General features: G+C 44.3%; 3 protein-coding genes and 3 long non-coding RNA genes across 8 annotated transcripts in view; 5 read left to right on the top strand and 1 right to left on the bottom strand.

Moving 5' to 3' along the window:
• Positions 1-31,943: 31,943 nt before the first annotated feature.
• On the top strand, positions 31,944-38,209 carry LOC307216605. Its single transcript, XR_013839207.1, has 2 exons — positions 31,944-32,641; positions 37,177-38,209. It is a non-coding gene; the product is annotated as an uncharacterized lncRNA (long non-coding RNA).
• A 6,377-nt stretch (positions 38,210-44,586) lies between these two features.
• Positions 44,587-46,033, top strand: LOC307216632. The gene is made up of 3 exons (XR_013839239.1): positions 44,587-44,663; positions 45,236-45,277; positions 45,723-46,033. It is a non-coding gene; the product is annotated as an uncharacterized lncRNA (long non-coding RNA).
• A 2,185-nt stretch (positions 46,034-48,218) lies between these two features.
• LOC307216627 lies at positions 48,219-54,749 on the top strand. Its single transcript, XR_013839233.1, has 3 exons — positions 48,219-48,421; positions 53,228-53,400; positions 54,497-54,749. It is a non-coding gene; the product is annotated as an uncharacterized lncRNA (long non-coding RNA).
• Positions 54,750-71,526: 16,777 nt separating this feature from the next.
• Positions 71,527-78,635, bottom strand: RPS24 (ribosomal protein S24). 2 transcript variants are annotated; one of them, XM_079977213.1, is made up of 7 exons: positions 78,546-78,635; positions 77,850-77,915; positions 76,302-76,511; positions 74,565-74,675; positions 73,866-73,883; positions 72,108-72,131; positions 71,527-71,610 (listed from the first exon to the last, which is right to left on the bottom strand). In XM_079977213.1, exons 1-5 carry the CDS (start codon positions 78,546-78,548, stop codon positions 73,878-73,880), a joined length of 396 nt encoding a protein of 131 aa, XP_079833339.1. In that variant the 5' UTR covers positions 78,549-78,635; the 3' UTR covers positions 71,527-71,610; positions 72,108-72,131; positions 73,866-73,877. The 2 variants fall into 2 exon arrangements, with proteins under 2 accessions (XP_079833339.1, XP_079833340.1); XM_079977214.1 differs by lacking the exon at positions 73,866-73,883.
• A 944-nt stretch (positions 78,636-79,579) lies between these two features.
• On the top strand, positions 79,580-134,298 carry POLR3A (RNA polymerase III subunit A). Of its 2 annotated transcripts, XM_079976983.1 has the most exons (32): positions 79,580-79,712; positions 81,749-81,884; positions 82,660-82,797; positions 83,662-83,833; positions 84,660-84,814; positions 87,244-87,483; positions 88,296-88,458; positions 89,803-89,939; positions 91,516-91,619; positions 92,542-92,683; positions 94,140-94,280; positions 94,779-94,848; positions 95,479-95,606; positions 96,487-96,625; positions 100,566-100,730; positions 101,654-101,826; positions 102,422-102,533; positions 103,674-103,792; positions 106,320-106,457; positions 107,762-107,932; positions 108,920-109,033; positions 109,464-109,499; positions 115,001-115,087; positions 115,564-115,646; positions 119,639-119,809; positions 121,547-121,640; positions 121,754-121,846; positions 125,154-125,318; positions 128,745-128,909; positions 130,734-130,865; positions 131,731-131,863; positions 132,187-134,298. In XM_079976983.1, the coding sequence occupies exons 1-32, from the start codon at positions 79,669-79,671 to the stop codon at positions 132,333-132,335; spliced, it is 4,209 nt and encodes a 1,402-aa protein (XP_079833109.1). In that variant the 5' UTR covers positions 79,580-79,668; the 3' UTR covers positions 132,336-134,298. The 2 variants fall into 2 exon arrangements, with proteins under 2 accessions (XP_079833109.1, XP_079833110.1); XM_079976984.1 differs by lacking the exon at positions 109,464-109,499.
• Positions 134,299-143,609: 9,311 nt separating this feature from the next.
• Positions 143,610-144,179, top strand: part of LOC307216565 (disks large homolog 5-like) — a 131,579-nt gene continuing 131,009 nt past the window's right edge. Inside the window, exon 1 of the mRNA XM_079976973.1 lies at positions 143,610-144,179. This exon is cut by the window's right edge and continues 322 nt beyond it. The gene's annotated coding sequence lies outside the window, so the exon portion shown is untranslated.

The following is a 144,179-nucleotide window of genomic DNA, read 5'->3' as shown; positions in this document are numbered from 1 at the left end:
TGAGGCTGCTCATTTCCCCATGGGTACCAAAGGAGAAAGAGCAGTTCACGGTCATTCAGTGTCTCCTCAGTAGCCAGCTCTGATCCAAAGTGCTACTCTTTTACATTCCCTGCAGTTTCATTTGACAAAGAGGACTTATTTTATTTTTTTTTAATTTGAAAAGTTTTTATTGTTAACATAATTCAGCATTTATACACACATATTATGAATATACAAGCATACAAACATACATTTCATACAATCCTTAAGAATATTCAAACATACCTACATTCAGTCCCACAGATAATTCCTTTTCCCATCACCATCCACCACCCCTCACCCCACCTTTGTGTTAGACTTCCAATCTACTCAATTGCAATTTCTTTCCACTTCTATTACTTTCTTTCACACACCTTTAACCTAATTTCATGCTTCTTTTTCTATTACACATTGTTATCCATCTTATTTAGTATTTCAGTATTTAAAACGGAACTTGTTTATTCTAATAGGAGTTCTGATTTTTCAATATGGTTTTGGATATATGGTAGTACTCCAATAATTTGGCAAGCCACTCTATTTTTGTCAGTATAGTACCACTTTTCCAATTTTTCACAATCAGTAGCCTTGCGGCTACTGTTGCATACAACATTTGACAAGCAGGACTTAGATTCAGCAGTTCTACTTGCAGATATGAGGGCTTATCAACAGCCTTTTCTGGGGGTGCTCCCAAGTCCTGCAGATCTGGACTCACACATAGTGCTGGTGATGCCATGAAGTTGAAGGAACGTTCTTTCACATGTGGTGGACCTGTAAAAGGGTAAAAGAGTATTGGGAAATAATCCATAATGAATTGGGGGGGAAATGTTTTAAAGTACTTTTCCAAAAAAAAACAACAGAGTCAGTGTGGTGTAGTGGTTAAGAGAGGTAGTCTTGTAATTTGGGGAGCCGGGTTTGCGTCTCCGCTCCTCCACATGCAGCTGCTGGGTGACCTTGGGCTAGTCACACTTCTTTGAAGTCTCTCAGCCCCACTCACTTCACAGAGTGTTTGTTGTGGGGGACGAAGGGAAAGAAGAATATTAGCCGCTTTGAGACTCCTTAAAAAGGGAGTGAAAGGCGGGATATCAAATCCAAACTCTTCTTCTTCTTCTTCTTCTTTTCATTGGGGATAATTCAGACCGAAATTCCCAGATGTCAAAAAAAGGTTGTTTATGTATGCCACTATGGTGACCCATGTTTTGTTAGCCCAAAAATGGAAAACAAGCGAGATCCCAACTAAAGAAGAACAACAACTTAAGCTGACAGAATATGCGCAGCTTGCAGACTTAACATATAGAATAAGAGAACAAAAAGAACATGCGTTTAGAGAAGATTGGAAAATGTTTATTGAATATATGGGGGGAATATTGAATGATTTAGTTTTTGTAAAATATGCAGGGATTTATGATATGCAAAATGAACAATGGAAAGAGAAGAAGGGAAGTCATTGGTACTTTAAGGATGTTTAAATAAGTATTCTAAATTGTAAAACAGAAAATTTAATTAAGATGAGAGAGAGAGAGAGAGAGAGAGAGAGAGAGAGAGAGAGAGAGAGAGATGGAAATCTGGACACACACCCAGTATGCGGAGCAGAGATGCTTACTTGACTTCCCAGCAGGTGAGCCACTGCTGCTTAGCAGGTGGAGGCAGCGTCAGATTGGCTCTGCTATTGTATCTACATTGTGCTGCTCTCCCCAATGCCTCATCGCTCCACTTCCTCCCAATAAGCAGCCCTGACGCATCTCAACACAATAGTAGCTTCTTCTCCTGGAAAGCTCCTCTTCATGTGACCATTCAAGCCCCTGAAGGGGGGAAAAGTGCTGGGAGGATATTCAGCAGCTTTCCACAAGGCAGTCAAATTTTAAGCATTTTCATTTTAACTTTAAACATGATGTGGACAAGGGTTTTACTCTCTTTCAAAAAAAATAAAAGTATTGCTACTGTCTCAGATGGTGGTTTGCATGCTCTCAACAGCTATGCTTCTGAGACAGAATGCGCCACGGAAACAATGCTGCATTGTGATGTCGTGTCCTGACCAGGAGACTGGTCTCCTGGTAAAAAAGATGGCTGCCACCAATAGCCAGTACTGCTGTGCTTAGTGGCCTGCAGGCTCGAAACCTGAGTGGAACAAAGCACATGAGATCTGCGGTGTTGGGGAAGGTAGCAGTTCGGTTCTAGAGCTCATGCTTTGAGTGCAGAAGTTCCCAGGCTTGGTCCCTGGCCTCTCCAGGCTTGGGTGGGACAGACACCTCCCGCCCTCTAAAACCCAGAAGAGTAGTTGCGAGTCAATGTAGACAATACTGCACTAGATGGACCAATGGTGTAGCTTGTAGAATTGTAGAACTGGAAGGGAATCATTTGCCCAACATGGGGCTCAAACCCACGACCCTGATATTAAGAGTCTCGTCCTCTACCAGCTGAGCTGTCGGTTTTCTCTGTTCCACCTGCAGTTCCAAAGCCAACAAAGAAACCAGGCATTGCAACCTGCTTCCCCACATGGATGTCTCTCTTGTTTTGTGGATGAACTCTTCATGCTTAACCTTAACCTTAACCTTGACAGCGGCATATTCAAGGTAGCCCCCCGCTGTTATCATCATGGAATAAACAGACAGATTCCTAAAAGACTTGCAAGGTGCTCTTCTCTTATCCATTTATGAGCTTAACACTCTTCACGGAGAATAAAACTCTCCTCCCTGGTCCTTGACGTCTGGAACAGATTGATTTTTATAGGTGAGACTCAGAACCAGTCATAGTTACAGAAATTAAAACCACCTTCTCTCCATCCGAATATGATTTTCTTCCAAATAACCCTGATAGATATTCCTGTCTTTTTCCTCCCTCCCCTTCCCTGCTCTACTGTAAATTAGCATTTTAGGATGAAGGCACCACATTTTTCATCAAGTACACTACACAGAGAACGGGAAAGTCAGCATGCTGGAATTTCAGCTACCCCAGGGTCCATCAGTGGGATGGAGGGAAACAAAACAAAAATAGTGACTTAAACAATTCAAGGAAAGCAGCATGTGTACCACAACCGGTTACAAAAGTGTATTTCTAGAAATGGCAGTGACTTTGGTCCTGTTTGGGGGGGATTTGGGGGGGTTCTGTGTCCAAATGAACAAATGAGAAACGTGTTACTTGAAACATGGACAGAAGATGTGGACAGGAAGGGTATGTATGTATGTTTCTTTGTTTTTAAACTTCATGCAGCTTTCAGAGTTATATTACACTTACATTGACAATTGCCCCAATGGATTGAACTAACGTTCCATCTTGACCACCATTCTGTTTCTGACATTGACTATCCAAATGCTTCTAGAATCTCACATATACTCCGGTTGGCCTCTGTTATTTTCTCTTACTGATAGGGAACCCACTAAAGGACTCTATACGCACTCTGGAATACCCCATAAGGGAAAAGGAGCAGTTTTTGTTATAACACCGTGCAAACCAGGAAGTGACCTCTTCAGTCAATGGAACAACTCTTATTTTCTTATCTCTGTGGATGCAATCTCCTGGGTGATGCGGACTCTGTTAGGCAGTTGAATGTGCCTGCATACTCTGTCCATTTCCCTCCCTCCTTCCCTCCCACCCGTCCTCACAGTCCCGGGCCCTAGCAACCCATGCTATGCCACTGAGCTGGGTGCTTGTAACTGAAAGTTTCAGTTGAATCAACTCCATGTGGCTGTTCTAGTGAACAAACTAATCTGGGACATAGGTCCAACACTCTGCATGGACAGCCATCCAGTGCCAAAGCAGTGGTGAAGTTGGAACTAGCCAGAAGATAGCACACCATACCATATTGATACTGTCTAAATAACATGTCTGATAAGGGCAAAACCCTTGGCAGCAGTAATTGCCCGACATTTTGGAGCTTGAGTGAATGCCGAAAGCCCTTGACACAACCTCTTAAATCCAAAGGGTGTTTTTTTGTTTTTGCTATTTTGCTAATTGAATTTAATTAGAATGACCACCATGCAAATTGGATTACTGCCCAATAAGTGAGTGAAATGAATCACAAGCATTGAATAAGCTAAATGCACATCGGCTCTCTCCCAGGTGTGCGTTTTTTAGCCAGTTTGTTTTGGAGTGGTTGGGTGGGGGGAAGTTCTTCTGAAGGCCAGGTGGCAAGATGTCAGGCCTTGAAAATAAGCAAAAGCCACTCACCAAACCATCCAAAACAAAGCGGCTCCATGGAGATTGACTAAACACTTCACCACCTGAAAGGAAACCTCAAGAACCTATTTCAAAGATGCCAAGCTGGTGGCAAGTTTACTATGGCCTTGTCATATATTTGGAAGGTGTGTGTGGACACCTGGTGTTACGACAGATGAGATTTGGCATGAGCTGAATCCCATGTGCTCTAGTTGTCTGCAGTTGCTTCTGGGAGGCCTGTACCATTGCAAAATGAGTCAGGCCATTGCCCAAGCTGCCACTGAAAGCTATGGAGTTTTGAAACCTTTTCAGCTCCATGGGACTCCCAAGGATGAGCCAATCAACTCTTTCAGGAGGCCCAAAAGGACCACGGGAAAGCGACAATCCTGCTCCCACAAAAGTAATGATTCAACCCTGGAAATAAACAAAGAATCAAAATGCCTGTTTGGGGAGCCTTACAAAACAGCTTGCCAAAATGTGTACATTAGTCAAAATTGCATACAAAAAATACTATTAAAATTATTATTAATCATTAATTTTTGTTGTTGCTGCTGCTGTTATCTGCAGTGCCTGCTCTTCCCCAGCAGTCCCCTAATATGGAGAAATTTGCACTAAAACGCTGAGGAGTTTTTACAAGAATTTCTTTTCTTTTCTGCAGAAATATGGAGAACTGAATTTAAGGTTGGAAAATGAAGAAACTAGGAGAACCAAAATTGACAGCTCCTTCCATCCCTTAATGTAGGAGGGGCTGAGCAGGAACTGCCTTTTGTGTATTGTGGATATTTATGGGTATATTTATCACACCTTTTCATTGGTACCATGGGAAGTACCAAAGGGCACACTGGCACCTGTGGTCGTCATGTTGGTTACCTCTACACTAGTTATTTTCTAAAGGAAAAGATAGAGAGGTCAAGCATAGCTGAAAATCGTACCCCCTGACCTGGAAGACCAGTTCAGTAGTCTCTAATTCCCAGATAATTCTCTCACCCATTTCTTCCTTTCCCCCACTCCGGCTGGGATCGTTATCCTCTCCCTGATGTGCAGCACACCTGGAATCCTGCTTTTCACAAGAAATTGGGGGGGGGGGTGGCTGAAAGGACTGGATTGCACGGGGGTGGGGGGGGGAGAGACAAGAGAAGCCACTTCTGACTCATCTCCCTACAGCAGCAATTTGCAGAGGTAATCTCTGGGTTGCAACCTGCCAGCCCTGGAGATAAATGGTAAGTGGTTTCTGGTGAGATAAATAATGCACCGTGAGGGCTGTGCCGCTTCCCTCTGCCAGCCGTGAGAGTTTTGTTACACAACAGACATTCTGGCACAACCGTTTTCAGAAACGAGTGTCAGGAAACTGGGGGGGGGAGCCCTGTTTCACCCACCCACCCATCTGCTTGCGTCCCTGAAATTCCCCCATTGTTTCACTTATCGTTTCTCCCACATCTTTCCTCCCCGCCGCCCCTCCCTCACACGGTGAGCGTAAGTGCTGCTTGTCAACGATAAGCCTGTGGCTCAGAGAGCTCCTTCAAGTGGTCTTTATAAATGTAAGTCTTTCAGATCATCCTCTCCTCCCGCATTCAGCAAAGATCAGACTTCCCATTTAAAATGGCTGATTGGGAGCTGGGTGCGGAAAGGAAGCAGTATCTCCTCCAGACTGGCTCTCCAGGGTCACGGCAGCGAGTGTGGCATTCTATTGTACAAGGAGGGGCAGAGCCGGAGGCTCTTTTGAGCACAGAAGCTATTTATCTGCCAGCCTGTGCATGGCTTGCATATTTGAAAAGCTGCTCTCTTTCTTACAGCTGGCATGTTCAGAGCCATTTATTTCCTTAGAATTTTCCCCTCAGCATCTCTTTGCCCTATTGAGTTTTTCTCTCCCTCGCACCCCCAAATCCGAAACTACATCCACCCCAACCGCAACAGCTCGTCAGAAATACCAGGGCTGTGTGTGCACCAAACAAATGGCTCCCGTGGGTGGTTTTCAAACGATGCCCCAAGGAACTCTGGGATTCCTCGGAAGCCTGGAGCTTCAGTGAGAAGCTTGGTGATGCTGGACCAGCATCCTAGCTGGAGGCAGAGGGCAGCATTCGGCTCTTCAGGAACAGCCTGGCTGTGCCTGTTGCCTCACAGTCCAGATAAAGAGGGAGGCCTCCCTCGCTTGACTTTGGGAAGGAGGCAGCAGGGCCCCAGAATCCGGTCAGAGCATCACACCTCCTTCCCTAAGCTGGGCAAACACTTCCTGGGCTTGGGGAAGGAGGCATGATGCTCTGATGGGGTCCAAGAGCCCTCCTGCCTCCTTCCCCCACCCAGAAAGCCCCCCCATAACATTGCATACCACCAGGAAAAAAGCACTGGTTGTAATAGCTCAGGACAAATTGAAGAGGACTTCCAAGAGGGATGTTATGTACTGGGTTGAATAGGATCCAAACTGCAGCAGTCTGATTGGCCCTAGAACAATAGGATCCAAAAGGCAGCAGCCTGATTGGTCCTAGAACAATAGGATTCAGAATGCAGCAGTCTGATTGGTCCTAGAACAATGCAGCAGTATGATTGGTTGGCAGGAACTACCCAATCATGCTCCAGATAGAAGTGAATCCACAACCTGATTGGCTTACAGTAGAATTCCGGAATTAGCCAATCATGTGCAGCCCATTGTGTAAATAATGTATATAAAGCAGATACCTTGAGGGGACTTTCATTCCTCCTCACCACTATGAGCTGAATAAAGAGCATGAAATCACTTTGCGACTCTGAGTATATTTCACTGGCGACGAAGGTGGGATCCCGCTGAGCTGACTGCCACACACAGCACCGCAGCACCGCCACCTGCCGCATCGCTGCCTCGCACCGTGTATCCAGGCTTCAGCTCCGGGACACAAGGAACTCAGAATGGCAACCAACAGCAGCTTTTCACCGTTCAACCCAGCATCTGGAGACTGGGAAGCATACGCCTCCCGTTTCACCTTCCTCCTAGAAGCCAAAGGGGTCACTGATGAAGAAGACGCCAAGAAGAGGGCAATATTCTTCAGTGTCTGCGGAGAGGAGACGTTTGAAATCGCCCGGGCTCTCCTTGCGCCTGAAGACGTCGCTACTGTTCCATACAAAACAATAATGGAACAGCTGAAGGGGCACTTTTCGCCGCAGCCCTCAGTGGTGGCTCGTCGAAATGCCTTCTACGCAAAGCGGCAAGCCCCTGGGGAAACCATAACTAGGTTTGTGACCTCTCTCCGCCAAGCCGCCCGGTTCTGCAACTTCTCAGAGCTGGAGAACATGCTTCGTGACCGCCTCGTCGGTGGCCTGAGGGATGAGAAGCTGCAACGACGCCTCTACGCTAAGAAGGACCTAACGTTCCAGGTCGCTCTGGAGGAGGCCCTGGCAACGGAAGCTGCCGAGAGGTCGACGCAAGAGGCACGGCCGAGCCAGCCATCCCAACCGAGGGTCCACCATGAAGACCTCACCGACGACTCAGGATCCAACAGGGAGGAGGTGCACCGAGTACAGCAGCGCACTCAAGCAGCCCACATACCACAGCTGCCTCGACGAGAAGGAGGGAACTGCGCAAGCTGCGGAGAAAGTCACGAGAGGAGGACCTGCCGTTTCCGCAACGCAGAGTGCAGGCAGTGCAGAAAATCGGGACACATCGCCCGGGTGTGTCGGGCTCGGCCCACCCAACGCCAGGCATCAGATGACCAATCCAAGAGCCCCAGGTCCCGGGGCCCAACGCACCAAGGCAACTCGACTGAGCTCACGGACTTCCAGGTATACCAGTTGCCCCACCCCAACGTAGAGAAAATTTATGTTGACGTACAGATAGAGGGGGCCCCATGCCGCATGGAGCTTGACACGGGTTCAACTCTATCCATAATCTCGGCAATGACCTTAAGGAAACTGTGTCCTACTGGGGGTCCCAAACTCAGGCCGGCCCCATTCACCCTCCGGGACTTCCAGAAACGTAAGGTCCCCACAATGGGGGTGGGGACCTTCAGGGTGCAATACCGAGGGCGGACGCGGCAACTGGAATTGCTGGTGGTCAAGGGCCCCTACATTAGCTTACTGGGATTGGCATGGTTTGGACCACTGGGGCTAGCCGTCACCGGGGTGAACCACACTAGCTTACAAGTGGACGTGGACGCCATATGCAAGGAATTTCCGGGGGTTTTTGATGGGAAATTGGGACAGTATACGGGGCCCCCCATTGCTCTACAGCTTGACCCCGCAGTACGACCGGTCAGGCTCAAGGCCCGCCGGGTCCCGTTCGCCCTGAAACCCCGTATAGACGAGGAATTGGACCGGCTTGTGGAGCAAGGAGTGCTGGAGCCGGTGCCTAATGCCCCCTGGGAAACCCCAATTGTCACACCCGTCAAGCCTAATGGTTCGGTCCGCATCTGCGCAGACTACAAATGTACCATAAACAAGGCCCTTACGGCCCATGCATACCCAGTGCCAGTGGTCAGCCATGTTCTTGCCACCCTGGCTGGGTCGAAAATTTTTGGCAAGCTGGACTTGGCCCAAGCATATCAACAGCTGCCAGTAGATGAGGCCACAGCAGAGGCACAGACGATTGTGACGCACAGAGGAGCATTCAGGGTAAAGCGGCTGCAATTCGGTATCAGCGTGGCACCAGGCATATTCCAGAATCTAATGGACTCTCTACTTAAAGGGATTCCTGGCGTCACCCCCTTCTTCGATGATGTGTTGATTGCCGGGCCCACACCAGAGGAGTTTGAGGACCGCCTCCGCACCGTTCTGCACCGTTTCCAGATGGCGGGTCTCAAGGTGAAGCGGGAAAAATGTCTTCTAGGAGTGCCTCAGGTGGACTTTCTGGGATTTATGGTGGACGCAGAAGGGGTCCACCCGACTGGGGACAAGGTACGGGCCATTTGTGATGCCCCAGCGCCCAAGAACAAGACTGAACTTCAGGCCTTCTTGGGACTATTGAACTTTTACCATTCCTTCCTTCCCCACAAGGCGGCAGTAGCGGAGCCCCTACACAGACTCCTGGACAAGCGGGCCCCTTGGGTGTGGGGCCAGCGCCAGGAGGCCGCATTCCAGGCAGTCAAGGACTTGCTTGTCTCAAACTCGGTCTTGGCACACTTCGACGAGAGGCTGCCGGTGGTGCTAGCATGCGACGCCTCGCCCTATGGAATTGGCGCTGTCCTGGGACACCAACTCCCGGATGGAAGAGAGGTACCAGTGGCATACTTTTCCCAGACACTCAACGCAACCGAGCGGAACTACTCGCAAATCGACAAGGAGGGTCTGGCAATCGTGAAGGGAGTAAAAAAATTCCATGATTTCTTGTACGGGCGGCCCTTCACCGTGGTGACTGACCACAAGCCGTTGCTTGGCTTGTTTGCCCCTGAAAAGCAGACCCCCCAAGTGCTGTCTCCTCGCGTCCTCAGGTGATCAATTTTCCTTGCCAGCTACCAGTATGCACTGATTCACCGTCCGGGGAAGGCGATGGGCCATGCGGACGCCCTCAGCAGGCTACCACTACCGGAAACAGGCCCCGACCCAGCACCTGCACAAGAGGTTATGAGCCTGGAGCTGCTTCCTGACCGCCCCATTCAGGCACAAGAAGTTGCACACCATTCCAAGAAAGATAGGGTCATCTCCCGGGTCCTGGACTGGGTGTGGAGGGGATGGCCCAGCAGCAGCCCCGGGCCAGAATTCGCCGGCTACACAACCCGCAAACATGAACTGTCAGCCCACAAGGGGTGCCTGTTATGGGGAAGCAGGGTCGTTGTTCCCCAGCCCCTCCGCAAAAGGGTCCTCACAGCCCTACACGAGACACACCCAGGAGTAGTAAGAATGAAGGCCCTTGCCAGGAGTTATGTGTGGTGGCCAGGGATCGACGGAGAGATAGAGGCCTGGGTCAAACACTGCCAGGCCTGCCAAGAATCCCGCCCAGATCCCCCAAGGGCCCCAGTCCAGTCCTGGGAGTCCGCCCGAGCACCATGGTCACGCCTGCATGTGGACTTCGCTGGCCCCTTTCAGGGGAAAACATTCTTCATAGTGGTGGACTCCTACACCAAATGGCTGGAAGTCGCACTGGTACCGTCCACTTCTACGTCCGCAGCCATCCGGGTACTACGCAGGCTGTTTGCAACCCACGGGCTCCCTGACACTCTCGTCTCAGACAACGGGACTGCATTTACGTCAGGAGAATTCCAAACCTTCACAATGCAGAACGCCATCCGCCACATCCGTTCGGCGCCATTCCACCCTGCCACCAATGGCCAAGCAGAACGCATGGTGCGGACCACCAAGGACACCCTTCGCCGTATGACACAAGGGGATTGGGAGTACCGCCTTGCCACATTCCTTCTAGCACAGCACAGCACCCCCAGCTCAACGACTGGCCGGAGCCCCGCTGAACTACTAATGGGTCGGCGCCTTGCAATCAGATTGGACCGCCTTCACCCCGATAGAGCTCAGGATGAGGCAGTGGTGGGGGAAGGCAAGAACCCCCGGACCTTCGAGGCTCAGGACCCAGTGTACGCAAAGAATTTTGGGGCAGGCCCAGCATGGGTACCCGCCACAGTCACCAGGGTCACTGGCCCCGTGTCGTATGAGGTGCTAACGGATGGGGGGCAATGCTGGCGCCGCCACTGCGACCAGATACGGCGACGATTCCCAGGAGAAAACCAGGAGGAGGAAAGGGCAGAGGAGTCCCAAGGGAACAGAGGGGCAGTGAGGCCCATAGAGCACGAGGGGCCAGCAGGAGAGGCAGAATCAGTAAATACAGAGAGGACCTGCGAGGCCGAAAGGACACTGGAACCAGAACCACGACTGAGTGAGCCAGTTGCGCCAGACCAAACAGCCCCATCACAACCAGTATCCTTGGAACACGAGCCAGAACCTGAACCCCGGACCAGGGAACACCCCAGGCCGCAACGCACACGTAGGCCGCCGGCGTACCTCGAGGACTATGAATGCGACCTCCCGGGCAGGACTGGAACTTAGAGGGGAGGGGTGTTATGTACTGGGTTGAATAGGATCCAAACTGCAGCAGTCTGATTGGCCCTAGAACAATAGGATCCAAAAGGCAGCAGCCTGATTGGTCCTAGAACAATAGGATTCAGAATGCAGCAGTCTGATTGGTCCTAGAACAATGCAGCAGTATGATTGGTTGGCAGGAACTACCCAATCATGCTCCAGATAGAAGTGAATCCACAACCTGATTGGCTTACAGTAGAATTCCGGAATTAGCCAATCATGTGCAGCCCATTGTGTAAATAATGTATATAAAGCAGATACCTTGAGGGGACTTTCATTCCTCCTCACCACTATGAGCTGAATAAAGAGCATGAAATCACTTTGCGACTCTGAGTATATTTCAAGGGAGCAAGGGAAAGCTTGACCCAAAATTTTCAGCAGCAGCCCTGTGTTCTTTGTAATAGGGAGGTTGGAGTATTTCCTCAAAGGAGAAGATCAAAAATGTACCGTAGCAGCAGTGGGTTCCTGAAAGAAGTAGAATGAAAAACAGTGAAGGATTATATTCACAAAACCTAATTCAAGGGGAGATTAAAGCATTTGGATTTGCAATTCTGCAGCTCTCCCTGACTTCCTTATCTGCAGAGCCTTCCTGGAGCTTTTGCCCTCCCAGACAGTGTCTGCTGCTGGTGTCTGTCGGTGGGCAGGCTGAAATCCCCTTTGACTGACCAGGGCTCTGACAAGGGTTATTGTGATCTCAAGGAACGCCCGGTTCCTCCTCAGGGCTGAGCGAGCTTGCCTCTCTCCTTGCCCACGACTCTTGCACAACCGTCGCCATGTCAGGCTGCTTTGATATGCCAGTCACATCCCAGTCCTCCATCCATCCAGGGACCACATACCGGGGACCTGTTAAGAATGCAAGTCACATCGGCCAGCCGGCTGCCGCAGTGAACTGATTCATGCCGGGGACTTGATGCAAATAACACGGAACGAAGGCCAGGAGATGTAGGATCCTGTCTGTACAATACAGGTGCTGTTCTTTTGAGCTGGAGCGCTCAGATTGCTCCCTCCTCTTGCAGCTACGTGGTGTATTATCGACATGGGTTCTTAGCCTCTGGCTGAAGAATGAACCTGTGCAATGCAGGAGGGAAAGCCAGAACAGGGTGGGCACTGCAGGGAGAGAAAACTAGGGACAGCAGGAGGGAATTTAATCATTAAGCAGCTTCAGGTGTGTGTTTTTTCACTGCCGTGACACAGCTCCTTTCTCTAGAAGTGATGTGTCTTCCCCACATCATTGCCAATGAATGAAACTCTTTGAGCTGCCAGTTAAATACGGACCCCGTGGAATCCACTGGGCAGAGTATGCTGCTGCCAAAATAAACAGATTTCCTTAGCATACACCGGGGTAGTCAACCTTTTTAGATGCACTAATGCATCTTTCTCGAAGGTACAATTTCCTTACCACCCACCAGTGCTCGATGAAATGAGGATTCAGCTTGTGCCGTAGAGCCCCCTACTGCCCACCTAGAATACTGAAATGCCCACTAGTGGGCAGTAGGGACCAGGTTGATAAACCCTGGCATACACTGATTTGTTCAGAGTTCTTGACTACTGTGGGGCCTAAGCCACCAGGAATTTCCCCCATGCAAGTTTCGCAGATGGAACTATCTCTGACTAAGAACTTTTTGTCAAAAAAGCTGTTCAACAGTGGAATGGCCTCCCTCGGAAGGTGGTAGACTCTCCTTCCTTGGAGGTTGGATGGCCATCTGTCACGGATGCTTTAGCTGAGATTCCTGCATTGAAGGGGGGTTGGACTAGATGACCCTCGGGGTCCCTTCCAACTCTGCAATTCTATGAGTCTATGATTCTATCTGCAACTTTTTATTGAAGAACAGAGACCCTTTTTGGAATATTTAAGAAAAACTATAGTCAAATGAAATCACAAAGCAGGATTTGAATTATGAGCAACGGATTGAAAATGATACAATACTATATAATAATAATTTATTATTTGTACCCCACCCATCTGGCTGGGTTTCCCCAGCCACTCTGGGTGGCTTCCAACAAAAAATTAAAAATACATTAAAACATCAGTCATGAAAAATGTCCCTAAACAGGGCTGCCGTCAGATGTCTTCTAAATGTCAGATAGTTGTTAATTTATTTGACATCGGATGGGAGGGCGTTCCACAGGGTGGGCGCCACTACCGAGAAGGCCCTCTGCCTGGTTCCCTGTAACTGAGCTTCTCACAGTGAGGGAACTGCCAAAAGGCCCTTGGCGCTATACCTCAGAGTAATAAATGTAATCGTGGAAATATGTATTAGATATATTTTAACATATAATGCAGCAGAATCTGGGTTGGGAGTGAACCTTCTTCATTTTGTAAGAGGAACGTATATTGAATTGAAAATGAATAAAATTTACACACACACACACACACACACACACACACACACATATGATTCTATCAGTGACCTCCCTCTGCTCTATCATCCTACACTGCCAAAAGTCTTCTGCTGTCTTAAGTGACTCTATTACATGACCTTCCCCTCCCATGCCCTGCAATGCCCAGAACTTCCTGGATCAGTTATGTAACACAATCTCTTTCTCTCTCACATACCTAAACACACTCTCTCTCTCTCTCTCTCTCTCTCTCTCTCTCTCTCTCTCACACACACACACACACACACACACAAATATATAAATACATAAGAGCCCCACTGTAGCACACCAGGGGCCCATCTAGTCCAACATCGTGTTCTCCCAGTGGCCAACCAGATGTCTATGAGAAGTTAGAAGCGGGTGGCAACGTGGTCTAAACCACTGAACCTCTTGGGCTCGCTGATCAGAGCTCCTGTTGCTCTGTCCCAGCTCCTGCCAACCTAGCAGTTCGAAAGTATGCCAGTGCAAGTAGATAAATAGGTATTGCTGTGACGGGAAGGTAAATGGCGGTTTCATGCGCTCTGGTTTCCATCATGGTGTTCCGTTGCGCCAGAAGTGGTTTAATCATGCTGACCAGATGACCTGGAAAGCTGTCTGTGGACAAACACCAGCTCCCTCAGCCTGAAGGCGAGAAGAGCACCACAACCCCATGGTCGCCTTTGACTGGACTTAACTGTCCAGAGGTCCTTTACCTTTACCTTTTACCTATGAGAAGACCATAAGCAGGACCTGAGTGCAGCAGAACTCTCCCCTCCTGTGATTTCCAGTGAATTTCAACTTTAGTTATCATTGCACTTTAACCCTCTTGTTCCTGTCAGTATCACATCAGACTTGGCTTTCAGTCCAGATAGCGCACTGTTTATCTCCAACTCGCAGATCAAAATCTAGAAAGGTTGATGTTCCTTCCCTTGGGATAACAGGAGCCAAAGTTTCCAAGCACTTATTCTTGGGAGCTGCCTTGAAGTTCCGTCTGAAAGGTCCAATTTCCCTCTCCCTCTCTCTTTCTGCACTTTCAGTGACTGCTAGCAGTAGCTACCATCTCTCAGCTCTCCATCTGGACTTGCAGTCATGAGCACAGCCTCCGCCCTACAAATCTGGCTCACACAGCCGGTCAGACATATGGAGGAGATCCTGATCCCAGGAACCTCTGGGATTTCCATTGTGCGTTTGAGTGACAAATCTAAACAAAAGCAGCTACAAAAAGAGAGAGAAAGATCTGGGTTTGGGTGGGTTTCTATGCTGTTTTCTTGTACCCCAAGCTCTGGACGTTTTACTATGTAAGAAAACAACTGGGGGTGTCAGTTAAACCTTGCGCTTGGCGGCTTGGCCCTCCTGCAGTCAAAACCCCAATGAAAGCCTATGCAGTCCCTGTGCAATAACAGCTCTTTCCATATGGGGCTTTTCTCCATAAGGCTAGATAGAAGGGAATCAACACATTCACAGCTGTTTTGCTGGCCCAAGACATTGAAGTTTCCCACATCTGCATTGTCTCCCACAGCATCGGACCAAAAGTATAGGGGAAATGGCCTCTTCCAGCCAAAATTAAGAGCTGGTTCGCTCGTGAATGTGCATTACCTTATTTTTCCAAATGACTCCCAGCTGTGAATCAGTTCTTTTAATCTTCTGTCCATGGTGATATGCCTGTGATGCTTCCACACATATGTAAGTTGCCACAGTGCTGAAGTGATCAAATAGTGTACACTGAAGGGTGGGGAACCGGTGGCCTTCTAGATGATTCTGGACTACAGCTCCCATCATCCCTCCTCATTGATCATGCTGGCTAAGGCTGATGGGAAGTGTAGTCCAACTAGATATAAGGCGTCATATTGCTGTGCACACATACATACCAGGTGTACACGCATGTGTGAACAAGCCCTTGGTGAGTGAATATGTTAACTAATTCCACTGAAATGCAATACTTCTGAGGTGGATATGGACATTCTGTCTCTGCTATTCAATCAGAACAAGAAAGAACCTTCCATGTCATTCCATTGCTGCCACTCCCAAAATAAGGTAAGTCTGTCCCAATTCCTGAAAAATCTAAATGGAAAATTGGACCCCCCAAATAGTATTCATCCATATCTCTGTTCCACCATCTACTTATAAGCATATTTAGATATTTAGATAAATAATTAAATTGCCATTGTGTGGAAATTTGGCATTAAAAATCCGGCTATTGAAAACATGCAAGTAAGGAAGCTACTAGTCCAGAGATGGAAAGAAGGGTCCCTACCAGAGAGGAATGGCAAACTAAGCTGTTAGAGTACACTGAAATGGCAAAACTGACTGGAAAACTTAGAGACCAAGAAGACAAGAAATTCAAGAAAGAATGAGAAAAGTTTATAATTTATTTAGGAGACCATTGTAAGCAGATGAAAACATTAGCAGGATTTTAATCTCACTTGCAATGTAACAAATACTATGGACAATATAGACAGACATAAAATACAGATTATGAAATAATATGCAGTTGAAAATGCTGACATTCATGGAGGGGAGGGGAGGAAGTCCCGAGATTCAGAGCAATCTCTTTATATGGAAGCATATTTGGTATGGTTATTAATTCATATTTGTAAATTCAAATAAAAGTGATTTTCTACGAAAACATGAAATTAAGATGAGAATAGAATATTGTGGTGCACAGCCCAATTTTCAAGTGGCAGGAGGCTCCACGGATGCCAGCCCTTACCTAGAGTTCTCTTTCTTTGGAATGAATGTCAATGGAGACTGTGGTGCCCATAGGATATATGGTTTTATTTGCATAGTATATAACCTGAGCATAGGGCTCACCTGGTGGAGGGGCTCACAGCATTCACACGCCAGCAAATCTTCCATCCCCATTAGGTTCCCAGGGAGACCCCCCCCCAAGCCAGAGCTTTGGGTCCAGCAGAGAGCAAGACAGGTCTCCATGTCTCTAGCTTACAGAATTAGCCCAAACTCATACATACTCTGGCTCTTCTTCTACCTTACATGGTGATGTCGCTTCTAACTGTGGGGGAGGATCACCTCCATTTGTCTCTAGGACAACTGGGCAACTACTTTGGACATGTAAATGGAGGTACTCAGTGGTTAAGGACATTATCTTTCATAGAAACTGGTCTGACTAGTTCAGCGGCCTCTTCTACTAGATTCTAAACCTTACTAGATATAGAATTGTAGGCCTGGAAGGAGCCCATGGATATAATCTAGACTGACCCCCACATTTATAGAAATAGACTATTACTGCTTACCAAAATAATAATTAGAAAATTAAAGAAATTTGCTTAATACAGCAAATAACCAACTCCCATAAATGAAAATGGGACTATAATGAATCAAGAAACATATAATGAGATTACAATATAGAAGTAAAATTTAGCAACTGAAATATGAGATTAATAGTTAAAAGCCTTTATTAGCAGTTATAAGATTACAATACTTCAGAGGTTGTATTATCAGTCAGCAATTAGGAGGATGACATGACTTAACTATAGGCAAGAGATTTTTGACTTAAGCTTAATTAGAAGATTTTAACTTTAACTTAATAAATCGAGAAAGATTTTTATCAAGCTTAGCCAAAGCTATTTGCATCATAGACAGGAAGTAAAGAGGCAATTGTGTGGCACCTCATAAGATAAGGTGATAACTGAAAAAACAAAAAACAAGCCCAAATTCTCCTTAATTCTTCAAAGGCCACAGATGTTTGGGAGATCATGAGACCAGGTAACTAAAAATGCAAGCCTTCCTCAGCATACTACACATGTAAATTAAGCTCCAATAATAAGGTTCTGTTCGGGTTATCAATTTTGTGGACACAAGATTAGCCTCCATTCAGAGCAGGGCCTTTTCAGCAGTTGCCCCAATGTCACAAAATGCTTGATGCTCACTTGATGAATCCTGGAGGCTCACTTTGACTCACTGTTTGCCTTTTTCCAGAAGCAAGGAAAACTATGGTGGCCACTTCTATATTGCCAAAAAAGAAGACTAGAGGGCACGGATTTGCATAAAATTTGCACGTACCAGTTTTTTAATATAGGGCTAAATTGGGGGGGGGGGGTAGAAATCCAATACAGTTTTTATTTTTTAATTTGGGGGAGGGATACAAATATACCCTTTCCCCCAACCTGAAGACATAGTTCAGATGTAAACAATACTAGCCAAATTTATGCAAGTGGAAAGAGACCGAAAGTTGCTAAAAAGAAGGATGGAAGAGAAAGATCGGACCTATTGGTCTGTTCTGGCAAAAAAAGAAAAGAAAGAAGAAAAAGAAATCCAATACACTTCACCACAGTGGGATAGACTGTGAGCAGGTGCCCTGTGTGCCTACTCAGTCTGCTGTCCGGGATCTAATTGCTGGTGAACAACATCAGGGTGCCTGCTGTCCCTCCTAGTGCTTCATCATCTTGAGACCAGACTTGGACAGGACATCCCTTCAAGCAGAGGATCTCTCCAAACAGAGGACAGTCTCTTGATGACTCTCCAGAGAACACTGTGCACTGCAAAGGAGGACACATAAGGATGAGTTTGAGGACCCTTAGGAGAAGGGTTGTAGCTCAGCGGTGAAGCATCTCTTGGCATGCAGAAGGTTCTGGGGTCAACCCCAGGAATCTCCAGGTAGGGCTGGGATTGCTCCATCTGAAATCCTATCGGGAGCCTCTGGCAACCTGTGTAGACGATACTGAGCTAGATAGCCCAAATCATGGGTAAGGAGGAACCTCTGGCCAGCTGGCTGTTGGGCGTTTGGGAAGTGCTGCACAAAATGCAAAACCCCTTACACAACAACACTTCCCAAAGGCGCAACAAGCAGCTGATTGTCAGGTGTTTGGGGAGCAAGTGCAAGTTGACAGGTGTCAATCACCTGACATCATTATGGCATTATGGCATCAGAGGATTGTTCAGTGGGTGGTCCCACCCCACCTGCCAAAGTTGGCACAAGAAAGTGGAGGGAGACACAGGTATGGCCAACCAAAATTATTCCCTGCACCTAGACCAAATATTATAAGGCAACTTCCTGTGTTCCTATTGGATTCTGTTCTGCTCTGAATAACATCGCTGGGGGGGGGGGGCAACAGAGTCCCAAAAAACCCCAGAATCTAAGAGGAAACAATTTGGGTTTTACAGACCAGTTCCAAGCCAGATTAGGGGGATTCTATCCATCACTAGTTGAGATGGGAGTGCAGACTCTATACACAAAATCTCTGACTCATCAAACTGCAGGTTCTGCCATTAAAAAGGTAAAGGGACCCCTGACCATTAGGTCCAGTCGTGGCCGACTCTGGGGTTGCGGCGCTCATCTCGCTTTATTGGCCGGGGGAGCTGGCGTACAGCTTCCGGGTCATGTGGCCAGCATGACTAAGCCACTTCTGGTGAACCAGAGCAGTGCACGGAAATGCCGTTTACCTTCCCACTGGAGTGGTACCTATTTATCTACTTGCACTTGGACGCGCTTTCAAACTGCTAGGTTGGCAGGAGCAGGGACCGAGCAACAGGAGCTCACCCCGTCGCGGGGATTCGAACCACCGACCTTCTGATCAGCAAGTCCTAGGCTCTGTGGTTTAACCCACAGCCCCACCCGCATCACAGTTTCCGCCATTAGGCACATACAATTCGGTAGGCTCAGTTCCCGAAGAAGCAGCGACTGTGTGAAGGCCAGGGGTGGGAACATCAAGCTCAATCAGCTCCCTCTCCTATGCAGTCTTCCAGACTGTGTGGAAAGGGATGGCGTGGGAGGCGATTCTGCTAGTATTTTGGGAACAGCAATGGGGAAACTGGGGAGCAGATGAAGGAAGTCAAGATCAAGCCTGTAGTCTCTCTCTCTGTCTGTCTCATTTAATATTCCCATGTGTTTTCTTGCAGCTGAACTAATCTCAAACACTCCTATTGTTTTGCCCCAGAACCTGAGCAAGACACTGACATTTCAAAGAAGTGGACTAACTTGCCACCGCTAGCACATTATCACATAGCAAATGTAGTGAAGCACTAAGGCGCCAGGGCAATTGTTAGCTGCTCTGCGAAGCATGACATCAGAGGCCTGCTGATGCTATTTGATCTTCCAGTTTGTGTCTGGCTAATGCTCATGGCATTAAATATCACACAATTCACAGGGACAAGAACAGAGCAAAACTCCACTGAGTAGACATTTCTGCAGAACTCAACTTCTCCCTGTTATTGACTCTCTGTCCAGAAGCTGGTGTGTGTTGCCTGGTACCCAAGTCACTTCCAGATGACCTGATTATTGACCATTCATCCTGTTTTGTTTGCACAAAGCTTTCAGGGAGGTGATGTGATGTCTGCTGCTATTTGTTGAGCATTCATTTGGATTCCTTTGTGGGGAGGTTATACGACACGCAGTTCTCAATCTCTGAACACAATGCGTTCTCGGGAAATCATTTGTTAGGCAAGTGTTTGCATGACAAATGGACTCTTTCCCCTGATTCCTAAGGGGAAATTTCTAATACATTCCCAATCATGGAATTTTCACCAGAGAAATGTTGGAGGGCATGCTGTTTTCATCCCTCAACTCTAAGGGCAAAACCCTTACAGATCTCCATCAGCGGTTCGAGTCTAATGCCCCAGGCTAGAAGAGCAACACCCCAGGCAAATGAAGAATTGGGATTTCTAAGGAAGTCTGTTAAAGCACACTCTTCCCCAGACAAACCACAAACCTCAGTTTTTCAACAGATGACAAAAAAAAAGACGGCAGGCCTCTTAGTATTTATCAGTGCTGCACTGAAAATTTTTCCTGCATTCTCTCCCCCCGCCCCCAATCCTGGCAAAAAAAACCCCCTGCATTCTCCATCAATTAATGAGAAAAGAAATTACATTGAAAAATTAACAACAGGAAGAGAAAATGTAAGTGAAATTCTTATGGATTGGTTACAGGGGTTTCTTCATGCTTAATAATAATGATGATGATAATGATAATAATTTATTATTTATAGTCTGCCTATCTGGCTGGGTTTCCCCAGCCACTCTGGGTGGCTCCCAACAGGATATTAAAAACACGCTAAAAATCAAATATTAAAAACTTCCCTAAACAGGGCTGCCTTCAGATGTCTTCTCAAAGTCAGATAGCTGTTTACTTCCTTGACATCCGACAGAAGGGTGTTCCACAGGACGGGAGCTACTACCAAGAAGGTCCTCTGCCTGGTTCCCTGTAACCTCACTTCTCGTAGTGAGGGAACTGCCAGAAGGCCCTCAGAGTTGGACCTCAGTGTCTGTGCTTACTTTACCTTTAAAGGCTCTTTTTGAGCATCCTTGCCTTCATTCTACAAGTCATTTCATGGGTGGTCTGTACTCTGTGACCTTTCTGGGTGCCCACCCTTCAATTAAAAGCCCACAGGTGGACATCATGATGCAACTCTTCCCACAGGGCCTTATTCATATCAGAAAGTACACACCTGGCCAATCACACGGGGCTTAAACTTCCCAGTCCTATTTCCTTCTGGCTGAAATAAACACATTCCCCAGGCAAGAGCATACTGCATACAGTGGTGCCCCGCAAGACGAATGCCTCGCAAGACGGAAAACCCGCTAGACGAAAGGGTTTTCCGTTTTGGAGGTGCTTCGCAAAACGAATTTCCTATGGGCTTGCTTCGCAAAATGAAAATGTATTGCGAGTTCCTGCGGGGTTTTTTCCCTTCCCCCCCCCTTTTTCTAAGCCGCTAAGCCGCTTATCCGCTTATCCGCTAAGCCGATAAGCCGCTAAAAGCCACTAAATGCCGCTAAAAGCCGCTAAGCCGCTAATAGCGCTAATCCACTAAGCCGTCAATGGGCTTGCTTCGCAAGACGAAAAAAACGCTAGACGAAGATAATCGCGGAACGGATTCTTTTCGTCTTGTGAGGCACCACTGTACTTTGGCAGAGAATGCTCCCACGTTTTCCCTTTTCTGTGCAGTTGCCATCATGGTAAAAGTGGTGAAAAGTCACCATTTTTTACACAACATTCACAGGGCACATCACATTGCATTCCAATGTTTTGGAAATATTTCTTAGGGGTGGTTGGAGTTTTTTTTACATTTCTGGTTATTTTGTGTGTGAGATCAAAAGCAATGATAACAGCAATCTGCCCAGTATGGACAGGGAAAGCAAGTTGGACTTACCGTGCCTTTAAAGTTAAGCTCCTTTTCTTTGCATAACAGCTTGTTTTATTGCCCCCTGTTCATTTTCAACAAACAGCTTCTGAATTGCCCCAGTGTCAGTTTCCCTTGCCACATAAGAAGGCTTTAATGAAAGCTTTTTGGCACTCATTGGCCGGCTGGTCTCACCCCCTGGGGAAAGCCTGTCCAAAACCTTTCTGCATTGGTCATTCACCGGCAGGCGGACTCATAAACTGGTGAACCGGGTTTGATTCCCCGCTCCTCCACATGCAGCTGCTGACTACCTTGGGCTAGTCACACTTCTTTGAAGTCTCTCAGCCCCACTTACCTCACAAAGTGTTTGCTGTGGGGGAGGAAGGGAAAGGAGATTGTTAGCCACTTTGAGACTCCTTTGGGTAGTGATAAAGCGGGATATCAAATCTAAGCTCTTCTTCTTCTTCTTCTTCATCCACCCCAGCCATTTGCCAGATCACCGCTGTGACACCACCCACCATAGAAAGTGAACAGATCATTATTCCTCCCCCCCTTTTTTTAAATGGAGAAATTGCCCTTTGTTATGCTCATTGCCAGCCTGACAACAATGCAGGCCTCCAGGTCTTCAGCTGCTGCAAACCTTCCTCTTCGCTGTGGGAGAGAGAGATGGACTTGACATGCACCACAATTCACCATGCTCAAGCAGTCCTTCCTTTCACAAGAAAACCTTTTCTCAAAAAGGCAACTCTGTGTTGTTGTTGTTGTGTGTGAAATAACGCTGTGATTTTCATAATGCTGAAATTGCCCTCTTTCCTAAAGATCCCCTGTACTACTGCTCTTGCTTCCCCATTGTGGATTCTGTGAAGAACATCCTTGGAGATCATTTGTAGTTATAGTGACAGGGCTTCAAAGACCATTGGGGAAAGGTGTTCATATTAATCTGAAAGAGAGGGAGGCTGGGGAGCAAGAGGGAAGCATTCGCTGCGCTCCCCTTTCATTTAAAGGAACGGTTTCCTACTTTGGCACCCAGTTCCTTATTTACATTATTCAGATGCCTTCTTGTGTCATCAAAAGATTATTATTTTTCCTTACTGCCTTTGCTAACAGCTTGTTTCTGGCAACAAGGGACCGGAGGGGCTCTGAATAGAAGGTGCAGCTTGTATGCTTTGCTTCGGCAGGGCCTGAAACCAGGGGAACTTTTTATGAAGCTTTTGGATTTGTTTGTGCATATAAATGCTCTGCCTTTCTTTCCGCTAACAAATGGGTTTTCTAAACATTGCCTGTTGTTGCTAAGATGCAGGTGCGTCAGATGCAATTTCTGAAAAAAGACAAAGATGCTTGAACATCTGGTTATCTTCCATAGCTGCCTCCAGTGACCATGGAAATGAGATAAATAAAATTGGAAGGGGAGGGGCTGGCCACCATCATAGCTGCGTGTATTTTTTCTTCTTCTTCCTGTTTTCTTCACTTAAATGTTTTAGATAATTTCCTTTCCTTTTTAATGTTTGCGGGTCTGCAGAGAGAGAGAGTGGATATTTTGCCTGGTGAAAAACATGGCTTTGAAGTACTTACACAGTGTTCTCAGCTTTAGGTTGTGCTGTAAGAGAGGAGACATTGTGGACCCTCTCGCAATGAGCAAGGCCCAGCCTGTGAAGCTGAAATAACTGGAGAGGACAACATTCTGGGATTTAAAAATTGGCCACAACTTTATTGGTTTCAGATGTAGGTTGGACTTGACTTAGGCCAAGGTGTGTATGCCTCACAGCACCCCTGGTGGACGGCTGTGGCATGACAGGGTCGGGCTCAAGATTAATGGGTCCTCTGCAAGATGCAGGTCTACACGGATGACCCTCTCAGGCAGCTGAAGGAAGCTCTATGGCCCATCTTCTGCACACCTTGGCTTTTGGACAGAGACTTCCGACTAAGGCATGATGGAGAACAGCAACAACCGGGAAGAGATAGACGTACCATTTTACAAGGACAGGAAGAAACATGATGGACAGAATAATTGCCACACACAGAAAGAATAAGGATATAGATTGAGTGCCTCACTTGTAGTTCCATAAATCATTTAATGTGTCAATACGAATGGAAGTTGTTAATATTGCAGTTGTTGTTTAAGGGATTGTTATCTTGACTGGAGTGTAATTGAAATTAATAAGATTTTGGAATGTAGAAATAAAGAAAATAATCAAACCATCAATTCTAGCACACGGGGGGGGGCAACCTAAATTATATAATTTGGTATCTGAATGATTGGTATTAGTAACTGTATTATTATTTGGCATTGTTATAATGAGGCTATTATTGGACTGTAATTGAAAACTAATAAAAATTGTTATCAAGAGAGAGAGAGAGAGAGAGAGTTCCGACTAGACCCCTGTAATGGGGTATCCTGTTATTGCACAGTTCTGAGGTGGGAATGATGTTAGACTAGAATAGAAGATCTCAGGTTCAATCCCTCAGTGACATCTCCGTGTAGCGTTGGGAAAGACCCTGGTCTGAGATGCTAGGCAGCTGTTGCCAGCCAAAAGAAGAAGAAGAGTTTGGATTTGATATCCCACTTCATCACTACCCAAAGGAGTTTCAAAGCGGCTAACATTCTCCTTTCCCTTCCTCCCCCACAACAAACACTCTGTGAGGTGAGTGGGGCTGGGAGACTTCAGAGAAGTGTGACTAGCCCAAGGTCACCCAGCAGCTGCATGTGGAGAAGCGGAGACACAAACCCGGTTCACCAGATTACGAGTCTACCGCTCCTAAACACTACACCACAATGGCTCTCTCTCAGAAGAGATACTTTTGAGCTCTAAGGAATAATGCTCTAACTTGGTGTTAGAGTACTTCCTATGTCTGATAGCTCCCTGAACTGGATCCCACTCCTGTCTCCTTTAAGGTTGCCTCCAGACTGTCAGTATTTTACAGGAGGCAATCAACTGTACGCTGGTAATTTAAGTTTGTGCAATTAAAGTGGATTAAAGTGTTCTGTCACAGTAGCACAACAAATTCCCTTTAAAAAAAACACAACCTTTTTGTGTTGAGGGAAATTAACGAGAAGAAATACGTACACCGTTCGAGCAAACCAGTTCATTATTGTAAAACCTCCCTGCAAACAATCAGAGCAAATGTTCAGTAAAGACCCAGCATAATCTAACCTCAACATAAGCTTTGTGCAAGCGAATCAAGAACGCCCAGTAAACAGTGAATGACGACAACGTATCCCTTCTCCCTGCCTCGGTTTCCCCTTAGGGCTACAACTCCCTTCCTCACTTTCCCTCCCCAAGACTGTAAAAAAAAAAAAAAGACTGTAATGTGTTCTTTCTTCCTCAGTTTCCAAACCCAAGAAAGGTTCACAATACTTGCCTATCTGCCCTACCCACAAAGACCGCTCTCTCTCCCACCCACAGCTTCCTCGAAAAGGACAACCTCTCCTTCCTCTTTCCACTCTCTGGTTTCCCTTTCTCCATCTCTCACTTTCTCTCACCTGTGAGAAAAGTCATAAAGGGACCCCTGACAATTAGGTCCAGTAGCAGACGACTCTGGTGTTGCGACGCTCATCTCGCTTTACTGGCCGAGGGAGCTGGCGTGCAGCTTCCGGGTCATGTTGCCAGCATGACTAAGCCCTTCTGGTGAACCAGAACAGCACACGGAAATGCTGTTTACCTTCCCACCAGAACAGTACCTATTTATCTACTTGCACTTTGAGGTGCTTTCGAACTGCTAGGTTGGCAGGAGCTGGGACTGAGCGACGGGAGCTCACCCCATCGTGGGGATCCGAACTGCCGACCTTCTGATCGGCAAGTCCTAGGTTCTGTGGTGTAATCCACAGTGCCACCCGTGTCCAGAGAAAAGTCATACCTAGACGCTAAAATGTTCAATGCGTGAATAATATTTCTTGTGCGCTATCGTAGCCTAAACCTCAGGCTGAATGCTTGTAAGGACACGAATGCTAAACACAAAATGTAGTTGTCATCCTCAGAGTCCATATTCCTTTCTTGCTTGGGTGTTACACATTATTCAAAATTATGCAATATAACCACAGTTACTTTAGCCTTCCTGACCCCATATACTGGCGCACACACTGATTTTTGCTTTCACGCTACACAGTTTCATAGAGGGAGAATGAGAATTGCATTCCGGGTAATCTTCCCATAAAGAAACATGTTTATTTAGGCTGGCAGTGTGGAGAGATGCTTTTAAAGTCACATCAGTGCCCCGCCACCTGTGGCAAGCTGCTTGTTTTTGCAACAGAAGAGTGCTAAATTTGTGGATGAGTGGCGGAAAAATTAATTAAAACTTGCTTTGGAAAACAAATGTGTCCTCCAAGTGTCTCAGGAAATGTATGGGCATCATCAAATTCATTAGCTGTTAAAAAAAAAAAAAAGCAGGAGGGAAGATAAAAAAAAAGATCTTTTAAACTATAGATGATGCATGTGTGCATTCCCCCCCCCTTAAGTTATTCAGATTCTCTTGGACCCTCCACACAGTTATAAGGCCCCTGGAGTGAGGCAAACATGAGCAACCATCTGTTATTTTTGCCTACAAAATGGCAACTTCTCTCTGCCTCCTGCCCCCCCCCCCACGCTGAATCTTTGATAGCAGTCAAGCAGTGCCATTGAGTGACTGCCAGAATTGGAGGGGGGAGGAGAAAGAGAGATCTATATAGATTCAGGCTTCCCCCCCACTCCTTCTCGCTCCCCCTGCATAGTAAACGGCCGCCCCAAACCCAAGGAGTTTACTTACCTATTTACTTATTAAAAACAAATTTTGTCTTTTCCCCCTTTTTATGATGCTCTCATTTAAATCACGGCAAATGAAAGGAAGTGGCAACTGGCTTGGGGAGGGGAATGAACGCAGGGAAGGGGGAGAGCAATTGAAGAGCCTCCTGAGGGAGCATTTGTAGCGCCAAAGAGAGGTTCATTTTCTACAACCATCTGTCATGATCTACTTGGAGCGCTCTTTTCCCTCTCTCTGTTTGTTTTCTATCCACAGTTCCACTCCAAAATATGTATTGATATGGGGGGGGGGGGAAACCACCCTCATGGGGCATAGCAGACTCTCAAGAACTAATACCACAGCTATGGCAAACATGAACGAAGGCTGCGTACACGCCGTACATTTAAAGCACATCCCTCCCACCACCCCCAAAGAATCCTGGGAACTGTAGTTCACCCCTCACAAAGCTATGATTTCCAGCACCCTTAACAAACTACCATTCCATGAATTCTTGGGGCGACAGGGGAGAGAGAAATGTGCATTAAACGTGTAGTTTTTGCATGTTCAGTTGTTGTGGTTTTCTTCTTTGAACTGTTGGAACACTTTAAGTCTTGTTTGTTATACATTCAAAAATAAATAAAAATAAATTGCTATGGGTGGAAGGTCTATTTTGACCCATGCTTCTCAGAGTGGGGCACATGTCTCACAGGGGGGCAATTTGATTTTTAAGGGGGGCAATTCGAGAATGAGTTTTAACAGTTAATGGCCTCTTAGGCTTCCTCCACGTGAAAAGTTCACTTTTTGAATACAGTGGTACCTTGGGTTAAGTACTTAATTCATTCCGGAGGTCCGTTTTTAACCTGAAACTGTTCTTAACCTGAAGCACCACTTTAGCTAATGGGGCCTCCCGCTGCCACTGCGCCACCGGAGCACGATTTCTGTTCTCATCCTGAAGCAAAGTTCGTAACCTGAAGCATTATTTCTGGGTTAGTGGAGTCTGTAACCTGAAGCGTATGTAACCTGAAGCGTATGTAACACGAGGTACCACTGTAATAAGAATTAGATGCTTAAGGGGGGCATGGCCGAAAAAAGGTTGGGAACCACTGATCTAGACCTATTAGTCCTTACATCTAAAGGTGGTGATATGATTCGAGTGCCAAATGAAGAGTCCGCCACGAAGCTCTCTCGGTGACCTTGGGCCGGTCACTCTTTTTCAGTCTAACCTACCTTACACGGTCAGACCTTCCAAGTCTATAATTCGAAGCGTCCTTATTTTCCTAGAACAGTCCCGACTGACAGAAGCCGCCCCGGTTTCTGATTTAATCCCAAAATGTCCTGCTTTTCCTTAGGACATCCCTATTTTCATCGGAGAAATGTTGAAGGGTATGGAGTTAGGTGACCGCCGAGCCAAGGAGATAAGTAGCTATGTTGGAACCCATTAATTTGTTGGAAGCTGCCCAGAGTGGCTGGGGTGACCCAGTCAGATGGCTGGCATATAAATAAACAAATCATCATCACCTTTAGAAGACATCTGAAGGCAGCCCTGTATAGGGAAGGTTTTTTTAAAAAAAATGCTTAATGATTTATTATGTTTTTATGTATGTTGGGAGCCGTCCAGAGTGCCTGGGGCAGGGGTCAGGAAGGCTTACTGGGCATGGGCCAGATCACTCCCACGGAGAGCCTCCATGGGCTGGACCAACGCAGCATGACGCCAGAAATTGCATCTGCACATGTCCATGGAGCCGGAAATCGCTTCTGCGCATGCCCAGATGCCGAAAATCACTCCTGCGCAGAAGCAATTTCCAGAGCTGCAGAAGAGGGTCCCCACGCCACGCTGTGCCCGTTTAGCGCAGCGTGTGGGAACTCGCCAAGTGGGCGGCTCGGTTCGGGGTGGCTGATGGGCCAGTTAAGCGACCCTCATAGGCCGCTTCCGGCCCATGGGCTTTAGGTTGCCATCCTCTGGTCTGGGGCAACCTAGTCAGATGGGCTAGGGGTAAACTAATAAGGGCCACCTTCAGATGTCTTCTAAAGGTTATACAGTGGTGCCCCGCAAGACGAATGCCTTGCAAGACGAAAAACTCGCTAGACGAAAGAGTTTTCCGTCTTTTGAGGTGCTTCGCAAGACGAATTTCCCTATGGGCTTGCTTCGCAAGACGAAACATCTTGCGAGTTCTTGCGAGTTTTTTTCCTTTTTTTTTTCCTTTTTCTAAGCCGCTAAGCTGCTAATAGCCACTAAGCCGCTAAGCCGCTAATAGCCACTAAGCCACTAAGCCGCTAATAGCCGTGCTTCGCAAGACGAAAAAACCGCAAGACGAAGAGACTCGCGGAATGAATTAATTTCGTCTTGCGAGGCACCACTGTATAGTTATTTATCTCCCTGGCTCGGGGGTCGCATACCTCCATACCCTCCAACATTTCCCTGATGAAAATAGGGTGGTGCTGTGGGTTAAACCACAAAGCCTAGGACTTGCCGATCAGAAGGTCAGCGGTTCAAATCCCCATGACAGGGTGAGCTGCCGTTGCTCGGTCCCTACTCCTGCCAACCTAGCAGTTCGAAAGCACGTCAAAGTGCAAGTAGATAAATAGGTACCACTCCGGCGGGAAGGTAAATGCCGTTTCCATGCACTGCCTGGTTCGCCAGAAGCAGCTTAGTCATGCTGGCCACATAACCCGGAATCTGTACACCGGCTTCCTCGGCCAGTAAAGCGAGATGAGCGCCGCAACCCCAGTGGTGGCCACGACTGGTCCTAATGGTCAGGGGTCCCTTTACCTTTAAGAAAAAGCGGGACATTCGGAGATCAAATCAGAAACTAGGACAGCTTCTGTAAATCCAGGACTGTCCCTGGAAAATAGGGACACTTGGAGGGTCTGTTGTTATTCTCTAAAATATCGGAGTTGGGAGGAATCAGTTTTTCTTTGGCTTAACAGCTAATGCTGCTGCTGCTTCATTGGAGCATGGTTGCTTGCTTAAATGAACATTGCTGGCTTTTGGTGGCTGGTGACTACTAGCTGTAATGTACTTCACCAGCAGGGGCTGGAGAGAAACACTTTGCCAGCTAGTATATAACCACTAGAGAAGGCAGAAGTCTGTTTGTGCCAGGCTAGCAAGAATCAGGCATTGTCAAAGTCCAATGTGCTTCTGCTTTCGAAGCTAATGTTAGGAACCTGCCTATTCCCAAATATTACAAGCTTCCAATACTCTTGCCTCACAAGGAAATGGATACCGTAAAAGGTCGAGCCTTGTAAATTCCTACCACTCAGAGAAATTGAAAACAGCATAATACACTTTCCAAAGTCTGGAGTCTTGGCAAGCGTACGCAATGCTTAAACATTGTGATAAATTTACATTTGTTTGTACCACATCAAACATCATAAATGAAAGCTTTTGTTGTAAAAACTGAAGTACAATTTGGTGTGCTTCACCTCTTCAGTTGTGCTATTAAATCATTTTTCCCTCTTTCCAGAGATACACATGTTGAGGCATAAGGAGCAAACTGTTGACAGATGGCGCTGAAACACCACAGTCCCATAACTGAGGTTTATTTTCACACAGCCTTGCCAGTTCGAAACCTAATTGCCAATAAAACAATGCTGTGATGGTGCCACATCTAATTCCGTCATATATTTCTCTAAAGCTACCCTGAAATCTACTAGCAAATCCTCATCTCCCAAACACTAGTGTTCCCTCCCATTTTCATTTAAAGGAAGGGCCATAAATCTAGGAGCAGGAATAATATTCTGAATGAGAACTTGTTCACTGGAGCCCCAAAAGAACTCTTGTGTGGTTCTTGCTTGGGCCATTAGTAGGGTAGAACAATATTTGGCCTTGGCAAACACGTGTTTGTGAGTGCTTAACCCTTCCCTGCCTTCTGTTTCTCTCTTGTAGGTGCCCATTGAGGCCATTCCCCTCACCTAGTATCCATGTTTACTTCCACCTCAGAGCCTGACTGAGTGGAAACAGACTACAAAAGTGGCTGTGGAAGAAGGTGTTTATCAGGGAGAGTCGGTAGGGATGGGTTAAGCACACTCTCACACTGACCACTGATCCTTCCCTGCAAATGCCACTTGTTTCTGCATTAGTATTATGAAGCCAACACTGGATTGGGAAAATCGTGTCTGCATTGTAACATGAAATTCAACTGGACCACCAGCTACAGTATTGTTCTACGTCACTGAATATCAGTTGCTAGAAACCACAGGAGCCAAGAGTGCTCTTGTGCTCAGCTCCTGTTTATGGGTTTCCCACAGGAATCTGGTCGGCCACCGTGAGTTACAGGATGTTGGACTAGATGAGCCTTTGGCCTGATCCAGCAGGCTCTTCTTATGTCCCTACTCATTTGCAGAACAGATGCAGTTTGTTTCCTTTCATCTATGTGGATATTGGAGGGTGGTATCCAAATAAACGCCGTTTACCTTCCCGCCACAGTGGTACCTATTTATCTACTTGCACTGGCATGCTTTTGAACTGCTAGGTTGACAGGAGCGGGGACAGAGCAATGGAAGCTCACCCCTTTGCACGTATTTGAACCGCCAATCTTCTGATCGGCAAGCCCAAGAGGCTCAGTGGTTTAGACCACAGCGCCACCCACATCCAAATAAACAGTTCTGCTACTGCAAACACTTTTGGTGTACAACAGAACTTCCTCTCCCTCCCAGCCTGCTGCACCCTTGAAATATATTCTGGGGTTCCCTCCAGCCCTCCAGAGTTCAGTCAGACTACACAGGGAGAGGAGAGAGAATGAGTTTTCTGTTGCGCAGCCCAAAGTGTTTGCGCAAGTAAAACTGCTCAGTTGACTGATGCCTTATATCCTGTCCTTCAGCCAGCAAGGCTCCCTAAAATGAGGTGGTTCATTTTAGCAGGGAAGAGTGCTGCTGGGGTATTTTGGTAACCTTTATTAACAGCACACCTTCTCTCTCAGAGCACCACTGCAGTTTTCCTGAATCTTTACAGTTTGAATGGAGAAGGTTTTGGGTGTGGAAAGTGCTAATTAGATTTCAGGGGAAGAGTAAAGATCAGCATCAGGAAAAAGGGAGGAAAGAGCAACATGGGGAAGGAGCTTGGAGTGAAGATATGCCCATCCAGTCTTGCAAATCATTCACTCCCATGTTTTCCCAAATCTGCTCCTGAGGGTTTGGGAACTGCTGCCACCCCATAGCAGTTGTGTGGGGAGAGGAGAGGGGCAAAGTTCTGTTGTGCAGGCAAAAGTCGTTGTGCTGATAGCTTGTTGAATACAACTATGCAACTGAAGCTGTCATGAAATGGAAGCGGCCATTCCTCATCCAAAGTTCCTGCTAACTGAATGGCAAACTAAACTGTTGGACTACACTGAAATGGCAAAACTGACCAGAAAGCTTAGGAACCAAGAGGATAAAAACTTTAAGAAAGAATGGGAAAATTTATAATTTATTTAGGAAACCACTTTAGGCAGATGAAAACATTAGCATTAATCTCACTTGTAATGTAACAAATACTATGGACAATAAGGATAGATATAAAATATAGATTATGATATAATATGCAATTGAAAATGTTGACATTAGGACCCACGGGGAGGATGGAAATGTATATGGTTTTGTTATAAATCTATATTTGAAAAATAAAATAAAAACGATTTAATAAACCACAAAGTACCCTCAGTCAAGTGCTCCATAGAAAAGGTTACATTAAAGTCTACAGTATAATCTAAGATTGAACTCCATAGATATCTTTGTAATGGCCAGTAGGATTTCATGTTGGAGGTGATATTTCCTTAAAATAAAGGACTTGAGACAACCAGACAAGATATTCAGATCAAGATGTCCGATCAACAGCTTATCCTTAACACAAAGAATATTACATTGGCTAATCCCTTTTGTAAAAATGGACTCACGCTTCAGTATTAATACACACAAGTGAGATGGTATCTTCCATTGGATTAAATGGTGCTTGGGGTTGGTTTGGTACTGGGATTAGGTTTTTAAATTACATTAAACTCCTCTTCATCCCTAGAGTATGAGATCAAACCTGCTAGTGAGTCAGCTTCATTGTTTTCTAGTTGTGGAGTTTTATTAAGCCTCTTCCATGGTCATGGAGATAGCCAAGGCCAACTGCAAGCATGACATTCTGATGCCATGTATGATGTCATAAATGGGATAAGCTCCAAGTCTTGGCAAAAGGAAAGCAAGTTGACAGTCAGAAAGAGGCTTCATGCTGTCACGATGAGTCTTCGGTGCATTTTGCACCAGCCAAAGCTTCTGAACATAGTTCAAGAGCATCTCTACACAAAGGGCACTGTGTCCATGAAGTTTTAAGCATGGGGAAAGCAAGAGGCTACAGGTATTAAAAGTGTCTGTGTAAGGTAGGAAGCATCTGAGAAAAGGCGTTAGAGATGGAAATACCAATGCAAATGCCAGACATCCCCAAGGCACATAATCCTGTTAAACATGAAACAATTGGTCACTGGGGGGACCTTTAGTATGTGATCTTCTATTACTTGCTGCAGAATTTCTTTCTTTCTCGACTCAAAGGCCTCTTTCCCTTAACATGCTGGGCAACCCTGAGCGTTTGAAAGATTGAGTGTGAAATTTAGATGAACATTAGCACGATAACAAAATGTTTAATGGAGGAGAAAGACTATAGTGGGGTTACTGAGGTCTGCAGAGGAGTGGGGTGGGGTGGGAGATGACGTGGATGTCAGAGAAATGGAGGCTTTGGCTTGCAGAAAAGACAGTCACTCATATCAACAGGTCAACCCATGTAGTGTTCAAGGACCCTATCTTGAAACTGTCTGAGCAATGTCATGGGCAGGGGGCTTCCAGCTGCCCCACCTGCTGCCTTTGGAAGCCTGATAGTGCGACTGTGAGCAACATCATGAAAGAAGTGTTTCTGAGACCAAGGTGCAATTGTCCATCTCACTTCTTGTTTTGGCCATTGCCCAGGAGGTTTAATGTAATCTTGTTATATCTATAGTGCTGAAATGTAAGGGAGGGTATGTTGGTATATTTGCTATCATGTCGTTGTTTTATTATGTTATTATGAAAATGTTCTTGTGGTGGCTGATTTTGAGATGTACTACAGTGGAACTTTATGGGACGCGGGTGGCGCTGTGGGTAAAACCTCAGCACCTAGGACTTGCCGATCGCATGGTCAGCGGTTCGAATCCCCGCGGCGGGGTGCACTCCCGTCGTCGGTCCCAGCGCCTGCCAACCTAGCAGTTCGAAAGCACCCTCGGGTGCAAGTAGATAAATAGGGACCGCTTACCAGCGGGAAGGTAAACGGCGTTCCGTGTGCTGCGCTAACTCGCCAGATGCAGCTTGTCACGCTGGCCATGTGACCCGGAAGTGTCTGCGGACAGCGCTGGCTCCCGGCCTATAGAGTGAGATGAGCACACAACCCTAGAGTCTGTCAAGACTGGCCCGTACGGGCAGGGGTACCTTTACCTTTACCTTTTTACAGTGGAACTTTGGTTGTTAAACGTAATCTGTTCCGGAAGACCATTTGGCTTCCAAAACGTTTGACAACCGAGGCACAATTGCTGATCAGCAAAATCCATTGAAAAAATGGGGAAATGTGCCTCAGAAGCTGTTGGACTTCCAAGACGCTTTCAAAAATGGAAGCATTCACATCTGGGTTGTCAGCATTCTAAAGCTGAAGTGTTCGACTTCCGAAGAGTTTGACAACCGAGGTTCCACTGTGTATTCCTGCTTTCTTTGTTCCAAGCCACCTGGAGCATGATTCTTTTTGTGGAACAGTGGTATACAAATAAAATAATGGTGGTGATGATGATTAACAGAAATATTATAGCACAACCTCTCCAGGATAACTCCAGGGTAGAGGATTAGTTGAGGCATTAGTATTTTATTTCCGCAACCCCTTTCTTTTTTTAATAGTGAAATGTTTTGTGTTGACCCTTAGACCTTCTTCTGTTGGCTATTTAGCAAACAGACATATTAGAAGGGGCCTCCTCTCTCACAAACTCACACATACACACCAAGCAATTGTTTACTTCATGTTCATTCTCACTCGTTTTTAATCCTATGCAGCAAGCCTCAAAACATCAGTGAGCTCCTGACAGCTTTAATTGGTTCAGCCAACAATGTGACTAGCATCCTGCCTGAACAAACCATGAATGGCATGAAGAAGACAACAGTAAGCGGGGCCTGCCCTACTGTTCAGCAGAGCCTCAGGCGGCAGATGCTGGGAGGCCACAGTGACAGCCCGCCCAGCATTTTCTCCTGAGCCTCCTAGCCATTCCCACCTTTTGGAGATCAGAGGTGTGTGCCTTGCACCTTCTAAACTAGCCTGCTGACTGCTATCCCATTGCCCAGTCAGCTTCTGTACATTTAGGTTGCCATATTTCAAAAAGTAAAAACCAGGACACCCCAAAAGTTGTTGGGCATGATTTTTCAATTGATTTGATTGACAAAGCACTGCCTTTCGGAAATCCCCCCTCCCCAACATCAGTTCCGCCTTTGAAATTCTGGTAATGTCCAGGAAAATCTGGACATATGGCGGTGTGTGTGTGTGTGTGTGTGTGTGAGAGAGAGAGAGAGAGAGAGAGAGAGAGAGAGAGAGAGAGAGAGAGAGACTTTTCCTCTGCCTAAGGCAGCAAAATGTATTGGGACAGTCCTGATAGTAAACACAGTGGTGACCTGGTTAGATATTAATATTCTGCTAGGCCACTTTTGGGAATGTGCACTCTTCTTCATTATGAAAATACATTAATATCTTACTAGTTCAAACTGCTTGGAGGGGAGCATCCAAAATACTTAATGAGTCATGAATTCAATTACAAACAAACAGGAGTTCTGTTTATCTAGGCTTGCATTGACATGGTGGGCCACTTGATGAATTTAGAGATTATGCAGGGGATTTCAGTTTGCCGGGGTTTGATCATGTGGATACTCTTATATTTTGCTTTCTCAGTCTTGGACAAAAGTGTAAAAAACAAGAAAATAAAAAAGTGTTCATAGAGGAAATAGTTTTGGAGTCAAGTGAGCCATTGGAAACGGGCCCTTTGAAGATGCAGCCCTTCAAATAAGGGTATTTATTTATTTTATTTTTAAGTGGATTAAGTGGATTATTTTATTTTATTTTTATTTTATTTTATTTTATTTTTAAGGTGATGTCAAACAGGCTAATTTCTAAACGATAATAATACAGCTATTAGAACTTGGAAACCATACTGTCTCACCAGGAAGCCTATGTAATCCCAGGTATGTTGTTTTTCTTCTGTTCAAGTTGAACCCTGACCACTTGGGCTGCTCATGAAAGGCTCGATAAATCTGGTATTGCTGCCTGCTTGGGTCTGAAAAACAGGGAGTTTGTCAAGCCCTTGGCAGTTCAGAAGACTTGACAGGTAAACAAGGCCATTTTGTATTGTTGCAAGTCTTTTCATGTGATATGCTGGTACCTCTTTTTTGTACGGTAGGGTCTCCACTACCGTATGGAAGTGAGAGCTGGACCATAAAGAAGGCTGATCGCCGAAGAATTGATGCTTTTGAATTATGGTGCTGGAGGAGACTCTTGAGAGTCCCATGGACTGCAAGAAGATCAAACCTCTCCATTCTGAAGGAAATCAGCCCTGAGTGCTCACTGGAAGGACAGATTGTGAAGCTGAGGCTCCAGTACTTTGGCCACCTCATGAGAAGAGAAGACTCCCTGGAAAAGACCCTGATGTTGGGAAAGATGGAGGGCACAAGGAGAAGGGGGCGACAGAGGACAAGATGGTTGGATAGTGTTTTCGAGGTTACCAGCATGAGTCTGACCAAGCTGCGGGGGGCAGTGGAGGACAGGAGTGCCTGGCGTTCTCTGGTCCATGGGGTCACGAAGAGTCGGACACGACTAAACGACTAAACAACAACAACAGGGTCTCCACAATCTGAATGCAGCCAGCTACATTCTGGCAGTCATCCAGAACCACTCCAAAACAACAGAGATATTCTTGCAGTCCTCCAGAAGCATGGAGATATTCTGGTAGTCTTCCAGAGATACTTCTTAGCACATTTCATCATCAAACTGCTAGAGATCTTCCAAAGCCAGCTGCTGTCACATCATAGCATGTTTGGTGTTCTTAGAAAACATGCAAACATGTTTGTGGGGGCTGATCTTTCAAAAATGGTGGGAAAATGAGTGAAAGCTCTAGGTGGGTAGAGTCACTACTTACATGGATGAACCTCAAGATCTTGTTTGCAATATGAAGGGCATTTTCAGTCTTCCCTGTTGTCCAGCAAGATTTAAAGTGTATTTTCTTGAAAACCGTAATACAATGATTTTTGTTCTTCTACATATTAAGTATGTAATTGATGCACCTGTAGAATTGACCGTAAAATTGGACAATTGGAAGTCATCCCCACTGAGTATTATTGATGGGCCAATTATAATGGGTCAGTTATACTGCAGCAGTTAGTTTCATAAAAGGGCAAGAGACACTCAGACAGGGGGAAAAGAAGTAGAAGTTCGAAGTTGTGCAATGTGAAGAAGTACTCCGGGTCCTTTGGGACAGGGATCACATAAAGCTCTGCAAATGAAATTTTACTTGGACACATAACATTTATAGCTCTTATCCCAGTTACAGATAATGCAACTCAAGAGTAATTATATTGGAAGTAAATGACCTGAGACTAATATTGTTAAAAAAGCAAGATCAGCATCAATATTTTGTTGCAGAATAGGAAGGTGGGGGGCAGGAATCAGTGCAAGGAACAGAAAGAGACTCTTGTGGATACACAGGCTGAGCCGAAGCATGGAAAAGTTGAAACCTTACCAGTTCGATTTTTTATTGTGGGGGGATGGATGATGAGCGTAGGCCTCTGTTCCCCCACAATTGATTGGTGGAATTTCAGCAGCAACCTCTCTCTTTTTAACCCATATTATTGTATTTTCACAATCTAGATTTCTTTCTCGTTGGCCAACTCCGCACGGCCCATTGACATATTAGAGCCATGAGAAACCGCCATTGCTTTTCTCGCTGTATCTACGGCTCCAGATGCAGTTGAAATTGGCTGTGTGTACTTCACGAGGGCTGGTGTGACTTCTGCGCATCAGAACAAGGCGACGTGATCTCAGACAATTGGACTGTTGCGCTACGAGGATTCTAGGTCAGCTCTCATCAGGCACTGCCTGACCCCGGGTCTGTGCGAGGAGCTTAAACATTTCAGAGGGATGGCATGGAACAAGAGCAGCTCGGCGAGCACAATGAAAAGCCTGCGGTCAAATCATGGCCCCAATTGAAGTCCGCGGCAAAGCTCCCATTGACTTCCACCGGGTGAGATGTTCACCTCAAGGCGCCGGGGGTTAACTGCCGGCTGTACGTTGATTAGACCTTCTATGGTTGATTTCCTCAGCTTGCCTGGAGGGATGATTTATGGCAGCTAGGCTGCTGCTCTTCATCTGGGTCTCAATTAAATCACATCAGAGGGGCAAACACCTCCTTGCCTCCATCTTGGTCAGAGCAGTAAATTTCCATGGCTCACTAACAGACCGATACAAAAGGATAATGTGGTAAGATTAGACAGCGATGCCTGTCCTTTTTGAAGGTAGACTTGAAAAGACCAAAAATGATTGTTGTAATACATCATCGCTAAAGGTCTTTCCCTCCAAAGGATCTCCTGGTTTTCCTGTCCAACATCCTACATTTCTCTCCATTAGTGAGGTCATTACTTCTTCTTTTTTAAAAATAATTTTATTTGATTTTACAAGTATAGAATACATATCCATATTTAGAGATTTCTCTGAATCTCCTGACTTCCCACCATCCCCTCCATGGGTCCTTTTGTCAACCTTTTCAACTGCGTATTATTTCATAATCCATGTTTTATATCTCTCCATGTTGTCCATGATAATTACTACATTACAAGTGTTATTAACATCCTGCTAATGTTTTCATCTGCTTGCAGTGATCTCCTAAATAAATTATAATTTTTCCACATTCTTTATTGAAGTTTTTGTCTTCTTGGTTCCTGAGCTTTCCATTTTGGCGTACTCCAGTAGCTTGATTTACCATTCCTCTCTGGTAGGGACTGCTTCTTCTTTCCATCTCTGGGCTCATAGCATCTGTGCAGCTGTTGTTGCATACATAGAAAGTCTTTTCTGCTCCTTTGGGGTCTCAGTACCTACAATTCTTAATTAAAAAAGCTTCTGGGGTTTTTTAAATAAATGTTATTTTAAACATTTTTTCCATTCATTATATATCATTTCCCAAAATGCTTTTATTGCCTTACATGACCACCACATATGATAAAAGGTACCTTCTTCTTTACATTTCCAGCAGGTGTTTGTACTTGTTTTATACATCTTTGCTACCTTACTAGGAGTCAAATACCATCGGTACATCATTTTCATATAATTTTCTTTCAGCGTACAATAAGACATGTTCATTAATTTCAATGTGTATGTAAAACTTAGCTGAATACCACCCACCTTTCCCCAGAGGTGTAAATGGTGATTATTTACTTTTTTAGAGGAAAGAAAAAGGATTCGTAGAAAATTGGGAGCTCAGAAAATAAATATAGATGTGTTTTAGTGCGGCTACTAAGGAGGAATTTAAAAAAAATCAAGAAAGGAGGGATGGGAAGTAAATAAGAAAATGTGTAACAAAAAAAAGAGAGTTGTGTGATTGGAGTTATGCAATAATTTGAAGGATTTAATAAAAATCATTACAAAAAAAAGAGACTACATAAAGATGGAAGCTGAGCCCACTTACTACGCTTTTTGGCTCCCAGCACTGAAAATGAATCTTGTTCATATCTGCACACTCCTCCATTGTCTCCTGAGACAGACAGATGGCAACAACTAACCTACATAGCTCCATCCAAGGTTCTGTTTTTTGGTTATGCTAGAGTACGGTGGAAAGCTGGAAGCTCACCTTTTCCCTTTTTATTTTGCAAGAGAGAGAGATTATATAGTTAAAGGGTTTGCCGTAATTTGCCTCTTAAAGCAGGAACAGTTTTGAGTTATTGGCTGGGATCTGAAGAACTAACCCCTTGCTCAAAAATGGCTTTGGGTAGATCTGTCACATGTTGCTTTTGAAGCTGAATGAACTCTCCAAAGCCGCTTTTGATATACAGTGGTACCTCGGGTTACAAACACCTCAGGTTACAAACAGTTCGGGTTACAGGCTCCACTAACCCGGAAGTAGTACCTCAGGTGAAGAAATTTACCTCAGGATGAGAACAGAAATTGTGCGCCAGTGGCACGGCGGCAGCGGGAGGCCCCATTAGCTAAAGTGGTAGCTCAGGTTAAGAACAGTTTCAGGTTAAGAACGGACCGCTGGAGCGAATTAAGTTCGTAACCAGAGGTACCACTGTATAACATATGGGTGACTGTTTTATAAGGGGAGATGGGTAAAAAACCCACCAATAGCCACATAAGTGGCAGGGACTTCCAATGCTGAGAATGTACACAGGGATCTGACTGAGACAACAGAAGCATCGTTTGGAACAAATCCTCAAAATTTCCATTTTCCAGTAGCTGAGAAACCAGGAAATTCACATGTTGAAGGGGGTGGGGGAAAGAACAGCTCTGGCCAAGCTTTCCTTGTGTTTGAGGAAAGCAGAATTGACTGGGTGGGAGGGCAGGAAGGGCTGCCAGCAGTGACGTCTGTTGCCCATTGGTGCTCATTGGGTTTGGTAGGATGGAAGGCAAGGAGCCTACCAGTAGGTGAAGCCAGAACCAACTAATTCTGGTTTTGCCTCCATATGCCTCCCTGGCAGTTAGTGGGCCAATATCCTATTCACCCTAACAGACAAGGCTCCATTAGTTGCCCACTTCCAACCTCAATAAAGCACTTGTGCCTTTGACAGTAGGTATTTGTGCTCAGGCGCAGACAGAATCGTAGCTCCAAAACTGCAGAGACGTTTTAATGCAATTACTGGCTGACCAAATGATTTAGCCCCTGTGAAGGCCGGGCAGGCTTTAATGCTCTCGCGTGCATTCAAATCAGTCACTTCCTGGCTGTAATTTTTGCTTGTTATCCCTTGGCACTGGCCAAGTCAATCAATTCTTACATTCAGAGCCCACCGCTGCCATTGCCGCTGCTGCTGCCGCTGCCGCTGCTGCAGGATACAAAATAATGAAGAAAAAATAGGTGGGGTGTTGAAGGAGGTGAGCCAGACTGAAGACACTGTGATGTGGAATGAAAGTAAAAGCCGGATGAGTCGAAACCCCTCAGGGGTTTGCAAGTTAGAATGGCACAGCAATGTTCAAATCTGGATTCACATGATTCACATCCAAATGTGTGTGTGTGTGTGTGTGTAGTTGGGGGAGGGTGGCAGTAGTTTTCTAACATTTACAGTAAATATGAAAAGAGGGTTATCAAGAGGTGTTTCATTTAGACTACACTAACCAGCAAGGCTATGGGTTCCATATATGAACTGCTTTTCTGTGGAAGCACTGAAAAAGTGTGATGTGGTAAAATATCAAATTTTAGCACCGCAGAATTTATGGGCAAGATCCACTGCAAGAAGCACTCAAGTTAATCCCAAGAGGAAAGTAAAGCAGTGACATAGCGGGGGGGGGGGCACACAGGGATGGTTGCTGCGGGCACAAAATTTTAACACGCAGTGCTGCCTCAATACAGCTGCATGCTGGGCTCTGTTGAAAAGGGTTTCTCCATGCAAACCAGGAAATGACCACTCCAGACAACAAAATGACTCTTCTTTTATTATCTCTGAGGCTGTGAATTTTGGGGTGACGTGGACACTGTTAGGCAGTTGAATGCACATGTGTTTTCTGTTTGTTTCCTTCTGCCTCCATGTGGCCCTGGGCCCTGGCATCCCATGTTCTGCCATTGTAGTTAAACACATGATTGGCAAGGCAATCCTAGCAGCAGAGACGGTGTGGTGCTCACCCAGCCTCTGGTCAGTCGTGGCTCTGCTGTTTACCAGAAGGTTGAAGGGGAAGGTGTGGCAGTGGTGAGTTCAATGCACTGCAAGCACATGAATGTAGTCAGGACTCCCGCTAGTGTGTTTGCACTGCGCCAACCTCACTGCAGCCTCACTCCCTCACCCTCCTCGTAAGCAGCAGCAATGCAACTGACTGGAGGTCAGGTGAGCACTGCTGTCCCACCATGTCATCCACTACGAGGCAATCCCATGGTCCCATTATGCTGGCAGCTGCCAATGTCACCAGAACATTAGCATAATGCAGTTGGGATCCTGGGCAGTCCCAGCAGCAAAGGTGGCAGCAAAATGGCACTTCTGCAAACAAGAGCTGATGCAGCAAACCTTACAAACACTTTCCCAGCTTCCATGGCAATTGTCAGGAATGAGCCAGCTCCTAGTGAAACTTTACAGCCTGCTACAGAAGAGAGAGGCTTAGATTTGACGCAGGCTGAGCAAAGAACACAGCAGTCAGTGGTGAATCCTCTGGACATTGGAATGTGGGTTGCCAAGGGAACAAATGAAAGTGGGCTGGAACATAGCCAAAGTTCTCAGGAAGCTCAAACAGCCGCAAACAGACACAGAGACAGTCTGTCAGAACAGGAAGAGGCTGCAGCTAATCCAATAAGTCTGAAGAGTCAGCGAATGGGAGGGTTGCTAGACAGGAAGCAAAACAAGAGACATAAGGGGCAATCGTTCAATATATTCTGTAGAAACCGGAAGAAGTCTTCAGAAGGATCATCTTGAGTGATAATGCCAGTGGCTGCGTTAGAGCCGTCCGGAGCTATATGTTTGTTTTTGCAATAAATCCTCCTTTTTAATTAACCAAGCTTACTGTGTTATCAAGCTGGGAACCTGGACTCCTGACAGCAATGCTGTTGCCTCCCACCGGTCATACTGTCCTGTGCTGAAAACATTCCCATATGGATCCCTGATACTAGAGCTCCACTGGTGCAAGAGGTCAGTCAATATCCTATCCTTATTCAACCAGTCCGCATGGAGAATAGATTTGCAAGGCAAGTACTTCCTGTTGTCACCAATGAGGGTTAAAGGTGCTTCAGATTGCCTGGGTTGTGCCCTTTGTGACCAAAACTGGAATTGTGGAATTTGTGTTTTTGAAATGCGTCCTTTGTAGGAAACAACAACAACACACTACAGAATCCAAAATAGATAATTTAAAAGTTGGTAAATGGGTTGAATATTTTGTGTGATTGTCATCGATTTATTTGTAGCTATTCAACAGACTTGTAGCAAAGTCACTGACCCCCAAATAAACACCAGGCTCAGGCAGGAGCAGAGCCAGCCCAACACATTTTGCTGCCTGAAGCAAAAGAGAAGATGGAGCAATGCAACAATATTATCCACCACAGCTGGAACAATGGGGCAGCTTATGAAGTGCAGAGCTGGCTAGCTAGCCCATAGGGGAAATAATAGGAACACTGTTGCCACATCACAGCCTCTGACACATGAGGCATTCTGCTTAATGTTCGCACTGGAGGGAGGAAGAGGCAACTTGGTTTTATTCTGAGGAAGGTGCTTTTCAAGGGCTGCGCAGAGCAGCATCATTCAAAAGAGGAGCCTGAAGTATCAGTCACTTCTTTCAGAATCAGGAGAATAATGAAGAAAGAAGGGGAGGCAGATGGGGAAATGCCAGTATGAAGATTTATGCAACTCTAAGGTGATTAAGTAGCAATTATGAAAGCTGACTTGCAAATATTAGCATAAAATGTCCTTCCTGAAGTACTTAAATGCCTAAATGCACAAATCTCTTTGTGCATTCCACATTGGCCACAATATGTACACACATCTCAAATCCCAAATGTAAAATGTGGTCCCACTGCTGGTTTATAAGGACTGTCAGTCAGCCATGTTTATCTATTGGTAAGCAGATCCCTGCTCCAGCCCATTTCATAAATAACTGGGAGTAGTCAGGTCGATTTCCTGCATGCCCTCTAAATGTTGGGAAAGCAAATCTGGACACCATATTAGTGACGACATCATTCTTGCACATCAGAGCTTGGAAGCCACAACCTTTCCTAGGCCTTAATGCCAATGTGGCTCCCTCCTTATTGCCCCATTGTGTTCCTTCTGTTTTCATGGATAGCCTGTGTACTCTTGGCTCCATGTATCCTTTGGAAGGACCTCTAAAGCCACAGCTTCCCACTTCAGATGTCATGGGAAATGGCAGTATAAGAAATGGATTGTTATTATTTTTGCTGAAGCTGGATGCACGAGGAGAGGACGGGAGGGGTGAAGAGGAAACATGCAGGAATCAAGCTTGTTCCCAATGCAATACAACAGGGTTTACTGTACTGAAATGGTTACATTTGGATTGGGCCTAGGACCGCCATAAATTCTTGCTGCTTTTGCCACAGGTTGTGCCACCCATGCAGCAAATATTCTGCTCCTATTTTGATGTCATTGCAATTGATGAGATGGATACTCCCTACAGAAAAGCAGGGGAAATCCCACTGTAACAACATCCATGCAAGCCCTCTGTTCACCACCTGCCTATGCACACCTGTAAGATCAAGATGATAGGGATGATTCTAACCACACTTATCTGGAAGCAAGTTCCATTGCAGTCTCTGTACAATTCAATGCTGTTCAATGTGCCGGTTCCCGTAACCAAAGTCCTTGAAGTGGCAGGGTTACTGGAAAGGATTCACCTGGTTCGTCTCTTCAGGGAGCTGAGGGAGAGAGCTAGTAGCTCTCTCTTCCTTCCCTCGCTGAGCATTCAACAAGGAACAAAAATGAGTGGGGATGGGGAGCCGTGTTGGTACTAAAGGGTTAAAAAGTAACAAGTCGCTCTAATCACTGAGCAGCTGAAAGTCATTAAGCATCCAGGAATGTGAGTTGGTTTGTATAAATAGTCAGTTCACCCGTGTTTCTCTCTCTCTTCCCTCCTTGACCTGACTCGCAGACTCAGTTTGTGGCCATGGGCGTGTTTGCTGATATGAGTTAAGTTTAGAATAAAGTTTTTCCCTGAGTTCCAAAGTGCTTGCTCCAGGATTCTTCATTTATGAAAGGTACTGACTCTCCTGCCTCCTTCAGCCGCTGCACGAAATTCTCTGCTGAGATAAGACTTATGGCGTTGGAAGCACACTGGACGTTTACTTAACATTAAACGAATCAAAGTTTAATGGACAAGCCACTTCTTCCTGCTGGGCTGTACTGTGGGGAGTTGCGGTCGAACTAATCGGATCCATTGCTTGTTTGATCTACTCACGATGTGGCACATCCCAAAGCAGAAAGTGTGAGATCTGGCAGAAGCAAGCCTGTTTGGAAGCTGGAATATGAATGGTCCAAGAATACTACCTTTCCCAGGGTTCAGACTTTCTCTGAAGAGGTTGTGCATGTTTGTGGGTGGGTGGGTGGCAAATGACTCTCTCCTTCCTCCTCTATGTTCCAAGAACCCATGAGGGTAACAGATGTGTCCATCTCTGGACCTTCTTGCATGTTCCTCAAGAGCATGGAGAGGGCTGTCTGATCCTCCTACAGGTAAGCTATAGGTGCATGCATAGGTGCCAATTCTAAAGGGCCCAGGTCCCTTCGGGGCCACCAATAAAATATTTGCCCCCTCCCAATGTTGAGGACAATCAGGAGCAGAGGTGGTCAAACAAGGAGCAAGTGTGGTGTGGCATGGCTTCCGTGGCTCCTTCTCCTGCCACAAAGGGAGGGAGAAGCATCCACAGGCCAGCGGCAGGAGAAGGAGGAGGAAGCCAAGGGCCCGACAAGAGGAGTCATCGGCCACTGAAGTTGTGACCCCACAGCATTTGGTACCACCCCCTGACTCTTCCTAGCATCCCGACATCACATGCATCATCAGCACAACTAATCTTCTGCTCAAATCGGTGCCTCTGGCGCATGGTTCATTCTGACTTATTCTAAGGAACCCAGATCCTAATGAATCTATTGCATGGCTTTCTGCGAGTTACAGTTCATAGCTCAAAAAACGGAGCAATCCATTGTCAATTAGAAAATTAATCCATATGGCTTTGCCGTTGATACATTAATACTGTCAAATCCCAGCGCCATATTGATCTGCATGCTTAATTATCTTTTGTAAACAGAGCATCCAGTACCGACTTTTGAGTAAAGGATTATTGGAAAAGGTGAGAGATTTGTTGATACATTCTGAAGTCTGAAGCTCAGGGGCGGTCTTTTAGACATATGTCAAGCTCAAGGGATAGCTGGTCCCTAAATGTCGGGTTAGCACAACCTTTGACTGAGCATGCTGAACACAACATCCGAGCCATGAACTGAAGCCGATTTGGTGTTTCTCAGCATCCCTGTTTGTATATTAGTCTGCTGAGTGGCATTTTGGCTTAGCTGGTCCCAGCTTATATTAAGACAGTTCTTAATTCTCAGTTTTATTATTCTTCTGTCATTGCTAGCTAAAGGGGACTAACATTCATTGGAATAATCAAAACAAAAATGCTGCTGAAAATGCTTTTTAAAAAAACAACTGCATTTTGTGATCTGTTTACATTAATATTTAATTTAAAGTAATTTGAAGATTAATGCCTGCAATTTTTTCCTTTCCTTTTCTTTTTTAAGCTTTATTAACCAAAGATGCTAGAGGATAGCATTTTGCCCTTCGCACTGTAGAAAACCACGCCGAGGGGGAAAATGTGTTTGTGGCTGAAATCCTACAAAACCATCCCTTTCCCATCCTCTGCCCCTCTCCTCCTTCCTAAATAATAATAATAACAAAACACCAATCCATGGGGTACTAACAGGGCTCTGATTAAATATTCTGTGTCATAATTTATGCAAAAGCAAATCCCAACAGGAATCAGGAGCTCTGAAAAATCTGTTGTGAAATAATTATCCTGAATGACATTGTCGAAATGGTCCACAAGGATGATGTCAATAATACATTACACAAAATCGGTTGGAAATAAACCTTGAAAATTACATGATATTCCTGGAACCTTGAAAGAATTATCTGTAAACAAATTTAATCAGTTTGATGTTATGCATCCCACTCAACCTCTTATTATCTGATCATCTAGGTTTTAGAACACTATGGGGAGTTGAATGACAATGAGCAGCATCTTGTGAGAGATGACTTGCCGACGCTTGTGTGTGCTGGTTACTGAGCTACCTGATCACCTTTCTGACCTACTTTTAATTTGCATTCCTGCCTTGTTGCTTGGATGCCTTTGGTGACACCCACTAATGGGGACATGGCTGTTTGTTTTACTCCCCTGACAAGAAGGTAGCTTGTTAGCCAAGGTGTGAACTTGCTCCTTTGCCTATGATTTGCAAAAGTGGTTACCTGATTTTGTCTGTTTGGCATTCTCTCTTTGTTTGCTTGCTTGCTTGCTTGAAACATGATGTCTCCCATGATTAGTGATAGATACTATATGGTAATGAAATTTGGTATACATGGTCAGGACTAGGGCTGGGCGATATCTGTTTTTCAACACTGCAATATACTGACATATCACAATGTGTGAAATAAGGATAGAGCCGTGTAGAGGCATTGACTGGCTTTACAGTTTTTCCTGCATCATGATTTTTGCCAGCACCTGCTATGGTGATTTTCTGCCCCCTGCAGAGGAGAGCTAAGCCAGCAGAGTTAACAGGGGCTGCAGGAATCATGATTCACAATATATTGACAGGTCAAAAATTATGAAACTGATTATCACGATATGGAGTTCAGATCGGTTTTGGATGATATATTGCCCAGCCCTAGCCAGGATTCTACATTTCAGATTTAAATACCAGCACAACTCACCCAGCTGTTTTCAAAGGGTGGAGCAAAGTAAAGATATTGTTATAAATCTTGGGGGGGGGGGTAACAGAGTTTGGGGGTGCAGGGGCACTTATAATATGGTTACCAGGTGTCCCCATTTCCTGGATTTACAAATCAGTCCCCTATCATTTCCACTATCATTCCGACTGACGTTGAAAAGTGTCCCCGGATTCATTGAAAAAAAATCTGGTAACCTTAACTTATAACTGCTAGAGCAAGTGAGTGTTAGAAATTAATAAGTGGTAGAATTTGGATATTTGACGTATTGAAGGGAAGATGCCAGGCCAGGCATCTGAGGTAGAAATGGCTAAGAATGACAAAAGATTCTGGAAGCAAGTCTTTAACACATCAGTGAAAACCATCATGGGGACGAGATTCTTTGCCAGTGGACAGAATGGGGGGAGTTCCCATGGTTACTGTGGATGGAGAAAGTTTAGGATTTCAGCTTCCAGGACTAGAAAACAGGGGAGGGGGCAGGCTGCGCCCAAAGAAGGTGAAAGCGTTATGTTACACAAGGCTTGGAGACGGAGGGGGGAGGGTTGGGGGTTGGGCAATGGTTCTTGGGAAGGAGGAAGGTGGAGCCAGAACTCCAGGCAGAGGCCATGCAAGGCAGAACCATATTGGTAGGCTGCAACAGACATGAAGATTGTAATGCTCTGAACTCTCTCCAAAGTAGACGCAGGTGTAAATATGTGAATAATATGGGACAGTATGGAACAATATGGAATAGTATGGGATGCGGGTGGCGCTGTGGTCTAAACCACTGAGCCTCTTGGGCTTGCCGATCAGAAGGTCGGCGGTTCGAATCTCCACGACGGGGTGAGCTCCCATTGCTCTGTCCCAGCTCCTGCCATCCTAGAAGTTCAAAAGCATGCCAGTGCAAGTAGGTAAATAGGTACCAGTGTGGCAGGAAGGTAAACGGCATTTCCGTGCGCTCTGGTTTTCATCACGTTCCGTTGCACCAGAAGTGGTTTAGTCCTGCTGGCCACATGACCCAGAAAGCTGTCTAACGCCAGCTTCCTCATCCTGAAAACAAGATAAGCGCCACAACCCCATAGTCACCTTTGACTGGAATTAACCATCCAGGGGTCCTTTACCTTTTTTTACCTATGTGAACAATAAACCATTTCTCTTAAAGAAACCAGTCTCCGCTGTGCCTTGATTTCCCAATGGAAACATGACCAAGCAGGGTGCCAGCTCTACTCTAGGAAGCTCCCTGTGTGACTTAGAGCCCTGATTGTGACTTCACATCGAGAACATCAGCAAGTAAAGGAGGCTCTCTACACCAGACCTTTGCCATCACATTCATGCCAGCTGTAAACTGGGTAAAACTCACATGCCAGAGGGGGTGGGGCTTGGCAGCACACTGCTGTTCACCCTCACATGTTTACTTACACATAAGTAAAAGGAAGACCCCAATAGGGCTTTGTGTGTATGGTGTTCCCTCTTGGGTTGCTTGCCAGGCCTCCTAAGATCCCAGGAATATTTTTGGAAGGTGGGCAAAGCAAAACATGTTTCGCTGTTTTTATTTTAACTACTTCTTTAGATGTTTATCTTATGAACCACCCTGAGAAGGGTGATATATCAATCTAAATAAAATTTAAAATAATAAATAATTAAGGAGGGCAGAGAGCGAGGAGGCAGGCTACTTTCTCAGAAAATTTAGGAGAACAGCGCCTGTTTGCCTCATGTCTCAAGTTCTATAAATGCTAGAAACTGGCTCTTTTTAAAAGGAAAAAAGGAAAGCTGATGATTATGATTCCATACCCTCAGACATTTCTATAATGAAAGTAATTCCATTCCATAATGATAATAATAATAATTTTATTATTTATATCCTGCCCAATCTGACTGGGTTGCCCCAGCCACTCTGAGTGGCTTCCAACATATATAAAAACATAATAAAACTATACAGGGCTGCCTTCAGATGTCTTCTAAAGGTTGTATCTCCTTGGCTCGGGGGTCACATAACTCCATACCCTCCAACATTTCTCTGATGAAAATAGTGACGTCCTAAGGAAAAGCGGGACATCCCGGGATCAAATCAGAAACTGGGATGGCTTCTGTAGATCTGGGACTGTCCTTAGAAAATAGGGACACTTGGGGGGGGTCTGTGGTTCATGGGGGTGCAAGGAGGACTGCCCCCCCCCATGAGTGCCCATTGGGCTGGGGAAACCCACTGAAATCCTGATACGTCAGGTCAGTCCTAAGTCTGGCTTTCAGTCCTTTCCGTCTTCAAATGTAAGCCCCCCCCCCCCCATGGCTGTTTCGTTCAGTAGCTTTGTGAGATGGGAAAGGAGTTGGGCATGCAATCATTTCTACATCAGCAGGCAGACTCGCTGTACTAATCCTTTTCTGAATATAAACTGGGGAGTTCCGCTGCAAAAAAAATTGCACGCATCTTAATTTAGATTTGGGGAAAACGGTGACGACCTTTGGGGAAACAGTTTCATTGATGGTAGGGGTGGGAAGGAATTTGGAATGGGAAGGAAAACTACATAATGCAAGCATTTGGGACCGATTCCTTGTGGGATGGGCAGATATCCTCTCATACCAGGATATCCATCAAGCGTGGGTGGCTTTTGGTAATGGGTATTTTCTTTTTTTAAAAAAATAATTTTTATTCATTTTTCAAACACATAATAAAAACCAACAAAAGACATAACAAAAACATACAAAACATTTAAACAAGTATAACTTCATAATCGTATTTTCATACACCTTCTTTCCTTCGACTTCCCCATACCTCCCCATCCCTGCATCCTTGTTTTATGATTCTTCAGCAACCCTTTGGTCAATTTATCTTAATTCCCTTTCATTAAATTTCCTTTACTTTTTTAGTTACAGCTGTAATTCTCTGTTTCTTACCCCTTGACATCTTAACATTCCTCAATTTTACAACAGTTTTTAAGGTATATTTTAAATTTCTTCCAGTCCTCTTCCACTGTCTCCTTCCCCTGGTCACGGATTCTGCCCATCATCTCAGCCAATCCCATAAAGTCCAGGTAATGGGTATTTTCACCTTTAGGCCTGGGGGCCGTGTGGTGACCTCCCTAACCAGCATGATGGTATGCCAATGAGATGGCAGCCATCATTTAGATGTTGGCCCTGATGACATGGGAGCTGTAGTTGCACGGTACTTGAACCAAAAAATTGGTTGCTAGGTTTCAAAGTGACTTTTTTGTGAAATGCTACTTGTTCTAAGCCCTAGATCGGCACACCTGTGTAGCCTCAATGTGTGGGTGAGATGGTGGCATCAGGAGGAGGGTTTGAGATCTGGTTCCTTCTCTAAGGGCAACACTTGCTTTGAGTCACAAGCAGGAGAAGTTTCTTGTCTTCATGTCCCGCTTATGGGCTTCTCATTGATATCTGGTTGGCTGCTTTGAAAACAGGATGCTAGACCAGACAGACCTTTGATCAGATCCAACAGGTTGCATGACGAGTTCCCACCTCCCTCCAGCGGAAATAAAGACACATGACGCAATTATCTAGGTTAATGGGCTAACTGGCCACAACTTTATTGGTTACAGGTAATGAGCGGTATTGGCTTAGGCATTGGTCCTAATCGACTATCCAGCTTCAGCCTGTCTGCTCGAAGTCCAGGAAGGGTTAACCACCAGTAGGGGGAGTCCTGCTGATGCACATCAACTAGGAACGCCCTCCGGGGTCACCGCTCGGGGGCATGCCTTAGGGCTAGGCCCTCACCTCCATAGGCTTCGGACAGAGCCACGCCCCCCGGAATCCTTTATTGGACTACCCTTCAATATGTGGGGGAGGTGATGGCGCTTCCTCCCCCCTCTTCCATCTACATAACAATACCCCTACCAATGCCTAACCGCCAATGCCAAGGAAGTTGTGACGCTACAAGGTAGGCAAAATTCCAAGTGGCTGGTGCCAATTTGCCAAGTGGAAAAAATTCCTACCAGGCCCCTTAACAGCGACCAACCGAGGTCCATAGCAAGGTCAAAGGAAACCTTAAAGGGAGGGAGGGTGGGAAACCGGAGCAGGTGAAGCGGTCGAAAGAGGGAGATCCCCGGCCGCACCAGCGCTAAATAGGGCAGGCCACACACCCCAAGCCAGCCGATTCCCTCACGTGGAGGGGGCATGAAGCCCGCAACCCCACCTCCTCTCTAGCTCGGAAGTGGCTTTCCTTCTTATGGTCTTATGTATTGAGACACAAGCCCCAGTGAGTCCCAAGGGATGCTTATAAGGCTACAGTGCAGATGCAAATCCTGTTTTAAATGCAGTTCCATTCCACTGAATAATCCTTATATCTTCCATGATTTCTATAGCTCAGTCTCCTACTTAATATTACGGAGAAATACATCTTTCAGTTTTCTGGGGTGCTTTTTCTTTTTCTAAGGACAAAATTGCAGTTATTTGCTAGGCCACTGCCTGGTTTTGTGGCTAAAAAGAGGTCTGCAAGGGGCGCTGGTATCAGATGAAGGACACTCATTATAACGAAGGGCGACGCTGGGGCTAATTCTCATGTCATCTAGATCACGAAGGCAACTCGGCAGGCTCTGCCCTTTGCCTGCCGCATCTCCGTCCCCAAGACCATGCTAGATAAAGGCAATAAAGCAAGATAATAACCCAGGAACCCGTTTGCCAACCTGTGGTCACCTACAGATTTAAGAAGAGGGAGGATGAAAGCTGGGCTAACGTCCTCCTTTCTCACAAGACTTGAGAAGTACCTTTTGCCATTAACATCAGAGGATAATGAACAAATGCAGCAGGGACATTGGTTTCCTTTCTTTCTTTTCAACAGCTTTTATTACCTTTATTGGCACACACCTCTCTAACATCTGCATACACGCTGATCCCACAAGCCCAAAGGTTAGAGGAAAAGAGTTGCGTCCACAAAACAGATTGCTGGTAGTCCTTGGGTCAGTCATGCAGTTGGGTGAATCAACCCCTTTCCAGGTGGCACCGGATGTTGGGAGTCTGGTAAATACGTTGCAGAGATGTGCGGAAAGAAAGAGTCTGATAAGACTGCTGGTTGGAAGGATGAAGAAAGCTTCTGGTGTATCCCTCATAACTGGGGGAGAAAAGCCATTCCAAGTGTAGGTTTTGCCTGCTTCTTGGGAGAAAAGCAATGACAAACCTAGACAGCATCTTAAAAAGCAGAGATATCACCTTGCCAACAAAGGTCCGTATAGTTAAAGCTATGGTTTTCCCAGTAGTGATGTATGGAAGTGAGAGCTGGACCATAAAGAAGGCTGATCGCCGAAGAATTGATGTTTTTGAATTATGGTGCTGGAGGAGACTCTTGAGAGTCCCATGGACTGCAAGAAGATCAAACCTCTCCATTCTTAAGGAAATCAGCCCTGAGTGCTCACTGGAAGGACAGATCCTGAAGCTGAGGCTCCAATACTTTGGCCACCTCATGAGAAGAGAAGACTCCCTGGAAAAGACCCTGATGTTGGGAAAGATGGAGGGCACAAGGAGAAGGGGACGACAGAGGACGAGATGGTTGGATAGTGTTTTCGAAGCTACCAGCATGAGTTTGACCAAACTGTGGGAGGCAGTGGAAGACAGGAGTGCCTGGCGTGCTCTGGTCCATGGGGTCATAAAGAGTCGGACACCACTAAACGACTAAACAACAACAACAACAAGCTGGAGCAAAGAAGCCAGCACAGTTGCATGGAAACTCACACTTGGACTAACTTGGAGGGGAAGCAGGAAGGAACAGAGAAAGAATAAGAGGGGGAAATAGGTTTGAACTTTCATAAAATCATAATGTAGATATTCCACTGAGGTGATATCATTAGACTTAACCATTCCTGGCAGTATGTCATTTAGGCTAGATACAAACTAGATGTCATTTAGGCTAGATAGAGTTGGAAGAGACTACAAGGGTCACCTCATCTAACCCCCTGCAATGCAGGAATCTCCTTGCCCAACATGGGGCTTGAACCCAAGATCCCTGAGATTAAGAGTCCATTGCCCTACTGACTGAGCCTCTTTTATCGCTGCTGCCGCTCTTGGGGGAGCTGCTTCACTTCTGATCCCATTCATTTGTAGAGGAGGTTGACAAGGACACCCTGAGCCTTGCCAATGCCTCAGTCCCTGTCACTGAGATCTTTCTGGGAGGGGTGCCCGACATGTCTCTCTTCTGCTCTGCGCTGGTGGCAGAAGGGAGGCTACACCTTGAAATCATCATACTCTATTTTTGAGCCTTTTCCTCTGGGCCTAATCTCACACTCACACAGCAGGAAGAACGGGAGGCGAAGTGGCTCCTTCCCAAGGAATGCAGCTCGGTTTCAAGTTGCTGATTTGGTTCTTTTCTTCTCCTTCTCAGAGTTCATGCTGAGGCTGTGCCGGTAGCACCCGCCGTAGCCGTTCGAGCTCGCTGGCCCAGTGGGACTAATTACTGCATTTACAGTAAAACATGCAAGGAAATGTATCTCCCTATCTCTGCATAGCCAAGATTACTGGAGGATAACCTACTACATTACACAGATTAATACTCCAGTGAGTAAATTAATCCTCAGAATTTCACTCACTCCTTGTGGCTTATAAATTTTAATTGGCTCTAAACTGCCACATGAATTTATGTGAATGTCTATCGATGCAGTGGAAGAGATCAGAAATTACTCTATCAGCCTTCGAACCTTCAGGATAAGAGAGCAGGCTACGCTGAGACCAATTTACAAACATATATTAAATGTCCGTAAGGTGGGGATTCAAAACTTTTACATATTACATAAATCTCGGAATTAAGAGGAACAAAAGCACTGCAGAGAGGAAGACAAAGGCTGCAATTTAAATGGAGATATTTGCTCATTGTAGCTATGCACCAGTGTCTCCCATCAGCACATCACCACAACTGAGTCAGTGATCTCAATTACCTCTTGATTGCTTAGATGGCTTAAAAAAAAATTAAATCAATACAGGATAAGTTTACCAACAGATATTAGTCAGGATAGCTAAACAGAGTATCTCTGTTCAGAGGCAGCATCAGGATGAGCTGAGTGAAATTTAGGGATAGAGAACTCATGGTCCTCCAGAACTGGCCAATGTTAGGGGTGGGGGAGCCAACAGCATGTGAGGGGCCACCAGTTCACCATTCCTAGTGCAGTTTATCTCTATCCAGTGGGGACAGGTAGCTCAGATTGCCAACGCAGAGCCACACTCTCCTTTCTCTCTGGGAGAAGGGAGTGTTGTCCCATACCCAAAGGCCTGGCCCTGGCACGGCTTGTTTCCCTGCAGGGCATCTGTCATGGGGGCACCTGGTTGTGCCCTCTTGTGCCCTCAGAATCACGTGCCCAGGGCCACCACCCCCACAGCCTCAGGCATGCTATGCCAGTGCTCAGAGAATCTCAATATTCCAACAAAAGAAAGTTCTTAGACTTGACGTCAGGGAGAACTGTTTGGAAACCATTCGTTTCTGTTGAACATATAGGAGTCATGGTTCTCTGTACACTCTCCAAATCCATGGTTTCCTTTTCCTCTCTTCATCCTCATTCTACACCTGCTCATCCTATGGCCCACCAAACCAAACACAGTCAGCCAACTTTCTATGGTGCCCTGTCAGGTGCTCGACAATCCCCTATTCTTGAAATTCCAGGCAGACAGCAAAACCAGCAGGTTTCACAAGACCCCTGGGGGCTGCCAAAGAGCATATGGCCAGAGAACCACATTCAGCTTGAAGGGTCAGGTGTTGCGAAAGCCCATTGGAAGAGGTGAAAGGCAATGGGCTGTTGTCACTGGATTTTGTGCCCTTGGAATCTATGGGGGAAGATTTCAGTTGCTACTCATCAGCTTGTTTGAGGTGTGGGGTTTTTTTATTATTTAAAAAAGCTGCTAAATTAGGGTGATTTTATGGGGAGAGGAAGAAGCAGCCTCTTGGATCTGAACAATGTAACTGCTTTGGACTTTGGAAGAGAAGGAAAAGAGTGATGATGTTGATGCTCGTGTTTACTGGAATTGTGCAGACAACCAAGATTATTTGGTTCATTTCTAACTTTAAAAGCTGAGGGTCTTAATTAGTTAGATTAGAATGGCTCATTGACTCTGGTGAGTTTAAGATAGGCTATCAAGCAAACTGCTGGAGACCTTCAATTGCAAGGAAGGGGTCTTGCTTTTTCTTCTCTGCACACTTTCTCATCCACTCTAGAAAGATCACCCAGTGCCATCTGTCGGGGCTTGCAACAGGTTCAGATGAAATGGCCAATGCCTTGTGCAGTCATATCATGAAGGATGCCAGCTGGAAGAATGAAGAAAGCATAGCATCATTTGGGCAAGACTAACCTTTGAACGAGACCTTTGGGATACTTGATCTCATCTCATGTTTAACTAGCCCCACTCCATCCTCAGCGGTCCCCCTTTTCTCAATGAGTGTCTACCCCCATCACTGCCATGGTTTCTAGCTGCCAGGCCTACCATTGCTGCCTTTAGAGCACATTTGAAGCACACTCTTCCCTCAAACTGTAAAGGGTTGCTGGGAACTGTAATTCTGTGAGGGGTAAATTACGATGCCTGAAATTCATCGAAGGCGTTTGTGGTTCACCTCAGGTGTCAAAATGTCTTGGGCCGGCCCTGACTCTCACTGTCGCTGCTGGATGGATTGGTGGGAGAGTCCCACAGCCTCTGGAGGGCTGCAACCCTACTCTAAGACATACACAAAAGGCCCTTGAACTTCAAGAGAAGTTTTAACTTTCTGTGGTTCACTGGGCGTTACAAATATGTGTAATTGAGCCTTTGTTTCCTTGTGAGTAAAATAAAATAAAATAAAAAAGCTTTGGGGAGTGGGGCTTTGAGTGTGAAAGTGTCAGGGGAGGTGGTGCCTTACCCTTTTCTCATACCAAAATGGTTTCCCCAACTCAGTTAATCCAAGTACTTCTGTACTACAGACAAATGTTGTGGTCTTCAGGTTTTGCTGCCAGCTATGGAAGCTCCCAGTGCCTTGTTTTGCAGGCCTTGCATTTATTGTTTCCAAAGCAAGTAAGAACATTTTTACTCTTTAGTCAGAGATATATAGTCTGAACTCTTAATGTCACCTTAATGTTATTTGTCTGGGCCTAAAGAGCTGAACTCTGAATTGATGGGGTTTTCATTTCCTCTTACTGAGATATAATTAATGCTTCCTGAAACCAGTCAGGCTCAGGATATTTTAATTCAATTGTAACTATGCAAGGCTCTCTACAATTAACTCCACGAAGCAAGACGAGCCAAGTGGGTGCATTACTGCTCCATTTTGAAGTAAAGGTGCAGAGTTACTATAAAAGAGGGAGCTGCACAGACAGAACGGGTGGTGCCAGTTGACCTAGGGAAGACATGCTTAAGAAAAGCTGGGAGCCTCACAACACCAGCTATCTTTACAGCTCTAGCAGTGATTAGAGATAAATGAATCTGCCAATTTTGGTTTCTCCTGGTTTCTCTTTTTTTTTTTCCCAACCGTAAACTCAATTTGCCACATTTTCACATCAGTTTGCTAGAAAAAGAAAGCTGTGATGAGAAAAATTGTCAGCATATTCTCATCCTAATACATGCAATTGTTTTCTTACTCCATGTATTTTTACCTAATATGTGCATGTTTGCAAGTGGTTTTCCCATATGTAATGCACTTCTGCATATTATTTTCACAAAGGTATGCATTTGATAAGTTTTAAAATGGTCTTCTTGCAGACTCTTCAAAGGTCAGGTTCATGTGCTTTCCCATTCACCAGTCAGAAAAGTTGCGTGGGCAGTAAAATTTAGCTTTGTGATAAAAATTCCTAGCTTATTGGTACAGGCACTCAAGAATGGCTGGTGAGAGCCATGCGGCTGAGCTGGAGCAAGTAGCTCAGACCTGTTTACACGCTGAATTATAAGGTAAACTGAATACAACAATAGGCTTGATTACCTATATCCTCCCAAGGCGAGGAAAAGTGACAAAGCTAAGCCTGGTAGAACAGCTTACTCTATGATGTTAACCCCTTCATGCATTAATTAGACTTATGTAGGTTATATGAGGCTGGTTGTCCCACAGGAAGAGCAAACGACTAGTGGCAAGAGGAAGAATGTAAGATCATAAGAATAGCCTTCTTGCTCTGGCCAATGACCCATCTAGTCTAGCATCCTGCTCTCACAGTGGCCAACCGGATGCCTGTGGGAAAGCAGGGAGCAGGAAGAAGTGGACCCACCCAGGTTTGGGGGTCCGCCAAGATCATTTTGCCCAAACACCTTCACAAAAGATCCTGAAACTAACACTGACTATACATAAGCAGACCAAAGGGAGCAGGAGTCCCACCCATCCATCTGGGGGGACGGAAGTACTCTGGGTTGCTTCTGTTTCCTGCTCGACTGGTTGACCAACTCCCAGCCTATCCCTGGTGGGAGAAGAAAGCTAACATTTTTACTGGGAGGGTTTCTGACTTTCTTCCATTTTTGTGACTTATGAGGCACACAGCCGTGCGATAGAAATCTCATCGCTTACCCTTATCTAAAGGATATCCTCTAATTTGATAGGAAAGTGCAGGAGTGTTTTGAAAAATAGATCTCAGCACAATTTACTGCAGATGCCCTTCAAGCCTCTGCCGGAGGAATCATTTATCAAATATGCGAGAACATGTCAAAGCAAGGATTTCTGAGCCTTATCCTAAATTGCGCTTCATATATGGATTAATGAATGAAGTAATAAATCAGGAAAGATTGCTGGTAGCTCTTGGTTCACCGGCTCTTGTGGCTTCTTTTCGAAGCATCCTCTCCCGCAAGGCAGCGAGGCAGAGGGTGCTGGGAGTGAGAGGACTGAAATGTATCGGGTTTCCTCTTCGTACTGAAGATTGCCAGTCCTGTTGGCCCTTTCTCTTTGGCTGAAGATCAAGGTAACACGTGAGAAGCCGTGAGACTGGTCAGGAGCAGGGCCGGATTTAGGTTTGATGAGGCCCTAAGCTACTGAAGGTAATGGGTCCAGCTGTCCTTTGTCAACAACAAATTGTCACTGTTTTTTGTGTTGAATATATGCTATATGGTAATAGGTATCTAAAGCCATTTGCAACCAGTCCATGCAGAATGTAGGCACCCTATACAGTGCTACCTTGGGTTACATACGCTTCAGGTTACATATGCTTCAGGTTACAGACTCCGCTAACACAGAAATAGTGCTTCAGGTTAAAAACTTTGCTTCAGAACGAGAACAGAAATTGTGCTCCAGCGGAGCGGCAGCAGCAAGAGGCCCCATTAGCTAAAGTGGTGCTTCAGGTTAAGAACAGATTCATGTTAAGTACGGACCTCTGGAACGAATTAAGTACTTAACCCGAGGTACCACTGTATATAGGATGGAGCAAACCAGTGATATTTTAGGGAGCAAGCTAGGAGGCAGGGCCCATGGCTTACATCGTAGGAGCCCACACAACACGAAACACTGTTGCTGTATGTAGGTTTTATTTTATTTGTTTTTTATCTTATATTTTGGAAATGTACATCCAGGTGTTTTTTCCTTTAAACTTTTAGGGTACCCCCAAGAGAATGGGGCCCCAAGCTATAGCTTGTTTAGCTTATACAGTGGTACCTTGGGTTAAGTACTTAGTTCTTTCTGGATGTCCGTTCTTAACCTGAAACTGTTCTTAACCTGAAGCACCACTTTAGCTAATGGGGCCTCCTGCTGCTGCCACGCTGCTGGAGCACGATTTCTGTTCCCATCCTGAAGCAAAGTTCTTAACCCGAGGTACTATTTCTGGGTTAGTGGAGTCTGTAACCTGAAGCATTTGTAGCCTGAAGCGTTTGTAAATTGAAGCATATGTAACCCGAGGTACCACTGTACGTAAATACGGCACTGGTCAGGAGGCACACCCAGTCTTTACTATACTTTTCCTATCTAAGGTTAAAGCTTTTAAAAAATGGTTCTGCATGTCTGCAGCCAAAACCAACAAAGGGCTGCTACCACCCATGACAAGGATACCTGTGCAGGGACCAGAATCTTAGCTGCACTGGGGTTTGCCGAAGAATGAATGCTCTTACCTCTTGAATGTGTGTGCCATCCTCGGCTTTGCCACAACCACCGGCAATGCGTTCCTCAAGTGCCTGTCCACCCAGTGCCACGTTTTGCCCTCTAGGGGCAAAAAGGTCGTCTGCTCCAATCCAGAAAGCAACATGCAGTTTACTTCTTCTTTTTAATCATTTTTATTGGTTTTACAAATACAAAGCATAAATAAACACAAACTAGTAAAAACAAATCTGTATAACGAGATTCTCCAAATCTTGAGACTCCCCCCCCTCCCCTCCATGGAGTCTTACTTTACACATCTACAAACTGCATATTCATCCATATTCCAGTTTTTATATCAAACTATATTGTCCATGGGATGTGGGTGGCGCTGTGGGTTAAACCACAGAGCCTAGGGCTTGCCGATCAGAAGGTCGGCGGTTCGAATCCCCGTGATGGGGTGAGCTCTCTTTGCTCGGTCCCTGCTCCTGCCAGCCTAGCAGTTCGAAAGCATGTCAATGTGCAAGTAGATAAATAGGTACCACTCTGGCAGGAAGGTAAACGCCGATTCCATACGCTGCTCTGGTTCACCAGAAGCAGCTTAGTCATGCTGGCAATATAGGTAAAGGTACCTTGCTAGCTAGGGATGATGGGAGTTGTAGTCCAACAACATCTGGGGACCCACAGGTTGAGAACCGCTGCGGGCCCTAGCCAAAACCAGGAGCCATACAAAGGAGTTTAGAAGCACTTGATCTCTCAAGAAGTTAAAACCAAAGCTGCTAAATTACTTTGATTTACTCCTCTGTGTTTACGTGGCCCCTCTTTGTGTGCAGTAATTTAGCCCTTGGAAGGAAGCAAAGGCAATATTACAACCATAAAAAAAATTACACTGGACTTGGTAGTTGTCTGGGACTATTCCTGAGTCTAAAAACCAATGCTTTTGTCTAAAGTTAGCTTTGCTGGTGCGGCATTGATCAAGCTGTCTAGAAATAGTAAGAACATGGAAGTCATGATGTTTTATTTATTAATTATTATTTTACCCTTCCCTTCCTCTCAAAAGAGCCCAGGGCAAAATATCATCATCATCCTCATCATCATCATGTGGTTATTTTGGAGATGGAGAGCACTGTGGAGGCATTTCCAATAGTCAATATCAGGGGACCATATGCTGTTTCTATGGAAATTGCTTGTGAGCTGGCGGGCGGATCATTACCTAGCTGCTAGGGGTGTGCAAAATCCCACAACTCTGCCCTAAGCACCAGACAGGTTTTGTTTTCGTCTCTCTCTCTCTCTCTCTCTCTCTCTCTCTCTCTGTCTCTCATTTGCATCCCTTCTCTTTTATCCACATGTAAACAGGAGCGCCGTGTTCTGACAGGTTGTCACCAGCCTCATCTTTATCCTGAGGGCTACTACTGTGAAGTACAACTGCTCCCGACAGTCCCTTTCATCTTGTCTACACAGAGTTAAGGAATAGGCTGAAAGATTTCACTGCGAGAAGCATGTAAAGCCCACTTTAGCATTAATGCGACAACCCTGGAAGAAGCGGAATGAGAAAGCCCCCAAGTGCGGCATCCATCGCGGGAGCCTTAAGTTTGTCACAAAACAGGCTGCCTCCACACTTAATGTCGCATGTCTCCAAAGGGCTTGGTTATCATATCAAGTGTTTGTTTTGTTCCCTCAGCTCGTCTGTGTTTGTTGTGAGGGAAGGAAAGGTGAAGAAGAAAACCCCTCGAGGAACGGCAGAGGAGCCAAATAAACATCCTTTTAAAGTATTCCCACCCACCCCGCCTTGCATCATCAAAGCTTCATAATCTGGGCTCAGAGAGGCTAGAAATCAGGATTGCCACAGTTTCCCCACATCAGTTGCCTCCCGCAGAAGGAACACAGCTTGCCGATAATTTAAAATCAGAGATAGCATTGGTTTAGCTGCCTGGTATTTGTTCCAGGGTTGCTTTGTTAACACTATGAGAGTTCCTAGTCCTCATTGTCGTTGTGGAGCATCTGAGTAGGTTTCCATCCTGGTTGTGGGCTTTCTGTCCCCAACTAGCTCAGGGCATTTCAGAAGCGACAATGGGAGCACTTACTGTCACAGAGCTTTTGTAAATGTGGTTAATGGCAAGATGGCACATGAGAGAAATCCATAAATCAAATCATTCCAGTCCAGTGCATGGCCTGAAGGACCCATGAAGCATTACCTCCTGCTGAACCTGGAGAGGAGACCACCTTGGATCATTCATGCTCCCTGCCTTGAGCTCTATTAAGGAAAGGTGGGCTAGAATCGATAAAAAGAATAGCCAAAGTAGCTTTTTGCTTTAACCATCACATTAACTTGCTTCAGAGGAGGTTGTTGGCAGTGGGGGTCAAACCAAGGCACATTTAGCTTAGCTGGATCAACCACAAAAGGAATAGGAACATAGGAGGATCTAGAATGCAAAGGGCAACCAGGCAAGGACTGTTAATAATCTGTGCGTGCCATCAGTGTGTAGAAGGAGACTCACACTCCCAGTGGCCCTGCGCCTCCACATGCAGGTGTTACCTTCAGGCAGTCTTCTATGTGTTCAGAGTAAGTGCAGAGGAGGGAGTGGGTCCAGGTTTCTTGGTCCCAACCCCAATATCCAGCTCTATCCATGCATTCTGTGTGACATCTGCAAAGGGTTTCACACATAGGACAGGACACACATAAACTCCTCCACAAGCAGGGCCAGATTTAGGTCTGATGTGGCCCTAAGCTACTGAGGGTAATGGGGCCCCTTATATGTCCAGCTGTCCTTTGTCAACAACAAATTGTCACTGTTTTTTGTGTTGAATATATGCTATATGGTAATTTATGGACCTAATAGGCATCTAAAGCCATTTGCACTTAACAAAACATGTACAGTATTTTATCAAAGTAATTGTTGAAAAGTCCATGCAGAATGTAGGCACCCTATATATAGAAATGAGCAAACCAGTGATATTTTAGGGAGCAGGCTAGCAGGCGGGACCCATTACTTACGTCATAGGAGCTGACACAACACAAAACACTGTTGCTGTATGTAGGTTTTGTTTTATTTGTTTTTTATCTTATATTTTGGAAATGCACATCCAGGGGTTTTTTCCTTTAATTTTTTAGGGGGGGCCCAAGGGAGTGAGGCCCTAATTTATAGCTTGTTTAGCTTATACGTAAATCCGTCACTGTACCCAAGCATGGATGGTGAAGGGCAAGGCAGGTAGAGCTGATGGGAAGGGTAGGGGAGACGTGTTTGCATCATGTTATGTTGCTTTGCCCGACCCAAATCCAACAGATGAACCACAACACAGCAATCTTTCAAACCTAGCCCTTCTCCGGATTTTGCAAAGAGCAGTTCTCCATCCAAAAGATGTGAACTGGAGGGGGGGGGAGCACATGTAAGGTGAAAGCGCACATTAAAATGCACCTGTTAGCAAAAAGAATGAACCAAAATGAATTCAATTTAGAGAAAATTGCTTGCCAAATGTATACATTAGGCCAAGTACACATATTATGATACACGTGGAGAAAAATGCATTTGCATTTTCCTACAGCCTTTTTTAAAAAAAGAATTGCAAATGTATGTGTAAGTGAGGCAAACTGAATTTAAGATAGGAAAAATCTGAAACTCTTGGATATGGCTGTCCCTAGCGGAGGGTGAGGCAAGGAGACATGGTCCTTCTCCCCTATCTATAGACACGGAAGACTGTCTGAAGTGGACTTTTGTGTGCCCAGAATCTAGGTGTCTACAAGTAGCTCACAAGTACATAAATTGTGTGGGCCTGGGGGCCCTTTTCTGGGCTGAGAGCTGAGAATGGAGAGCTAACAGATGCAATGACTGGGCACATGGAGCCAATCAATGCACAGTGACTGGGGACAGCAGGCAAGTTCTCAATCTCCACTCTAAGGGAATTTCCAGACTGTCAGGGTGTTCAGGTGGGATTCAATTAAAGGTAAAGGTAAAGGTACCCCTGCCCATACGGGCCAGTCTTGACAGACTCTGGGGTTGTGCGCCCATCTCAAGAGGCCAGGGGCCAGCACTGTCCGGAGACACTTCCGGGTCACGTGGCCAGCGTGACATCGCTGCTCTGGCGAGCCAGAGTCGCACACGGAAACGCCGTTTACCTTCCCGCTGGTAAGCGGTCCCTATTTATCTACTTGCACCCGGAGGTGCTTTCGAACTGCTAGGTTGGCAGGCGCTGGGACTGAGCAGCGGGAGCGCACCCCACCGCAGGGATTCGAACCGCCGACCTTTCGATCGGCAAGTCCTAGGCGCTGAGGCTTTAACCCACAGCGCCACCTGCGTCCCAGTGGGATTCAATTACATAGCGCCAAATACATGTTGTGTGCAATTCTAGTTGCTTGGAAGGCCTCGCACAACAAACTTGCTTCATCCAAAGATCAGACTTTTTTCAATAATGAAAGGATTGGACAATACACTGGAAAGTGCAGGATATGACCCTCGCTTAGACACATTATCCAACTTCCCCACAAACAAATCAGAACAAATCAAATAGCCTGTCTAATGTCCCTGCAAGCAAATCAGGATGGATGCTCAATTAGGTCACAGGGATGCACTTTTTCATGTTGATAGTGTGTTGATGCATTGCACAATCAGTCCTGGAGGAACATCCCAAACACCCTAGGTGCACCTCAGGATAGGTACACCTTCTGAAAGGGTTAAAGGTAAAAAGGTAAAGGACCCCTGGACAATTAAGTCCAGTCAAAGGTGCCTATGGGTTGCGGCGCTCATCTTGCTTTCAGGTCGAGGGAGCTGGTGTTTGTCCACAGACAGCTTTCCGGGTCATGTGGCCAGCATGACTAAACCACTTCTGGCACAACGGGACACCGTGATGGAAACCAGAGCGCATGGAAATGCCGTTTACCTTCCCACCACAGTGGTACCTCTTTATCTACTTGCACTAGCATGCTTTCGAACTGCTAGGTTGGCAGGAGCTGGGACATAGGATTTGAACCACTGGGACATAGGATTTGAACTCTGCTGTGGTGATGGTGCCAAGAATATTTCTCTGCTTTAAATGGTGGTTGGGCCTGCCAAAATAAGCTCCTCTTCGCCTTAATGACGAATCAAAACAAAGAAAAGAAAAAAGGGACACTAGACTCTCACTGAATGCCTTTATTTACTCTCTCGTCTGCCCTTTGCATATCCCAAGTTTCAGGGAGGAAGCACCGTGTGTGTGTGTGTGTGTGTGTGTGTGTGTGTGTGTGTGATAACACCCTGGTTTTAATGGCTTAATCCTCTAGGTAAGGATGGGAAAACGTGATGGTGTGGTGGGAGAGACGAGAAAACCACATACGCACACACAACTTTCGAGCAAATGGGCTTGAATATTCATTAAACAACATTTAAATTAAAAACCCCAAACTCTGAAAAGCAGCAGCATATGGCCTGCTTTATTTCGCATAAACCGAAGAGGAGGTTGTGCCATTAGTTTCTGCAGACATAACGTTCATTACAAATGAAGTATGTTTTCCTTTAGGGACTGCGCCTCCATTTCAATAAGCTACTATTCCCTGCAAAGGGAGCTCAGTAGACTTTACATGTGAAGTACTCTCAACAAAGCTCTTCAAAATGTAAACAAAATTCCCATCAATCTGCTGCTGCCGGGGGGGGGGGGAGATGGGGGAGGGGGAAATGAACAAATGAAACTCTTTTAATAGCATTTGTTAAAATATAAAAAAGAAAGGCTTTCAATTGGCAATATTTCATCATGGATTGGTAGGCTCTGTTATCCTTCTGCTAAGCCCTCTCTCCCCAAACACACATACATCCTCCCATTGGATATTAGAAGCAATCGTTCCTTGCTGCAGAGTTATGGAGTCCCCTGCTGGATAAATACCTGCTCTGCTCCCGTTGAAAATGTATTTTAGTCCTTTTTGTAAATCTCACAACATTTTGAGGGTATCCAGGGGCCTGAAATTTGGCATGCAAGTAGTCCAACATCAGAAGACTCCTGCTGGATCAATCCAAAGACCAATCTAGTCCAGCATCCTCTTCTCTCAGTGGCCAACCAGAAGCCCCAGTGGGGAAAAACACAAGCAGCACTCTCCCTACCTGCAACAGCCGGCAACCGGTATACAGAGTTAGACTGCCTCTGACAGTGGAGTCCCGATATTAAAAAGGCAAAGGGGCCCCTGACCATTAGGTCCAGTCATGACCGACTCTGGGTTTGCAGCGCTCATCTCGCTTTATTGGCCAAGGGAGCCGGCGTACAGCTTCTGGGTCCTGTGGCCAGCATGACTAAGCCGCTTCTGGCGAACCAGAGCAGTGCACAGAAACGCCATTTACCTTCCCACCGGAGCGGTACCTATTTATCTACTTGTACTTTGACGTGCTTTCGAGAACTGTCTAAAAATTGGGACATGTTTCATATCAGTTGACAGGTGGCCATGGCCCACAAGTCCGAATGCTCCATCATGCAAAGAAAGCATGACCTTTCCTTGGTTCATGTTTTCTCCTTGAAGGGAAGAATAACTTCACACCGAGTAATTGCATTGCTTTTTAAGAGTGCTGGGGCCCTCTCAAAGCATGGGGGAAAGAAAAGGAATGCAGACAGGTCTGAAACTAGGTTTGTACTTTGCCGAGTTGGGTTTGTTGCTTGCTCTACTGAGTGCACGCATCTCAACAAGCAAGCAAAGCCTCAAGCCTGTAAGCGGCAGCAGAACATAATTTGCTTTCTAAAGACAGTTTTCCTGTAGTATGTACCCCTAAGACACTCTATATTTTTTCTTTTCTTTTCTAATAATCCAAGTCATTTCTGTAAAATGATTGTAAATACGAAACGGACAGTGAAGATGCAGTGGAACAAAGTTAAAAAAAGGTAAAGGACCCCTGACAGTTAAGTCCAGTCGCGAACGACTCTGGGTTTGCGGTGCTCATCTCGCTTTACTGGCCGAGGGAGCCGACGTTTGTCCACAGACAGTTTTTCTGGGTCAGGTGGCCAGCATGATTAAGCCACTTCTGGTGAAACCCAAGCAGCGCACAGAAATGCTGCTTACCTTCCCGCCGGAGCGGTACCTATTTATCTACTTGCACTTTGACGTGCTTTCGAATTGCTAGGTTGGCAGGAGCTGGGACGGAGCAACGGGAGCTCACCCCGTCACGGGGATTCGAACTGCCAACCTTCCGATCGGCAAGCCCAAGGCTCAGTGGTTTAGACCACAGCGCCACCTGCGTCCCGGAACAAAGTTAGCCACAGGAATATTGACCACCTTGCCGTTTCTAATTGCACTTCCTCTACAGATAATAGTCTGAAAGAAAACCTGATGTTCAAAGGCAGTCTATTAAAAATAGTAAAACGTGAAAAATAGCCTTATAAGATTATAGCAAGGCCCGGCCTTAAGAAAGGAGCCTGAAGTAGGGCAGCTATCACTAAGATTGCAGCCTCTGCAGATGACAGATGTAGCAAGGTCAGCAGGAGATATGAAGGTGTCTTCAACACACAGTAGGAACAGCATTAAAAGCCTCCAATTCATCAATACCTTCCACATAATTGCTTCACCTCCCACAGGAAAAAGGGTTACCCACAGTATCATCACAGCACGAAGCTTGCAAAACTCAGCATGGTTTTTGGGTTATTGTGGGGTTTTTTAATCCAGGTTATGAAAGGCTGATGCTTATTTGGGCTGTGCTTTAAACACACATTTGTTCTGAAGAACACATTTGATTTTCAATCTGGGAGAATGTGAAAAGGAGATACATAGAATTGTTTGTAATACTTTGATTTTTCCATTTCGTTCTTAAAAATCTTCAAACCAAGTCCATGATGAACCTTTAAGAAAGTCTGTAAGGCAGGCCAGGATGAGAGGCATCCCACAGGTTTATGGGTAAGCTGACATTTGAACCTCATAATTTACATTCCTAACCACTACACCACATTTCTATCCCCATAGCCACAAAATTGTTCTTAACTTGCAGGTATGGGGCATCTCCAGACTGTCGCCATTTTGCAGGAGAGATTAAAGTGCACACTTGGAAATTTAGCTTTGCACTCTGGCACCCTGGCACAGCAAACCCACATTTGAAAAAAGGAGACTGTTTGCTGTTAGGAAAGTGATGGGGAAAACACATTGAAAGAGATAATAAAAACCTCACAAGCAATTCCAGATGAATACTCATTGTCATATAGCTTATGCACAAATAAATAAAAACAAATGCTCAGAGAAGACCAGATATAATCTAACTTCTGTGTAAATTTTGAGTGAGGAAATCAGGATGAATGTTCAATAAATAAGTTCTCTCAGAGAACCCATCATCTCAGCTTATAACAGTCTCTTTGGCTCATAATAGCAATCCTTTCTGATATCATTTAGAACAGCCTTCCCCAACCTGGTGCTCTCCATCTGTATTAGACTACAAATCCCATCATGCTCAGTTAGCATGGGGTAAAATCAGAATGATTTGCCTAATGGATCTTGCAGCACCATAAATTCCTCTGGTTGTTTAAAAATCAGAAACGATGAAAGCACAAGTCTGTGCCTCACAAGTTTACCAACTCCTCATCTGGAAAGATCATTTGGTTCTTTAAAACCTCCAAGACAGGAAGGGTTTTCACAGGGGCAGCCATATTCCATTTCTTGAAATATTTCATCCTTTATTGTGAAACTCCGCTGTTAAACAGGATCATGAGGCCCATGCCTGGAGAGGACTCCTTATGTGGGAAGAATTGCGCCAGATGAAGCCCTTCCTCTTACAGTACTGAGAATGGAAAAGGCACAGTGCTAGACCTCTTCACAGCAAACAGTGCACCTCAAGCGTCCTCTTCAGGCATTGGTTGAATGCGGCAGAGCTATTTAGCCTGTCCTCCCAAGCTCACCCTCTCTCATGAGAGCCCTTTGCATCCAAGGAGGCTTCTCAACCACATTGGGAGCCTCCATGGCTGCAAAACACCCCCCACTGCAAAAGTCCACCCTCATCGCAATAGGAGCAGGAGTTGTACCCCTCTTGACTTTTCCCTCAGATTAGGCTCAAACAGGGATTAGGTTCCACAATGCAAATGGTTACCGGTATTTCTCAGGTACCTGAAGCCAAACTGCCCTTCCTTCCACCAACCAGGATAGTGGGAGAGCTCTATGCTACCAGTTGTACCACAACTCTCCTCCTGTCCTAGGCCCTGTGCAAGTTTTCCCCGATCTTCAATCTGTCTTTTAGCTCTCTGCACAGAAGCTGTGCCCGTGGGGGAATACTGCTTGCTACACTAGTACATTCCTCTGAATCGGCAGGTGCCAATAACTTATTTTCTCTACATAGCTACCAATTTGACTTTGCACCAAATCCATTGGTCCCTTTTAAATGTTTATTCAAGCCATTAATACTGTGGAAGAAGGATGAAACATTAATACATTATTTTTTTAAGAATACAACCAAGCGACCACTCTGCTTTATTTAATACAGTGGTACCTCGGGTTACAAACACCTTGGGTTACAAACACTTCGGGTTACAGACTCCGCTAACCCAGAAGTAGTACCTCGGGTTAAGAACTTTACCTCAGGAAGAGAACAGAAATCGTACGCCAGCGGCACGGCAGCAGTGGGAGCCCCCATTAGCTAAAGTGGTGCTTCAGGTTAGGAACGGTTTCAGGTTAAGAACAGGCCTCCGGAACAAATTAAGTTCATAACCAGAGGTATCACTGTATATTGATAATTTGGGAGCCTCCCGGTGTTGCTGGACGGCTCTCATCATCCCTGCCCATTGGTAATGCTGACGGGAGCTGGAATTCAGCAACACTGGGGCGGGGGGGGGGGGGGTAGGTGAAGCCATGGTTTTATATTGCTGGAGAGAACGTGCCTTCTGCATTATTGTTTAAAGAGAGGCTGCATCTCTGGCTGCTGGTGTGGTTACACTTCCCTCTAGTGACAACTAGCAGAATACAAAATGCTACTTTTAAGTAGAACTGCATTTTACTGGATGTATGGAAGTGAGAGCTGGACCATAAAGAAGGCTGATCGCTGAATAATCGATGCTTTTGAATTATGGTGCTGGAGGAAACTCTTGAGAGTCCCATGGACTGCAAGAAGATCAAACTTCTCCATTCTGAAGGAAATCAGTCCTGAGTGCTCACTGGAAGGACAGATCCTGAAGCTGAGGCTCCAATACTTTGGCCACCTCATGAGAAGACTCCCTGGAAAAGACCCTGATGTTGGGAAAGATGGAGGGCACAAGAAGGGGACAATAGAGGACGAGATGGTTGGACAGCGTTCTCGAAGCTACCAGCATGAGTTTGACCAAACTGCGGGAGGCAGGAGTGCCTGGCGTGCTCTGGTCCATGGGGTCAAGAAGAGTAAGACACGACTAAACAACAACAGCAGCATTTTACTGTCTTTTAAACTTTTCCTGCCTTATTCTCCAATACAGCTATTCCAACTTTGGCTTATAAATTTCATAGAAAGCTTACATTTTACGAATGTGAAGTTGAGCAATGTTTCACCAAGAGCAAGTCAAAGTTTGTTTTTAATATTACTGCTAGTGGAAGCAAGTATTGGGACTCTGCACTGCATAAGAAAGACTAACCAGCCTGTCCTCATGCAACTTTTCTGTGCAGTGTTACTGCTGGCATACAGTACTACCAAATGTTTACCGAGAGCACATCAAAAGGTCTTTTTTGGTGTGCAGGGGAGAAAGAGGTTAGCATCCTTCTGTCTCAGGAGACAATGAACGAGGGCACCCTTGCAGGGGTAATAAACTGAATTTTCCTTTTTTTAAATCAACATTTTCCAACACTATTGCTTGGATCCCTCCTCTGGAAAGACGCTTGCAGGAGGTGTAACTTGTAAGAAGTCATTTGCTGTACCAAAGGTTACCCACAGTAGCCTTAGACCTCAGAGCATCACACATTAGCAACCTTCTTGAGACCTAACCTGACAGGCCATGTTAACCCATATACAGATGCAGTAACAGGGGAAAACTTTTTTTTTTACCTGCTGGATTTCCTTGCAAGAAATTGGAAATCTTTCTAAGCTGCTCTCACAGGAACATATTGAACCCAAAGCATTGTTTGACAGGAAACATGACACTACTAAATCTAGTAATTCCTGAACTCAGGAGCAGGTCACTTACATTTATGTGAACTCACAAACAGAAAGTACATTGGCTTCAACAAATTTAAAACCTAAAAGTACACCGGCCACATGTCAAAAAGAAGCTGTTTCTTCTATAAATAACTATTCAGTCTTTTTTTTTTTTTTGCCGTTTCCTTCTCAGCAGAAAAGCTACCCCAAATATGTTGACACAAGTGAGTGAGACACTTCAAGAGGTAGCACATTGGGAAAATCTGGTGTGAAGGGCTAATTGCCATTTTCTTAGTAATTAGGTCCCAGAGGCATCATTACCACATCAGACCCATCAACTGAAAAGCAATTTCAAAAAAAGAAAGTGAAGACTCTTGCAGCTGCTGAAGAGATTGCGCCAATGCTGAGGAAGTTATAGGTTGAGTTCCCTATCGAGAATGTTTTGCTTCATGTTCCATGTGTGATTTAAAAAATATCCTTTCAGAGGATCCCTTTTGTATCAGCTCATCTGCCAAGGAGCACCTGAGCATCAGCCTGAGAAACCCACTGCAGCATAGAATTTTTAAAGGCATGTTCTGTGACAGTTCAAGTTGGAGGCAGTGACAAGTCTCTAGTCCTCATTGCTATAACCGAAGAATGAGACCCATAACACACCACTCTCTTGCAATTGCACACTGCAGAAAGATCTGCAGTACAGTGGAACCTCGGAAGCCGAACGTCTTCGAACTCTTAACGTTCGGCTCCTGAACAACTGAAAACCAGAAGTAATTGTTCCGGTTTACGAATGATTTTCGGAAGCCGAACGTCCGTGTGGCTTCCGATTGGCTGCAGGAGGTTGCTGCTGCCAATCGGAAGCCGCGCCTTGGTTTTTAAACTGCTCCGGGAGTCGAAAAGACTCCCGGAACAGATTAAATTCCAAAACCAAGGTACATCTGTAGTGTGGAGGAATCTTTCAGTGCATGTGTACCTACCATGTATCTCTCAAAAGAACCCTGGAGTTCCTCAAACTGCTTGAAAACCACTTCTCTGCACTATCACAAAGCACTGTGGGAAACTTTTGAGGCAGGGCGAGAAGAAGAAAAAAAATAAGAGCATTGCCATTTACACCAGTAATTCCTTATTATGCAGCTTACATAACTTTGAGGCTGAGGAAACTTCACAGTACTAAAGACGAGAGCTGTATATTATGGGTGGGAAGGAGTACTAGGAAAGCTGATTAAGAGACAAAAGTAGCAAGCGGAAACAAAACAAAATAGGGAGTTCCCTGAAAAACTAGGTCTTGGGCAGAACTACATGCAGAGTTGACACAGGTAGGGTTGTGCAGGAAATATTTGGGGGAGCAGGGCAGACAGGGGAATTCTGATGGCTTGTTGCTTGTACTGTCAATTGTACCACTGTGACCTATAAAATCTAATGAAAGCAGCTTGCAAGGTCAGAATTTCACATTGAGTTTTGGTCCAACAAGCCAACTCTCTGGCTGTATGTTTCTAGGCTAGTGTAACCGTCTTATGCATAAAGCCTAATTCCCCACTCAATCCCTACTCAAGGTACAAGACCTTCCAATCTGATTAACCGCCAGGGCAACATTAACAGATACTTTTCTTTCTTTCTTTCTTTTTAACCTACAGATCTGAATTATGCTACAGTTATCAAGTAAATTCTAGAAGCCCATCATTTGAGTTTTCACAGAATTTATTTGACCGGAATGCAACACAACAGTACAATCTCCATATATTTTCTGGCAGGATAATTTAATTTCTGTAAAGGAAAGGGAAGAGAATGTCAGTCAATATCGTGCACTAAATATACATTCGTTCTATAAAGCTAAGGAATTCTCCTCCCACCAACTGTAAGTAAATAAATTTTGACAAGCATGTCTAAAAGGGATTTTTCAATTGTGTGGCAATATCAATCCAGCCAGTTGCCGCAACTGTTAAGAAGACCCTGCAAATAATGTGGGGTGCATTTTAACTTTGACTGGTCTGCCCACCTCTTTCCCCAATCCTTGGAAGATGGGAGGAGTTAGGCTGTGCTGAGGAGCCAGATCACTCCCCACAATACCCTTCAAGGAAGAACTACTCCCTGCTACAGATATTTATGATAGTTACTGTGACATGCACCTAAAGGAGGTTTTTAAAGAACTGCAATGAAGGAAGTTAACCATCAGTTATCAGACAGCCTTCAGGAGGGATGAACTTCTGAAGAGACTAGCAATAAGCAGGTCCCTCAGCAATGAAGTATGGATGTAGTTTTACCTGTTAAAATCCACTGCTGGCTCACTGTAAGAAAGGGAGAAAAAGATGTCAGTACATCTTCAATCACATCATTTTCATTTAAAAGACAAGACAACCCCTTTAGGCTATGTACCATTGTTTTTACAGTACTGGATCGCACCTATTTCCATACCTTACATGTATACAGAATTAATTTTAGTTGTAGCCTTGGGCTAACTAAAGAATCAAGCCCAGAATCTTATTAGCAGGCTTCCTGTTTCAGTTGTGTCAAGATCCAAGTTTGCAGCGTAAATAGTACAGCGATGACACACAAAGAATTAGGTGAGAAAAAGTCAAGTTGCAGGACGATTTTGAAGGTGAGAGAAAATAGCCACAGGTAGCTTAGGAGCTGGCTGCTTGTCAAGTGAATAGCTTAAGAAGCAGTTTGCCACGGTTAAGGGTAAGTTGTTCGCAACTTAAGGGGGATTATTGCAAACTAGACAAAAGGCAAACAATTCCTTGCCTCCCACTACTAAAAAAGCTTCTCACAAAAAACCAGGACACTTACTAGATAAACACACATCAATGTACAAGCTTAAGTGGTATGATAAGGTCTACTATACAAGGATTCAAATACTTTGTGTGCATTTGCAATGATATCTAGAATATACAATTGCTGATATGCAGCAGCGAGCCACACTATGTGAGCTATGTAACAGCATCAGGCCATATTCCTCTCTACTCCATAGCTCAGCAGACTAGAGAAAGCAATGTATATGCACAGAAGTGCACACCCACGTGGCCTTGATTTGTGGTACACATTTACCCAGAGGGTTTACTGCCACTAGAATACAGGAAAGTATAAACTGAGGGATTTGTGGTCCTGATCCCCACTCAGTTTTCCACCTTTACAGGCACATCAGCAGCGTCGTTAAGTTTCACTTTAAGTTATACATGAATGGAACAGTTCCAAGGAAGACTTTACAAACTATGAGATAGGGAAAGTGCCTTGTGAAGGTACTGTGATGCCTAAACCTACGTCATTTGTTCTCATATGGTTGTAAGCCAATATTGAAGCAGGCAGGCTCATGATGTAGCATCACAGAAAAGGAGAAACAAGGATGCTGGTGTGAAGAGCTCCAGAAGCAGTCTTGCACCTGAACCAGTGTGGGGGACACCTGGATAATGGGACTGCTCTGTGCTTGTGGTGAAGCAGGAGGTACATTTAACTATTTGAAAGCCTCAGATAAAAGTTAAAGCCTAGAACAATATGAATTTTTATAGTGTTATGAATTGCCAGTTGCATCAAAAAAAGAAAAGAGGACTAAATCCTCACCATTCAACAGAAGGGAACAGGATTTCGAGTGTTTTAGTTACCAACTTGTTCAGCTATAAGCAGTTCTCACATGTAAATTCAGCCCGCAATGTAGTGTTTTTATAAGCAGAATATTTGCCTTGGTGTATGGTTAGCCTGAAGCATGAAGCTTCATCACGCTTTCAAGAAGGTTGTTGCACACTAAGTGAGAACATGCAACATACATTTTAGACATCTAGGGCCACACTTGTTCTCAATACGGGGGATGCTACTCAATTTATACATGTTGTATATTAACTACAGCACATTTAAGCTTACAAACCTGCCTGATACTACAGCAAAGTATTTCCTACTGGAAATTAAAATCTATAGAGGCAGGAAAACTTTGTTCCAAAGCAAAACACACAGACAAAGCAAGGGAGCATTAGGAAGTCAAGCAAGTGATGCATAATACACGCAATCACATCCATGCTTATTCTCGGTACCTGCTAGGCACTTCATTTCTGATCAACAAGAATCCCAAGAAAGTAGGAAAAAAGGTGAAAGTAAAGGATTACTACTAATCAAAAGATTGAATTTACAGTAAGTCAGTCATTTAATAAAAAGTTTGAACTCAAGGCTATTTAAAATCCAAATTTAAACCATGCTTATGTTAAAAATGCCTACTGGGTTTAAGTCTGATTTCTGCACTGTTATATGTTAAGCAAAACTTGTATTCAACTTGAATGCTCCACGTTTCAACTCCATTAAATGGCAGCAAGTGTTTTTCTATTTACCTGTACCCACTTTACTGAGGGACATTTCAAAGTCTCATTTAGTTGCCATTAGTATGTGCTAATTTGGAGGGTAAGGCAGGACAGGATGGGGTCAGGCAAGATCTACTTTAGCTACGCAAGAGGGAAAGGGTGGGAAAAAGACACTCCAAAACACTCCATCTTCAGATGAAGGCTTTGGAGACTAGGTACTGTTACCTTCTTACTTTGTTATCTACTAAGTAATGAGAGATGCACAAAAGCTAAACTACTTGAGAAGCTAAGAACTACGCAGCATCTCAGCTTTACCTTCTGCAATCCAGAAGTAAAAGTTGAAATTTGAAAGAAAAGGAAAAGGTTATTTTTGTCATGAAACATTCAATATAGTTACAATAATGACTGCGCTTATGAGCACTGATGGGTTGAACTTACTTTCTTGCCAGCTCCAACATTTGCTTTAGCTGTTCCTCTGACTTTCTTCATCCTGTTCTTACGTTCTTTACGCTGTTTCCTTGAAGTCTTTTTCTTTTCATACAAACCATGCTAGTAAAAGGAAAGCAAAGTAAATCACTCAAAGTACACACTGGCATTTAACCTTGGACAGTCATAGCATTGGAAAGGATCTCAAAAGACATCCAGTCCAATCCTGCTGCCAATGCAGGAAATCCACTACAGTGGTACCTCAGGTTACGAACTTAATTCATTCCGGAAGTCCATTCTTAATCTGAAGCGTGCATTCCCTACATAGGCCTCCCGTGGCCCCGGAAGCGGATTGTGTTCATATCCCGGGGCAAAGTTCGCAACCCAGAACACCTACTTCCGGGTTTGCGGAGTTCGTAACCCAAAGCGTTCATAAGCAGGACTGTTCGTAACCCAAGGTACCACTGTACAACATCCCTGGTAGGTGGACATTTAGCCTCTACTTAAAAGTGTAACAAAGTAGAGCCCACCAGCTTCCCAGGCAGTTGACTCCACTACTGAACAGCTTGTAAAATGCTTTTTCTTCTCATTTGAACCCAATACAGTCATACCTTGGTTTTTGAACAGCTTAGTTCTCGAACATTTTGGCTCCTGAATGCCACAAACCCGGAAGTGACTGTTCCGGTTTGTGAACTATTTTTGGAAGCCGAACATCCGATGGGGCTTCCACGGCTTCCTGCAGCCATTCAGAAGCTGCACTTTGGTTTCCAAACGTTTTGGAAATTGAACAGACTTCCAGAATGGATACTGTTCGACTTCCAAGGTACGACTGTAATTCAAGTTGTGGCCTTTGAAGCGACATAAGGCAAATTCACTCTCTCATTTATATGACAACCCTTCAAAAGTTGAAGACGGCTCTCATTATTATATTCTAAACTCTAATCCAAGCTCAACACACCCAGATCATTTGAACCTTTCCTCACAAGACTTGGTGGCCAGGCCTTTTATGATGTATGTAGGCACACTAAAAAGTGGCGATGTTGGCAATTTCAGTAGAAGAAGAAGAGTTTGGATTTGATATCCCGCTTTATAACTACCCGAAGGATTCTCAAAGCAGCTAAAATTCTCCTTTCCCTTCCTACCCCACAACACTGTGAAGTGAGTGGGGCTGAGATACTTCAGAGAAGTGTGACTAGCCCAAGGTCACCCAGCAGCTGCATGTGGAGGAGTGGGGAAGCGAACCTGGTTTGCCAGATTACGAGTCTACCACTCTTAACCACTACACCACACTGGCTCCTAGAAGGCTGTAGTGACAAGCCTTTATGGGAACAGGAAGTTGTTACAAGTTAAACATGGGAGAATCGTGGAATTGTACACAGTTGGAAGGGATTACAAGGGTCTTCTAGTCTAATCCCCTGCAATGCAGGAATCTTTTGCTCAATGTAGGGCTCAAACCAACAGCCCTGAGATTAAGAGTCTGATGCTCAACCAACTGAGGCATCCCAACTGAGCACAGCATCTGCTTTGCATGCAAAAGGTTCACTGCAATGAGGGGACGGACAAGATACACATAGATATAAATAAAATACTGATGTAACTAATATCAACCTTCTTAATACCACTAAGTACAACAATAGTTTAAGATACCATTTTAAAATAAAAAATTCAACAGGAAGAGGGCATCTTTAACAGAACAAATGCTTCAAAAGGTCCCAGAAAGAAAGAAAAACCACAACCGAAGAAGCCTACCCTGGCTAGTCTGTGCTTTGGTTCATTTTTCTTTGCATAGTCGAGGGAATCGTAGATCATGCCAAAGCCTGTTGTCTTCCCACCTCCAAAATGAGTCCTGAAGCCAAAGACGAAAATGACATCTGGGGTTGTCTTGTACATTTTGGCCAACTTTTCGCGGATTTCGGTTTTGGGAACAGTGGCCTTTCCAGGATGAAGAACATCTATCACCTATAAATACAGAATTGACAAAACATTAAACACTTTTAATGTATTGGCGGGGGGGGGGGGGGAGAGAGAGAGAGACACCTATGAATGCAGAGCTTCACAAAACTTACTATTCATGAGCTACTTTACTTTGTCACACACATGTAGGCCTTAAACATCCTCTACGGAAATCCAGCTGTCCCCCAGCACTGATGTTATTCAGGTGGCAACAAAAAAACCTATTTATATTTACATAGTTTTTGCACATAGTGCCGATGGCAGTCCTGCAAAAATCTACTGGGTAGGTTTCACCTAATGTCAGTGGAAGAACTTTAAAAGGGCTTCTTTAATAGAGCTTTCCTCCCCTCCCCTCAAAATTGGTTCCTAGGAGTTGGGAGAAGCCCCAAGTAGCATGTGCAGCAAAATGTTCTCTCTGGCAAACCAATGTGCTGGTGCAGTGGAAACATCTAAAATAGCAAAACGAATAAATTCCACCAGCTGATTGTGCTATACTGGTTTTCTTTATATGCAATGCACTTTAAGGGCTTTTCTGTCATTTAAGACTGCTTCAGTATCACAAGAAGTGTAAACCACAAGGCAAAACATGCACATCAGAGTACAAGTTGCTCCTAGCACAGTGGTAGCAATGTCCTGTGTGGGACATATATATTAGGATGCAATATAAACTTTTGAACACGGGAATGAAAACCAGTACGGAAGCATTTGTTAGAGGAAAATTCAGGTTCCACTGCCACATTCTGGAATATAGCTAGTAATTTCTTTAGCTTCTAGTCTTCCTGTACAAAGCATTCTTAAGTTCAGAGTCTATTACAGCTAGCTTCAGTCGGAAGGCAGGATCACTGGTGTTCAAATATATGTTAGCTTATGAACTAGAAAGTTAACAATACATTCAACATATAAAAGAATAAAAGTTTGATAAATCTGAGTAGCCCTTGTTTACCCTCACATAGAAACATTGACAAACTGGCTGGGCCATTCCAGCTTTTCAATGCACTCCTTGCTATGCCACAGTTATGTTATCATGCCAAAAAATAACATTAACAGTGGGGGGAGCATGACAATTTATCAGATATTTTAGTAATCTAAAAGAAAACTTCTCGATAACCATTCAAGAAACTTTGCTTATAACTGCAAATCAAGATATTAACACAGTAACAAAAACATATCAACACACTGTAGCGTCCCAAAATATAATGCTATATTACTAGTTAATCCAGGAAAAACACTACAGTCACTAAATTTACCAACCTCAGCTTTAACACAGACATAGACTTTATGTATGTGAAAATTAGGCTACGATTATGAATGAATCAAATAAAAGTATTAACACATCTGCCTCACCATCTGCTTACGCTGAAGCAGCCTGTTGGTCATGAACTTCCTTGTTCGGATGGTGACCGTGTCGTTCTGCAACAACAAAAAATAATTCAAAGACACCGTGTGCATTAATGTCTGCTAATGCAACGATCTGAAGCTACCTTAAATTGCCAAATTTCAACTATTTTTCAAGGGAGGGGTATAAACTGCTACCTACCCCCACCCTGCCTCTGACGTTTAGGCAGATATGAAATAAAACAGTAAGATAAAATAGAGATTCATTGAACTGGTAGCCCTTCCATAAATCCGGCGCCCTCCAAGTGGTTGAGATTCCCAAATCTCACCAGCCCCGGCCAGCACGGCAAGGGATGATGGAAATTGGGGATACAGAAACAGCAGCAGCAGCTTGGGAAAAAGCTGATACAGGAGAGGGCATTTTGATAACACACACACACACTCCGCCATCCCCGTTTATTGGTAGACCAGGCCGCACACTAAGCCCGAAAGCAGAGCGGTGGAGGGGAGGGTGCGCCGTTCAGAGCGCGAGCCGGACCCCTAAAACTCCTTCCTCCCGCCCAATAACCGACCCAGCACAACCAGAAAGCCCAGCTGAAGGGAGTGCAGTCACTCCGAAGGCCAGCGGGCAAAGGATGGCGCGGGGCTAATTCGGATTGAAGCCGCCTCTCCCAGGGAACTCGAGGGAGCCCGACAAGAACTCACCATCTTGGCGGCGTCTCCGGCAAAAGGAAGGAAGGAACTTTCAGCAGCCAATCATATAGCGGCGCTCGCGCGGAGGAAAAGGAGGCGGGCCTTCGCGTCCAAAGGGGAAGGCCCAGAAAACGCGTCGACGGAAATCGACCGGAGACCATAGAGACTTCCGAGTGTCGGTACGGATGCCTGAGTGGCCTGTTTACTAAGAAAGAAAAGAAAACTCGTTTCCAAACCGCTGACCTGCGTGTCGGCTTTTCTTTGTATCGTGAGGACAAACAACGTTGGCTGTCATAAGGCACCGCTCGCCTGCCAGCTAATCTCACAGCTTCACTGATAGATGACTGTTATATATTGAATTTCTATGCCGCCTTTCGCCCGAGGAAACACAGGGCGGTTTACAGTAGAAAAACACAAAAATTGCAACTTGCTGTTAGAATGGACAACAACTATTAAAGGATGACATGGATATTAAACAAGATGTGGCAATAGGAAAAAGAGATGAACGTATGTTCGCAACGGGAGTGAGAAACCTGATTTTAAGAAATTGTATTAAAGTCATTTGGACGGATTTGTAAAAAACTACTAAGAAATATTATTTAAAAGAAAAACACAAAAATACATACCATAAGAACAAACGAAAGCAATAAACACCTTCCCCCTGCCCAACAATGCACACACTTTAAAAGGCCACAATAGATGGTTTAATCAGCCAAAGGCCTAATTAATGAAAGGGTGGGGAAGCAAAAAAATATTTTGCAATACGAAAGTACCAAAATGAGCAACATAGCTGTGGTTGCAAACCGCCCTGCGATCCTCGGGTGTTGGGAGCTGTAGAAATTCAACAACAACAACAACAATAATAATAACAACTTTCTCTGGTCTGGGGCGGCTGGCAGGTGGGACCCCCCCCCCCCCCGCGCGCTCTCCTTCCCTTTCGTTGCACCTCCGGCCATTAGGTGGCGCTGCGACGCCGGGTGGATGAGGCTCCGAACGACCCTTCGCGGTTGGCGGCGACGCACGACGCACGCGCCCGATGGGGAAGGAGGAGGAGGAGGAGGAGGCGGCGTTGGTTCGGCACGGCTCCGCTCTCTTTTCCTGCGCTGTCCCCGGGCGAGAGAGGGGAACCGCCGCCATGGTGAAGGAGCAGTTCCGCGAGACGGACGTGGCCAAGAAGATGTAAGCGGGACTCGGGGGGCAGCGAAGAACAAGCTTGTCAAGTTTGGGGGGGGGGGCGAGAAAAGCGGTTCATTGAGTGGTGTGGAGGGGAATAGTCCAGAGGCACGGAAGGCACCTTACGGAGAGCCCCTTTTGGAAAGCAGAAGGGATAACTTATTTATTTATTATTTATTTTTTTTTGAAAATGATTTTTATTTGCTTTTACAAGCGTAGAGTTATAACAATACCAAGTAAATATCCACATCTAGAGATTTCTCCGAATCTCCAGACTTCCCGCCATCCCCTCCATGGGACTTATTGTCAGCGTTTTCAACTGCATATTATTTCGTAATCCATATTTTGTATCTGTCCATAATTGTCCACAGTGGTTGTTACATTACAAGTGTTATTCAAATCCTGCTGTTGTTTTCATCTGCTTACAGTGGTCTGCTAAATAAATTATAAAATTTTCCCATTCTTTCTTAAAGTTTTTGTCTTCTTGGTTTATCCTGGGATAAATCTATTTTTGGCTCAGCCAAAAAAAGAAGGAAAAGGAAGTATTTTGGAAATCTAAATATAAGCAATTTTGTTTACATTAGATGGCTATATTTTCTGCTTGCATTTTCTTTTTTGCAAGCATAGCTTGCCCTGGGACTTCATTAGGGTGGGGAATAAAGTAAAATAATACAAAAAAGTAATTTTCTGTAGTATTTAAACATGCCTTCCTCTTGTACTCAGCATTTTCCCTTGGTTGTAGGATTCTATGGTTCTATATTGTGCATGTTGACTTGGCAGCAAGTCCCATATAAGTCCGCATGAGATTTGCATCTTTATACAGAGTTTCTTTGGCCTGTGCCCTCAATAAAGTACTTCTTTACACAGCACATAGTTAAAACGATGGAACTTGCTCCCACAGGATGACCACCAACCTAGATCGCTTTAGAAGAGGATTAGACAAATTTGTGGAGGGCTGTTGATGGCTGCTAGCCATGGTGGCTAAGCTCTGTCTCCACAGATGATGATGATAATAATAATAATGATGATGATGATGATGGAGGCAGCAATGCTTCTGAATACAATTAAGTTCGTAACTAGAGGTACCACTGTACCAACCAGTTGCTGGAAGTCACAGGAAGGGAGAGGGCTCTTGGGCTCAAATATTGCTTGCCAGTTTCCCACAGGCATTTGATTGGCCACGGTGAGAACAGGATGCTGGACAAGATGGGCCCTTGGCCTGATCCAGCAGGCTTCTCTTATGCTGGATAAAATGTAAAATACCAAAACAAAAGACAAAGCAGCAGGAAATCTCAGGTGGTTGCTGGTCTCTTCTGTTGAAATCAGCAGGCTGTTTTTATGTTCTTAAGTGAGTAGACATCAGGAACTTCATGCTTTCTATCACCTGTGCCTGTGCTTCTAGACGTTTCAGCATCGCTATCCACCCAACAACATTTCTGAATATTATCTAATGGCAACTAGTCACAGAAATAGAAGCTTCTGAGGCATAATCATTTGTGATAAAATATTTTCTTTAAAAATCTACTTTTCCACAGTGTAGCGTAGAGTGAGCTCCCACCTCTTGCTTCTTGCCTCACTTCACATTATGACAGATAGACTATAGAAGGGAAGAGGATAAGATCCAGCTATTAAACTCAAGTATCCTTGCTGTCTGTGTACATGAGCGCTTGTTTATGGTGTCGGGGTATGTGCAATACTCAGGAAAATATGTGTTTTTAATTCACTTTTTGGCTTAGTCTTGAGCTAGCCAAATAAGGCTTTATGTCTTATGTGACTCGTACATTTAAGGGAGACCCTTGACCAATATTGGAGATTACAATGGGTGGTCTGTTGGGGCCAGGCCACTCATGGCTTTATATGCTAAAGTCAGCACACTGAATTGTGCTTAGAAGGCTGCAAGATATAAATACAGAAGTCTGGTGTGCTGGATTCTTGGTATTGCTTACTTGTCAGAGGCAACATTCTGTATAAGCAGAGACTTCAAAATAGTCATCCAGGGTATCTCCATTTTGTGATATATCTGGTGGTGTTTTCTGTTCTAGAAGCCACATCTGCTTTGGGATGAAGTCTCCAGAAGAGATGCGACAGCAGGCTCACATCCAGGTGGTTAGTAAAAACCTATACAGTCAAGACAACAATCATTCACCTCTGCAGTATGGTGTACTGGACCATCGAATGGTAAGACCTTTTGTTGTTCAGTCATATCCCACAATGCATATCTCTAGTTAGAAAGGATCTGGGTTGCAGGACTTTGAAAAAACTCAACCTGTGGAACTGCTGTCAGGCAGAGGAGATAGGAGAGAGATGGGTGACTTGACAATATAAAACAGCTTTGGATGCTTACATTCCAAAAGTGTTTCTTTGTGCACCCATTACTTTCAGATCATATCAGACTTTTCTAGTGTGCAAAATGTATGTCGATGAAAAACTTAACAGTACTTGAGGTCTAGAATTGTAGGCTAAAATAAAACTTGATTTCTGTAGTCTGGTTTTCTTTTACTGAAAAGAAGAGCACTTGTTATGCATGCTTATTTGTGGCTAGATAATTGTGTATGGATGCGTGTGTGTGTGGACTTGTGAGAACTAAGATCCTTGTGAGTTCTAAGATTACAATGGATGAATAAAGCCATATACTGCCCATGACACATAATTAGTAGTGGGGTGTCTTAATTCATCAGAGAGCAGCTTGACAATATCTTATCTATTTAATTTGATTTATTAAATTTCTGTACTGCCCTTCATCTGAGAACCACAGTGCAGTTTACAATATAAAAACCCAAAAAATACATAACGTAGTAGTAAACAAAAATAATAGACACAGAGAAAGTGTGTGTGTTTAAAAGATTGTTTAATTAGTCAAAGTCCTGGGAGAAGAGGAATATTTTTGCCTGCCATCTAAAGATATGTAGAGAAGGTGCCACTGTTAATTGTTTTATGCATTTCTACTCCCAAGGGTACAAGTGAGAAGGATCGTCCCTGTGAAACATGTGGAAAGAATCTGGCGGAGTGTTTGGGTCATTATGGCTACATTGACCTGGAGTTGCCTTGTTTCCATGTGGGGTACTTCAAAGCCGTGATAGGCATTTTGCAGGTAAAGTTGCATTTCATGTCAAGGACTGGAGATGACAGAGATTGAGGGACACTTGACATGCTGTTCCTGTTGTGGGCCATTGCCTGTGATGATGTCCTCATCATCACAGAAAGGTTATTTTCTGCCGCTCCAGAGAAGAGGATACGGAGCAATGGATCCAAACTACAAGAAAGAAGATTCCACCTAAACATTAGGAAGAACTTCCTGACAGTAAGAGCTGTTCGACAGTGGAATTTGCTGCCAAGGAGTGTGGTGGAGTCTCCTTCTTTGGAGGTCTTTAAGCAGAGGCTTGACAACCATATGTCAGGAGTGCTCTGATGGTGTTTCCTGCTTGGCAGGGGGTTGGACTCGATGGCCCTTGTGGTCTCTTCCAACTCTATGATTCTATGATTCCTCTGATAGGAGACCAGGGTTCAAATTCCCACTCAACCATGAAGCTCACTGGGTGACTTTGGGTCAGTCATTCTATCTCAGCCTCTCCTACCTCTCAGGGTTGTTGTCAGGGTAAAATGGAGAGGAATAGAACTATGCTTTCTGCCTTGAGCTTACTGGAGGGAAGGTGGACTAGAAATTAATTACAGTACTGTGCTTACCCGATGTTCAATATATAAAGTTTCTGAGTAGTTATTATTAATGAAGTGCTCAGTAGAATAGACTCCCCCCCCCCCCAAAGTATTCATATAGATATTTGGGCTTTTGGCGTTTCCTTAGATTTACTGCATAGCATAGCTTTGAAGAAGAATACATGACAGGAAGCTCAACTCCTTCAACCTTCCACAGTGTCCCTGTATGTGCATATAAATTTATGGAGTGTTCAAAGGTGTATTGGTTGATGGCAAATTGTGTTTTTTGCTTCTGCTCTAGATGATTTGTAAGACCTGTTGCCGTATCATGCTGACCTTCGAAGAACAGAAACAGTTTTTGGATTATCTGAAGAGACCTGGCTTGACCTACCTCCAGAAACGGGGTTTGAAAAAAAAGATCTCTGAAAAGTGCAGAAAAAAGAACACCTGCCCATATTGTGGGGCTTTTAATGGTGAGTGCATTAATCTGCCCTTTGGTCCTTAAGCAACTTGAGTCTGAAACTGCTTAAGAACTTGAGACCCCACTGTCTGATCAGACAGGGGACCACCTGGTCTAGCATCCTGTTTTCACAGTGGCCAGCTGGATGCCCATGTGAAGCTTGCAAGCAGGGATCCAAGGGCTCTCTCTGCTCCTGCAGTTTCCAGCAGCTGGTATTCAGAAGGGTTCAGAAATACTTCACGGACGGATAGGAAGTATAAGACTGCCTCATATTATCACGGGTATTTGATTATAGATAGTGTCTTATTTTTGTTGTTGAGATTTGTTATGTGGTTGTCACTCTCGGCTTTTAAAATTGTTGCTTGACATTAAGAGTCGCTGCAATTTCTTGTTACAGATAGGTAGCCGTGTTGGTCTGCCATAGTCAAAACAAAAAAAATTCCTTCCAGTAGCACCTTAAAGACCAACTAAGTCAGTTCTATCTGAAGAAGTGTGCATGCACACGAAAGCTCATACCAAGAACTAACTTAGTTGGTCTTTAAGGTGCTACTGGAAGGAATTTTTTTTGCAATTTCTTGGTTGCTGTTTTATAACCGAGATTATGTAATGCCTGAAAAAAACCAATTTGAACCAAACATTCTTAGTCTTAGTGACTAAACCACAATACAGTAACCTTATTCTACTGAAGGTTTTGGTTGGTGTGTCTCCTGCGCTCCTCATTTTTCCCTCTTTTTTCCTAATTCTGTTTGTAAAACATTGAGCATGACTCTGGAGTGCTGACCGATGTAAAGTATTAAAATGCAAAAATGTGTGAGCAAATTTTCTGGATCTTCTTGTAGGTACTGTAAAGAAGTGTGGCTTGCTGAAGATAATCCATGAGAAATACAAGACGACGAAGAAGATAGTGGACCCCATTGTGTCTAACTTCATACAGTCCTTTGACACCGCTATAGAACATAATAAAGAGATTGAATCCCTACTGGGGAAAGCCCAGGTAAATAATAAGAAACCTGTGCAGTCTTGTATTGTTTCAGTTTTCTCTTCCTTTGGGAATGGGGACTTCTCTTCGGTTGAAACAAACCAAGGATTTTTTTTGCAAAAGCATTTCTTGATGCTTAGTGCCTAGAGGATGGTAGCCTATCTTAGTCATGTTTTTGCTCTGCGGCAGGATGGATTTGATTCAAATTGATTTAAACATTATAGCATATGTATCTACTTTTGTTAACTGATAATAATATAATAAAAAAATTATTTATATCCTGCCCTCCCCAGTCAAAGCCGGGCTCAGAGCGGCTAACAGCAATAAAAGTAACACAGCATTCTAAAATCAATATTCTAAAATCAATTCAAAATCAAATGGCAACCACTGGACCAGAGTTCTACGAGGATCGCCAAAGGAGGGGATCAGACTGTGCCTTGGTCAAAGGCCTGATGGAACAGCTCTGTCTGTGGTTAAACAATTTTTTTTTTAATTAGCACACATGAAAATCTTAAAACAAATCCTTATTTCCTGATGGATAGCCTTTGGACTATAATGTAACTTAAATAGAAAACAATATTTAGAAAGATTTTTTTCTCGAAAAGCATTGTATATTAAAATCCGATTTAAATTTTTAAAAAATCCAGTTATTATTTTATAAATCATTGATTTCTATCCACCCTGCTCTGCAGTGTTCAGTAGCAGACAGCACAGCAGGGTTTTGCCTTTTATTAAACCTCCCTCCCACCTAGACACTGCTGCATACAGGGAGGGATAAGTTTGGTATGGAGCATACATGCCAGCAGAGCCAATCTGGTGCTTCTGCTACCAAATTTGCACCGTATGAACCTCACCACTTGCAACAGTGATTCGGAGGGAGGGAGGGAGGGAGGGAGGGAGGTCAGGTAATGGACCCAGCCTTCCTCTGCCATCCGCTACTCGTAGCATTTATAAAACCAGTGAAGTGCCTTCTCTTGTCTGCCCAACCTACAGATGGTTCACAACACCTTAAAAGAAGTTGGAGAGATTGTAGCGTAGCAGCTGAGTGCGTGGCTTTCTTGCAAAACCCTAAATTAAAAGCATTTCCAATTTAGTATACAATCTTACACTTACCTGGGAGCAAGTCCCATTGAACTTAGGCTTACTTCTGACATTTGCATTGTTGCAGAGGGTTTTTAGCAGCAAGCCTGTAAGAGCTTGACTGCGTGTGATTCTTGAGAATTTGGTTTGAGATGGTCAGAGTTGGGATTCTCAGGCTCTAGGAATCACTAGTCTAAGGAGGTCTCTTATCATTTCTGTCATCAAATTCTAATAATGATTATTTGCCATGTGTGAGAGATGATGAGTGGGTGGTAACGAAAAGCCAGACATTCTTATTTTCTTGTCATGGAGGGAGGAAATGTAGCACAGGAGTCTGTGAAAGTACATGTGTTGTTGTACCAAAATCACTGAGTTATTGTGTGGGCTGAATCACTATAAATCTTGGCTGCCGCTCGAAGAGCTGAATGTTCACTTTGCACAGTCTCCCAACTGCTGTAATCGGCTGCCTTGAATTTTGTCAAGGAAAGCTTTTAGCCTTGTGTGTCTCCTGGTAACAGCCTGCAATTCCATTAGATCCCCTGCCTCATACTCTTAAAACAATTGTGTCTGGTCAGCAAGTGTACTTGGCCTTCATAAGCAAATACACAGTCTAGACTCTGGGTTCTGTGTGTGTATGAAGCCACATATACTTGAAGTGTGTGGCTGCAGTAGTTCAGGAGTCAGCAAACTTTTTCAGCAGGGGGCCGGTCCACTGTCCCTCAGACCTTCTGGGGGTCCGGACTATATTTTGGAAAAAAAATATGAATGCATTCCTATGCCCCACAAATAACCCAGAGACTCATTTTAAATAAAAGGACACATTCTACTAATGTAAAAACACGCTGATTCCCGGACCATCCGTGGGCTGGATTTAGAAGGTGATTGGGCCAGATCCGGCCCCTGAGCCTTAGTTTGCCTACCCATGCAGTAGTTGTTAGCATGTTCTTTCGGCTGACTGGAATGTGTCCTTGGACTATGACAATGCTATTCCTTGCCTGGAACGTTCATTTGCATGTGTGTAGAAACCTCTGATTTATGTGTGGCTGGCTTATAGCCTACTGTACAAAGTACAGTACTTTATACCATTGTTCTACCCACTTTTTTTGTCTAGGGGATGGCCCAATAACTTTAGGAAATAGGCAAAGTTTGAGAAATGTCTTTTTAAGCCTTTGTGTTCTAAAGAAAGTAAAGAACACATTTGTGATCCTTAAACATGAAATGCTGGCACAACATTTTGCCCTTCCTTGTGGCTTTAAAGCTACTTGACAGAGCAGTGGACAAGGCATTGCTTGAGTCTTAGCCAGAAACTGAGTTTCCCGCCTTGCAATGATAAAAGTGTGATTGTAACCTTTTACGTTTTGTAGGAGAACTTGAATCCTTTAGTGGTTTTAAATATCCTAAAGAGAATTCCTGCAGAAGACATCCCTCTGCTTTTGATGAACCCCGAATCCGGCAAGCCTTCAGACTTGATCCTGACACGGCTCTTGGTCCCCCCGCTCTGCATTAGGCCGTCTGTGGTGAGCGACTTAAAATCCGGCACCAACGAGGATGACTTAACGATGAAGCTGACGGAAATAATTTTCCTCAATGATGTGATCAAAAAGGTGAGTTGCCCTTTAATTTTATATTTGTGGTTAAAGTAGGTATGGATTGTGCTTCTTAACAGTGCTTTTTAGAATGCCGTCCTAAATTCATATGCTATTAGCTTTTGAATTTGTAGTAAAATGCATAACTAGTTTCCATAGGAGACACCTTATTTTAGGCCCTCTTCAAACTGTGAGTGCCTGAGTTTTGTTGCATTCTTATTCTAAGCGTATATATTTGAGGTTGGTCTGGGCCTGGGATTGCCATAAAGTTCCTGACCTCTTAACTCCTTTCCTACCATGCAAATCTCCTATCCCTTCTGCTTATATCTATGGTGTAATGTTATGTCTGCATCAAGCATCCTTAATGAGCTTATGGCTGGGTCAGGGATTGAACCAGGCTCTTCCAGAATCAGCAAATTCACAAATATATATATATATTTTACACAGGAGTAAAACCAGGGAAAAAACCATTTCTCAGCCCCAGAGAATTCTCTTTTTGGGCAACCTTGCAGGGGTTAGGGTGCAATATGTTCCCAATCAAAGATCTTAACTGCAGCTATAGTACATTTGGTCTGGTAAAAGTTCTTAGTTCTCAGATATTGAGTTCACATCTGGAAGTCCATATTCGGAATTGCTCTGAAATGGTTACTAGTCTGGTTATTTTAGTTCTTTCCTTGTTTTGCAGTTAAACTTTGTGAAAGAAGTTTGATTTGGTATTCTCATAAGAACATCGTTACATCCTTGCAGAACTTGCTAAATGTTCCCTAGAACTATGGAGTTGCTTTTGTTGAAATTTCCTTTCTTGAATTGGCTGTTTTGTTGTTGGGCAGCATAGAATATCAGGAGCCAAAACTCAGATGATAATGGAGGACTGGGACTTTCTGCAGCTGCAATGCGCTCTGTACATCAATAGTGAACTCTCTGGCATTCCTCTCAACATGGCACCCAAGAAGTGGACACGAGGCTTTGTTCAAAGACTGAAGGGAAAGCAGGGTAGGTGTTTCAGCATAATCTCTGGCTCCTGCAGCTATCACATCTGATCATGTGAAACCCCCTTACGTCATGTCCATGTAGCCCCAGTATTGGCTAGTCTGACAGAAGCTCTTTCTGGAGTCTGGTGGTGGAACCTTTTCCAAACGCTGTTCAGGATTACATTTATTTCTTGGATTTTTATCTTGCTTCCCAAAGCAGTTTTTAGGGGGAAGTAATGAAAGCAAACACATTTGTGTGTTGAGCTCCGTTACCAACTGCTGAAAGTGGGATATAGACTATCCCTCTGGGGTCACGTATCGCAAATGGTGCGGTTATATCATAATGGTCAATATGGGCTTTGTAGTTTTTGTTTGTTGGACTTGCCAGGCAGACTCTGCAGCTGACTGTCAAGGCGCTTGGCAGCAGGCTACTAGTGTATTTGTTCACATTAACACTTGCTAGTGAGTTTTAACCCTTTTATTTCCTGATGTAATTGGTAAATCTAAATGAGCACAGTTGAGTCTGCTATATTTTGTGTTATGGAGGTTGCTGTGCATTATACCTAATGTCCTCCGTGGTTTTGCCCCCATCTTAATTTCGCATCCTTCTATATACCAATACATCTCTGCCTATGCCATTAAATCTTCCAGCTCAATCCTTAGTCATCCAAAGGTCTGTTACTTGCTAGCTTAGATAACTCCACCTTTGTTAAAACAAAAAAAATTCCTTCCAGTAGCACCTTAAAGACCAACTAAGTCAGTTCTTGGTATGAGCTTTCGTGTGCATGCACACTTCTTCAGATAGAACTGACTTAGTTGGTCTTTAAGGTGCTACTGGAAGGAAATTTTTTTGTTTTGACTATGGCAGACCAACACGGCTACCTATCTGTAACTCCACCTTTGTTATCCATTATACCTGTGTAAAACTCTCTTCTAAGAACATCTGCACAACAACACTTCTCTCTCTCTCTCTCTCTCTCTCTCTCTCTCTCTCGTCCTTCAAATACCTTCTTAAAATTCACTTTCTCCATGAAGCCTTTGGTTTAACCCTCTTTGCCATCATCACTTACTGAAATGGAGCTTAAATATATTGAACAGAATTGAATGCATATTCTCCTACTTCCTTCATCCCCAGCTACCCCATTGCTTATTCCTGGGTTACATTTTCAGACTCTATCCTCCTTGCAGCAGGAACACATTGTTTTGTTTTTTAAACTGCATAAAGCACTCTGTACATTGATAACACCAAATAAAAATAATAAAGAATAATAACTTCAGTTTATTTTCTCTGTGGAAGATCAGAGATTTTTTTTCTTGACCGGCTTCAACTTTCTCTCTTTTCTCGCCTCCCTCCACTTCCTTTAAGGTCGGTTTAGAGGAAACTTGTCTGGAAAGCGAGTGGACTTCTCGGGCAGAACAGTGATCTCGCCTGACCCAAACCTGCGCATTGATGAAGTGGCTGTGCCTGTTCATGTTGCAAAAATACTAACGTTTCCTGAGAAGGTAACTGGGAGAAAATGAAATCTTCTGTTGTGTGGTGCAGTCCCTTGCTGTGGTAGCTTCCAGAGAGTCTGCACATGGTTCTATCAAGATCAGATCTCAAGCTTTCTTTGAATCACCAAGTGGAATTAAACACACTTTTGACTTAGGCTTTACTTGGGAAAGAGATGGATGTCAGACTTGCTCCTGGTATCATTCCATGTAAAGGACAGGCCCATGTCCTAGAATCATAGAATAGAATCATAGAATCATAGAGTTGGAAGAGACCACAAGGGCCATCGAGTCCAACTCCCTGCGCAAGCAGGAAACACCATCAGAGCACTCCTGACATATGGTTGTCAAGCCTCTGCTTAAAGACCTCCAAAGAAGGAGACTCCACCACACTCCCTGGCAGCAAATTCCACTGTCGAACAGCTCTTACTGTCAGGAAGTTCTTCCTAATGTTTAGGTGGAATCTTCTTTCTTGTAGTTTGGATCCATTGCTCCGTGTCCACTTCTCTGGAGCAGCAAAAAACAACCTTTCTCCCTCCTCTATGTGACATCCTTTTATATATTTGAACATGGCTATCATATCAGCCCTTAACCTCCTCTTCTCCAGGCTAAACATGCCCAGCTCCCTTAGCCGTTCCTCATAAGGCATCGTTTCCAGGCCTTTGACCATTTTGGTTTCCCTCCTCTGGACACGTTCCAGTTTGTCAGTGTCCTTCTTGAACTGTGGTGCCCAGAACTGGACACAGTACTCCAGGTGAGGTCTGACCAGAGCAGAATACAGTGGCACTATTACTTCCCTTGATCTAGATGCTATACTCCTATTGATGCCGCCCAGAATTGCATTGGCTTTTTTAGCTGCCGCGTCACACTGTTGGCTCATGTCAAGTTTGTGGTCAACCAAGACTCCTAGATCCTTTTCACATGTACTGCTCTCAAGCCAGGTGTCACCCATCTTGTATTTGTGCCTCTCATTTTTTTTGCCCAAGTGAAATACTTTACATTTCTCCCTGTTGACAGAAATTTAGCTGTATGTTGCCTGTTCCTTAAATTCAGAAGCTAATCTGGTATCTTCACAATAGCATTCCCCCCTCCCCCCTGCTCCTTGCACTCATGCCAAGCTGAAAGGTCTTTTAATGTGTATATTTTTATAGACATCCAATAATCTTGAAAAGAGTTGTAGTATGTGCACAAGAATAGGGCTAGCCCAAACATGGAACTTAGCAAGTCCTTGAGTGCTAAAATTCCAGAAGTGTCTCCTTCTGTTTTCAAAATGCCTTGAAGAGACAGACCACCAAGTAGAAGAAAAGAACAGAGGCATCTTGTCAGTTGTATGATGTAAAGGCATAGCCCAGGGTATTGAGGTATTACCCTGTTACAAAGGAGTGACAGGCATTTAAAATAACAGCAAGAAAATGCTATCTTGACTTAACTCTTGATCATTTAATATGTTGTGGTTTGTGCTGTCTAGTATATAATGCAGAGAAAATCACATAACTATGATTTACCCAGGGCAGCAAAAATTATTGGCAAAGCTCTGCACAAGAATTGTGCGAGTTTTTCGCTTTTAACTCGAGCATTCATATTACAGGTGAATAAAGCTAACATCGACTTTATGAGGAAACTTGTTCGGAATGGTCCAGAGCTTCATCCTGGTGCCAACTTCATTCAGCAGAGGCACACACAGATGAAAAGGTGCGGCCTTGTATCTGAAATAGACTCATTTTACTTCAGTCACTTGATTTGAAAGTTTAGGGCTTGTTTTGAACATACTGAGAGGCTATCTGGATCCCTCCCCCCCCCCCCCTTTTTTTAGTTTCACTGATTCTTGCCTAAGATGCTAGTCTTGTTTGTGTAACCATTCAAAATTTGTTCCTTATACAATTCACTAAGTACTTGCCTTGAAAAGCAGTGGCACATCCGGTGGGCAAAACTTAATTTTGATCCAGTTGCTGTGTGCGTGTGACCTTCAAAAATAGGTCTTCTGCAAAAGTGTGTTGAGGGTAAGCTAAGTCCCCTTCTCTTCTCCCATGAACTGCTGATAATCATAATTACTAGGACTAGGGTCTGCAGCCTTTCAGTGGGTAGGTGAAGTGATTAAAAACACTGAACTAAAAAGGCACAAAGGAACACACCCCAAGTTAACTGAGCAACATAGGTTCAAAAGTCAAGAGTTGTATAATGTGAGTCCTTATAAAACTGCAGCTAGCAAGTACTGTCTTAAGAGATATTCCTTCTCACACAAGAGGGAATGCCCTTTCTGAGAGTGCACATGTATGGGTTGCAGTAGGCAGCATCTAAAAATGGATGCTTTCCCCCCTTCCAAAATCTTTATTCATACATGCGTCTTAAGCGTTCTTTAAATTGTTGGTGTTTTCTGCGGCCGTTTGCACAAGTAGATTCTCACCCTCCCTCTAACTTTAAAAAGTTACCTTCACTATTGTAAAATGGTACGGAAAAGCTTTCAGCTGTGATTTCCTTTCTTATCACTGAGGAAGCTCAGCAGTCCTGTGGAAGAGCAGCTGTATAACTGGAAAACAATCATTTCCTCTAAGACTGATTATTTCTTATGATAGATTTCCTTTCTTTCTTTCTCTCTCCCCCTCCCTCCCCCCAGGTTTTTGAAATACGGAAACCGTGAGAAGATGGCTCAGGAACTGAAGTATGGGGACATTGTGGAGAGACACCTCATAGATGGCGATATAGTCCTGTTCAATCGACAACCCTCTTTGCACAAGCTCAGCATCATGGCTCATATAGTAAGCATATCACTGCTGTGGTTCCCTGGGGCGTATTTATTTTTATTACCATTCATCATAATTGGTCACCTAACACATACATTCATTAGTTCTTAAGGCTTTCATGCAAGAGTAGTATTCTTCTGCAAGAGAAAAGGAGCTTGATCACTGATTTCTGCCTGCCAGGCTTCAGGTGTGATCTGTGTGATTTTTACATGATCCAAATAGTACATGTGGCCTGCTACCTTCTCCAACTTGAGTAGCTATTCCACAACTTCTGTAATTTCATCTGTGTGGTATGGCTACCATTGCCCCAGATCCAAGCTAAGTAGAACATTATTCAAGTCAGATGAGGAAATGATCATGATTTGGCTGCTGTTGAGAGATTCAGAGGGCAACAACATGAGAACAGGCCTTTTCTGTGGTGGCTCCCCATCTGGAATGCTCTCCCCAGAAAGGCTCACCTAGTGCCATCATTACATGTCTTTAGGCTTCAGGTGAAAACACTCTTATTACCCAGGCCTTTGGCCATTAAATAATCTATGGCTGTTAGATTGGGGGGGGGCTGTTATGATTACTATTTTATTATTATGTTGTGTATTATGTTCTTAATATTGCACACTGCCTTGGGATTTTGACTAAATAAATAAAATAACCCTAGGATCTTCTCCATTTCGCAGGAGAAGAGTTGTCATTCACAGAGGATCACACCTCTCTTTCTGGACCATATTAGTCAGTTAAATCTAAAATTCAGGTTTCCTGATATGTGCCTGAGCAAAGCTGGCTCTGTGAATGCAGCAAGGTGGGATAGTAAAATCACCTTTGGGTTGTAGAGGAGCGGGGAGTACATTTTTAATGCTTCTCTGGTTCAGACGCCCAAACCTGTCTGCGTGTATAAAACTAGCATTTTGGTAGGAGTGGGGGATGTCTCTAGGCCAGTCTGTTTTACTTTTCTACTTGCAAGGAGCTCTTTACATAGGGGGGCATTCAAATATGTAATTCCCCACTTGCAGTCAGATGTGGTACAGCATATTCTACCACCTCAATCTGCTGCATGTGTACACCTACACTATGCTTTAAATTATTAAGATAATACATATAGTGGCTGTTTGCTAGACTTTCTCTATGACTGATACACGGAAGGGTGTGAGCCCAGATCTATGCTGTAGGTACAAGCCCAGTTATCCTAATGCCATCATGTTTTCTCCTGTCTAAGAGTTGGGTAAAGTTATGGCTCACAAGGCCTACATCATTACATTATCTTAAGCCTCCAGCAGTGTCAGACGAAAATGAAATAAACTTGTCATTTGATGCAGCCAGCCCTCTTTTTTTTTTTGTAAAACTGAAATTATGTAAAGGCAAAAGCACAAATTTTCCAAGCGTTTTCCAAATACTGTCGATACGTTCTGAATTCTTTGTATGTTTTACACAGAATTTTTTTTCTTATGGATTTTTTCTTCTGATATGTTTTTTCCAGGCTAGAGTAAAACCACACCGGACTTTCAGATTTAATGAATGTGTCTGTACACCATACAATGCTGACTTTGATGGTGATGAGATGAATCTTCATCTTCCTCAAACCGAAGAAGCAAAAGCAGAAGCCCTTGTTCTGATGGGGGTAAGCAAAGGACTATTACGTACTACTGCCTGTTGAGATGGGGCAGGTTCACTGCCCGCTGCCTGATTTCTTTTACTAGTTGAAACCTTTTAAGAACTGCACAAAGTGTGCATTTTGCTAACTGCTTTCCTTCATGCTTCCACTTGGTGAGGAAGAGGAAGGAGTCGGAGATAAGTACAGAGGAAAGTTACTTAAAATAAAACAGGGCAGAGAAACTGCTGAGGGCCAGATTTGGCCTGTGGGCCGCAATTTGGCCCCATGCCTTTTGTAGAACAATCTCATCAGGGTGGAATCATGTCTACACTAACTAGGCAGTAAAGCCGTATCAAACCCTAAACAGATATATTGCATTAAGAAAATGCACTGGAATCTAACGTGTGTTTATATATGTCGCAGGGAGGAGTAGAAAGATCTTGTAGTAGTGTGATCATGTACATAATAAGAGTTTTTGAAATATTGTGCCATGTTTCCCTAGTTAATATATCTTCCTTCATCTAGACTAAAGCAAACTTGGTAACACCAAGAAATGGAGAGCCCCTTATTGCTGCAATTCAAGATTTCCTTACAGGTCTGTATTTGAAGTCAAATATGTGTTTACCTGTGTTATGAGACACTCATTTGTTTTCAAGACCTCTTAGATCTTCCTTGCTCATGCATGATAGAATAATACCTCCTTGCAAAAAAAAAAAGAATTATTACCATGCTGTCATTGATATGGTGGTGCCTCTTCTGAAGAGGACTTTCCCTGCTGGGCATGCCACAGAGATGCATGGGTGTAGAGGTGACCAACGATCTGCAAAGGAGGGTTCTGTATGGACTGCAGGATTGCATCAGTATTGGAACTTCTTCACTGAAAACCTGGGCCTAAGTGTGGCCACTGCTGAGATATTCTTGATCTTTGCCTTGTTGTCTCTAGGATGTGTACAAGGAGAGCCATGTGGTAAAATATTTGCCTTCATTGTTCTCTTTTTAAATACCTTTTGGTCTTTCTAGCGTCCAAAATGCAACCTGCATGAAATTTATTTATTTATATTAATACAGATAATTAAGATGCATTTTTCTTTCACGCCACTGCAGTTCCATGTGATCTGATTACGTTTAAATGTATTGCCAGTATAGTGTATGTTACTCAATGCCCTTTCTAGCTTATCCTCTTATACGGAAGTGTTTGCGTTGTGTTCTGTATTTCCCATTTTAGGGGCTTACCTCCTCACGCTCAAGGACACTTTCTTTGATCGAGCTAAAGCTTGTCAGATTATCGCTTCTATTCTGGTTGGCAAGGATGAGAAAATAAAAGTTCGCCTCCCACCACCAGCAATTCTCAAGGTATGGAACATCTTGGAGCAAGAGTGCACACTTGAGTTTAGTCAGCACTAAATTGGCGAGGTTCTTTTGCCTGGATGTGGAGCAGGTCTCCCTGGTGGTGTTGTATCAAAAAGCAAGCTCTGAGGAAGGGCAAGACGCCTTTTTGGAGGGTGGCAAAGTCTCAAACTGGACAATAGCTGAACACGTCTGTCTCCCCTGTGACACTAAATGTGTTACACTGCAGTTAATACACCATGTTGGGTTTCAAAAATGAATGTTCCCATCGCTGTTGCAGATAAAAATTTCCGTTGACTTCAGCTGAGCACACGCTGCTTCAGTTGTCGATGTAATTCTTACTGGCGAAAGGATAACCATAAGGGTTTCCCCATTAAACGAACCATCTCTGCAGTGCTTGGTTGCAAATTCTGATTACAAAGAGACGGGTCTTCTTCCATTTGGTGGAAGGGAGCAGACATATTTGTGTGGCTGTATCTTTTGACCTCTGCCTCATGGATTGAATAAAGGGCAGGTTTTAATCTGTGATTAAAGCTTCAGTTGATTGGTTTAATCAATTTAATTGGTAGAGATTGAAACCGTGGCACCATCCCATTGCTTAGAATCATAGAATTGAAGAACTGGAAAGGGACCACAAAGGTCATCTATCCCAACCCGCTGCAGGGCAGGAATCTTTTGCCCAACGTGGGGTTCGAACCCACGACCCTGCGATTAAGAGTCTCGTCCTCTACCAGCTGAGCTACATGTTGCTCCCTGACCTGGAATAGTTGAAAAGAAGCGGAAGAGTGGTTTGGAGTCCTAAAGTATAATGTTTTTGCATGTTCTAGTTCTATAACTTTAGTGGAAGCTCTTCTGCTTGTCTTCATAATCCTTTGTCCTCTTCCAGCCTGTAACCCTGTGGACAGGAAAGCAGGTCTTCGGTATCATTCTGAAGCCTAGTGACAGTTGTCCTGTCAAAGCCAACCTTCGAACCAAGGGCAAGCAGTATTGTGGCAAGGGAGAAGACTTGTGCAGCAACGATTCCTGTAAGTGGAGGTAGTGGGGAAGCCTGAGACTTGGCAACTGTAACTTATCACATACTTACTGGCCACTGGGTTTTTTGGAAATTTGTGCTTTCTTCTTCAAATATTATTATTATTATTATTATTATTATTATTATTATTATTATTATTTGTACTCCGCCCTCCCCAGCCAAGACCAGGCGCAGGGCGGCTAACAACCAATAATAAAAACATGTTGATTAAAATACAATTTAAAAAGATTAAAATACAACATTAAAACATTAGGATGCAGCCTCTTCACAGGAGGAGAAATGAAAAATAAGGGGGGGGGATCAAACTGATTCTAAGCCAAAGGCCAGGTGGAACAATTCTGTCTTACAGGCCCTGCGGAAAAAATCAGATCCCACAGGGCCCTGGTCTCATGAGACAGAGCATTCCACCAGGCCGGAGCCAGTGTTGAGAAGGCCCTGGCTCTGGTTGAGGCTAATCTAACTTCCTTAGGGCCCGGGACCTCTAGGGTGTTGCTATTTATGGATCTTAAGGTCCTCCGTGGGGCATACCAGGAGAGGCGGTCCCGAAGGTACGAGGGTCCTAGGCTGTGAAGGGCTTTAAAGGTCAAAACCAGCACCTTATATCTGACCCTGTACTTCACCGGGAGCCAGTGCAGCTGGAAAAACACTGGGTGAATATGCTCCCATGGCAGAGACCCTGTGAGGAGCCTCGCTGCAGCATTCTGCACCCGCTGGAGTTTCTGGGACAGCTTCAAGGGCAGCCCCACGTAGAGCGAATTACAGTAGTCAACCCTGGAGGTGACTGAAAATACTTTTCAGATTTATACATTTCACTGATTTTACTATCATTTTGACATTTCAAAACTTGACTTCCTTCTCCCTGTTTCTGCAATTCCTTAAATTTATTTAATATCTCCTGCATATCCAAATTACCTCAATTTTCGCTCCAAAACACGCACTTTTTTGCTCCTAGAAAGTAAGGAAAAATGCCTGTGCGTGTTACGGAGCGAATGCACTCATGGTTGCCGTCAGTCAAGCAAAGCGGGAGCCGCTTGCAGGGCTTCTGTCCCGCTCTAGCTTTGCTTGCTTTACAGCCAGGAGGAGGGGGAGGAGCCGGGGAGGAGGGAGGGAAGGAGAGCCATGGCAGCAAAGCGGGCAGCAGCCGCTTACACGGGAGAAGGGACAGACGGGAGCCATAGCGAGCCGGAAAAAGCTGCTGCAGCCTCAGCTAGCAAAAGTCCGTGCGCAGGGCACAGGAGGGCTCTGAGCCACGAGTGCAGTGAAAACCAGTAAAAAAGTTTTTAAAAAGGCTGCTGGGGACAGGAGGGCACGGAATAAGGGAGAGGGGGAAATTACGATTCTCCCAGCGTCTCAGCTGATCCGCTGAGCAGGACTTGGGTTGCAGGGGATTCACCATTAGCTGCGTAAAGCAGCAAAGAGGGAGAGAAGGAGCAAAGCAGGAGAGGAAAGGAGCTGCTTACACTGCTGTAAGTGGCTGCTGTCCGGTTGGCTCCTTTAAAGCAACAGTGCTCTTTCCCTCCCCGCTCAGCTTGCCGAAAAGCTCCTTTTCCACCTACCCCACGCGAGCTCCTTCTCCCCTTAAACCCCTCTCCTGCATCATTAGCAGCATCCTTCTCCACACACCCCACGCGTGCTCCTTGTCCCTTGAATGCTTTTCCTCCCCTCCCCACTTAAAACGTGGTTACAAAGCACAGATCCACATGGATCCTCAGGATTTTTGCACTGGGTCACCCCAAGTTCACCATCAGATCACATAGCATGTCCATGGCTACAGCCTGCACCAAAAAACACACATGCACCCACTGTTTCATGGGGCTGCAATGGCGCAAAAACGTGGTTACAAAGCATTGATCCACATGGATCCTCAGGATTTTTGCATTGGGCTACCCCAAACTCACCGTCAGATCACGTCTGTGGCCACAGCATGAATCACAAAAATCATACATCCACTGTTTCGTTTGGAATATTTTTTTCTTGTTTTCCTCCTCTAAAAACTACGTGCGTGTTATGGTCAGGTGTGTGTTATAGAGCAAAAAATACGGTAACTTAACTTGCTCATTTATTCATCTTCTTTAAATATATATTGTTATGAAACTGCAGGTTATTACAATAATCCTGCCAGTGTTTTTAACTGTTTACAATTTATCTGTAAATATTCAGTAAACCATTTCCATTCTTTTATAAAAAGTTTGTTATCTTAATTTCTTATTCTTCTGGTAAGTTTCACCATTTCTGCATATTCCATAAGTTTTTGTATCCATTCTTCCTTTGCTGGGACTTCTGCTTCTTTCCATTTTGGGGCAAGTAACATTCTTGCCGCTGTAGTCGCATACATGACTAAATTTCTATACAGTTTGGGTAGTATAGAATTCCCATAATTCCCAAGAGAAAAGCTTCTGGGTTGTTTTTTTACAAATGTTACTTTAAACATCCTTTTCCTTTCATTGTATGTCATTTCCCAGTAAGCCTTAACCTTACCACAAGACCACCACATATGATAAGAAAAAAGAAAGAATAATTGTGCTTTTAAGGTAGCAAGTGATAGTGTATCTTCCAAGGACCTTTTAAAATTATTATTTTATTCGGGACAGGTGAGATGTTTTCAGCAGACCAAAGAAAGTAACTTTGTGTACATAACACAACTTAAGGAATTCGCTGGCTGATAGAGGAAAATGGATCAAACTATTTCTGTACCACATCAGTTTCCAAGCGTTCACAAGCCTCTGCCGTTTTGGTTTCTGCAGTTAAAAAAAAGAGAATAATTTGCACCAAAGTGGACGAATGGGCCTCAAGTGGTACACGTCTCTTTTGATCTGCCTTGAAGCATCTGCAACTAGAAAAGAAATTACTTGAGATCTGTCATTTCTAAGGAAAATTATCACTGTTTGGCAAGTGCAGTGCAGATGGCTCCTTTCATAGGAGCTGAACATTGGGCAAAATTGAACAATCTGACTTTGTGGGGAGGGTTGTTTTTATTTCTGAAACTAACTTAACCTCAGACCATTGTTCTAGTTGAAATCAAACTGTTAAACAGTCCCTAGATTATTTTTGGAATGAGAACAATGTTTATGAGGTTAACTCGATTTGGACAAATGCTTGCAGCATGTTCTACAAAGAGAGGTTTACTTCGTTGGCCTTTTGTTGTAGAAAATACTGCTTAGACTCGCTTTGAAAGTCTTCTTGCTGCCCAAAAGCAGATGTTCCCAAGGAAGGTGTGGATGCCCGCAGCTCAATATTGTTTGTGGCTGAACCAGAAAGTCCTTTGGAGGATGCTATAGACCCCAGGCGAAAATGCACATCCATCTTATAGGTGCATGTTGAATGAAGAGACAGTCCTGCTTGTCTTGTCTATTAAATTAGCAAAGCCAGCTTTAGCTTTGCAGTCCTTGACATGTCAGAATAAGAAAAGGACTCCCCTTGTTTGAGAATTAGAGCTCACATACAGAAAGCCAGGCTCTTGTTTGACTGTGCTCAGTTATGTCTCTGTCCTTGTTTCAGTCTCTGTATTTATTCTTGTAACTAGTTTTAATTGTAAGAAGTCCCATGACCTGCGTGGTTGAGAATTTGTGTTTGTTTATATGCTTTGGTGGCCTTCAACTGTTACAAAATACAAAATGACTTAAATATGCTTGGATTCTACCACCCACCCTCTCCGTCTTACAACTTGAGTTCTCATCGTTTCTGCATCTACCGTATAGGTTTCTGGGTGTGTTAAAGCACTGTTTTTCTAATTTGCAAACCAGGAACCACAACCAGGTAATGCCCTAATGTACACCAGGTTGCATAAGTAGCCCTGCCACCATTATTTTGAGAAGAGTTTCTTTAAGAGAAGGGATGAAATGTTGCCATTTTGGGGCTAAAAGTGGTCGTGAGTCTGAAAAAGCTGAAAATGGGAAGCTTAGGTTGACAAGCTTCTGACGGTTTTTTTCCAGACGTTGCAATCCACAATAGTGAGTTGATGGCTGGCAGCATGGACAAAGGAACTTTAGGGTCTGGATCCAAGAATAATATCTTCTACATTTTGCTGAGAGATTGGGGACAAGTGGAGGCAGCTGATGCGATGTCACGGCTAGCCAGACTTGCTCCTGTCTACCTCTGTAAGTACCTTGAAAAGTGGCTTTCTGGTAATTTCATTCATTTTTTTATTGCACTATGTTTCTATCCTGCACTCCTTCCAAAGAGCTCAGGGCAATGTGGTGCACAGTTCTTCCCCACCCTGTTTATCTATCCTCACAACAGCCCAGAGAGGAAAATTAGCTGAGAAATATTGACTGAAATATCCTCTGAGTTTTATGCCTGAATGAGGAATTGAACCCAGATCGTCCTAATTTTGACACTGTAACTGGTATACCACAATAGTTCTAAGAAGAGCCTCCATAGCTGACACTTCCTAGTCAAAACTGGAGTCAATACTAAGGTCTGGAACTTGTGTCTCCCTCTTCACTGAATTCACTGGGACCATGGCATGGTGGAGCTTAGGGTTGGATAACTTTTTTAAAAAGAGTCATTAAACTGCACAGGCATTGTACAAAGGAGGTAGTTGTTGTTCATCCCTAGTGATGCCACAGGCGCGTTCCAATAGATGCCACTTGTTTAGGGAAGAATTGTCTCTCTCTCTCTCTCTCTGTCTCTCTCTCTCTCTCTCTCACACACACACACACACACACACACCCCAGTGACAAGATAATCAAATTTGAGTGCAGGAAAAGTACTGGCCTTGCAACAACAAAAATTATCCGGGTCCTGTGCAATGAGCACATAAGCCATAACTATGCCTATTAATTTATTCTCTGGAAAGGCCCAAAGAGACACAATGTCAAAATGTACCACAAGCCAGCAAGACCATTTACTAAAAATGCTACACTTTTAAAGCTAGTTCTGCTAGTTTTAGGAAAATCTAAACATATCTTGCATGGATAAGAAGTTAAACCCTGAGTACAAAAGTAACCTCGGATAAAATTCTCCGTGTGGCACTCAGTGAGCTGATGTGTACATTTGGCTGTTGTTTCCAAACACTTAGCTAATCGAGGATTTTCAATTGGAATTGGCGATGTGACTCCAGGACAGGGGCTGCTGAAGGCAAAGTATGAACTTCTGAATGCTGGGTACAAGAAATGTGATGAATATATTGATGCTTTGAAGACTGGCAAACTGCAGCAGCAACCTGGCTGTACAGCAGAAGAGACATTAGAGGTGAGTTGTATACCACCTGATAGAGAATTACTCATTCTTAGCAATGAATCAGAAGTCACGTTGTGTGCTGTTTGCTTATTTACCCTCTCAAGGGTGAAGCATAACTATTAAGATTCTGATTCAGCAAGTTGATTTGTTGTGATTTGGCCAAACAGTCCCAAAATGTGAAGGGGCCAAATCACAGTAAATCAATTTGCTGAATCAGAATCTTAATCTTCCCAAGGTTGTCTCCAGGGAAAGATTGCCACTTCTTGCTTCACCATAGGTGAACCCTCCTATCTCCTGGTGGTTGAATATAGGGTTTCCCCTACCCAGGAAACAGGCACCTCCCAACAGCAATAAGTGCAGGAAAAAGAAAGAGGCAGTTTCTGGCCTCCCTGAATTCTGGGTCTTCTGAAGCACCAAAGGGGCCAGGCTGGGCCAAACCCCCACAGAAAGCCAGCATGTTTGTCAATTTGACAAAATTCTTGGTCGTGCCTCTGTTGTTGCAATGATCAGCCTACAGACCTTTCCTTTGGGAATTTGCTAAGATGCAACAATCTCTTTAGGTGAATTCTTGAAATGGTCAGCTTATTAATTGTAAGTCTCCTCCCAGGCGCTGATTCTGAAAGAGCTGTCTGTGATCAGAGACCATGCTGGCAGTGCCTGCCTTCGAGAACTAGACAAGAGTAACAGCCCCCTCGTCATGGCTCTTTGTGGTTCAAAAGGTAAGCTTGTGAGGACTTTAGAAAACAAATGGCTGCTGCCCACTTGTTCTTCTTTTTCTGTTGCCAATAAATAAAGAAGGCAGCAAAAGGTTATGGTTGCGGTGCAGACAACACTTAGCTCTAGAACAGGAAGCACAGGTTTAGATGTAATTCCAAGTGCATGCAGATAGTCTTTGAACCTGAGACAGCCCATATGACCAGCATCTATTTGAATCTGAATTGCATTGCCTGTTGGTGCACTGTTAGCAAACAAAGATCAGTGGCATGGGCAAAGATCATACTGGCATGCCAATGTTATGCATTGTGGAGGCTGGCTTAAATGGCATGCTAGCAGCATGAAACACTGCACAGGTAAGTTTTGCTTCTGGTTTTTACATGGCAGCACCACATTTTAATTCGGAAACTTTCCCATGTCATTTCTATACCTCCTACATAGCACAGTTGCTTAAAGACCAAGCAGCTGCATCTGAATTTTGCGTTCAGTTGTTTGCTCTCTGTCCAATCTAGATAGATTGTTCTTAATTCATTGGGCTGTCATGTATGTGGGAATTTTGTCTGCCTTTTTTTTTTTCCCATGCAACATTGCAAACTGGTTCTCCAGCTCTGGTTGAACTGGCACGTCGAGTGCCAGCCCTTCCTATTTGAGGGTTCAATCAAACCCAACGCTCCCTGTTGGCATTCTGATAGGATAAGAATCCCATTTTGGGCACTTCGTGTGTGTTTTTTTTAAAAAGGTAATGAGTACTAAAGCTTTTTGCACAGATCTACATTAAATGCAAGCCCAACGTGATTCATAAATAATGGGGCACTTCTACAGTGGGTTGTATCCAGTGCTGCCACTTCAATTGTGCCACAGAAATTTTGCGCTCTCTCCTGCACACCCTCATAATCTGCTCCAGATTTTGAAAATGTGCACGCACATTCTCTTTTCTCTTTTATTTTTTTTACTAGTTTTGGTTTAGATTAGTTTGTCTTTTTTGTTGTAATGTGAAAAGTTTTAATAAAACTTTTTTTTTAAAAAAAGCGAATTTGCACATACAAGTAAAGTAGAGTGGGGCAGACCTCCATCACACAGTGTGATGCTTTGGAACATGAGGCAAGATGTGACCTACCTCTTTCTTTGTGGCGTTGTGTTTTTAGGCTCCTTCATTAACATCTCCCAGATGATTGCTTGCGTAGGACAGCAGGCTATCAGTGGCTCACGGGTGCCTGACGGCTTTGAGAACCGATCCTTGCCTCATTTTAAGAAGCATTCCAAGGTGAATAGCATTGCGGGACTTAAACAACCTTATGAAACGGGGAGGTGTGGGTTTGAATACTAAATGAAGACGGAATTTCTGGTGCGATGTAATGTCTGAACCGTTCAAATCTTGACTGCTGCGAACTCACAGGCTAGTTTGCCTTGAGAAAACCTCCCTCTCTGCTCCTCCCTCCCTCCTCCTTGCGCTTTGAGGATAATACAAATGGCCTACCCCATAGGGTTGCTACAAGGACCAAGACATGATAATGTGAAATAATTTGCTCTTAATTCAATTGAACAAGCTGAGTCATTTGCTTTAGACTACTGGAGTTTAACTCCATAAGGATGTAACCGTTCCAGTGGGCAACTTGCCCAGATCTTGGTCTCTTCTCCCTCTCGCTCCTCTTCCTTCTCCCCAGACGCAAGTTGGCAGGCATCAAATTTAGAGCATTCTCCTCCTCTGTGTTGCCTAGTATAGCTAGTTCTCTTTCCCACTCCCTGGGAAGCAGAGAGGCCTGTGGCTTCTTGTATTGGAATTGGAATCCTCTAGAGACAACCAGGAATTGGTGAACTAAAAGCAAGAAAGTCGGGGGGGAGGTACTGCCAGTTATTCTGTACTCCATTCATCCTTCACTCTTGGCCATGCTGGCTTGGACCCATGAGAGCTGGGATCGAGCAACATCTGGAGGGCCATCAGTTCTTCACCCTTGGTGTAAGGAGTAAATACAGGACATAAATGTTGAGAATCGGCCTGTGGTGAAGGAATTCCAAGAAGTTCAGCAATCACGCTAGATCGTTGCTATGGAAAACAATTCTGTGAACAACTGTTAACCTGTAGGAAATACTTTGGTAAGAGTGGAGCTTTTACTATAGTATATTTTACTGTGTGCAAAAGGGCCACCCCTCCATCCTTTCTTGGCCTCACTGGCACTCCTAGGAGATGAGTTCTCACATTTTCTAGAGCTAATAATTTCATCTGTTCATGCAGCACCTCTTGAAGAGGTACAGATAATAGCTGGAAAGATAATAGCTGTATTATCGTACCTGTTATACTGCATTTTTCCATGTATAAGATGTTTTTTGTTTGTTTGTTTGTTTGCTTAAAAACATTAGTCAAAAATTGGAGGTTGTCTTATACACAGATGGTGAATGCACAGGGGTTTGGACTCTGGTGTGGGTGGTTCTGGCTCTGGCCTGAGTTTTAAATTTTGGATTAAAAAAAAATAAGGTAAAAGGGTAAAGGACCCCTGGACGGTTAAGTCCAGTCAAAGGCAACTACAGGGTTGTGGCGCTCATCTCGCTTCAGGCCAAGGGAGCCAGGCGTTTGTCCACAGACAGCTTTCTGGGAACGGCCATATAACACTGGTCTTGACAGACCTACACTGGCTCCCAGTACGTTTCCGAGCACAATTCAAAGTGTTGGTGCTGACCTTTAAAGCCCTAAAAGGCCTCGGTCCAGTATACCTGAAGGAGCGTCTCTACCTCCATCGTGCTGCCGGGACACTGAGGTCCAGCACCGAGGGCCTTCTGGCAGTTCCCTCACTACGAGAAGCCAAGTTACAGGGAACCAGGCAGAGGGCCTTCTCGGTAGTGGCACCTGCCCTATGGAATGCCCTCCCACCAGATGTCAAAGAGAAAAATAACTACCAAACTTTTAGAAGACATCTGAAGGCAGCCCTGTTTAGGCAAGCTTTTAATGTTTAATAGGTTATTGTATTTTAGTGTTCTATTGGAAGACGCACAGAGTGACTGGGGAAACCCAGGCAGATGGGCAGGTAAAAATAATAAATTGTTGTGTTGTTGTTGTTGTTCTGGGTCATGAGGCCAGCATGACTAAACCTCTTCTGGCGCAACGGAACACCATGATGGAAACCAGAGTGCACCGAAACACTGTTTACCTTCCCTGCTGCAGCAGCACCTATTTATCTACTTGCACTGGTATGCTTTCGAAGTGCCAGGTTGGCAGAAGCTGGGATAGAGCAACAGGAGCATACTCTATCGCAGGGATTCAAACCACCGACCTTCCGATGAGCAAGCCCAAGAGGCTCAGTATTTTAGACCACAACGCCACCCGCATCTCCCAAAAAATAGCGGTTTCCTTATACATGGGAAAATACGGTATATGAAGTCTGAAAGTGTTCTCATAATAATAATAATAAATTTTATTTATATCCCGCCCTCCCCAGCCGAAGCTGGGCTCAGGGCGGCTAACAACAATCAAAATAATCCACCGATTCTAAAAACATTTCATTATAAAAATTAATTAAAATCATGGTTTGCATGTTTGTTTATTATAATTTATATATAATTAACAAGGAGCTAAAGGTGGCATGTATGGTTGCCCATCTCTCTTTATTCTTACTGCAACCCTGAGAGGTAGGTTGGAGTGAAAGACAGTGACTGGCCCAACATCACCCAGGATGCTTCATAGTGTGCAGCTTGGGTCTCCCCGGTCCTACTTTGACATTATCGGCCACTGCACCTCATTGACTCTGAGTTCATTTTCTACTGCAGCACATTTCAGGTCTTTTTCTCCCCTCTTGCAGCTTCCAGCAGCGAAAGGTTTTGTTGCCAACAGCTTCTATTCTGGCTTGACACCCACTGAGTTTTTCTTCCACACCATGGCTGGTCGAGAAGGCCTGGTTGATACTGCTGTAAAAACAGCTGAAACGGGATACATGCAGGTAACTTGGGGATACTTTGCTGTGGGAGGAGACCCTGTTAGTGTAGCAGAACACTCATGAGCAACTTCTATCCGTTACATGTAAAGGTTCGTTTTCCTTATCTAAATCAAGAAAATAACTAGCATTCCTCTCCCAGTTTGTGGCCTCATTCTTCCTCAAGGTTCAATTCTGATGATGCAAAAGGAATCCTGTATCTCTAGAAATGTCTATACTACATCTATAGAAAGATTCCTATATCTGTAGACGTATATTGTGATTGTAGGAAATTTTGTGGGTCTTCCCTTTACAGTGGTACCTTGGGTTAAGAACTTAATTCGTTCTGGAGGTCTGTTCTTAACCTGAAACTGTTCTTAACCTGAAGCACCACTTTAGCTAATGGGGCCTCCTGCTGCCGCCGCGCCACCACTGCACAATTTCTGTTCTCATCCTGAAGCAAAGTTCTTACCCCGAGGTACTATTTCTGGCTTAGCGGAGTCTGCAACCTGAAGCGTATGTAACCTGAAGCGTATGTAACCCGAGGTACCACTGTATGTCCAATTTGTCTTTTTACCATGAGGGGCAGCCTTGCAAAAACAGCAAACATTTATTGCAAGCTGTCTATATTCACCAGTGTTAATGCACATGTAACGTGTTCATGACTAGAAAGAAAGACACCAGACTCCTTTCATTTTATCCATTTTTTTCTGTCTGGTTGCTTGGAGTCAATTCTTTCTATTTGCAGCTAACCAGCTAAGTAGTCATTTGGAAACCTGTGTGAGGCTGTTTCATATGAGAGGATTTTTGTCTCAGCTGAATTCTACACAGCAAAGGAGCTCAAAACTCCAGATAACCCCCCCCCCAAAAAAAAACCTATCATACTTTAAAAGATGACTTGGTCCTGCCTTCATCCCTTCTACAGGCTTCAATGCTTAGAAATGTGGGATGGGATGCATTTTTTTCAAATAATCTGCTTTTAAAAAATTGAGACTTTGATCAAGAACATTTAATGAGATTTATCCAAGCCAAACCAGGCAGCAATACCTCAAGAATTGTACCTTGAATGCCTTTAATGCAATATTAAGTGTTTGAAATGTTCCCTTAAAAGATTCAAATGGAGGGGGACTTTCAGTGTACTGGACTGCAATGGTTCCTATTTATTACACCACGGGTTATATTTCCAGACCTGTAATGACTCTCAAAATGCAGCACGGTTGCTCATCCTGCGTTTGGCAAGTGCGAATTGGCCACCCCACCCACATTTTAGAAGTTTTGTAAACTGCATTACTAGATAGGTCCTGAAGCAGTTGTCTTCCCTTGCTTCCCAGAGGCGGCTGGTGAAATCCCTTGAAGATCTGTGCTCACAGTATGACCTGACTGTCAGGAGTTCTACCGGTGACATCATACAGTTCATTTATGGCGGAGATGGCTTAGATCCTGCAGCTATGGAGGGGAAAGATGAACCTCTGGAGTTCAAGCGTGTCCTGGACAACATCAGAGTAAGTTAAAACGGTATCAATAAATGTCAACATACTACTGTAGCCTTATTAGACTTTACCGATTGGTGGGCTCTACGTTGCTCCCGGATGGGAGGAAGGAAGTCAAATGACACCGAGGGTTGGTTCAAAGAAAGAGTTCTTTATTTCTGCTCTCCGGAGCAGCAGAAAGGCACTCGCGTGGTCAATCCACAGCAAGTCCAAAGAAATGAGAAATTTCATGCAGTGTATATATCCTCCAGGCACCCTCTCCCCCTTCCCCAGGAATCCAGCCACATCAGCTTGTACACGCAGGTTGACATCACAGATGTTCCTGCTCCAGCACTCTTAACCATTAAAGGGATTTCCTTCCTGTACTCCTGACCATAAAAGGGTTTTCCTTCCTACACTCTTATCTTGGAGCAAGAGGTCACCAACTCCAAGAACACACTCTGGCACTGTTCCCGGAGTAGGTCTGTGCGTCAGAGTGTGGTCAGGACGTAAGATAAGACCTAGACATGTCATCCCTACTCCACTGGAACAGCCAAGGTCATTCCTTCACTACAAAGCTTGAAGGAAATCTTCATGTTGGATTTTCGTGAATGGACCTTTCAGTCCTCGTTTCAGCATCTACCAATTAAATATGCTACAGAATTCTTAATCTTGTATCTGTTTTCTTCCATCTGTCTTTGAGCTTGGATGACTCAGTTGGTTAGAGTGTGGGTCTACTGACACCAGTGTTGCAGGTTCGATTCCCTGTGTAGGACGGCTGCATATTTCTGCATTTCAAGGGGGTTGATCCTCAGGGTCCCTTCCAGCTGTACAATTATATGATTCTAATGGAGACTGGGGATCTTTGTAAGAATTGGGCTTTTTGCCCTAAATGATAGGATTAGATTAAAAAGCGGGAGGGGAGTTGGGCACATCCAGTTTGAAAGCATATTAAATTGTCTGAAGGAATTAAATTGAAAAGGCCCTTGTAATGTGTCTGTGTACTCTTTGTTGTTTAAGGCAGTGTATCCAAGCCGAAGTGAGCCAGCACTTAGTAAAAATGAATTGGTGTTAACTGCTGAATCCATCATGAAGAAGAACGAATTCCTTTGCTGCCAGGACAGCTTCCTACAGGTGATGTCTTTGCGTCGTTTTCTTTTTCACACGATCATTAGTCCTTTACAAACTGTTCTCCCCAGAACACAAAGCAGCACGATTCAGTAATCTTACATGTTTTCTGCTTCGGTAGCACCATCTCAGTTGTTAAATAGACAGATTTTGGGTTAAAATGCAGGTGTATGTGCTCTGCCTTCTGAGGAATTGTTTTTACTTGCCAGTTAGGAACTGATGAGGTGCCTAAATATTCACTTTTAAAGGCAGCACTTTCTTGTAAATATGAGCCAGGGCTCTGTTGCTTTGATTTTCCGTGACTGGCATAATTATTGGTTTACAATAGCAGGGATTTGGTTCAGAAAGAGCATTAATGTGTGCTATCCTATGAATAGTTTATTTCAATAACAGCAAAATACCTATTACTTTGTTTTTTTCCTGTTCTTTCTTGAAGGCGTTTACTGAAACAGGTTATGCAGTGTACAATGAGGTAATTGTAGCATGTGTGTGCACTATGTAGAACTTTATAGTGGCGACGCTTCTGGAATTGAAACTGTTTTGTATTACTAACCCCCAGTTCATATGTTCATTGGTGCTGGAACTTCCATCCACCATGTTACGGCTATCGGGTGGTTGCTCGAGAGCGATCAGGCAAGATCCCTCACTGGTCTTTTCAAAAGCTTTATTATCGGTGCAAAAACCTTTACAGCCCTTTGGTTCCACTGCCAACTCCTCAGTTCCCCAACCTTTGGGATTCTCCCCACAACACGAGGATCAATAAGGCACTGGACACACACCTTCCATGAACTTTCCTTCTTTCATTCAGATCTAGTAATCCCTCTCCCTGAATGCTGTTCTGCTCTGCACCACCCAAGCCACTTTCCAGAGTCCCTGGGACTCCCGTCTCACCCTCAAAAGTCCTGCTGTGTCAAGAAAAGCTTTTGTGGACTACAAGAAGTAATTTCAGATTAATCAGGAAAAGCAGGAGAGGTTCACTGAATTGCAGCTGGAGAAACAGAGCCCCAATCTAAAAGACTTCAGTTTGCTTACCTCAAGGTCCTAACAGGATTTGGGAGCCTGACTGATGAGGCTACAGTGGTGCCTCGCAAGACGAAAAGAATCCGTTCCGCGATTCTCTTCGTCTAGCGGTTTTTTCGTCTTGCGAAGCAAGCCCATTGACGGCTTAGCGGATTAGCGCTTTTAGCGGCTTAGCGGATAAGCGGCTTAGCGGCTTAGAAAAAGGGGGGGAGGGGGAAAAAACCCGCAGGAACTCGCAAGACATTTTCGTCTTGCGAAGCAAGCCCATAGGAAATTCGTTTTGCGAAGCACCTCCAAAACGGAAAACTCTTTTGTCTAGCGAGTTTTCCGTCTTGCAAGGCATTCGTCTTGCGGGGCACCACTGTACTTCCCTATCAGTATTGATCCATCAGCTGTTTGAGTCAATATAATTCATATTTCTATGCTGCTTTTAATTCAAGTGAATCACAAAGCAGCCTACAAACAATAAATAACAATAGCAGAACAGAACATCACAAACACATGTTTTGGAGGTTTACTATTTATTCATTTCATAAAGCACATACACTGCTTGATTGTAGGAAAAACCTCAAAACAGTTTACAAAGAAGATAAAACAATGATATTATCACAGTAAAAGTTTACAAAACAGACAGAAAGTTAAGCAACAATAGACTAAAACAAAACTCTTAAGTAATTGGGTAGGCTTGTCTTACAAAGCATGTTTTTAGCAGGCACCAAAAAGAGCACAGTGCCTGCTTGATCTCACTAGGCAGGGAGTTTCAAAGCATAGGTGTTGCCGCACTAAACCATCGAGTTCTTAACACTTGCAGAACAGGCATTATGGGGTAGTGCCAATTCTGCTGCTGATCAAAGTGGTCAAGTGGACATATGTGGGTGCTCAGGTGATCTCGGAGATAAACTGTTACCAAGTGGTTAAGGGCTTTATATGCTACTAGTAACACCTTGAACTCTGCCCGGCAGTAAATCAACAACCAGCGCAGATGTTCAACGTTGACAAGTCCTTATTCGTGTCAGCAACCGTACTGCAGCATTCTGCACTAGCTCCTGGATCAAGCTCGAGTGAAGCCACACATAGAATGTGCTGCAGCAATCCAGTCTGTCCCTTCAATGCCTCTGCTGTATATAATGTTGTATTCATGTTGTTTTACTTTTAAAATTATTCAAATAGTCTGTACATGTAAGGTTCCCTGATGAATCCTCACCACATATACCTTATATTAAGGGAGCCTGCTCTTTTTATTTAGAGTTCTGCTTCCACCATTGTTTCCACCCAATACCTTACTCAATTTTTTAAAAAATCCCTCGCACACTGTTGCTGGGTATATGTATGGGACAGACAGCTCAAGAATTTCATGTTTGAGAATTAAAGAGAATTCATTAATGCTTATTTACAACATAATATAATGGATTTGCTTATTGGTAGACAGCAAAGTATTATACTATCAGATATCACTACCGATTGGAGAAAATAGTACATTAACTGTAACAGTGTTAGTGTTGCTTTAATAAGATTCCCATGAACTTGTTCTAATCCTTACATGAAACCATTAACCAATTACCTTCTTATCTCCACCTCAGTTAACTCACAAGTTTATTCAGAGGACTTCTCTGGAAGCCTTCTCTCTGGTCAGGAATTTGCCAGTTGCTGGCTTGAGCCCTCCCGAAGGCTGCTGCTGGAGGTTTCTTCTCTCTTTTGGACCTCCTTAGCTTCTGCCTTCAGTGATTTCAGCTCTCACATGAGCTTCTCACTCTTCCTCCTCCCCAAATGTTGCTGCTATTGCTTTCAGGCTCTGTCTCCAGGCTTCCTCTTCCTCCTTCAGAGTCACTTCTTGACTCAGCTTCCACAACTGAACCCCGCAAAGAGTGTGACAGGGCCGGCCCGCCCATGAGGCAGGCTGAACCAGCTGCCTTGGGCATCAGAATCCAAAGAGGGGGTGCCCCCCTCGGCCACCAGTGGAGAAGCGGCTTCTGGCGAAACGTCGCCGAAATCTCAGGAGATCTCGTGTGCTCCGTGAGATCTCACTGCAGCCCATCGCTGCTTCACAGGTGCCACCACACAAGCCAGGTGAGGGGCACTTTGGCAGTGAGACACCATCATCCCGTTTTGCCTCAGGCGGCAAAACGCAACAGGTCCTCTCCCCCCGAGTGCTGAATCTGCTTCTACATTCCACGCCAGCTAGAACACTCCAACCCATGTATTTGCACTGAAATTCTGAATGCTCATTGGCCTATAACTGTGGACCGTTGTCAGGAAGGAATTTTCACAAAGGGACCAATCATAAACCGACTTATTTTGGATGCTCCTGCCTGATGCATAAAGGTTGAGGTGCACTGATTAATTGAAACCTCACATTTTACATAGTTACCTCCCCTTAGCAACTGCCACTTGGCAGACTGTCAGCTGAACTCGCATATAACGTTTACCTTTCTGGCTCTAGCCAAGAGTAAATGGCTGGTGTTTTTCCCCTCTTCGCGCATTTGCAATTTTCATACTTTGTGTGCGTCCCTATTATCACAGTATTCTTGCATTTAAACTGTACCTCATCAAAAATGTAGTTTCTTCACAACAGGTGATAGCAGAGGTACCAAAAAAAAAAAGCAGACGAGAGAGTGAAACCCCAATAGAAGAGCTGCAAACTATTCTCAGCAGTTGCTGAGGGAACCAAGTGGTGATGGCCTTATCGTGTCAGTCAATGGGGGGAATTTCTAAGTCTCCGCTGTTGCTAGGCTAACTTTAAAGTGTGTTAAGTTGTGGGTTGACATAGCAGACGACACAGCGATTTTTCCAAAGCAGCTCTTTATTTTGTAAGCTGGAATAGAACTGACTGCAAACAGCTCAGCCGGCCTGCTTTTATAGGCAGCCGGCTGTCAACATTGTAGCAACAACAACCCAGGGTTTCCCGCCTAAAATAACTGACGTGGACCTGAGTGAAAACTATCTACAGTATCCCCCTGCTGGCCCAGGGTGAGAACTTCAGTACATAACACCCCTCCCCACCGAGATAAGGCGTTAGTTACAATCGTAATGTTCAATTAGGCACAAAAGCATATCGGTTACATTTCCCATACTTAGACCAACAGTGATACATGTCCAACAACATAGTCTTTTAAATAAGTTGGGCGTTTGGAAACTCTGCCAGACCGCCGGGGACTGGTAGCCAAGTCCGGGGGCCACACAATTCTTGCTGAGGCTGTGGTGCGACCCTAGGTGGCGTTGAAACCAAATCCCCTGGGTCCGCTGCTGTGGGTGGAGCCTCCGCAAGTGGAGTGATCTGAGTCTGTGGTAAGTCTGGCAGACCCTCTGAAGTGGCTTGGTTCGGCTCCACGCTGGCAGTTTGCGAGGGAGGTGTAGGTGGAGCCTCGCCATCTGTAAGTGTCTCTTCTGGAGCCACGAGCGCAGTTGGGGGCACCACGGTAGTGTCCAAGTCCCCAACCCTGCGCCTAAGCTGGTCTATGTGCCGGCGCCACAAGCGTCCGTCTTCGAGTACCACCTGGTACGAGCGAGGTCCAGTGACTCCCACTACTGTGGCTGGCACCCAAGGAATGTCCCCCACATAGGGCAAAGGGCAAAGACCTGGTTTCCTGGAATAAATGACCGTGGCGCGTTGGCACAGCCTGGGGGTTCGGCCATGGCAAAGTCCGGGTGCAGCCGGTCGAGCGGTGACCTGAGGAGGCGGCCCATGAGCAGTTCAGCAGGACTCCGCCCTGTGCCCGCATGAGGGGTGATGTGTTGCACGAACAAGTATTCGGTGACCCGCTCGTGCCAGTCTCCCCAGTCCAGGCGCGCCAGTGATTTTGCTCAGTGATTTTGCTCTGTGATTCAGCTCAGTTCAGAGGCTGGCCGCATCTGGCTGTGCTCTGATGTCCATCGATCCCACCTTCGTCGCCAGTGTTAAGTTGTGGGTTGACATAGCAGACGACGCAGCGATTTCTCCAAAGCAGCTCTTTATTTTGTAAGCTGGAATAGAACTGATTGCAAACAGCTCAGCCGGCCTGCTTTTATAGGCAGCCGGCTGTCAACATTGTAGCAACAACAACCCAAGGTTTCCCACCTAAAATAACTGACGTGGACCTGAGTGAAAACTATCTACAGTATCCCCCTGCTGGCTCAGGGTGAGAACTTCAGTACATAACAAAGTACATTTTCTGAAACTACAGTAGATGCAGCAGTTATACTTACTCCTCTATTTTTTGAATATGTAATTGAGTGAACTTACGAGTCCGACATTGAAATCTGAGGAAATTCTCCATTGTAGCAGAGGTCAACGTTTTGTTCTATGGGAAACGTTTCTGGTTGTTGACAAGGTATATTGAAACGATAAAGAGCCAGGGGAAGCTTGCTTTTTTCTTCTTCGTTGAATGTCTGTCTTTTGCAAGAACTTAGGTGGCAAAGAGAGAAGAGCCTCAAAGGATGATCTTGGGGTTCAGTCAGGTTAGAGAAGCTCCTCCAAACACACCTTCTTATCTCTTGCTCCTTTCTGGTGTGTCCCCCTCCCCCCCCCCCCCCCCGCCAGTCCCACTGAATTTTGTGCATCTGCTTTTTGCATTCTGTTAATACAGGTTCCCAGGTCTCTGTATGTTAGAGAAATCTTGGCATAAGAGAAATATTCCAGAATCTCCTCTTCCTCCTTTCCCCGCCTCTCTCAGCTTTGTGAGATGTATATAAAGTCAGAAAAGTCCCCAAAATTCTAGCAGAGAGAACATCTGTAATCACTTTATTGCTTCTTGGCAGGTAGCTATTTCAACTGCTTTCCAAAAGCAACTTGAAGTGTGCAATTGTGGCATGAAATGCATTTTTGAGTCACTTTTATGCTTTACTGCTTTTTTACTAATGCAAAATACTGCCAGATGTTTATAAGCTAAGAGTCTCCATAGTAGCCGGGCTGCAGAATATAAGGCGGAGAAGCCTTAAAACGTGCATTTTATTATTATTTTTTTGCTGTTGTTGCAGGAAATTAAAAAATTCATCAAAGCTATGTCCGAGAAGATCAAGAAAACCAGGGACAAGTATGGCATTAATGACAACGGCACAACAGAGGTAATGCCGCTTGTGGGTTGTGTGCTAATTCCATACCCTTTAACAGATGAAGATAGGGGCACTATTTTTTGCATGTAAGCTTGTGTAATACACCCTTAATTCCCATACCTGGTATCTCTGCCAGAACTGCCCATTCCTACTGTCATTTCATAATGCTGGACAAAGTGTTGCACCTTGTCTAATAATCTGCAGCAACCTGTCCTACACTTGTTTCTGAAGCAGGTAGGTTCGGAAACTCAATACAATGCTTTTATTAAAAAAAACCTAATCCTTAAAGTTTAACCTCCAATGATTCTGGATATATGTACTGAATAACAGCTGCGGCCTAAACATATTCCATAACTTACTATCTTGCTTACTGCAAGGAAGGGGGTTTTTTCCCTCTGCGTTTTCATATTGTGCACTAGGGGAATGCATAATACATGCCCTGTCTATTGAATTAAATTCCTAACTGTTCTGGCTCTTTATTGCTTCAGCCGTATGTTTTGTACCAATTGGACCGGATTACTCCAACCCAGCTGGAGAAGTTTCTAGAAACCTGTAGAGAGAAGTATATGAGGTATGGATAATTCTCTCCCCCCCCCCCCCCCGGTAGGAGTGAATGTCATTTGAACTGATTTAGCCAAATCTGATTATAAGTAGGTGAGAAACTGATAGAAAGTATTCTCCTGCTTCTCGGGCAGAACTTAGGAGGTCTGAAGCGGGAAGCAAGTTTTAGCCAAAGTTCAGTTTCTTCCCTCAGATGTTTGTCTCAGTGTCAATATAGCTAAATAGTAATAGATCTGCAATTGTTACATGATTCATGCTAAAATGGCAATGACCAACTTCCCTCAGATTGATTGTAAAGTTGCCCATCTCCCCTGATACATAGTTAAATTCCTTGCATACTTACTACAGTGGTACCTCAGGTTAAGTACTTAATTCGTTCCGGAGGTCCGTACTTAACCTGAAACTGTTCTTAACCTGAAGCACCACATTAACTAATGGGGCCTCCTGCTGCTGCCGCGCTGCTGGAGCACGATTTCTGTTCTCAACCTGAAGCACTATTTCTGGGTTAGCAGAGTCTGTAACCTGAGGCGTATGTAACCTGAAGCATATATAACCTAAAGTGTATGTAACCCGAGGTACCACTGTATTTCCCCAAACCTAAAAAGCATTGCAGCTTCCCAGACTAAAGGATCATCCCTTTCCTACCCACCCCCCACCCACAATTACATTGTTCTGGGGTTTCTCCCAACCCCCAGAGCCATTTGGGGGGGAAAGCAGAAGGGGGAAGCCCCTTTGCAGAATCCTTCACGCATGGCTTGCACTGAGCCGACTCATTAGGTCAGTGGTTCTTAAAGGGTGATGGGCAGGGCAGGATGGTAAGTGTGGCAGAAAGATTCAAGGACAATCAGTATTATATTTTGGGAATAATTCATGTTCTTGTGTAGCTAGCCACAATGATTTCTATTTTCCGGATGTCCTGTGATCATATTGTAAAGTAGTTGTGTTCTGTATTACAAATCAAGCATTGCTGGGAGTTGTTTTGTTTTGTTTCCCAATGTATTTCTTACCAGTAAAAAAATTGGGCATTTTTTTCCTCTGAAAATGCATCCCAGAGAAAAAAAGTTTGAGAACCACTGCGTTAGGTGAATCCACCTTCACCCCACCCACCCGCCGTGATTTTTTGTACTTATGATTTCTCCAGTAGTAAGAAGCACACGTTTTAGTTCTTGCAGTCGAAAAAAATATAAATGCAAGCACCTGAGATTTCCCAGTAATACTACTACTGAAACGAAGAGTATTATATAGCAGGACATTTCCTGGATGACATTCAAATTTATTATTATTACAGTATATATTTAAACAAATGTTATTACATTGAATTGAACAGTAATTATGAAACATGACAATTGCAGAGATGGGGGTCCTGCTGCCCTCTAGATCAGGCACCCCCAAACTCAGCCCTCCAGATGTTTTTGGGACTACAATTCCCATCATCCCTGACCACTGGTCATATTAGCTAGGGATGATGGGAGTTGTAGTCCGAAAACATCTGGAGGGCCCGAGTTTGGGGATGCCTGCCCCAGATGCTGCTGAATTGCAGCTCCCATAATCCCTGATCATTGGCAGTGTTAATGGGAGTTGAAGTCCATTAACATTTGGGGGGCCTCAGTTTCCCCATCTCTGCATTGCAGTGAAACGCTATAAGTAGTCTTGCCTTTGGATGTGCTGATTGCCTTCCACCAGGTGGTAGCAAACTCGGAAGGCTCCAGATTACGAAACGGAAGGAGATCTGAAATTATCCTAGGCCTCAAGTTCTCCAACTATGGACCGCTGCTGCATTAACTAATAATAAATCCCACTAGACAAACTATTAAGTTTTAGCATGTTGGGCCTATGGTTTCTCTGTCATTTCGGTTTTGTAAAAGGAGGTATACTGTATAAGAATAATGCTTGTTTTAAATGTCTGTGCTAACTTTTAGCCCATAACAACATAAAAGCAACTTCTATGAAGAACAGCAGCACTAAAACCAGCAGCAAAAGGGCACATAAAACACTGAATTGCGAATGAATTTACTTGTGTGTAAGATCACCAAAAAAACAGGACTATTGGGAGAAGCAATTTCCCTTCCCAGCCCTCATGGAGCGGATATTTTGGGGTGGGTTGATTCCACACACACACACCCCAATCTAAATATTCTGTCTCGGCATCAGTGGAAAGGAAGTTACCTTTGTTTCCGAACTGCCTTTATCCTGAATCTTGACATTGGTTTGGAGAAGGCTGAGGCTTTTTTTTATACTGGAAGAAGACAGTACTAGTCTTGAGGCTGTTACTGCTCTGTGAGTTGATTTGCTTTATGTAGAGAAGGTCCATAATATGCCGTAGGATTGTTTCGCTGGGATTTAACTAAGGGTGACAGCTGTCCTCTGATCTTCTACTTGCTTCGTTGCATAAGGTCTCTCACTAAGCATATTGCTGCTGTGACTCTGTGCATCTTGGAGCCTTAGCTTTGCCCTGCCAGATGAGGATGGTTAACAAATGGGATTTAAAATAATTGTTTGATGTTGACCTCCTTGGCTGAGATCACTTAGCCTGTGCACAAGAAAACGACAGTGCTGATAATATTCATTGGGGTATTCAGATCGGGGCTGGTCCAGTGACCTTGGTAAGGGCACCAATTGAATCTCATCTACCAAATGAACTCATATTGATATGATAAGACACCTTTTTCATGTCATGGGGTTCATAGCCTTGATGCTATGTTCACTGTCCCCGTATTGTTATTTGCTGTCAAATGGTTGATATGTTTTATTATAGGGTAAAAAAACATTTTATCTGCCTTTGAAGGCATTTCAAAATAGGGTAATTATATATAGCAGACCCTGATTGTTCCTGGAGGAGTTGAAGGATGTTTACAGATTTATCTGGGCAGCCAATTTTCAGAAGGACAGTCCACAGGGCATTACGATTTACATTGTCAAAGGCCTTTGTCAGGTCCAAAAATGCCATATACAGGGGTTGGTTTTGCTCTCTGTATTTTTCTTGAAGTTGTTGAGCAGTGAAAATCATGTCCACTGTCCCCCTAGAAGGCCAAAAACCATTTTGGGATTCAGGAAGGGTAGACTTGGATATTGTTAGGAGACAGTTTGCTAAGATCCTTGCAAGAATTTTGCTGGTCGCAGCTAATAAAGAGATGCCTTGATAGTTTCCGCAATCCATTCTATCACCTTTTTTAAAGAGGTTGATAATTTTGGCATCCCTAAAGTCTGCTGGGATCTCTTCTCTCTCCCAGATTTTTTCCATGAGCTTCTGAAGTTGTTGTGTAAATTCAATTCCACCCACTTTGAAGACTTCAGCAAGTATCCCATCAGGTCCGCTGGCTTTGTTGTTTTCCATTTAGTTAATAGCTGTACACAATTCTCCCAGATCTGGAGATACTGCAAGCTCATCTCTAACTTGTTTTTGCGGAATTTGTGAGAAGGCCTCAGCAGCTACGGGGCGGGGGGGGGGTGCGGTTAAGGAGATGTTGGTAATGTTCTTTCCAGCGCAGTGCAATAGCTTCTTTATCTTTTAGAAGTGTGGTACCATCTACTGAGCGTAGGGGGCATATGCCATGAGGTTTATGAGGGGAAAGTTTCAAGCAGCTGATCTTGGGACTTTGTGATTCTGAAGGATCAGGGAGAAAAACAAAATGTGTATTAAATGCACTGCTCTCCTGATCACCTGTGTTTCACTTTCTTAAAATAGAGTGTTTGACCATTATATAATATATAGTTGAAAGTGTGCAGCCAGTGCCTGATGAATTCTTAGAACGCAAAAAAAGGTGACGGAAAGATTTTGAGCTGTCTGTGCTCCTAGGCTGCAACACAGCTTCTTGTCTTCCACCAGGGTTTAAAGAAGTGGGTTTTATGATTCCATAGTGCCACACTGAACCTTCTGGGTTCAGAGAATGGGGATCTTGGTCCTTAGAGGCCAGCTCAGCCAGGAACTCTCTAGAGTCGACTCGCCGACTCGTAGGTGTGAAAATTAATAAATACAAAAGTTTTCTTGGTTTTATAACCTAGGGCACAGATGGAACCTGGCTCTGCAGTGGGAGCTCTGTGCGCTCAGAGTATCGGAGAGCCTGGCACACAGATGACTCTGAAAACTTTCCATTTTGCTGGGGTTGCCTCAATGAACATCACGCTAGGGGTGCCGAGAATCAAAGAGATCATCAATGCCTCCAAAGCCATCAGGTACTGAAGCCAGATTTTATTCTCATCTTGATATTTGAATGGCAAATTTAATTATAACAGGGGGAGGTCTCTCTCTCTGTCAACTTGCTAGCTGGAGTCAGAATCTGGGCACTATAATAAACAGAAACTGACAGGAGCAGGATAACTACAACATTTGATCTATCCAGTAATTCTTGCCTATGACACAAACATTTGTTGTAATGTCTTCTGAAAAGGAAACAAGTTTAGTAACTCAACTTCTGCTTGCAAGTTGCCTACTGGGGGGGGGGGGAATAAGCTGCAGGATGATATCCCTTATCTTGGATGGCTGCTAAATGCTCTCATTTATAGGGGTTCAATGTATTGCTCTCTTGATCCATCAAAATGAGACCTTTTTTTTTTAAAGGTAGAGAGTTATTTGTTAGGCCTACCTGTTGATCAAAGCACAAAAATAACTGAACCTAAAAAGTTACAGTGTACCATATTTTTTGCCCTATAGGACCGTATTTTTTGTCCTATTTTTTGCCCTATAGTACCGTATTTTTTGTCCTATAGGACGCACTTTTTCCCCTCCAAAAATGAAGGGGAAATTTGTGTGCGTCCTATGGGGCGAATGCAGGCTTCAGGAAGCTACCCCCCCAGCCCAGCAAGCTCCAGGAGTGATGGCGAGGTTGCGCACAACCTTGCCATCGCTCTGGGACCTGTTCTGGGGGCTGGGGTCGGGGGAAGCTCGGGCTTCCCTCACCCCCAGCCCCGCAAGCTCCAACAGCGATGGCGAAGCTGCGTGCAACTTCGCCATGGCTCTGGGACCCGTTCTGGGGGCTGGGGTCGGGGGAAGCTTGGGCTTCCCCAGACCCGCAAGCTCCGACAGCGATGGCGAAGCTGCACGCAACTTTGCCATTGCTCTCAGACCCGTTTTGGGGGCTGAGGTCGGGGGAAGCTCCGGCAGCGATGGCGAAGCTGCATGCAACTTCGCCATCGCTCTCGGACTCTCCAGGCTTTGCGCAGCTCTCCGCAAGCCGTGGGAGGCCGGCGCTGGGCTCCCACGGCTTGCGGAGAGTTGCCTGCATGCAGAAGCCTGGGCGTGCTGAGCTCAGTGCGCCCAGGCTTCAAGCTTTGCGCAGCTCTCCGCAAGCCGTGGGAGCCCGCCTTTTCTGGGGGCTGGGGTCCAGGGAAACTCGGGCTTCCCCCACCCCAGCCCCGCGCCTGGGAGGGAAATAATTCCCCCCCCCCTGTATTTCCCCCCAAAAAAACTAGGTGCGCCTTATGGGCCGGTGCATCCTATGGGGCAAAAAATATGGTACTTGCCATTTGCTACCTCGACCTAAAGCAGCAAGATAAAAGGGGGTCAATTTAGTAGCTGATTGCACTATAATTAGTAGACTCTTGATTAACGAAGTCAAGATACTGTGTGAACAAGGTCAGGGCTCACAAGAGGAACCTCCATTCACACAAAAGTGTTGTGCGACGTCTTCCAAGCTATGAGCAAGATTCAGTATCTTTGAAATAATTGGTTTGGGATTCTTCTTACCGAAAAGCAACAAATTTCAGCAGAGTGAGTTAATACCACAGCAGATAACTGCAGAGATGCGGTTTATGGATTTTTTTTAGATTTTAAACGTACGGGCATCATAAGTTGTTTTGTACAATGTTTAGTTCTCGATATATAAAATAGAATTATTAGTAATGTTCATGGTATGGAAAGGTAATAAACCAGTAAGCTTTTCACAACGATATGCTTTTGCTACTTATCTATAGTACGCCAATTATCACAGCCCACCTTGACACGGACGATGATCCAGACTTTGCCCGTTTGGTTAAAGGAAGAATAGAGAAGACACTCCTGGGCGAGGTAGACGGTGCCTTATTGTTGCTTAATATACAATATTTCCCATTATGGTTCTGCACTGCTGTGATGCTTATTAAACAAATGAGCATGGTTGAATTTCTCTTTTCTACTTTCAGATTTCAGAGTACATTGAAGAGGTTTTCCTTCCTGACGACTGTTTCATTCTCGTCAAGCTTTCGTTAGAGCGGATTAGGCTGCTGAGGCTGGAAGTGAGTATGTCCCCCTCCCACTGATACTGTGTTCGAGAAACTGATTTGCCACAGGGGTGCCTTCAGGCAGGGCAGATACCACAGTGAAAATTAGCATGGCTTTTTCTGTAGTGCTTTAATTTATTCTAGTTATTGCTCTGTAGTACCTTCAATATGTTAATTGCTTCTGCAGCATGCATCTATGCACATTTTCAAAGAGAATTAATGTTCTCTGCTAGTTTCCCCCAACCAGATTTGAAGTGAGCAGGGAGCAGATGGATCAGTCTAGCTGTCTTTCTATTTACAGCCTGCGTCAGTTTCACACACATTTATTCATAGGAACATAGGGAGCTACCTTATAGAGACTTTGACCATTGGTCCATGTAACTCAGTAAGGTCTACATCGATTGGCAGCAGCTCCTCATAGTTTCAGACTGGATACATCAAAGCCCTATTTGGAGATGCTTTGGATTGAACCTGGAGCCTTTGGCAAAACAGATGCTCTCCCACAGAGCTACAAAACCCTAACTCTCTTCTGATTCCTTTCCATGTTAATCTGCATATTATTATTTTTTTTAAAAAAAGCCCATGAACAGTACAGTCATACCTTGGATCCCAAATGCCTTGCAAGTCGAAAGTTTTGGCTCCTGAATGCCGCAAACCCGCAAGTGACTGTTCCGGTTCGTGAACTATTTTTGGAAGCTGAACGTCCGACGTGGCTTTCGCGGCTTCTGATTGGCTGCAGGAGCTTCCTGCAACCAATCAGAAGCCGCGCTTTGGTTTCCAAACGTTTTGGAAGTCAAACGGACTTCCAGAACAGATTCTGTTCTGGGTACGTTCTGGGATTTCCAAGGTACGACTGTAGTATCTAAATTCATATTTGAATATCTACACAGAATATGTATATATGTAGTTTATATCAACATGCATATTTCAGGATAAAAAAATAGAAATCTGTATGTTGGTATGCCTTTTCTTTTGAGATGAGAACTGCATTGCAAAATTTGGAAAAATGCAAAATCCAAAGGATAATTGCACTCCGATTTGCGTGTTAGTCTGGAGGTGTGAATTAGGTCAGCTTGTTTGAAAATCCAGACTAAATGAAATTTTCCTCCATCCCTAGCTGCACCAAGATTTGTAACCCCCAAATGCCTGGTTGTTGTTTCTCATATGCAGAAGCATCCAAATGTCATTTACACCTGTGGTCCAAAGCGGTGCATCTTAACAATAATCTGCACCATGTAATTACTCTGACCATGTAAGCTGGCTCATCGAACGTGGCTTGCAGCTGCTGCGCAGACAATAAATTTCTGATGAAATTCAGAGGAGGCAATTCCTGGAGTGATTTGCACTGATCTCTTTAGGGCGTGTAACACTAATATTGTCTCAGACCCGAATAATGCATCAGTTTCTGCTCTCTTGAGGGCCCCGCAGTTCATCCACCGCTGTAATCCCTGAGCCCATATGGCCCTAAGTAATCTCTCTTCAACAGCGTTGCGTTGCTCTTGCCACTACGCTTCTCTTGTTCATCCAAACATGGCAACGGGCAGTGAGTAGCTGCAAATCATGGTGGTTAGGTTACGAGGCAGTGGCTAGCCAGAGATGGTCCAGTGAGTTCCATGGCAGAGCAGGGAGGGACGCAGGTGGCACTGTGGGTTAAACCACAGAGCCTAGGATTTGCCGATCAGAAGGTTGGCGGTTTGAATCCCCATGACGGGGTGAGCTCCCGTTGCTCAGTCCCTGCTCCTGCCAACCTAGCAGTTCAAACGCACGTCAAAGTGCAAGTAGATAAATAGGTACCACTCCGGCGGGAAGGTAAACGGTGTGTCTGCGCTGCTCTGGTTCGCCACATATTGGCTCCCTCGGCCAATAAAGCGAGATGAGCACCGCAACCCCAGAGTCGGCCACGACTGGACCTAATGGTCAGGGGTCCCTTTACCTTTACCTCCTCTATTTGCATCTACCGTGCCAAATGCAGTTGCCACTCACTGCTTCAGAGGGACAGGCTTGTCTTTTACTTCCTCAAGTGGGAATGGACCTCCTGATCATTGAAAGCAATGTGGGCAAGTTCCTCCTCAACAGTGCCTAGGCAGGCTACCCGGAGACAACCTCCACCTTACCACTGGTGGTAGGCCTGAGAGCCCCACCATCTCCACCATCGCCCGCTACTCGAGGACCCCAGCCAGCACAGCATCTGACTGAGCTGGCTTAACAATAGGCATGATCTGCATGTGTGCATTCTAATGAACTGAACAGAGTGAAAGGTTATGAGTCATGGGGGTGCAGAGATTGTGTGAGTGAACTTAGTGCTTAGCTTATATTTTAATTGCTATTTTGTTAATGTTTTTAATATTGTTTTATAGATTCTAAATGCTGTGTTGATTTGTTATTCATATGACTTGCCATAATTGTGAGGTTTAGCTTATTTTTTTTAGTTGCTGTTTTGTTTAGTTTTTTATAGATTGCAACTGTTTTATTGATAATTTGTTAATTATTTTATGTGATGTATGCTGTATTCACAATGTGCTATTATGTTTTATTATGTTATGATTATTTATTGCTTGTTAGCCGCTTTGAGATTCATTTGAATGAAAAGTGGCCTAGAAATACAATCAATCAAATCAATCACCAGTGTTAGCCAGATGAAATTAGAGAGTTCTGACCTCCTGTTAATTTCCCTGTTTGAGGCTGAAGCTACACATGGCACAGAATGAGTTGGGAAAGTCCTGCAGTGGTAAAACAGCCTCTACCTCTTCAGCTGTAGGTACCACTTTCATGTGAGCGAGTAGTCAAATGACCTCTCTTACAATACATTAGCATATAAGGAAGAAAGGTTTAGAGCAATCCTCTCTTAGTTCAGTACATCCTTTTTATCTGTACGAGGTCAATTGAAATGGCACTCAGCACAACCAGTTGCAGTCTGAAGTTGCACATCTGTGCAATATGTAGAATGACTGTAATTCATGCACCCAACTTGAGGAGCATGGGGGGGCGTACCTGGGAGTCATTACTTCCAACATTACATTGAAAATGTAAGAAGAGGGTGTATGGCTCAGTTGTGCTGCCCAAAGCCTCCCTCGGGCTTCTGTAGCACGAGGCTGAAATGGACATTCACATATTTCAGAACTGAATATTTTTGGGGCTCCTGGGTAGTAGCGAATATCGCCTGGCCGAATAGAATAGCATCTTGCGAAGGCCGTCAAATAATCGCTTGCAGAGCTTTTGCCAGACTAGTGTTTTGGACACCGTGTAACAAATTGCATGCCTGCGGAACTGCGCCCAGTGTCGAAATAATTATGCAAATAACAAAGTGACATTTGTGACACAGGTTAATGCGGAGACTGTGCGGTATTCTATTTGTGTCTCGAAGCTGAGAGTGAAGCCTGGGGATGTAGCTGTTCACGGTGAGGCCGTTGTCTGTGTTACTCCCCGAGAGAACAGCAAGAGTTCAATGTACTATGTCTTGCAGTCTCTGAAAGAAGAGCTACCAAAAGTAAGGACTTTCCACCTTCCGTGTATGATGCTCGACAACAAATGTATGTGCTCAGATCACAGCATTCAAAGGATTCACTGCATTAGTGTGAGAATTCTTGAAAACCACTGCTAAGAATACCCCCGTTTCATTTCTTACTTCTTCCGTTTTTCCCCTGAAGAAGCTTTTGTAATTTGAAAACATATTGGGCATCTTGTATTTTTTTTTTAATGAATATTTATTAACTTTTCAAAAGAGAACAAAAAAAGACATAGAAACAATAACAAAAATACAAAAATCCAAAACTTAAAAAAAAACCTTAAAAAACACATAAAATTTCAATTACTTATTTTCATTTAACTTGTTTCTCAGACCTCCTCACACCTCCCCTTCTTGTATTCCAATTTAAATTGTTAACTCAGCAAATCCTTATACTTATTTCTCAACTTTAGCTCGATAATTTATTTTAACATGTTGTTATTTTATTTTTCCTCCTCTTCCATTTTCTCAAATTATTTTTACAAACCTTATTTTCATTTAATTTCATTTTGAGAACCGATTTTAACTTGTCCAATCTTAAACATAAATACTTATACATCGTTCCTCATTCTTAAACATTTTCCTAAAGTCAACCAATATTTCCCTTCCACAGCTTTCCCAATTTCCATGCAGATAATAAAACAAAAGATAAAAGCAAAGCAAGTTAAAGTTATGTACCCTTTGGATTCCCAGACCCCACCCACCCTTTTCCCGGTTTCAGTCCCCAACAAATGTTCATCAGTCTAATGTACTGTTTAGCCTGGAGATCTCACGTCTGAGGCTCTTAAATCTCTTTCAGTTCCTCTCTGCCGGCCTTTTTGATAGTCCTTAATGTTAGACCCCAAATCTCGGAGAGGCTCCGGCCCAACAGGATCCATACTTTTTCCAACCAGTCCTCCATGCTTAGAAATAAAGCCTATGGGTTACTCCAAATCTTGTTTCATGCTCCTTCATATTGGGCATCTTGTACCTTTATAAAGTTGTGCATATTTAACAGAAGCTGATCTGGGTATTGCCCTCTTGCTGTTGGATGAGCCTATTTTATATCATGATCTATATTTTGTGTGTGTTTGTATGTATATGTAGAGAGATCAGATTTTATTACATACCATTTTTCAGCCCAAAGGCTCCCTAAGCCATGACCTGCATTATAATATAATATATATATATACACAGTAAAGTACAATAAAATGCCTTCAGTCATTCAAAAAATAATACTGGAGATCACAGTGTAATTCTTTGGCGATCACTCATGGCCGAGTAAGGTTGTCTTCCATGAACACGGTATTAACAGTGAGCCCGTAAGTTACTGTGGAGGTCAGTTCTGGATCCACACAGCCTTTCATAGTGGGGACATAGGTTTCTGGGCGGGAGTTGATCACGGTGAGGATTTGCCAAACGTGCCTTCCTCTTAGCTCGTTTCTCCCTTTCAGTGCAATAAATTAGGTGCTAAACCTTCAGGGTACTGAGTTAGTTTTACTGAAGCTCTTTGGGAAGTTCCTCTTAAGGATAACTTCACAAATTTGCTTAAAGGAGTGATAAGTGGTGGCTTCTCTTAATTACAGTGAGCACACTCACTATTTTGTCAAATCAGTGAAGCCTTTGGTGTCCATTGGCTGAGTAGTAATGATGTCACAAAGAAGAATGATGTCACAAAGAAGCTGAGCAATAGATGGAATCTTAGGGAAAGAGAGCTCAGGGCTGAGGTTTGCTGAAGGAAAGGGAACATGACAGGCTGAGGTTTGCTGAAGGAAAGGGAACCTGACAGGAGCTGGAGGAATGGGGTAAGGAGAGAAAGAGGGTGTACAGGAGAAGGGGCCACCCTTGAAGAGGATGCAGAGGAGCCAAGGAAATAATGAAGAGCAGAGAGTGGCATGCAGGAACCGGGGGAAGAGGAAGAAACCAGTGGGAGGAGGTGTTTGAAGAAACTGATTCTGTTTGGTTGCAATTGCATTGAAAACAGCTTGGCCTTTCAAAAACAGCCAGATCCCTACCAAAGCCAAACTATTTCCTTCCCTTTCCAATAAAGAAATCAAATAACTACGTAACAAAATCAGTTGAGTGCCTAATTGAAGTAGACTGATCTGTGCCGGATGCATATTCTTCGGGTTGCAAAAATGCACCCGCCAAGTGAAAAGGCTCGAAGTACAGAAGTCCCTGAAGACCATGCTTTGTAGGAATTCTGTTTTTATGTTGCAGATTGTGAGCCCTAGTTATGTGGACTCCTTGCCTTCGAGTGTTCTGACTGCTTTCCTTCCCAGTCACAACACACATCCGTGGAACTCCCAAGCAAATATGAAGAGCAGGGGTGGAGGCTAACCTGTAGTCATCCCAATGTTGCTTGATTTCTGTTCCCATTATCTCTGACCATTAGGCTATGCAGGCTTGGGACGGATGGGAGCTGGGAGTCACCTGCATCTGGAGGGCTACAGGTGTGTCACTTCCAGTTTAGGCAATATTAAACAGTCACTGTAGGAAAGAGCAAGGAGGGCAAGGAGTGGGGTTTTGATTGCGATATCTGGTCTATAGCAAGAAGCATTTATCAGGGTATCTGTCTTCTATTTTTTTTTTTATAAATATTTTTTATTAAGTTTTAGAAAAGACAACAAACATGAGAAAAAACAAAAACGCGTACACAAAAATACAAAATTATAAAATACATAAGAAAAAAGAGAAAATAGTTTCAAAAAAGAAAAGAAAAAACACATTTTAAGAAAAAAGAAGAAAAAAAACACAAAAATCCCTCTTTTTACTTCTCATCTTTGATTCACTTATTTTCTTGACTTCCTCACATCTCCCTTTTTTGTATCCCTGTTGAAAATTAATTCAGCAAATTCATATCCAATTTATTTGTCTAATTATCCATCCAATCTTATTTTTAACCTCATTGCTAGAACCCCTTCAGTTCATTTCAATGCCATTAACATTCAAAAATTTTACAATATTTCTGTAAGTAAATTTTAAATTTCTTCCAATCTTCTTCCACCGACTCTTCTCCCTGGTCTCGGATTCTGCCAGTCATTTCCACCATCTCCATATATTCTATTACTTGCATCTGCCATTCTTCCAGAGTGGGTAGGTCTTGTGTCTTCCAATGCTTTGCGTTGAGTATTCTTGCTGCTGCTGTTGCGTACATAAAAAAGTTCTATCCTTCTTTAACACCAATTGGCCGACTATGCCCAGGAGAAAGGCCTCTGGTTTCTTAGGGAAAGTGTACTTGAGTACCTTTTTTAGTTCATTATATATCATCTCTCAGAAAGCCTTAATCCTTGGGCATGTCCACCAAAGGTGAAAGAATGTACCTTCTGTTTCTTTACATTTCCAACATTTGTTATCGGACAAATGATATATTTTTGCAAGGGTATCTGTCTTCTAGACACTTTATTTGATTTCCTTTCCTACATAAAGGTGGTTGTGCAGGGTATCCCGGAAGTGTCTCGCGCTGTCATTCATATCGATGAGCAGAGTGGGAAGGAGAAGTACAAGCTGCTGGTGGAAGGTGACAACCTGCGAGCTGTCATGGCCACGCATGGAGTCAAAGGAACAAGGACTACTTCGAACAACACTTACGAGGTAGCCATCAAGAGGGCATTGGCGATACGAGCTGGCAGTGTGTGGCATAGTGGTTGAGTGATGGAGCCTGTGGAAGTTCTTGCTTCAAATGTCACCTTTTCCATGAATTTCCTAGGTCATGGGGAGGCAAACTAAGGCCTGGGGTCTGGATTCGGCCCAATCACCTTCTAAATCCAGCCTGCGGACAGTCCGGGAATCAGCATGTTTTTACATGAGTAGAATGTGTCATTTTATTTAAAATGCATCTCTGGGTTATTTGTGGGGCATAGGAATTCGTTCATTCCCCCCCCCAAAAAAAAAAATTATTCTGCCCCCCCCCCACAAGGTCTGAGGGACAGTGGACTGGCCCCCTGCTGAAAAAGTTTGCTGACTCCTGTCCTAGGTGGTCTAAGGCAAGCCATGTTCTCTCAAGACTAACTTCTTTCCCCCCACCCCCAATCTACAATATGGAGTTAATACAGATTGCAGCAAGGTAATATAGTGAAACACTCCGAACACTCAGAAAGCATTATTATTATTATTTATTGAATTTATATACAGTGGTGCCCCGCAAGACGAACGCCTCGCAAGACGGAAAACCCGCTAGACGAAAGGGTTTTCCGTTTTGGAGGCGCTTCGCAAAACGAATTTCCCTATGGGCTTGCTTCGCAAGACGAAAACGTCTTGCGAGTTCCTGCGGGTTTCCCCCCCTTTTTCCCCCTTTTCCTAAGCCGCTAAGCCGCTTATCAGCTGATCCGCTGAACCGCTAATAGCGCTAATCCACTAAGCTGTCAGTGGGCTTGCTTCGCAAGACGAAAAAACCGCTATACGAAGAGCCTCACGGAACGGATTAATTTCGTCTTGTGAGGCACCACTGTACTTCCTATACCCAGGGTTGTTCACAAATATAAAACCACAAAATACATAATAAAAATAAAAGCAATAACCCAATAGCTCCCCCCCCAAAAAAAAACACATTTTAAAAGGGCATAGGCTGTCAATCAGATCAACCAAAGGCCTGGTTAAAAAGGAACATTTTTGCCTTGGCACTGTAATGAAGGCGCAAAGCGAACTTCCCTGGGGAGAGCATCCCACAGACAGGGAGCCACTACAGAGAAGGCCCGTTCTTGTGTTGCCGCCCTCCAGACCTCTCAAGGAGGAGGCGCATGAAGAAGGGCCTCTGAAGATGATGTCAGGGTCCAGGTAGGTTCATATGGAAAGAGGCAGTCCTTGAGGTATTGCAGTCCGGAGCCATTTAAGGCTTTATAGGTCGAAACCAGCATTCTATAGGCATCCTACATGTGTGATAATGAAGAAAAATGCTACCACTGGAAGCTACTGCCTGTAAGGAGGCAGGGGCAAGCTCGGGTGCAAGCCAGGGCAATTTTTAAGCCAAAATACAGTGGTGCCTCGCAAGACGAAAAGAATCCGTTCTGCGAGTCTCTTCATCTAGCGGTTTTTTCGTCTTGCGAAGCAAGCCCATTGACGGCTTAGCGGATTAGCGCTATTAGCGGTTTAGTGGCTTTTAGCGGCTTTTAGCGGCTTAGCGGATAAGCGGCTTAGCAGCTTAGAAAAAGGGGGGGGGAAACCCGCAGGAACTCGCAAGACATTTTCGTCTTGCGAAGCAAGCCCATAGGAAATTCGTTTTGCAAAGCACCTCCAAAACGGAAAACTCTTTCGTCTAGCGAGTTTTCCGTCTTGCGAGGCATTCGTCTTGCTTGGCACCACTGTATGTGGGAATGATTGTAGTTTTGGGGAAGGAGTTGCTTTGGAAAATCACAGTGCTTATGTGCCAGCGGAATCAATGTTTTGCCGCTTCCCTAAACCACTAATTGAATCCACTAGGTCGAGAAAACCTTGGGCATTGAGGCTGCCCGGACCACCATCATCAATGAGATTCAGTACACTATGGTAAACCATGGTATGAGCATTGACCGGAGGCATGTGATGCTGCTGTCTGACCTGATGACATACAAGGTTTGTTTTATTCCTTTTCATTGTTTTGCCACCAATGCACTTGGCCCTCCTTCCCTCAAATAAATGTAAATGAAGAAAATACCAGGGAAACACCTATACGAGTGTTGCTTGCTGCGATATCCACATGGTTTATCCCTTCTTAGGCACCTGCGTAGCAAAGAGCCTCATGATGGGCATCTGTTTACTGTACTGTACAGTATATCTTCTAAGCCCAAATTAAGGTTTAGGGTGGCTGTTTTTCTTTTGGTCCAAGTAATCAGGAATATGTGAATCATTCGGATGTGGCCTTCCAGGAATCTCCACACATATTTTTCCCCCTCGCCCCACTGGCGTACGCAGTTTTCTTCCTCTCTGCCCATCGCCACAAGAGTGAGCAGTGTGGGCAGAGTGAGCAGGCTGGTCTGTCAGCTGCCACTCAGCCATACTCTTTCCACTTGCTTTGTTGACTGGGAGAGATCAGCCTCTGCTGCCAGCAATTGCAAGAGACATTGACACTTCCCCACACCTGATTGGCCACCAGCCTGGGAAAGGGAAGTTGGCACTGAAGAATCAGTGGCCTAATATAATAGAACAATAAGAAACTAATCATAGCAGGTCTTAGGCTGTTGTATATATAAAAATATGTTATATATGTATATGTTGTATTTGAGAGGAAGCGGGCAAGACAATTGTTCCAAATCTCTTTTATTAACAACCGTGCTGGACAAACCGTGCTGCATCCATATAGCTATCAGTGTACACTTGCCCAGGACAAGAAATGCCACTTCATCCACCATATAGATTTGCCTTCTTTGTACAGAGTCAAAGCCTTCGTTGAGCATGAATTAACTTATAAGGTTCTGCTGTCTTCCTTTTCTTGGACTAGGGTGAGGTTCTGGGGATTACTCGGTTTGGCCTGGCAAAAATGAAGGAGAGTGTATTGATGCTTGCTTCGTTTGAGAAGACGGCAGATCACCTCTTCGACGCTGCATATTTTGGGCAGAAGGATTCAGTGTGTGGTAAGTGTCTTGGGTGATGAATCTTGCCACTAAGCACAGCTCTCTAAATGTATCCTGGCTGAAAATGGGGGAAGTGGAGCATGGCCTTTTTTTGCTGTTGCCCCATAGTAGGGAATGATCTCTCGTCCTACTCCTTTTTTCACCATGGCCTTGACGTAGTGAAGTTGGTTTGCAGGTAATAATTGCTTTAGATCAGTCTTCACGATTGTAATATGTAATATTACTGTAGCTAATCTCTTAAACAACCTTTGCTTCTTTAAGTCCATGATGCACATTGCATGGGAAATATGAGGCTTTAATCGTTTTTTCTTGATCTTCTCTAGGCGTTTCTGAGTGCATCATTATGGGTATCCCAATGAACATTGGAACTGGACTTTTCAAGCTGCTGCATAAAGCTGACAAGGAAGCAGACCCCCCGAGAAGGCCTTTAATTTTCGACAACCCCGATTTCCATATTTCCCTTACTACGTAGCAGCTGGAGAGCAGCAGCAAGCAGATGGCATATTTTAAACTGGAGCTGCATGCCTCTCTAAGTAGGGTTTGGAGGCTGGATAAGTGAGAGATCATGATGTGCGCAACTGATCCACCACTGCTGCAGGCGTTTATCTTTTGTGTACTTAATCCGCAGTGAACTTCAGCTGACGGCGTTTGGTTTTTAAAAGCAATAATTTTCCCGGCTACATCAAAAACCTGTAACATGGATTGTGGGACACCAAATCCCTATGAAAGGGAAGACGCTTAACGTTTTTGCCTGGATTTCTGTCAGAAGCATTAGCTATAGTAATAGGAAAGATTTCTGCTGCTTCTACCAGCTGTGATAAACATCTGTCAGAGTGTCCAAAGTAATTTCCAGTTGGGTTGATGTCAAATAGGTTGCGTTTGCTGTCATATGTAGTGCATATCCTTTTCTGTTAAAGTTTGCTTCCCAAGTGGCCCGAGAAATTATTTATATTTTGGGGCCATTTCACACAACTCCATTCCATGTAGATTCCACCACAGAGTAACTACAGAAAGAGAGAGGAAGACAGAGGGGTGGGAATCAAAATTGGCTCTAAATGGTAGTGAATTGAATGGGGAGGAGCTATTGGGGTTTAGCATTGGGATCATGGCCCACACTGATTTTATTTATTAGGAGATTCAGAGAATGATCTTACCTGCTAAAGTTCAGGCACTGATACACTGACTATTTCTCCAGCCTAATTAATACACAGTAGTGTTATGCTAATGATGAGCTAATGGGAATGACTGGGAATTGTGCAAGTGAGGGCTGATGGACACCCCCCCTTTCATTCTAGTAGACATTTCTTGGGTTTACTCCCCAGAGCAATTGCATTCTGTAGGTAAGAAAGCTGCAAAACTCACTTTTGTAATATCTGTCACTTTTCATATTGCTGAATGTTGAAGAGTTTGTGAGTAAAGTTTTTCAGTAAATGAAGGTACTTGGAACCCTTCAATACTTTTATAGCAAGTAACATGATGGGGAAAACTAGATGAGGAAATGAAGGCAATGCCCCTCTCCCCCCCCCCTTATTGTTTAAATTATCCCTTTTTGGTTCATATTGATTCATGCGTTTCACGTTGGTCCTAAACTACCGTACATTGTTTATCAGAGCAAATGTTTAACTGATTCACAGTTATATTTGTATGTGCTTGTTAGTATTACCCCCAACATAGGAATTAAGGTCATCTTCTGGTTTGTTTGCTTTTTTGTTAAAGAAAAATGATAATGTACAGCAAATTGCATGATTCTTTTTTTGCTAGGCATAAAGAAACTCTGAAATTCTGAATACAAAGAAAGATAATACGAAAAAATAGTGATAATAAAATAAAATAAACAAAATTGGTAATGCAGCCAGAATAGCATTCATGACCACTCATTTGCTTATTTTCTGGATGCCTTTTTGAAGGTGAAGACTGTGATGGAGACAGTACTTCAGAGCCTTCCAGATAAAGGCAGACTGGAGTAGAAGCCAGTCCAGAAGATGATCCAGATCTAAACGTGAACTACCAAATCTCTCCTACCACTAGAGGGAATTGAGTGTAGCAACTCATATAAAAACTGAGCTGAGCTGTTAATAGCACCATGGACTAAAAGGTATGAAGCTGGAGTACTAACGAGATGATTCCCCCCCCCCCTAAATTCACTACAAACTACTCTGTATTTGGGAGGCTATGGGGCAACAAAGACCACTGTGTGATTGCAGTTTGTGCTTTGTATGGCAGTTTGCAAACTCTTCTTTGAGCCAGTAGCGGGTCTGAATGTCAGATCACTATCCCCAGTTTTGTGAATAATGTTATACAAGACAAGTTGGTACTCAGAATCCAGAAGCTTCCAAAAGGAAGTTCCCTTCCAAAATGTGAACAGTTTCATGTAGCATGGGAAAATGTTGCTTTCTTATACTGTACTGTAGATGTGAATAAAGATAATTTTTCAAGGTGTGCGTTCAGGGTCATTTACTGATGGAATTCTCTACCTAAAACTGCTGTAAATATTCTTAACAAAGCATAACTATTTGAACATTCATGCATACCTAGGGTACCCTGAGACCATTTTGTTGCATTTATGTAACTCGCTAGATCATGCAGAAAGATGAATCCTTTCCAGTAATCTAAGGGCTGATCCACACATGAACATTATATGATTGTGGCGACTTTAAGTAATGACTTCCTTGTCTCAGTAACAGATGTGACACCCCCAGCCACAACCTCCATTTGCCTTATTTACAATGTTTCCCATGAGCTGTTCCCCACAATTTTGTGTCGATTCATCATGTGATGTGCTTCTATCATGTATGAGCCAATCAAAGGATCTTTTCTTCCGGCCCTGCATGAATCAGCTGACCATACTCTGCTTGCGCACACACACACAATATAGTGCAGAGAATGATCATTGTTTGTAGAGATGGTGGCTCCCAATTCATAATAGTATGTGCCAATAATTATTGTCATTAAATTTAATACGTTGATTGGAAATGAATCGTCATCTAGCTTGTCTCTACATTTCCATTCAGTGCTGCTGTCAGCTGGTTTGGGGTTTAAAAAGAGATTGTTGAGCCAGACCCCTCCACCTGCTAGATTTTAAGCTGCTGTCACGCAAACAGAGCATATGCAGTCTTCAGAAGATCCTTCCTGCACAGACGATTTGTTATGGGAATTGGGCCCTTGGGAAATGACAACACAAATGAAACTTCAAGTAAAGTTAATAAGTTTTCTGCAAACTCTAAAAAAATAAAAACAACTAAAAGCAAGTCAAACACAAAACAGATTATAGAAGTTGGTCAAAAGGGATGTTAATTTCTTGAAAACCCAAAGCTCTGACAAACTCCTTTGGGGGTGGAGTGGTTTCTACACATTTCAAACACCAATTTAACTCAGTGTTCTGTAATTCAGCAAAACGATTTTGCTGCTTTGTAAATGTACAGAGGCTTTGCAAAGATGCTGTCTTAACTAACTGGTCTGTTGGGCTTAAATAAGATATTTCTGGTGTGTGTAAGCTCTATGGCAGCAATGTCTACAACTTCAGCACATTTCCTTGTTTTCTGGAAACACTGGGGCAAAAAGCTTTGGGTCCACAGTATCATTCTCTAAGTGATCTTTTCTGGTCTTCCCTCCCATACTGCTGCTTGTATAATCTAGCCTTGACACGATACTTCTATCTAAATCTTTGCATTGCCATCTCATACCCTACAATTTCCTGTTATATTTAGTGTCCTCCCCTCCCCATCCTTATTCTTTACAGAGAACTTTTCTGCCCTCTGGCCTCAGATTGGATGTCACTGGTAGAGACAACACTTCCCCAGAGCGGAGCTACATTAACCACATTGTGCCACTGGCTGACTTTAATTCAGCCATGCAGGTTCATGCTGAACTCTTTCCCTCCGGGGCAATTTCGCCACTAAAGGAGGGCGGGAGTCCTTTTGTGTATTGCAAGCTGGAATTTGATTGCCATCACAGCTATGACTATTGACTTGAGTGATTTCCGGCTGTAAACGACCGACTGTGCTGGGAAGCGAGCTTACACTCGGGGTGACGAGATAGAAAGAGACCCGCACGTTTGCCTCAATAGCGTGTTGCTACGTTCGCCCCACGCTTACCATAGTATCCAGGATGCTGTGCTGACAGTACTATAGGGTAGCTGTTTATGCATCAGCAAAAAAAAAGACGGACTTTGTCACCAAAAGGGGGACAAAGTAAAAATATCAAAATTCATATGCTTATATACCTAATTAGGGGACGTGGGTGGCACTGTGGTCTAAACCAGAGAGCCTAGGGCCTGCCAATCAGAAGGTCGGCAGTTCGAATCCCCGCGCGGGGTGAGCTCCCGTTGCTCGGTCCCTGCTCCTGCCAACCTAGCAGTTCGAAAGCCTGTCAAAGTGCAAGTAGATAAATAGGTACCCCTGCGGTGGGAAGGTAAACAGCGTTTCCATGCGCTGCTCTGGTTTCGCCAGAAGCGGCTTAGTCATGCTGGCCACATGACCTGGAAGCTGTACGCTGGCTCCCTCGGCCAGTAAAACGAGATGAGCACCGCAATCTGAGTCGTTCGCGACTGGACCTAACGGTGAGGGGTCCCTTTACCTTTATGTATCTAATTGCATGCAAACTCAGAATGATTGTAATTTAGATAGAGACAGGTATTATGCATGTCTGCTGTCCAGGTACTAACTTGAGGGGCAACCCCTGTTTATGCTTCCTTATGTCTATCTAAAAGAGACTTCAATTGAACAGCCTTTCAGGGAGAGGACTTTAGTCTGTAAAGTGAGAAATACGGCCATACTACAACCCTCTGAAAAGATGGGTAGGTATATTGTGTCATTCATGGCCTGGATGTTGGGGGCAAGGCCCAGATGAGGTCGTGGGTATGTATCAGGTGAGGGATGGGGGTCAATAGAGATAAATATTTGCCATCCCAGCACTTAGGTTTATTGCCAGAGCACGACTCTAACGTTTGGGCAATAGAGTAGTGGCTGCTTAGCAACCACATTTAGCTGATACTGTATTGGGGGGCTGTTCGGCTAAATGTTGCAGGTGTCTTGTTTCTTGTTATATATTTGCTTTATATAATGTGGTTTTGAACATGATAGAACTGGCTCCAAGCCTTTGGGACAGGACAGCGTAATGAATAAGCGCCATATTGATAGGTTTTAAAAAGAACTTCGGAGAGGTGTTCCTTTTGGATGAGCAGCGATAATTTATACTTCAGGCACAACTGCTTGTAGATAATCATGAATGCATTAGCATGATGTTTAAAGACTGGGCCTTGCTTCAAATTAATATATGGACCCAAAGGCATTCCATGTGTTGCCTGCCAAAAGTTCTTGTAATCTTATGGATGCACATTTTTGAATTATTTTCTCGCCTTTATAGATGATTATCATATTTAATCATGCTGGGTTTCCTGATATGAACGCCTTTGGAGGAAAGATGCATTGCACCCAAACCCCAAACCTCTTTGCATATCAGTTGCCCTGAATTTGTGGAATATGTGCTTATTTATTTTACATAGCAATTAAGAAAATGTCTTTATAGAGCAATAGATGCAGAAAAGGACAGTTCTCTGAAGATATCAATTCCCCCTCATGGATTGGAGGCAAACATATACAGTGAGGAGCCTTTTGGGAATTATAGGGACAGAACTACCCAAACTATAGAAATTTATTCATGTATGCGACTACAGCAGCAAGAATGTTACTTGCCCAAAAATGGAAAGAAGAAGAAGTCCCAACAAAGGAAGAATGGATACAAAAACTTAATGGAATATGCAGAAATCGCGAAACTTACCAGAGAAATAAGAAATCAATATAACAAACTTTTTATAAAAGAATGGAAACGGTTTACTGAAAATTTACAAACTGTAAACAGATAAGAACATTGGCAGGATTATAGTAATAACCTGCAGTTTTATAAGAGTATATATTTAAAGTAGATGAATAAATGAGCAAATTAAAAATTAAGGAACCACAGAAAAGGGGGAAGGAAGTCAAGTTTTGAAAAGTTAAAATGATTGCAAATTTATTGAAATGTATAAAACTGAAAATCATAAATAAAATAGAAAAAAATATATAATACATTAAAACATAGAAGCACTGTAACTATCCAACTTTACCCCTGAAGGCGCACTCTTCCATTGTCTCCCGAGACGGATGCGAACAGCAACGATATGGGGGAGTGGGGTTTTTAAGTAAAAATGTTACTTCATCATATATATGCATAATAGTTTACAAAGGAATTCCACTTATTGCATTAGCTTATGTAATTTATTCATAAATGCTCAGTGTGTCCAATGTGTTTCAAGGCACTTTCTCTTGTCGGGGTGAGGGGGGGCGTGATCAGGAGTTATTTCCTTGACAATGGCTTAGCTGAAGTTTGAAAGCAACAGAAAGCATCTCCTGAACTTTTTCCGTTGATGAAGATGTATTTCCTTGAAATGGGATCTCTTTGGCCACTATTAAAAAGTAGTTGTCAACAGCGCCCCACCACCACCACTCTGTATAATGAAATTTTACACATCACTTGGGAAGACAGGCGAACTAATATCAGTGTACTGGAAGAAGCAAAGATCACCAGTGTTGAAGCACTGATTCTTCAACATCAACTTTGTTGGACTGGCCATGTTGTGCGGATGCCTGATGATCGTCTTCCAAAGCAATTACTCTATTCCGAACTTAAAAATGGAAAGCGTAATGCTGGTGGTCAACAAAAGAGGTTTAAATACTGTCTCAAGGCAAATCTTAAAAAATGTAGTATAAACACTGACAACTGGGAAACACTGGCCTGTGAGCGCTCCAGCTGGAGAACAGCCTTTACCAAAGGTGTCATGGGCTTTGAAGACACTTGAACTCAAGATGCAAGGGAGAAACTTGCTAAGAGGAAGGCACACTTGGCAAAACCACACCGTGGTCAACTCCAGCCCAGAAACCAATGTCCCCACTGTGGAAGGACATGTGGATCCAGAAATGGCCTCCACAGTCACTTACGGACTCACTGTTAAAACCGTGTTTATGGAAGACAATCTTACTCGGCTATGAGTAATCGCCGAAGAAGAAGGTCCATATTCTTGGTGACCATTGGTGACCCACCATGGGACGATGACTGGTTCTGCACAATACTTCATAGCAGGTGAGGGATGGAGAACTTGCCCACCAGGCTATATTTCCATGGCAACTATAAATGTGTTCTAAATCTCATGCCATGGCCCCTTTCTTACTGAGGGGGCAAGCCTATGTCTAGGGTTGGACTGTACCACTTCAGACCATGGAGGAGGGGTGTCACAGGATTGAATATTTACTACTTTGTACAAAAATATTTCCTCCACATGCAAAGCTAGGCGTCAGGTTGTAGCCTAGTGTCCTCCCTGACATCAGGGGATGGGTGGACGCGATCTGGTTCGCCCAAAAATTAATTGGGCTTTTTGAGTGTTCAAGTAAAACTTTTTAAAACAAAACAAAAGAAAAACAACTCTGGAATGGTTTTCTGAGCATTTGACATTAACACCCAAAAAGCTTTCCCATCTCCACCATATATACCATTTCATTCTGTAAATCATCATAAATCTGTCTGTCTCTTTAAAAATTGTATACCACCCTTCATCCGAAAATTTCAGGGTGGTTCACAGCATAAAAATACAAGGTAAAAGCAAACACAAAATACAGAATGAAAACAAAAAGAAAAACAGAACGAAACAATAATGTCTCCCAAGTCCTAAACCAGTAATAACTACCATCCCACTCTGCAATTGCAATGATTACCCAATTAGTAAACATATACTGAAATGAAAAAGTGGGCGAGAAGACGAGATTCCACCTTTAAAAACTGTTTAACCAACTTCTCTATGGGAATACAAAATGGCAATGATTCAGGTATGCTACGTGATCACCTACCACATACTTAGGGTTTTAAAAAATCATATTAATCCCAACTGCTCTCCATTTAGTACCTTTAGCATCTCTGCAGTCCTTTGCAAACAGTAAAAAAAGGACAAGTGCTGGTGTAACATTGTAGCTAAGAGAATGATCTGTGGTCCAGGTCAATGGTTGAAATCTTACAGCCATAAACTTATTAGGTGGTCTTAGGGAAGGCATATACAGTGGTACCTCAGGTTAAGTACTTAATTCGTTCCAGAGGTCTGTTCTTAACCTGAAACTGTTATTAACCTGAAGCACCACTTTAGCTAATGGGGTCTCCTGCTGCCCCTGCACTGCCAGAGCATTTCTGTTCTCATCCTGAAGCAAAGTTCTTAACCCGAGGTACTATTTCTGGGTTAGTGGAGTCTGTAACCTGAAGCATATGTAACCCGAGGTACCACTGTATATATATTCTGTCTCAGCTGCCCACCCAAAATGTGGGGATAATAATACTGGCTTATTTCCAATGGTTACTGTGTTATAAGACAATTGTGATGATAATGCTTTGTGTGCTATATAGATGTATTTCTACAAGCTGCCACCGAAACATCACTTAAAGCAAAATTCAAAGACAAATGTTGAGGGTTCACTTCAGAAGAAACAACTTGGGCAAGAAAGTTGCAGTGAGACCAGATTCTTTTTATGTTTGTTCATCAGCACATCACAAATAATAGGAGAGGTCCTTGGGACACTGCTGGGGGACCAGCTTGAGCTGCCAATTGCCTATAATGTCCTATATTTTCAATGTTACAGATGAAGGCTGGAAAACCCATCACAGCGATAGTTTTTTGCAGCCTTCTCCTGGTTAGAACAGCCATTAGGTTGGAGTGGAAAATGGGAAGTGGGACAGAAGCTGGCAGGCAATCTAAGGCGGAGGTTGGCAGGTCTCTGGCTTCTTGGAGTTCTTGTAAAAACCCAAACCGGATCCAAGATCAGGGATAGCCAACATGTTGTCATAGAACTGTAGAGTTGGAAGGGGCCCTGATGATCATCTCGTCCAACCCCCTGCAATGCCTGAAGGTTTGGACTACAGCTGCCATCAGTTCCAGCTAGCAAGACCAATTGCCATGGATGATGGGAGCTGTAGTCAACAATATCTGGATGGCACTATGTTGACTATCCCTGCTCAGGATCTACCATCCAGACCAAGGCAACTACAATGAAAGAACAGGCTATCTCTGAGCACATACGGAGTCCAGGAACTTGTTGTCAGTACCAGATCTTAACTGAGCTCAGAGTCCTTTCCATGCAAAAGTCTACTCCCAATTAGCTTTCTTCATTTCACCAGCCTAATTTAGGCCCCATCTGCACTATGCATTTAAAGCAGTACCATGCCACTATAAATAGCACTTCCCCCAAAGAATCCTGAGAACTAGTTGTTAGGAGTGTTGAGAGTTGTTAGGTAACCCTTATTCCACTCTTAACAAACTACAGTCCCCATGATTCTTTGGGAGGAGCCATGCCTATTTAAAGTGGTATGATATTGCTTTAAATTCATAGGGCAGATGGGGACTTAGGTGGGAACAGTGGTTTTTCGATTGCTATTGTTAAGCAGTTAGAATCAGATATCCTTGCCGATCTATGGCAAATTGCCTAGAAATCTACCAATAAATCCTGGTCTACCTTCTGTCCACCCCAGTGTAGGTGATGAGAAGAACAAAAAGGGGACAGGAAATACTGTGAGCAGAGTGACTTGAGGGAGGCTGGTGTGCACATGCACCATACAGTGTAATTCTCTGCTGCTATCTGTGCATCTGTTGTGATTTTTAAAAGACTCCTTCATTTCGACAAAGTTATTTTCCACAAGATGAGCTTAAAAAGGGAACTGCTTCCAGTCAGACTTCAGTCAATCTGTCAGCTCATGCAAGTTGGAACAGGATAAGACTGTGTAATATGTGGCAGAAGAAGTCATTCAAATGTCACTTGTGGGAATGCAGATGCAATTTGGTGGTCAGGCATGTGTATGACTACTTAAGACCTCTGGTCCCATGCTCAGCCTTTCCATGCCTGGAACTAAGAGATTTAGAGCCCTGTGGTAGGGATGCGAGTGGCACTGTGGGTTAAACCACAGAGCCTAGGACTTGCTGATTAGAAGGTCGGCGGTTTGAATCCCCGTGACGGGGTGAGCTCCCGTTGCTCAGTCCCTTCTCCTGTCAACCTAGCAGTTCAAAAGCACATCAAAGTGCAAGTAGATAAATAGGTACTGCTCCGGTGGGAAGGTAAATGGTGTTTCCGTGTGCTGCTCTGGTTTCGCCAGAAGTGGCTTAGTCATGCTGGCCACATGACCCGGAAGCTGTACGCTGGCTCCTGCGGCCTATAGAGTGAGATGAGCGCCGCAACCCCAGAGTCGGCCACGACTGGACCTAATGGTCAGGGATCCCTTTACATTCACCTTTATAAGGTATCTACCCTGGTTGCCCTGGGCTTCCCACAGTGACACAGAAGTGCTTGGATGATGATGATGATGAGACTAATAATAATAATTTATTTATACCCCGCCCATCTGGCTGTGTTTCCCCAGGATTTCCTTCTCTGTGACTATATCCGCTTACCTCAAGTTGTAACCAGTTGAGGTTAGTTGCTCTAGGAGCAGTTCATGGGAAAGTTTGCAACCCAGAGATTCTCCCCTTGCTTTTTAAATCTCTTGAATCAGGGATGCTAGTTTTTCCTATCCATTGCCATCCTCCCATCTCAGTCTCCATACAGGTGTTGTACGCCTGAAACCCCCTTAATTTTAACAGGAGGGGGCACAGATGATAGGCTGGAGGGCAAACATGTGGATAAAGGCATGGTTTGACTCCAAATTGAGCAGATGATGATGATGATGAATATTAGCCCACCCTTCACTCTAAGGTCCCAGGACAGGTCACAACATTAGAACACTATTAAAAAACACTTTAAAGCAACTTACAATCACAAAAATAAGGTGAGTCCTAAAAATATATAGCTCAAGTGTCAAAAGCCAGGCTAAAAAGGTGCATCTTTTCCAGAAGATGTATTTTGAAGGTGCCACTTCAGAAGGTAAGGAGTTCCACAATTTAGGAATGCCACAGACAATGTGCTTTCCTGGACCAAACCCATCCCCTGAGTCTCTGAGGACAGAAGAACCAACAAGAGGATGCTTCTATCAATCTTAGCACCTGAGAGGGTCCATAGGGAAGGAGGCAGTTTTTCAGATATTTGGGGCCTAAGTCAATTACAGCTTTAAATACTAGCACGAGCACCTTGAATTGGGCCCTGAAACAAACTGCCAACCAGTGCAGCTGTTTTAAAACACAGGTTTTATCTGAGATCTAAATGGAACCTCAACCAGAAACCTGGCTTCTGCATGTTGGTCCAATTGAAGCTTAAGAGTCCTCTTCAAGGGCGCACGTAGAGTGCATTGCAATAACCCAGCCTGGAAGTTACCGGAGCATGGTGTACAGTGGCAAAGTCATCTCTATCTATTCCCAAAGGAGCTGCAGCTGGCAAACCAGCCAGAGCTAAAAAAGGTGATGCCTGCTATCTTACTATAGAATAAACATGCAAGTGTGTCATCATGCTGCAGCTTGCTTGGCTGCTGACAGGTGAAGCACAAAGAACAAAGCTTCACTACAAGGTAGTCGATATGGGTAAGATGAAAGGGTGTTGGGTGCAAGACTGTCCACATGGGGAGACAGCAAAGGTGCACCAAAGCAGCATTTGTTAAATGATAACTTCCATCCCAAAGAGCTTTTTCTTTTTGGCAGCGCTGCCTGTACCTATTTAAAAGGTGCAGTTGGAGGACGGTAATTAAGAGTAGGACGGGCTTCTACCACCCCACCCCCGCCCTTTCCCTTGCAACTCTTGAACAGAGCCAGGGAGCGGCTTGGAGAAAGAGGGAGCTCCTCCTCCCGTTTGCCTCGCCTCACACATTTGCCAAAGCAAAGGCTCTTTTGATTGACGGCCAGGGCGAGCTATGGCGGAGGAAGCTGCGGCGGGGAGCTGGAAAGGCGAAACTTAGCCGAGCAAAGGCGCAGCAGCAGCAACAGAAAGGATCCAAAGCATGGAGCAAACAACGGCGGCAGCAGCACGAGTAGCCATCGCCCTCATCCCTTCCTCCTCCTCCTCCTGCTAGGTGCTTGTTGCCTCCAGCTTTTGCACCCCTTTTCCCTCCTCACTTTTTCTCCCTTCCTTCCTCCCCCCCCCCCGCTTCTCCATTGCTGGGGGCGGGGCGGGCGCCCGCTTTCTTCTCTCCCGGAGCCGAGAGGAAGGCGGCCGCAGGCAACGCAGGGAAATGCATTTCCTGCACCCAGGAAAAACTGCAGGAGCGGCAGAAGCCCGGTGCAGCAAATATGGCTGCGTGCGGCTGCCGGGGCTCCTGAGCGGAGGCCCTGGGAGGAATTGAAGCCTCGCCCCCCCCCCTCGCTTTTCCACCGCCATCCCCCCTCTTTTGT

The sequence above is a fragment of the Podarcis cretensis genome (assembly GCF_951804945.1).
Source record: "Podarcis cretensis genome assembly, chromosome: 5".
Lineage (NCBI taxonomy): Eukaryota > Metazoa > Chordata > Lepidosauria > Squamata > Lacertidae > Podarcis > Podarcis cretensis.
The sequence above is the reverse complement of the archived record's forward strand: the minus strand, read 5'-3'. Positions and strand labels throughout refer to the sequence as shown.

Excerpts from the sequence above, each read along its gene's own strand:
- RPS24 (XM_079977213.1), bottom strand. Across the intron at positions 76,512-77,849 it reads TGCTTCAGCGTAAGCAGATG|GTGATAGATGTTCTTCATCC; the intron begins GTGAGGCAGATG and ends CTGTATTTATAG. Across the intron at positions 74,676-76,301 it reads CAAAGCACAGACTAGCCAGG|CATGGTTTGTATGAAAAGAA; the intron begins GTAGGCTTCTTC and ends TCCTTTTACTAG.
- POLR3A (XM_079976983.1), top strand. The coding sequence starts at position 79,669 with ATGGTGAAGGAGCAGTTCCGCGAGACGGACGTGGCCAAGAAGAT. Across the intron at positions 92,684-94,139 it reads TCAGCATCATGGCTCATATA|GCTAGAGTAAAACCACACCG; the intron begins GTAAGCATATCA and ends TGTTTTTTCCAG. Across the intron at positions 115,088-115,563 it reads ATGACAACGGCACAACAGAG|CCGTATGTTTTGTACCAATT; the intron begins GTAATGCCGCTT and ends TTATTGCTTCAG.